The 143,276-nt window shown below is 42.9% G+C and overlaps 4 protein-coding genes across 5 annotated transcripts; 3 read left to right on the top strand and 1 right to left on the bottom strand.

Moving 5' to 3' along the window:
- The first annotated feature begins 4,742 nt into the window (after window positions 1-4,742).
- DYNLT2B (dynein light chain Tctex-type 2B) lies at window positions 4,743-23,579 on the top strand. 2 transcript variants are annotated; one of them, XM_069472732.1, is made up of 5 exons: window positions 4,743-4,956; window positions 7,579-7,712; window positions 12,769-12,838; window positions 20,102-20,165; window positions 23,429-23,579. In XM_069472732.1, the coding sequence occupies exons 1-5, from the start codon at window positions 4,826-4,828 to the stop codon at window positions 23,576-23,578; spliced, it is 549 nt and encodes a 182-aa protein (XP_069328833.1). In that variant the 5' UTR covers window positions 4,743-4,825; the 3' UTR covers window position 23,579. The 2 variants fall into 2 exon arrangements, with proteins under 2 accessions (XP_069328833.1, XP_069328834.1); XM_069472733.1 differs by having other exon boundaries at window positions 23,424-23,579.
- A 2,375-nt stretch (window positions 23,580-25,954) lies between these two features.
- Window positions 25,955-74,274, top strand: PCYT1A (phosphate cytidylyltransferase 1A, choline). Its single transcript, XM_069475169.1, has 9 exons — window positions 25,955-26,059; window positions 45,560-45,686; window positions 57,894-57,993; window positions 63,444-63,560; window positions 64,254-64,405; window positions 66,779-66,857; window positions 67,314-67,456; window positions 68,939-69,127; window positions 70,200-74,274. The coding sequence occupies exons 2-9, from the start codon at window positions 45,570-45,572 to the stop codon at window positions 70,404-70,406; spliced, it is 1,104 nt and encodes a 367-aa protein (XP_069331270.1). The 5' UTR covers window positions 25,955-26,059; window positions 45,560-45,569; the 3' UTR covers window positions 70,407-74,274.
- Window positions 74,275-74,653: 379 nt separating this feature from the next.
- On the bottom strand, window positions 74,654-92,780 carry SLC51A (solute carrier family 51 member A). Its single transcript, XM_069472731.1, has 9 exons — window positions 92,743-92,780; window positions 91,906-92,000; window positions 80,542-80,696; window positions 79,563-79,636; window positions 78,978-79,136; window positions 78,317-78,428; window positions 77,922-78,068; window positions 75,694-75,799; window positions 74,654-75,156 (listed from the first exon to the last, which is right to left on the bottom strand). The coding sequence occupies exons 1-9, from the start codon at window positions 92,778-92,780 to the stop codon at window positions 75,020-75,022; spliced, it is 1,023 nt and encodes a 340-aa protein (XP_069328832.1). The 3' UTR covers window positions 74,654-75,019.
- An 11,555-nt stretch (window positions 92,781-104,335) lies between these two features.
- Window positions 104,336-119,069, top strand: ZDHHC19 (zinc finger DHHC-type palmitoyltransferase 19). Its single transcript, XM_069471986.1, has 8 exons — window positions 104,336-104,481; window positions 104,840-104,961; window positions 105,443-105,582; window positions 106,555-106,727; window positions 107,147-107,252; window positions 117,790-117,875; window positions 118,228-118,420; window positions 118,968-119,069. The coding sequence occupies exons 1-8, from the start codon at window positions 104,336-104,338 to the stop codon at window positions 119,067-119,069; spliced, it is 1,068 nt and encodes a 355-aa protein (XP_069328087.1).
- The last annotated feature ends 24,207 nt before the right edge of the window (window positions 119,070-143,276 follow it).

The raw sequence follows: 143,276 nt of genomic DNA, 5'->3' as shown, positions 1-143,276 counted from the left end.
TCCCCTTCCTCTGTCTACATTCCAGGACCACCTTCCACTCAGAATAAGCTTTAACACTAGGTGTTTTTTTTTTTTTTTTTCCCCTCTTGAACAAAAGCTACATCTGGCTTCTGGCCTGGCTTCCAACCAGTGTGTTGGGTGCAGGGGCTTATGCTAATCTGCTCATCAGGATGGTGTTAAGCAAACATTTTATGAAGAAGAAAATCTATTCGGTTGGTCCAAAAGTAATTGCAGTTTTAGCATTGTTGACATTTGCCATTTGATACTGAAATACATTCTTAAATAAATGTGGTTATGTTATACATTATTTTAATGCGCCTTTCTCACTTCATTTTTTTTTTTTTGCTAATGACTAATTACTTGTTGATTATTTTATATTTATTTTAGACTATGGAAATGATGTTAGACAAAAAGCAAATTAGAGCGATTTTCTTATTTGAGTTCAAAATGGGTTGGAAAGCAGCAGAGACAACTTGCGACATCAACAATGCCAATGAACGTACAGTGCTGTGGTGGTTCAAGAGGTTTTGCAAAGGAGACGAGAGCCTTGAAGATGAGGAGCACAGTGGTCAGCCATTGGAAGTTGACAACGGCCAATTGAGAGCTATTATTGAAGCTGATCCTCTTACAACTACGTGCCAAGTTGCTGAAGAAGTCAACCTTGACTATTCTATGGTTGTTTGGCATTTGAAGCAAATTGGGGAGGTAAAAAAGCTTGATAAGTGGGTGCTTCATGAGCTGACCGAAAATCAAAAAAAATCATCATTTTGAAGTGTCATCTTCTCTTATTATGTGCAACAACGAACCATTTCTCGATTAGATTGTGACATGTGATGAAAAGTGGATTCTATATGACAACCAGCAATGACCAGCTCAGTGGTTGGACTGAGAAGCTCCAAAGCACTTCCCAAAGCCAGAATTGACCAAGAAAAGGTCATGGGCACTGTTGGGGGGTCTGCTGCCGGTCTGATCCACTACAGCTTTCTGAATCCCGGTGAAACCACTACATTTGAGAAGTATGCTCAGCAGATGGAAGAGATGCACCAAAAACTGCAACCCCTGCAGCCAGCATTGGTCAACAGAAAGGGCCCAATTCTTCTCCATGACGATGCTCAACCACACATCGCACAACCAACACTTCAAAAGTTCAACAAATTGGGCTACGAAGTCTTGCCTCATCCACCATATTCACCTGACCTCTCGCCAACTGACTACCACTTCTTCAAGCATCTCGACAACTTTTTGCAGGGAAAATGCTTCCACAACCAGCAGGATGCAGAAAATGCTTTCCAAGAGTTCATGGAATCCCGAAGCATGGATTTTTACACTACAGGAATAAACAAGCTTATTTCTTGTTGGCAAAAATATGTTGATTGTATTGGTTCCTATTTTGATTAATAAAGATGTGTGTAAGCCTAGTTACAATGATTTAAAATTCACAGTCTGAAACTGCAATTACTTTTGCACCAACCTATTATCTCTTACTTTGTGTGTACATTCTTGAATATCATCCTAGAATGAAGAAGCTGTATTATTGTTCATAATCCTGCTTACAGAAAGGGAAACCCATCTTCAGAACAGGTGTCCTTCACTTTGGTGTTTGGAGCTTAGGTGTTTGGAGAGCATTTCTTGTAGACATAATGTCCAGCAATGTGGTTCAGGAGACTGAGATATGACAACCCGTTGCAATACATGATCCTTTACTAAGAAACAACTGGGACAATTGGAGAGCTCTGAGTGGGTCTGAAGATTAGATAGTAGTAATGCATCAATGTTAATTTCCTGATTTTGATGGTTGTAGTCTTTTTTTTTTTTTTTTTTTTTTTTGGTGAGATGGGGTCTCGCTATCTTGTCCAGGCTGATCTTGAACTCCTGGCCTCAAGCAATACTCCTGCATCAGCCTCCCAAAGTGCTAGGATTACAGGCATGAGCCACTGTAACTCGACTGGTTGTAGTCTTTTAAAGTAGGAGAATGTCCTTGTTTTCAGGAAATACATGAAAGCATCGGGCTGATGGGCTTAGCAATCTACTGTTGACTCTCTATATCCGTGGGTTCCATGCATGCAAATTCAACCAACTGTGGATCAAAAATATTTGGGCAAAAAACAATAAAAAATAATACAATTTTTAAAAATACAGTGTAACAAATATTTGCATAGCATTTACATGGTATTAGGTATAAGTAATCTGGAGATGATTTAAAGTATACAGGAGGATGTGTATAGGTTATATGCAAATACTACACCATTTTATATCAGGGACTTGAGCATCCTCAGATTTTGGTAACTGCAGAGGGGGTTGGAGGTGGTCCTGAAACCAATCCCCTGAGGATACTGAGGGACAAATATACTCCCAAATGGTTTAGAAAAAAAACTTCTTTGTACTATACTTGCAACTTTTCTGTAAGCTTGAGATTGTTTCAAATTTTTAAATTTTGGGGGGGGGGGATGTCAGGCCCTGTTCTCAGGAAAATTGCAGGGATAAAGAACTATTAAAAATCACAGTTTTTGCTAAAATATTTTAACTCTGTTTCATGGGTAAAAACCTTCAAGTGATTGTATAATTTAAATATATAATTCAGTGCCTCCCTCTGTTCCTGTATCACCCCCTATTACTCTGTTATAGCAAGTGGCACTTTATTTAGTAATGATTAGTTTAGTCTACTGTGCCCAGCCAAATCTGTTCATTCTTTAGGGCAAGACCTGGGTTTTATGCATTTTTGTATCTCTAGCCCCTAGCAAAGAAGGCATAATAAAATATTTGTTGAATCAAATTACACAGAATCTTCTGTGCTTCTCACTGGACTGCAGTGGATAGGATAAGAGAAACATAGTTGAAGAAATCATAAAAGGTGAGGGAAAGTCCACTTCTTAGGGGTTTAATTTCTTGTGGTGAAACAGCATGGAGAAAAGAACGCTGTCTGTCCCTCAGAAACGTTGGACTTGAGTTCAGGTTAGTCTGTGGATGTGTGACCCCAGCTGGCGGCAGGGCCAGTGCTGCTGCCAAGGAGCAGCTGACAGGGGCATGGTGAGGCAGCACTGAGCTGGTGCAGGGTGTGCACCTGGGCCTGTGGCTTCTACACAGACCTGTCTGTTGCCTAGTGCCAGGAGGAAGGCTCAGCAAACCAGCCAGATCAAAAGGGTCTTATTTACAAGTAAAGAAATGTGAACACTACGGGGATAGCCATAAAGAGCCATTGAAAGATTTCAAGCAGAGTAGTGACAAATGAAAACCACTTTGGCGGCAGTGTGAATGGTAGACTGCGAAGGTGAGGCTGGGGGGTAGTTTATTGGAGTCAGGGAGACCAATCCAGACGATACTATCAAAAAAGTACTTTGTGTTGGGTGCAGTGACTCATGCCTGTGATGCCAGCACTTTGGGAGGCTGAAGCAGGAGGACTGCTTGAGGCCAGGAGTCGGAGATTGCAGTGGCTTATGATGTAGTCAGTCTCCACTGGAACTTGCAAAGGTGTACTTTCATAGAAACTACCCCTTTTGCATCTCATAGAAGTAAGTTTTGGAGCTTGTTAACCCAACCAATAGGTTGATTGTTACCAAAGAAGCCTCGATGAATATTGGGGGATGTACTTTTCTTAGTTTTTGAAGCTAGCAGAGGCCAAGATACCAACCTTCTAAAACAGAAGCAGGAACTGGTGCTTATAAGCAGGGAATGCTCCTTAAGTCTGCTGTTTTTTGACTTTTGCTCTGGAGCAGGTGTGGGGGAGGTGCAGCAAGCTGGCTGGGGGAATTGCAGGTTGGCAGTTACAGATTAGAACAGGGTTCTGCAAGCTTTTTCTCAAACGGTCACATAATATTTTATTTTATTTTTTTAATGTTCATACTACCCAAAGTAAACCACATAATATTTTAGGCTTTGAGGGTTAGGGTCTCTGTTGCACCACTCAATTAGGCCTATATAGCTTAAAAGCAACCAAAGACAATCTGTAAATGAGCATGATTGTGTTCCAGTAAAACCTTATTTATGGATACTAAGGTTTTAATAATTTTCAAGTGTCACAAATTATTCTTCTTTTCATTTTTTAAATCATTTAAAAACATAAAACCTGTTCTTAGGTCACAGCTATACAAAAACAGGAGGAGGCCAGGCATAGCAGCTCACGCCTGTAATCCTAGCACTTTGGGAGGTTGAGGCAGGAGGATCGCTTGAGGCCAGGAGTTCCACAGCAGCCTGAGCAAAAGCAAGACCCCGTCTTTACTAAAAATAGAAAAATTAACCGGGCATGGTGGCCCAGTTCCTGTAGTTCGGGCTGCTTGAGAGGCTCAGGCAGGAGGATCGCTTGAGCCAGAGTTTGAGGATGCAGTGAGCTAATGATGACGCCGCTGCACTCTAGCCCCGGCGACAGAGTGAGGCCTTGTCTCAAAAAACAAAAACCAAAACCAGAAGGAAGGCTGGATACGGGTAAAGGGCCAGTTTGAAAACCCTTTGATTAGAGTCAGGGCCCTTCCGCTCACCAGCTGAGTACCCTTGGTCAAGTCACCTAACCTCTAGGAGCGCCAGGTCCCGTGAATATTTCCTAAGGTTGTGGCTTGGTTAATAACAGCTAAGGCGTGTTAAACCGTTTTGCAAACCGTACAGACATACACTTAACCTCGCTCGAGGTTCCAGCCACTCAACCTCGGCCCGGTCCGCTCCGCAGCGGGTGCGCAGGCGCGCGTTAGGGCTGGCCTCCTTGCGGCGCGCGCGGTCGTCACGTGAGGGCCAGGGGCGGCCCTGTTGCCCTGGGGACGGTTTCCCAGCTCTGTGCCACAGCTTCACCCGCCGGGCCCTCATCGCGAGATAACGCCCAGGCCAAGAAGCCCTGGCCATGGCCACGTCTGCCGGCGTCTCCCTTTTTGCGGGCACATCTGTCTCTACTGGCAACGAGGTGCCTGAGACTGAGAAGAACTTAGGAGAGCCCGACAACACTTACATTCTGCGGCCCGTTTTCCAGCAAAGGCGGGTAGCGGACTGGATGTGGTGGGGCAACCTCGAGAGCCTGGTCGGGCGGGCAACGCTCGCCTGGGAGCCCGGACGCGGGGAAGGAGCGCGTGCGGGACGGGCTGGGGCCGCAGGGGGAGGGTCGGCCCTGAGGGGCGGGCCGGAGCGGGACGGGCTGGGGCCGCAGGGGCAGGGTCGGCCCCGAGGGGCGGGCCGGAGCGGCCAGAGGGACGGCGGTGCTCCCTCGTCCCGACTCCTTTCCGGCTGCAGAGGGTAGCAGAGGAGCGGACCTGCTGTTGGGCGCCGTAGGCTGACGCGGGGAGAATGCCTGGCTCTGGGAAACCTAGGTTGTGCGCACAGGGGAAAGGAGGTAGACGGAATAGGGAGCCAGAAAACAAGCGACTTGCATCGAATGCCATTTAGCCATGATTCGAGGATTACCGTGTGCACACGTGTGCCACAATGTGCATACTCCTGGCAGGGGACTTGTATGTAAGCAAAGTCCTACCCAGGTAGTATCCTGAGGCCTCTAGACTGCCACTCCGATTCCTTGCTGGAATTAAGACATCACTAACTTTGTCTTCACAAGAAAAAAAGATTTCCCAGGTCCCCCCTTTGTTGTTTGAAACCAGAATGCTGAATGTGATGCTTGGCAAGCCCTGGAAACCAGGAACTTTGGTTATGTTGTGAAAAATTTCATACAGGAGTTTTCCTGTGGGTAAAATGGACACAGAAGAAGGTGTGTTCAGTTATCTTGGTAAAAGGTTCTAAATGCACAGAATGCCCTTCAGCCGTGTTTCTGTTATAAAACAATGCAGAATAAGATTAACAACAAATTTATGTAGGAATAATCTTGTGAGGTTACGTGTGATTTGTTTGAACAAAACTTTAACATTTTACTGAGGATTGAAAAGGCTTAAAAGAGTCAAATATATTTGTTAATAGGAAGACCATATTTTGAACAGATTAAAACTTGGAAATTTGGCAATAATTCTAAAGTTAAACTGTAAGAATAAGTGGGCAAGAGGGCAAAGAAAATACTATTAAAAAGTAATGAGAAGGGGGGAAAGTTATGAGGGGCCATTAGTACTACCAAATAAATATTTAAACACATTACAAGCTCAAAACTAGAAACATTCTGGTAACCTGGTACATGATAGACAAATCAACTGATAGAATACACAGCTCAGAAGAGGAACTGAGTGTTGTAATATATGGTAAGTTCAACCAAAATGCTAATGGTATTGTTAGGGTGGTGAAATTAGAGACTTTTTTCCTTGTCTGTATCTAAACCAACTCAATAATCCATTACTTAAAAAAATTTTATTGAGTGTCTATTATGTGCTGAGCATTGTTATAGGAAATAGGGATATAACAGTGAACACAACATGCAAAAATTCCTACCCTCATGGAGCTTACTTCTGGCAGGGTTAAAGGACAACTGAACAAGAGAAATACATGAGTGAAGTATATGGTGTATAAGATAGTATAATAACAAGTGCCAGGAAGGGCGTTATGAAGTGATGTGGTAGGAGGGTGTTTTAGAGTCTATGCCTAAGGAAGGTGACTTCTGAATAAAGACAAAGAAATAAGGGAGCTAGCCAAGCCTATATAGGAAAGGAAGAATTGAAATTCAGGCAGAGATAACAGCAAGTGCAGAGGCACTAAGGTTTGCATGCTTGGTGTGGTCAAAGACTAGGGAAAGCCAGTGTGGTCTGAGTGTAGAACTAGGGGGAAAACAAAACAAGATCTGAGAGTTTGGCAATGTAGATCATATGGGATTTTACCAGTCACAGTGAGGATGCTGGCCTTCACTCTGAGTGGGGTGGGATATATTTGGGGTATTTGGAATAGAGTGTCATGATTGGACATATATTTGAACAGGATTAGTCTAGTTGCTGGGTGAGAACAGGATGTAGGAGCATAGGCAGACAGAGGCTTGTCAGGCCCTTGTAATCCAGCCAAGAGGTAATGGTAGCTTGGAGCAAGATGGTCGTGGTAGGGTGGTGAGAGTGATTAAATTTTATATTATTTTGAAGGTAGAAGAGATAAGATTTGCTCATGAATGGATGTGAGCTGCGAGAGAGAGGCAACAAAACTGACACCAAGGTTTTTGGCTTGAGCTACTGGAAGAGTGGAGTTAGCATTGACTGTGATGGGGAAGACTGTAGGAGGACCTAGTTTGGAGGAGAGGAGAATATCAGAAACTCAGTGTTGGATGCATTAAATTTGAGTTTCCTGTTAAATATCCACATGGAATATATTTGTAAAAGTAATAGTGTATAACTACTTACCTTACTCTCCATTCCTGCCAAACTACATCTGCAGAGCATACTTTGTGCTTTTCCTACCCTGTTCTCTTCGTCTCTCTGTCTCTCGTTTTTGTTAATAATGTTATACAGGCTGGGTGCAGTGGCTCATGCCTGTAATCTGATCTGAAGTTCAGGAGAGGTCCAGGCTGTACATATAAATTTGGAATATGACTGACCTCCTTAATTTGTTTATATCATTTTTATAATAAAAATATGAAAAAGAAGGATTAAATGCTACTAATGAAAAAAAGCTGGGGGAAGTTCATGTGTGAAAGTAAGTTGGGGTTTTGGAGTTACCAATGAGATGTTCTAAAACTGTTTCATTTAGGTTCAGACCGTCTGTTGTTAAAGAGTGTATCCATGCTGTGCTCAAGGAGGAACTGGCAAATGCCGAATATTCTCCAGAAGAAATGCCTCAGCTCACAAAACGTCTATCGGAAAACATTAAAGATAAATTAAAAGGTAATCATGGTGATAACTGGAAATGACTTATTCCCTTCAAACACTTAGATTTACCCACTTGTCCCCTACCTTCTCTTTAAACAAGGAACTTAAGCTGTGGATTTTATTAAAGACAAATTTCTCTTCAATTACTAGTCTTCTATAATTATTTGGTGACTTTTACTCACATAAGTTTTTTGCAGATGGTAGGAAAGAGTAAGGATGTGATATAAAACATTGTAGGGAACCACTGTCCAAGAAATTCGACTATTCAGAAAGGTCAGAAGTACAGGGGTTCCTTCCCCCATAATTCTTGGTTGTTTTTTCCACCAACCTATCAGTTCCTTGCAGTACTCTCACATTCTGTCCTCAGTCCACCTCTCCAGCTGAATCCTTAACTACTCACCTTATTCAACTCCATTCCTGCCAAACTACATCTGCAGAGCATACTTTGTGCTTTTCCTACCCTGTTCTCTTCGTCTCTCTGTCTCTCATTTTTGTTAATAATGTTATACAGGCTGGGTGCAGTGGCTCATACCTGTAATCCCAGAGCTTTGGGAGGCCAAGGTAGGATGATGGCTTGAGGCCAGGAGTTGGAAACCAGCCTGGGCAACATAGTGAGACCTCGTCTCTACAAAAAACAAAAAAAATTAGCTGGGCGTGCCCCCAGCTACTCAGGAGGATCACTTGAGCCCAAGAGTTCAAGGCTGCAGTGAGCTATGATCGTGCCGCTGTACTCCAGCCTGGGCCACAGAGCAAGACCCTGTATCTAGAAAAAGAAAAACAACTATATCATCTGAAAAGTTCTTTATTTCTATCTTCCCTTTTTAAAAGATACTAGTTTTTGGAGGGAAGGAATGTCTTTGTAAAAGTAATACATGCTTATTGTTATAAATCTGGAAATATATAAAAGTATACATAAAATTTAATTATCTAAAATTATATCATACAAAGGTAGTTACTGTTTAATATTTTGGTATATTTTCTTTTTGTTTGGAATTTGTTTTAATTTTTAAAAATTAAATAATATCAAAAAGTATAAAGAAGAAAATAGCAATTATATGTATTTCTATCACCCAGAATTAACTGTTAGTATATTAGCATTTTAATATTTAGACTTTTTGATGAAAATTCACTGTTAAAATTATCATAAAAAAGATATAAACTCATTATAAAAATTTAAACACTATGGAAAAATAAAATTATTTTAAATGGGAAAACCACCCCAAAAGCTATTACCCACAAATAATCATTAATATTAGATGACTATCATAGCAAACCTCTTTTCTGTGTGTGTGCGTATAAATAATAATAATGGGATACTATAGACCTATTTCTTTTTTTTTTTTTTTTTTTGTTGAGACAGAGTCTCACTTTGTTGCCCAGGCTAGAGTGAGTGCCGTGGCGTCAGCTTAGCTCACAGCAACCTCAAACTCCTGGGCTTAAGCGATCCTACTGCCTCAGCCTCCCGAGTAGCTGGGACTACAGGCATGCGCCACTATGCCCGGCTAATTTTTTCTATATAGATTTTTAGGTGTCCATATAATGTCTTTCTATTTTTAGTAGAGACGGGGTCTCGCTCAGGCTGGTCTCGAACTCCTGACCTTGAGCAATCCACCCGCCTCGGCCTCCCAGAGTGCTAGGATTACAAGACCTATTTCTGTTAGTCATATTACATTCATTTGATACTTAAGGGATTGCTGCCCACTATTTAGTGCTGTTACCATATTGTTTCCATTGCTGAGTTCTTTATTTTGGTTCAGCCCTTATATGATGAGATTTTGTTACAAGTTTCTTTTAGGAAGGACTCGTAAATGCTGTATTCCCTGGGTTTGTTCATGTTTGAGAATGTATGCCTTTTGCTGTTAAGGTAGACTATACTTTTGATGACTATAATATTTTTTTTTTTTTTTTTTTTGAGACAGAGTCTCTCTCTGTTGCCCAGGCTAGAGTGAGTGCCGTGGCATCAGCCTAGCTCACAGCAACCTCAAACTCCTGAGCTCAAGGGATCCTCCTGTCTCAGCCTCCCGAGTGGCTGGGACTACAGGCATGCGCCACTATGCCCGGCTAATTTTTTCTATATATATTTTTAGCTGTCCATATAATTTCTTTCTATTTTTAGTAGAGATGGGGTCTCGCTCTTGCTCAGGCTGGTCTCGAACTCCTGAGCTCAAACGATCCGCCCACCTCGGCCTCCCAGAGTGCTAGGATTACAGGCGTGAGCCACCGCGCCCGGCCTGACTATAATATTTTTGAGGTAATAATTTATTTTCTTGAATCTTGCGTACTTTGCTTCATTTTCTTATGGCACTGAATGTTAACTGTGGAGAAATCTGATGTTCTCTGCTGAAAGAATCCTAACTTTAACCCTATATGTTCAGTAGCTTTTCTAGGGTCTGGCATGGTATTCAGCATTTTATAGCTTTCAATCTGTAGATTTTTTTCCTCCATATCAGGGAAATTTTCTTATATCTCTGACTACATGTCCTCTTCCATTTGTTAGATTCTTTTCTTCAGGGCACCAAATATTGTTATATTGAATCATCTATTAGTATCTATTAGCTTTTCTCTGCCATAATTCCTTCCTTATTGACTTTTTTTTTTTTTTTTTTGATAGAGTCTCACTCTGTTGCCCGGGCTAGAGTGCTGTGGCGTCAGCCTAGCTCACAGCAACCTCAAGCTCTTGGGCTCAAGGGATCCTCCTGTCTCAGCCTCCCAAGTAGCTGGGACTACAGGTGTCTGCCACCAAGCCCAGCTAATTTTTTCTATTTTTAGTTACCTGGCTGATTCTTTCTATTTTTTTAGTAGAGACAGGGGTCTTGCTTTTGCTGAGGCTGGTCTTGAACTCCTGACCTCAAGCTATCCTCCCACCTTGGCCTCCCAGAGTGCTAGGATTATAGGCATGAGCCACCACACCCAGCCCCTTATTGACATTTACTTGTGACTTTAAGCCAGTAGTTCACTTTTCATTTGTGTCCTGTCTCTTGCCATTTTGATTTTATTAGTTATGCAGTGATATTGTGTGGGTATTCATTATGTTTCCTAAGGCTGTAATCATCCTTGTCATCTCTTTCTATTGCTTTATAACTTGATTGAATTCTTATTTTATTGAATTTATAAGCTTATATTGTTTTGTATCATGAATCAATTGTGAGGAATTGCTCGTTTCCTTGATTTGTATTATTTCTTAGGTTGAATTTTTTTTCTTTTACATAGTATGTTTCTTTCTTTCTTGTTATTCTTTTGTTTGTTTTTGCTATTGCTTCTTTGCATGTTTCCATTCAACTTCTTTTCATCTTGCTCTGCTCATTTATCATAATTGCTCTGATATGGTGTGGGTGATTTTTTTTTTTTAAGTGTTCCTCCCACAGTATCTGATATTATTTTATTTTTCCCTCAGGGCTGGGTATTTAATGTTCTAGCCACATTTCTTTTTTTCTTTTTTTTGGAGACAGAGTCTCACTCTGTTGCCTGGGCTAGAGTGAGTGCCGTGGCGTCAGCCTAGCTCACAGCAACCTCAAACTCCTGGGCTTAAGCAATCCTACTGCTTCAGCCTCCCGAGTAGCTGGGACTACAGGCATGCGCCACCATGCCCGGCTAATTTTTTTGTATATATATATTTTAGTTGTCCATATAATTTCTTTCTATTTTTAGTAGAGACGGGGTTTCACTCTTGCTCAGGCTGGTCTCCAACTCCTGACCTCGAGCGATCCACCCGCCTCGGCCTCCCAGAGTGCTAGGATTACAGGCGTGAGCCACCGCGCCCAGCTGCCACATTTCTATAGTATTAGGGATTAATTAAAGGAGGAAGCTCATCTGAGCTGAGTACAATGTTTTTTAAAAATAACTTGGATTGTTGGATGGCAAGTGAAATAAAATTGAAAATAATAACTTGGTCACCTGGTAGTGGTGTTCCAAAAAAAAAAAAATCACTAGGACTCTTTCTTCTAAGATTTTGTTTAATATCCTGAAGTAGAGTACATATTCTACACAGGAGGTTACCTATAGCCTTCGGATTGTTTGCCCAATTTACTGTATAATCCTGGAACCTTTACTTTCATCAAGGAAAATTGGTTCGGTTTCAACTTTGCCCATTTCACTTTCTTTTCTTTTTTTTTTTTTTTACTTTTTCCACTATTTTTTTATTCCCTGATCAGAAAAGTAGGAAGATAAAGATGTCTATTCATCTTTCTTCTTTCCAGATTTGGTGTTAGTGAGCATTTTCAGGATTTTGCTGCCTTAGCAGTATGGCTTCTGGGGCAAGCAGCTGAATTGTGCTGGGTCACCTCAGTATACTCTGGAATCTTATGTTTTTTTTTTCTTTTCTACCTTACTGAACAGCTTACACTTTCCTAAAGATCCCATGCTCTCATGCTTTTGCACATGCTATTCCCTATTTATGAAATGGAAAGACATATTTGACCTGGTAAATTCTCACTTGTTCTTGAAGACACAGCTCATTTATCTATCACATCCTCCAAGAAGTCTTTTCCCATCATTGCTTATCACTTCTCAAACAAAGGGAGGAGCCCCCAGCTCTGTGCCCCTGATGTACCTTGTCCATGCCACTCCTTGAATAAATATATTGCATTTTCATTTCATTTTTCTGTTTGTCTTTGAGTTCTTTACTACTATGAGTTCTTTAAGACAGGAAGAGTATCTTATTTATCTCTGCATCTTGAGGCCCCTAGCTCAGTACCTTACTTAGAGTAGGGGAAAAAGGAAGGAAGCTAAGGTTTATTGAGAGACTACCATGTATCAGCATTGTTCTAGATGTTTTATGTTTTACTATATCTTATCTAACCTACAACAAGCCCAGGAGGTAGATAATGATATTCGCATTTAACAGATGAGGGAGACTTTAACTGAAAAGTTAAATAACTTGCCTAAATTTATATAGTAGGTAAGTTTACAGTTAGAATCTGTCTTCATCTCTCTCTGACTCCCAAGCTTACAGTCATACTCATTAAGTACTTGTGGATTGAATACTTACGTCCATTTCTGGGCAAATTTGCCCTTAATAGGTAATGTTACTACATGTTTGCTTATGGATAACTTTCTTATTTTTTCTTTCTAGAAATGGGATTTGACCGATATAAAATGGTGGTGCAAGTAGTGATTGGAGAACAAAGAGGTGAAGGAGTATTGTGAGTAGTTGGTTTTTCCTTCCTGTTTTTATTCAGCTGTGTTTCCAATGAGATATTTGTCCTCTTGACAGTTCAGTAAGGCGTGTCTTTGCAAGAGTGAGAGGAGAGGACAGTATACCAAAATCCAGCTGTGAACTGAAGAGATCCTGGTACTGAATAGTAAGGTTAACAGTCTGGTGAGCTCCTTAGAATAACTCATTTTTCATAGTCTCTGTAGGCTAATAAGTCTTTTAGGGTTTATGTATATATACTTCCATAGACAAATGTGGGATTATGTATGTATGTTTCTTCCTGATTCTCGTTGCCCAGGTTTTGGTCCTTTCACTCTCCTCAATCAATTTCTTTAGAGTTGTTTGAGACTTCCTTATTAGCAAATCTAATAGCCCTTTCTTAGCTCTTGTTCTTGGCCTTGGCATCTGTTTCTTAAAATTCATTGTTTTTTTTGGCCCTGATGTCAGTTATCTAACTTGTTTTTCTGACTGCTTACTGTCTTTCATTCACTGGCTTCTCTTTCTCCCCTGCATCCCTAGCTGTGAGCTTTCTTTAAGGCTGGGTTCTTGTTCTTCTGCTCTTCTCGGTACTTTTTCAATGAGTTCATTTATTCCCATGACCTTGAACTATCATTCCTGTATTGGTGAGTTCAAAATCTGTCTTTCCTGTTTTTTCTGATGCCCAAGTGTTGATCCTCCACCTCCCTTTGTAAACAGTGCCTAGTACAGTATTTTGTAAGAAAGTACTGAAGTATTTGTTGAATGAATTTAAAAAATACCTGGTAGATATTATCAAGAATTTTCACTATAGAATGTTATATCTGGAAGGCATTATAAATATTTCCTAGTGTTCAATTCCCTTATTTTATAGATGACACTTCTGAGGTTTAGCATGATTTGCCCAAAATTATATACCTGGCTGATGTCAGGGTCACTAATAGAGCCCAGTCTCCTGACTCCTAGCACAGTATTCTTTACCACAGTGCCCTCTACCACTTGGCCAAAAGGCTTTAGGAGATTGCTTCACCACAAAGAGACTTAGAAATAAATACTTTATTATTTTGTCATCTTGAATTCAACATGTTCTAGAAGAGTTTCTGATTTCTTTTCCCTCTCCATCCTTAAGTCAGTTTATCATTTTAATTTCCCTATCTCTCACAAAATTACCAAGGTTCCATTGACTCAGGCTTAAATCCTTGGAGTCATCTTTTATCTTATTTAGTCATTTCTCTCTCTCATTGCCTACACTGCAGTCTGGCTGCTGGGATTACTTAGCAGCCCCTTAGCAGCACTTCCTGACTCTGATCTCTCTTTTCTACAGTTCATTTTATGTACCAGGCAAATCTTTCTGAGATACACCTCTCTTTCTTTCCATAAACTCAACAGAGTTTATTTTAAACCCTGTCAAATATAAATTCCTTAAACTGGTTATGATTGGCTTTTTAAAAGTGATCAGGCCAGACTCTAAAGTATGGCGTAAAAGGGCCTCCCCTCCCCTGCTATAAAAACTTTTATCATCTAAAATTTCAAATATATGCAAAAGTGCATGTACTAAACAACTCCTATACTTCTATTACTTAGCTTCAATAGTTATCAATACATATTGATGTTATTTTTTTTATACCCCCCACTTATTCTCCTTGCCCCCACCAGATTATTTTGAAATTCTAGTCATCATCCATTTCATCTGTGAATACAACAGTATTTATCTCTAAAAGATAATACCACTTTTTAACATAATAAAATATCATTATCACCTCTAAAATATTGTCAGTCCTTTTTTTATTTTTAATTTTTTTAGAGACAGGGTCTCCCTCTGTTGCCTGGGCTAGAGTGCCATAGCATCAGCCTAGCTCACAGCAACCTCAAACTCCTGGGCTCAAGTGATCCTCTTGCCTTAGCCTTCCAAGTAGCTGGGACTACAGGCACATGCCACCACACCCGGCTAATTTTTCTATTTTTTTGTAGAGACAGGTCTTGCTCTTGCTTAGGCTGGTCTCAAACTCTGGCCTCAAGCCATCCTTCCACCTTGGCCTCCCAGAGTGTTAAGATTACAGGCGTGAGCCACCGCAGCTGGCCTCTTATGCTCTTTTTTGAATTTTTCTTTTTCCTCTCTCTGCTTCAATTTGTATATTTTTCTATTTAAGGTCCTGTACCTTAAACCCATCTGATGAGTTCTTAATTTCCGTTATTATATTTTTCAGTTTTAGAATTTCCATTTAATTATTTTTTGTAGATTTTAATTCTCTAGTGAAGATTTTTTTTTTTTTTTTATATATATATATTTTTTCAATTTAGTTTTACAGAATCAAAGAGTCTAACAGTATATCTTGTTAGATACAGTATGTCCTCATAATGTATACATTATTTCTTGTACAATGATATGAAATAATATGGGAAATATTCATGATAAATTATTAAGTGAACAGTGCAAGTTAAAAACAATAGTTTCATATTTTTTTCCCCACCCCCCCTTTCCCGAGTCAGCACCTTCAAGTGTTACCACTCCCCAAACGGTGTGGAATGCACTCGTCGTGTAGGCATACCCCCATCCCCTCCCCCACCTCCCACCTCAGTCTGATGTCCAATTGGTGTCATTCCCAGATTTGTATTTAGGTGATGATCAGGGAAACCAATTTTCTGGTGAGTACATGTGATGCTTGTTTTTCCATTCTTGGGATACTTCACTTGTGAAGATTTTTATCCTTTCATCTATGCTTCTATTTTTCCTCTCTTCTCTCTTTTTACATTTTTGTCATAGTATTTATTATAAAGTCATTGGCTGCTTTCTGTAGTGTCTGTATCATGTATGAGTCTGTTTTCATTGATTTTTTTTTCCTTGATAATCATTTATATGGCTCTATCTCTTGGTATGCCTAGTTGTTTTTTTTTTTTTCCTTTTTGTTTCTCTTTTAGTCCCTATGCACAGATAGAGGTATGCCTAGTTTGAATCCTGGACATTGTGTTAAAAAAATTATAGACCTCCAGCTGATATTATTTTCTTCCACAAAGGGTTTAACTCTCTCTTCTGCTGTACAGGTAGAGTATGGGCTGCTTACCTTAATCCAGTCAGGTACTGAGCTGAATTGGGATTGGGTTGCAGTTTTTATAAGGCTCTATCTTAAGTTCACCCTTCTTTCTTTTTCTTTTTGCCCCCAGTTCCAGAATGCACACCTTCTTTCTTAATTGTAGCCTTCCAAGTCTTTCAAACAAGAACCTTGAGTGTTCATTGGCCCTCCACCCCCAACAGGTACTGACTTTTAGTCCTTGTCTCCTTACCATAAAACTTTGTCCTTCATTTCATAAGCTTTTTCCTTAGTGTATTAGTTTCCTGTTGCTACTGTAACAAATTATCACAAGCCCAGTGCTTAAAACAGCACAAATATATTATTTTATAGTTCTAAAGATCAGAAATCCAAAATGGGTTTCATTGAACTAAAATCAAGGTGTCATCAGGGCTGCATTTCTTCTGGAGACTCTAAGAGAAAATCCATTCCCTTGCCTGTTCCAGCTAGAGGCTGCCTGTATTCCTTAGTTCATAAACCCTTCCTCCATTTTCAAATCCATCATCATATAGCATCTTCAGATCTCTCTCTCTGACTTTCCCGCCTCCCTCTTTCTTTTGTAAGGACCCTTGTGATTACATTGGGCCCACCTGAATAATCCAGGATAATGTCCCTATCTCAAGATCCTTAACTTAAGCAAACATCTGCAAAGCCCTTTTTGTCATGTAATGTAACATATTCGCAGGGGATTAGGACATAGACATATTTGGGGGGCCATTATATTACCCAGCACACTTACCTTTTTAGGTTCCTGCCTGTAGTTTCAGAATTCAGCACGTTTTGAAAAGAAAACCTACCATCTGACACGCTCATTGCTACTGTCTCCTTTTTTACAAGGATCTTATTCCCTCCAGACTCCAAATTTATCTCCCTAGCCCTGTTAATATTGCCCCAGCAATCCTGCTGGTTTCTTTCCCCTCAATAATTGGTCCTGTACCTGAGCAAAGCCCAGATTCGCAGCCTCTATCCCTGTGTCCAGAATTGGCAAATGCCCTAGGGAACAATCTGCTGCAAAATATCAGCTTACCTACTGGAGTTCCCCTTTCTGGAATTTTGGCTCCTCTAGGCCTGTTTGCTTTAGTAGCTCTCTGATTCATTTTATCCAGGTTTTCTTATTGATCTTGGTGGGAGCATTAGCCTGCCACAAACTGTTCTATCATTGCTTCTTGCCTTTTGGCTAAGATCAATTGTATATCACTTCTATCATACCTCTTCTATTAATAAGTTGTTTTGACACACCTTTGTGTATATGTGTGTGTGTAATGTGTATTTTATTTATATATATATAATAGGTATTTTCTATATGTGTAATATATATTTTATATATATACACACACGTAGCATTATTCCTGGCGTGGCCCAGGTTTTTGGGAGAGAGAGCGCCGAATCCTAACCACTAGACCACCAGGGAAGATTGGCCCAGGTTTTTGGAATGATCCAGATGTCCCACCTCTATCTTGTACATTTCCATCCATGGACCTGGAATTGTCCATTTCTCTAAGGAGCCCTGGTTCCTTTCATTGGGAAATGGTATAAAGAGACCACAATTTGAAGGTTAAGGATTGTGTTTTAGGCATCTTTGTATCATTTCCACCTAGTATTTTTCCTGATATATAATGGATACTCAACAGATGTTTGTTAAATACATTTTTATATTTGTGTCTTCACTTGGTTCTATTCAGTTTAAGTACCACTTCCTTCATAAAGTCTTTGGCTTTTTTCCTCTCTAAATTCTCTGTAGCACTTCTATGGATTTAATTCAAATATTGCATAAGTTGGATATGTAGACTAGATAGACTTTACAATCTCTTTTAATCCCAATAATTTATAAATGAGCACCAAGTGTACATTATCTTATTCTTTTGAAATGTGTTAATTTTGTTACGTAATTAAATTGGGAATTGTTTGAGAATATGGCCAGATTTTAATCTTTCTAGGCATATGGTGATTGCTAAATAAATACATGTTGATTGACCAATTAAGTAGGTTAATTTTACTTCATATTGTTATTGCTGCAGTTTGGAAATAGATGGAACTTTTTTGATTTAAGAATATGTAAAATACTAGCATGAGGGGAACTCTTCTAAGTAAAACTTAAACAAAAATAATGTTCAAAAATGAACCAATGTAGGCTGGGTGTGGTGGCTCACACCTGTAATCCTAGCACTCTGGGAGGCCGAGGTGGGAGGATCGCTCGAGGTCAGGAGTTTGAGACCAGCCTGAGCAAGAGCTAGACCCCCGTCTCTACTAAAAAATAGAAAGAAATGATTTGGACAGCTAAAAATATTTATAGAAAAAATTAGCTGGGCATGGTGGCACATGTCTGTAGTCCCAGCTACTCGGAAGGCTGAGGCAGAAGGATTGCTTGAGCCCAGGAGTTTGAGGTTGCTGTGAGCTAGGCTGATGCCACGGCACTCCAGCCCGGGCAACAGAGTGAGAGTCTGTCTCAAAAAAAAAAAAAAAAAAAAAAAAAGAACCAATATAATATGGTATGTCTTTCTCTGCAAGCGTGGGTTCTAAACTGCCTAGGTTCAAAGCCAAGCTTTGTCACTTACTAGTTGTGATACTTACTAGGCTGCTCGATTGTTTTTAGTCACTTCCTCCATAAATCACTATGTTCTAAAACCCAATCCTGATAATCTTTATTAAAGTAACAATTCATAACTAAAATTGGGCACTTTACTCAATTTCTCTGACGCTCAGTTTCCACATTTATTAAATGGGTATAATAGCAGTACCTACCTTTTAGGATTTAAGTGAGTTAATAAATATAAAAGCACCTAGATTAGTGCCTGGCACAAAGTAAGCACTCAATAAATGTTAATGATCATGTCCATGTGTTTAATAAAAATGTAAAACATTTGTAATTTCTTTTTCTTTTTTGTAGAGACGAGATCTCCTTATGTTGCCCAGGCTGGTCTTGAACTCCTGGTCTCAAGCAGTGCTCCCAATTTGGCTTCCCAAAGTATGGCAATTACAGGCATGAGCCATGGCGCTTGGCCTCTTTATTTTTTTTTTTTTTTGAGACAGAGTCTCGCTTTGTTGCCCGGGCTAGAGTGAGTGCCGTGGCGTCAGCCTAGCTCACAGCAACCTCAAACTCCTGGGCTTAAGCAATCCTCCTACCTCAGCCTCCCAAGTAGCTGGGACTACAGGCATGCGCCACCATGCCCAGCTAATTTTTTCTATATATATTTTTAGTTTTCCATATAATTTCTTTCTATTTTTAGTAGAGATGGGGTCTCGCTCTTGCTCAGGCTGGTCTTGAACTCCTGACCTCGAGTGATCCAGCCCTGCCCCCTTTTTCTTTTTTTTAAAGAAATGAGGTCTTGCTACGTTGCACAGGCTGGAGTACAGTGGCTCTTCACAGGTGCAATTATAGTGCACTACAGCCTCAAACTCTTGGGCTCAAGCTATCCTCCTGCCTCAGCCTTCCGAGTGGCTGGGACTACAAGTTTGAGCCACCATGCCCAGCTTGTAAAATATTTCTTTAATAGTTTAATGGCTACATAGAATTTTTTTGTCAGGAAATATCATAATTTTATTTACCAATCTCATCCTAGTACACATTTAAATTGTTTTTACTTTTTAATTGACTTTTATTTTGAAATTGTTAATATTTTCTTCTTAAGAATTGGAGAGAAGAGAATGGCCAATTTGAGAATTTAGAGGTAGCATAGCATCCTGTAAAGATAATACTGGATTTAGAATTAGTTAGAAGACTGAATTCTAGTTCAGAATTTGCTCCTTTCTTTTCTGGGAATCTATAAAATTATCGGGCTGGACTAAATAATTTGTTGGGCCCTTTCTACCCTTTCCTCCTCCTCCTAATATTGTACAGGAATTGAGCTCATTAAAAGTCACACACAAATATCTTAGCTGAAATAATCTATTCAGAGTTTCCCACCCAGAGTACCAAAGACTTCAAGGTATTGATCCCTGTAGCTGTCAGGCAGCCAGTCAGGATATGAGGCTGCTAGAGCCCCTAGCTGGTCACCTGTAGCTACAAGAAGCTTCATCTGACTCTAGTCTCTCCAATTTTACCCAGTTACTCTGCTGTACCAATATGATTTTCTCTGTGTGCCAACCTGTGAAAAGGTTTGGAAGCACAGATCTATAGGAACGTATTGAGGAAATCTTTTGCTCATGGTATATATGTAGTTCAGATCCTTGTTATATTGTTGATAATTCTTCGTTCTTTGACTTTTTAGCATGGCTGCTCGATGTTTCTGGGATGCTGACACTGACAACTACACTCACGATGTTTTCATGAATGTAAGTCTATTTGGAAACCTTTTTATCTTTCCTAAGGACATGTGGGCATTCCAAATCAAATTACTTTTTTTTTTTTTTTTTTTTTTTTGAGACAGAGTCTCGCTTTGTTGCCCAGGCTAGAGTGCCGTGGCGTCAGCCTAGCTCACAGCAACCTCAAACTTCTGAGCTTAAGCAATCCTACTGCCTCAGCCTCCCGAGTAGCTGGGACTACAGGCATGCGCCACCATGCCCGGCTAATTTTTTCTATATATATTTTAGTTGGCCAGATAATTTCTTTCTATTTTTAGTAGAGACAGGGTCTCGCTCTTGCTCAGGCTGGTCTCGAACTCCTGACCTTGAGCGATCCACCCGCCTCGGCCTCCCAGAGTGCTAGGATTACAGGCGTGAGCCACCGCGCCCGGCCTCCAAATCAAATTACTTAATATTTATTAAGATGTAAGAACACTTTAGTTTTTTGACATTTGTCTTAGACTTCTTTTGGATGAGATGATTTTACTGTTAAGTTTTTGTTACTAAAGCAGAAATCTAGTGTGCTGCTTATAGGCAAGGAGACTTGTATGTTTGCAGATGATATAAGTCTTCACAGGTTTGAATTTGGGAATAGTGTATTATTTATTTACCATTATTATTTAAAAATTATTTTTAGTCACCTCATCCATAAGTCACTATGTTGTAAAACCCAATCCTGATAATCCTTATTAAAGTAATAATTAATAACTAAAGTTTTTAATTACTTGTTCATTTGAATAAATCGTATTTTGCTAAGCTGAAAAGGAATTTGGATGGTGGGGATTCCATGAGCAAAGGTGATTTTTCTTTTGGTAATAAAATTAATTACTTTATTCTAAAGCCATTTCTCAAAACTAAATGAAAGTAAAGAATAATCTTTAAGAAGAGGTTACTTACATTTAAACATTGGTAAGTCACTGGCACAAATTTTTTCTATATTTTAATCACAAGTTGTTATTTTATACTTGCTCCAGAAATAATCCCATCTTCTATTCATATACTCCCAGGTTATGGATTAGTAGAATCAGAGTTAAAGTAGAATAGAGTGGAACAGAAACTGGATTGAGGCCAGGCACAGTGGTTCATGCTTGTAATCCTAGCACTCTGGGAGGCTGAGGTGGGAGGATTGCTTGAGCTCAGGAATTTGAGACTAGCTTGAGCAAGAGCGAAACCCCATCTTTACTAATTTAAAAATAGTAATAATAATAAAGAAACTGGATTGAGTAAATTAGGAAAGAGGGGTTCCATTTTTGGCTCTGTCACTTTCTAATTGAATGACTTTAGGTAAATCATTGGATTTTTCTCACATTGTATCAGTAACATTAGGAAGCTCTAGTAGATTTCCCCCAAAACTGGCTGTGGCTGCCTAAGAGTAATTTGGGGAACTTGTTTAAATTACAGATGCTGGGGCCTTACTCAAGTATATCCTGATCAAAGAATGGATCAGTGAATCTGAATTTTTAAAAAGTTCCCCACATGATCCTGTTGAATGCCAAGGTTTGAAGCTGCTTTTGTAGATGATTTTAAGGTACCTCTTAGCTCTGCAATACTATGGTCCTACCAAAGTTTCATTTTATGCTCAGCTACTCTAGCATCAGGGGCTGGGCAGTGGGAAGTACTATGTGAATCTTCAGTTGTCAGCTCTCTTTGGGGGAAGCTGAGGTGATGATTTTTTTTGCTTCTTGGAGTTAAAAATGCAGCTTTTCCTGAGTATGGTATAATTTGTTCATTCCGCAAATAGTTCTGAGCTCCTGTTATGTGCCACCTTATGTACCCGAGGGGCTAGGGATAAAATGATGAGTAAGACAGGCATGGTTTCTGCTTGTAGAGAGCTTATAATTCAATGGGGGCCAGTCATACGCAAATGAATAAATTTAATGTAATTAAAAACTTTGTCAGTTATTACTTTAATAAGGATTATCAGGTTTGGGTTTTAGAACACAGGATTAGTGGAGGAAGCAGCTAGAAATCACTTTTGAGAGCCTGGTTTAGGTTGCTGACTTATTCTACTGTATCTTTTGTCCAGGTTGTTGAGTTAGGTTTTTATTTAAGTTTCATTTTTAGAGCTTAAAGCACTTTGTTTATTTGGGAGAAGATCCCGGGAAGCACTAGTACAGGCTGAGGAACCAGGAGAGGAGGGAAATGCATGTGCTATTGAGGAGATAATTGCTGTGGATAACTGGGGCTCGGTCCTGCTGGAGAACTCTAGGTAGAACAGTGCCACTCAAAGTAGGGGCCCCAGGCTAGTACCAGTCTGTGACCTATTTGTTACAGCTCCATGATGAGATAAGTACATACACTGAGTACTTATAGCAATTTGACAAAGTAATTTTATGTCCCTCAATATTATAAAAAGTTTGGGCTGTATTTTGTATGTTCCTTTTTTTTTTTTCATTTTGAGTTATTTTTGTTATATTTTACAAAAATATTCCATGGGGAACTGGAAATTAAAACAAAAACAGGTCCTTCACCACAAATAGCACTGTTTTAGATCACAGCTCAGTGTTATCCACCCAAGGAGCCAGGGAGCTGGGCTAAACCAAAGCATTTTGCTTTTGGTTAATAATCAGGTACTTGAATTCAAATTGTTTTTCTTCCATCATTACCAGGCTGGAGGTGAGGCTGGTGGTTAAGGAGTTGTTGAGGCAGGTGCAATGCCTGTAATAAGTACCTAAGAAATGTTTTAACAAGTTTAACTGGGCTCTGGAAAGCATTTTGAGATTCTGAGCTAAAATATACAAATAAATTTTATTAATTAAGAATAAACACTCAGAGACCATTTCCCTTATTCAGAATTTATGACAAGGTGCTATTGTTCCTATTATCAGTGATAAAGTTTAGTTTAATATAGCTTAGATTATAATATAGTTTCTTGGGTTGGGTAATGCATTTACTCCCAGAAACGCAAAATGTTTCATATTTTATTTCTCTGATAAATCAGGAAATGTGGGAATAATTATTTTATGCATATGCATTACCTAAAGTTCGCTAGGTCACATTTTATTTCTACATTCAGAAAATCTAATTCTTTACCTATCCTAACCTTTTAGCAAGCAATTTTGTAATTACTCTCAGGCAAGCAACTTTATAGCTATACTCTGGAAATCCTTATTCTTGAAGAAGGAAAAAGTCTTCATAATTGAAAATTGGCAAAGACTTGGGATGGTGTGCTCCCCTCATTCCCCTATTAGTACTAACATTCTGGATTTTGTGTGTGTGTGTATGTGTGTGTTCTGTTTTATTTTTTAGGACAGTTTATTCTGTGTTGTAGCAGCATTCGGCTGTTTCTACTATTGAATTTTTTTGAAAAGCTGGGAAAAGATCTGACCATGAAGAAATCTGAACTTTTTTATATTGTTAAATGTCTTAACAAAATAAAGATAAGTTGGCAGTTTGGCAACTGAATCTATTGTGTTTTAGGCCTTTATATATACATATATATTTTATTTTTAAAATTATTACAGGTACATAATTGTTTATAACTTTAGGCCTTATATTTTTAATGTTTTGATTTTGTTGTATGTTCTCATTACATTTGAAAAATAGAGAAGAAAAGCAGGAAAAAATCTGTTTCAATTGTTCAAACATAATCAATTGTAAATATTTTGGTGTATTTTCTATCAATGTTTTTTTTGAGACAGAGTCTGTTGCCCTGGGAGAGAGTGCAGTGGCATCATCATAGCTCACTGCAACCTCAAACTCCCAGTGTTTTTTTTTATTTGCCAGGTTTTAAAAAAATCATGTATGCAATTTTGTACCCTGATTTTTCACTTTCTCATGTTATGAGCTGTTTTTGTGTCATTTTATTTGCATTATGATTTTCAGAAGCATAATTTAATAGCTACATTTATTCCATTAGATTTTTTTTTTTTTTTTTTTTTTTTTTTTTTTGAGACAGAGTCTCACTCTGTTGCCCAGGCTAGAGTGAGTGCCGTGGCGTCAGCCTAGCTCACAGCAACCTCCAACTCCTGGGCTCAAGCGATCCTCCTGTCTCAGCCTCCCGAGTAGCTGGGACTACAGGCATGCGCCACCATGCCTGGCTAATTTTTTTCTATATATATTTTTAGCTGTCCATATAATTTCTTTCTATTTTTAGTAGAGATGGGGTCTCGCTCTTGCTCAGGCTGGTCTCGAACTCCTGAGCTCAAACGATCCGCCCACCTCGGCCTCCCAGAGTGCTAGGATTACAGGCGTGAGCCACCACGCCCGGCCTATTCCATTAGATTTTACCATTGTTATTTTAGCCATTTCCTTATTGAGGGACTGCTTATTTCTAATTTTTCACTATTATAAAAATACAGAGATGAATTTATTTGTGCATAAAGCTTTTTCCTATGTTTTGAATTGTTGCCTTTCTCTCTCTCAGTGTTTTTGCTAAGCAGTTGCCATCCTATGCCTTACATAGCTTATTAGTTTAAACACACATCCATTTTCTACAGTACAGTGTTAGGGTCTGAAAGGTTCCAACCTGTGTATGAGATTAGCCCACGTTTAAGACTTTCTGAAATTCTTATGCTGGTTACTATCCACACGTCTACTATCTTTGAGGCCCTGGTGTCTTCCTCAGCTAGCTGTCTTTATTCGGGGCACCTCAGTCTATCAGCCGTGTTCAAATACCTCTTTCAAATTCTGACTTAAATCCTTTTTTCCTCCACGGAGTTTCTTCAGCAGGTGCACAAGTTTATGCGTCTTTCTTCTCAGCCACTTTCAAATAAAAAAAAAAAAGGTAAATACATTAAAAAGTTATTTTGCATTTTTTTCCCCATAACCTTGTGTTACCCACTTGCCTTAACATCTACAGAATCAAAAAGGGACCCTTCCAAAGGTTCACTTTAGCAACGAAGAACGTTTCTCCTCACCATCCACCTTACTACACGTGCTTTACTACCAGTGCCCTCCCTTGAATCCAATCCTGCTCAACTACCTCTCATTTGATTCTCAGGAATCTTTTTTTTTTTTTTGAGACAGAGTCTCACTCTTGCCCAGGCTAGAGTGCCGTGGCGTCAGCCTAGCTCACAGCAACCTCAAAGTCCAGGGCTCGAGCAATCCTTCTGCCTCAGCCTCCCGAGTCGCTGGGACTACAGGCATGCGCCACCATGCCCAGCTGATTTTTTCTATATATCTTTAGTTGTCCAGCTAATTTCTTTCTGTCTTTAGTAGAGACGGGGTCTCGCTCTTGCTCAGGCTGGTCTCGAACTCCTGATCTCGAGCGATCCACCTGCCTCGGCCTCCCAGAGTGTTAGGATTACAGGCGTGAGCCGCCGCGCCCGGCCAGGGATCATTTTTTGATGAGCCAACCTGGGTCAAAAATAACGGAGAAAGAGGGCTGGGTCAGCCACAGGTTTTCACCGGACTTCGCTGGCGGACGCAAATTCCCCTTAAAATCTAGCGCTGTGGTGATGCAGTTGCGGACGGGGACTTTGGGGCCTCTGCACTGTGAATGCCCGGGTGCGAGCGTCTGGCGCTGCGCTAGGCGCAGAGGGGTACAATGGGAAGGACCACCACAGTTGTGTCTGCGCAGGACATGGCCCAGAGCTGAGCACTGGTGACAGTTCACATCCGTATCCCACTACGAGGAGGCGTCTTCACTGCCTTCTCCGATTCCGGGTGGAGACTGACCCTTGTGCATTCCATCTTTCTCCGGTGTTTCTTGTCTTCATCCCTGGGGCTTCTAGGGAGGCGGAACTACTGTGTCAGGGATCGTGGTTTTCGACGAGAAGTGGTCGGATTGGCAAGAGGGCGGACTGTAGGCGGGACTTCCGGGCTGCTGTTCCGTCAGCTGCCTTCCCGGGCGTCTCCCCGCAACCTCCTTAACTTCTCTAGTCAGTGACGCGGCACCCGGCAGGAATCCGAAGGGTTTGGAGTCGAGGGAGCGTGAGTTTCAGGTGAGAGCCCAATGTGTGCATATCCTTGCAGGTCTGTTTGAGAGGATAAACTGTGGGACTGGGGCGGCGAGGAAACCGAAGGAAGAATGGGTCAGTGACAGCGAAGGGAGTGTTGAGGCAGGGGCTGCGTGGCGACTGTGACTGAGGGGTACTGTGACCGAGCTGTAGCTGCTTGCATGGGGTCTGCGACCCAAGAGCAGTGAATATGAAGGACTCTGACCTTGGAGGGCACGAGGCAGAGGCTCTGACGGGACTCTGATCGAAGAAGTATGAAGCAGTGATCGCAAGGGACTGTGACCGAGGAGCAGTGACTTCGAGGAGACTCTGATAGATGGATGGTGACTGTGGGGGAACTGTGACCTAAGAACACATGAAGCAGGGGCTGCAAGGGAACTCTGACCAGGGAGCAGTGACTTTGAGGGGCTGCCTTGGAGAAGAGTATAGGATCAGTAATTGGTGATGGTATTGTAGAGCTGTGTTTGGGCACAGGGTGTAATTGTGACTGGGCAGCGAAGGTCTTTAACAGAAAGAACACTGATCTGGGACTTAGACGTGACTTTAATTTTATGGACAAATTTCGAGTGTCTGGGGAACTTACCTCACTACTGAGTTACGTTTCTGCATCAGTGAATGGAAGTTTGGACTAGTTTATTTTTTATTTTTATGTTTTTGGAGACAGAGCCTTGCTCTTTTGTCCTGGCTAGAGTGCCGTGGCGTCAGCCTGGCTCACAGCAACATCAAACTTAAGCAATCCTTCTGCCTCAGCCTCCCGAGTAGCTGGGACTAGAGGCATGCGCCACCATGCTCGGTTAATTTTTTTCTATATATTTTTAGCTATCCAGATCATTTCTTTCTATTTTTAGTAGAGTCGGGGTCTCGCTCTTGCTTAGGCTGGTGTCGAACTCCTGAGCTCGAGCAATCCACCTGCCTCAGCCTCCCAGAGTACTAGGATTACAGGCGTGAGCCACCACGCCCGGCCTGAACTAGTTTAATGTCACCCAGACTGGGTTTTTCCTCTTACTGGGTTATGAAATCAATTTAGTGGATGACACCTGTAATTTTTTTTTTTTAAATAGAATAGAATAGAAATTTTCAGTGTGTTCACATAGTAAAGGTAAGTATTCTTTCATGAAATTTGTTTCAGTTGTGTGTGTATGAGATTATGATGTAAAATAGATTTTGTATGTCTTAAAATGTGTGAAGCAAAATGTAGTAAAACAGTTTGAAAAACATCCGCCCAGGCTGGATGTAGTGGCTCACGCCTGTAACTCTAGTACTCTGGGATGCTGAGGCGGGAGGATTGCTCAAGGTCAGGAGTTCAAGACCAGCCTGAGTAAGAGTGAGACCCCTCCCCAAACCCGCCCCCTCCCCGTCTCTACTAAAAATAGAAAGAAATTAGCTGGACAACTAAAAATATATAGAAAAAGTTAGCCGGGCATGGTGGCGCATGCCTGTAGTCCCAGCTACTTGGGAGGCTGAGGCAGAAGGATCTCTTAAGTTAGAGGTTGCTGTGAGCTAGGCTGATGCCACGGCACTCTAGCCCAGGCAACAGAGCAAGAGTCTGTCTCAAAAGAAAAAAAAAGAAAAGAAAAAAAAATTGGCGCAAATTGTTAACTTTAAAATTTTTTTTTAGTGATGGGGTCTTGCTCTGTTGCCCAGGTTGGAGCTGGAGTACAGTGGCACTCTCATAGGTCGCTGTAGCAGCTGTCCCCAACCTTTTTGGCACCAGGGACCCGTGGAAGACAATTTTTCTACGGGGCGGGGACGAGTGGAGTTCAGGCAGTGATGTGAGCGATGGATAGCAGCTCTAAATACGCTGTCTTGCCGCTCACTTCTTGCTGTGTGGCCTCGTTCCTAAGTTTCATGGAAGATAGTTTTTCCACGGATGGGGTTGGGGAGGCAGTACTGGTCTGCGGCCTGGGGTTTGGGGACCGCAGCTCTATCGGATTGGCTTGACTGGAGAAGGCTTCCTGAATGTAATTCAGGTGACTAGTTATGACTGAGAGCTGAAATTCAATATCTCACTTGGGAGAGCCAGAAGTTATATTGAAATAGGGACAGTGATATTTATAGAGGCAGTGTGAATTTAGGGGTTTGTGGTAGGAGAAACTGCTAGGGGTAGACATTGAGTAAGGAGAAGCTTTGAGGGCAGTAGCAGGGCTTGGGAAGGGAATTGAAGATAGAGACAGAAAATATTCTGCCAAGAAATGAAAACGAAAGTAGGAAGAATGACCTTCAGATCCTATTCAATCTTGATACTTAGTGATTCTGCAAGTACAGAGAATTACTGGTAAAAAGATGTTGAGAAAGGGATTTGGTGCAGTAATAGTGGTAAACAGATGATGGCCATTATGAGGAAAAAAGGTGGACAAAAGGATGACACTGGGAATGTCAACAATGGGAGAGGCTTTAATGTATTCAGCTATCCAACTCAGTGATTTGTGTACTGGAGGCCAATAGTACACTAGCATACTGGGAATGATACCATGCTGTGGATAATTCAAATGAAGTTTTAGCTGTTGGTTTTATTTCCTATTCATTCCCTCTCATGAGGCCTGTCAGTGATGCAGATGAAATTAAAGTAGGTGTTACTACTACTTCCTCTCTTACAGTCCTTTTGTAGAAGATGCTACTGATTGTGCCACCCAGTGCTTTCTAAAAAGATCTAATAGGAGAAGCTTGAGGTCATTTAAACTTATCAGACACTGTATTAATCTGATAACCTAATAGTCACTCCTCCCCTGTACACATACATACACTTTATAATAGGGGAAGAGAGTTCAGAAAGGTTCTGGAGTAGGAATGAGTTGGGAATGGTGGGAGATAGCCTTTGTTTTGCTAAAAAAAAAAATTAAAAATGGCTAGTTACACCTTTTTCTAGGACATTAGATGTTTACTTGATTTACATTCTACATAACTGAAAGGAACTACTCAAAAATTTCTTTATCGAACAGAATATATGCTTGAAGGTAAGAGACCATAAAAGAAGAGAGACTAAGATTTGGGGACTGAAGTACTCCCTCTGGGGTGTTTTGTGTTTGCTGAATGAAATGATTCTTTTTGACCTAGCCTGCTTTGCAAATTCCCTTTGAAAACCAGTGTGATGGCCCTATTGATAAAGAATGAGCTTTATTCCCCCCTTAGCCTATGATTTCTCCTCCCATAAACCCAGGTGCGGTTTTATTTTTCTTGGGGACTTCTTCTCTGGATATGTGATCTCTTAAGGAGAGTGATCTAATCAGATAGAACCTTAGATTCAGAAGTCCCAGGTCACTTTATCTGACATTAGCATTGACTCTGTGACTATGAGAAGCATTATTGTTTTCTCTTGTTTTAGATTTTCTAACCATGGCAGAGGTAGCTGTTCTTGTGATTAAACGGCCCTTTAATAATTTGAAATATATGCATACTTACCCAATTTTGTATACAATCTCATGGAGTTTGTAAACCATCTGACCCCATTCATGATTCCCATGTAGAGCTCTCTAACCTCCAGGTTAGACAGGATTTTCCTAGAGATCTGGATAACCTCTTCTAGACATGCTGTAAGTGCTGATGAGAATGAAATGCTCAAAGAAAAAGCAAGCATACAAATTTTCTATTCTTATTAATGATGGATAATGACAAAATATCTACTAATAATAGTTTTCTTGCTCTGGCATCATGCTTTTATTTCCAGGCATTTGCATCACTCTGATCTGGAACCAGACCTTCTGACTTTTCTGCTTTTCTGCTAATAGAAATAATTCCTCCTTCTGATCAAACAGAAATAGGTCTCTCTTACACTAAAGTTTGTGTTACCTCGAAATAGATTGGGAAGAACGTGTTTTTCTAAAAGTCATCATCTTTCTTTGTATTTTTTCTTGTAAGAGAAACCCTAAAGTCAGAGTATTTGCCTATCACCACTGGTCTGAGAGAGGTCCTTTTTTGCTCAAGATTGTGGCTGGCTGCTTCTACATCTTTTACATTATTACCGTATCAATTATATTAGAAAAACAGGATGACTTAGGATAAGAGTGAGGAAATAACTCTAGGTGTTGTCAACCCTCCTGCTTATCTGCTTGGTGACTTCTGGCACCTCTTTCCTGCGTCCTTTGACCTCTTTCCTAAGCTTAAACCTTTCTGTGGTTAGTCCTAACCTCTTTTCACAGTGTTCCTATTAAGTGAGTACTTAGACACATGTTCCAGATGTGATTTGTTAATTGCTTTATAGATGAATTGTGGCAAAATTTAAATCCTAATTTCCTTCTACAACTTAGTTGATAAATTCAGGGACTGTACATTTTTACATATTCTATTTTGCAGTGTATATCAGAGCTCCACTTCAGAAATAAAAAAGAAACTGTGGGTCTTTCATATGTATTTGGCATTGTGTTAGGTTTGTTTACATACCTTATCATTAACATAAATAATTGAATTGTCTCTTTTACTGTTTGCAAACTAGATTAGTAGATAGATTTATAACAGGCGTTATGTATATGTCTTTCCTCTCCTTTCTTTTGGTAACTCTCTCATAAGTTGAAAGTTATATTAATTTGAGGCTTTTGTTTTTGGACTAGGATGAGACCAAGAATCTGCTGGCTGTTGTACCGTATTCACAAGTATTTGCAAACCAGTTTTGAGTGCTAAAAATAGTGACATATAGTCTGCTCTATACAAAAGGAGTGTATGACCCTTTATAAAAAACAGAGGTCATTTTTTATCTACAGAGAATTACCTTAGATGTGATTATATTTGTTTACTTTTTGGCCCTGTAACAGGAGTCTTAATTTTATTTATGTTATGAACCCCTTTGGCAGTATGGAGAAACTTTGTGGAGTCCCTTTTTGGAATAATGTTTTTATATACAAAAAATAAAATACATAGAATTATAAAGGGAACCAACTATATTGAAATACAGCTATCAAAATATTTTCCAAATGTGTGGCATAGCATTATATGTGCTTTTTATTAACATAGTAAATAATGTTTATTATCTACCAATGGGTCTTATTTAAATGGTCATGGGTTTGAACACTTTCAAGATATTTGTAACAAGTGTAATGTGATATGAAAATATCCATGATTTCTATTGGTGACAAATCTATTTGTCTACTAAGTCTACTATTACTGTTGTGGCTTATCTTCATTACTGAAGGAAACGGTGAATTCGTCAGAGGTTAATTGAAGGAAATGGTGAATTTGTTAGAGGTTAGTGAAAATAAAGATAAAATTATGTTCATCCAAATTCGCAGACTCCCTGAATTTTATCAGAGACCTTGCTTTAGAGATATGAGTTCCATAACCTACTCTAGGAAGAACATATTGTAAACACAGGGTTTATTTATTCACTTCTGATAGAACAGTGGCAGAGTAAAATCATTCAACTGTAAGAACTATTATAAGTGTCCCATGTGGTTTTTAGGTGAATGAATCTCTTTCCCGAACCATGTTTCCTGAAATATCCTACTGTATGGCCAGCCCAAGTATAAGCTTTTATTTTGCTCCTGTGGCTAACTCAGGGTCTGGCACAGAGTAAGTGCTTGTTTAATGTTTGTTGAATAAGGGTTTCTGTAAAGAAATTAGAGGGAAGAAATTACAGGAAAGTTTAAAGCACAGATCATACATGTGGCAATTTACAGGCCTCAAATATTGAAGAGTAACATTGAGCTCTAGTTTAAAACTGATCTGTCAGTGCAGGTCATGTTGTGATTTTCACCTTTACATTGAGAAATTCTTAAATCAAGCAGTCTTTTCTTTTCTTTTTTTTTCTTTTTTAGTTCTTCAAGCCTTGAAGGGATCAAGCAGTCTTTTAACATATTCTATATAGTGTAGTGATATAGATGGTCTAGTTACATAAAACTTTTCAGTAATCCTATATTAGAAAGTTACAGTACAATTTCTTGAAATAATCCTGTTTCTAACACTTATCTTCACTTGAGATTGGATAAATTTAGCTAGAAATAATTAATAATTTGCCACCAAATTATTAGTAAAACTGATCCTGTCTTAATCTAGGATGAGAATTGGCAAACTTTTTTGGTAAAGGACCAGATTGTCAATACTTTCGGTTTTTTAGGTCATACAGTATTTGTTGTGACTACTCAACTCTGCTGTTGTGGCACAAAAGCAGCCATGGATAATCAGTATATCAGTGAATGAGCATGGCTGTGTTCCAATAAAACCTGAATTGCAAAACCAGGTAGTGGGCCATCTATGGCCTGCTAGCCTGTACTTTGCTGACCACTGATCTAGGAGGTCTGCTGGTTCTTAAATCCATTTTCTCTTTCCTATTTTGGGTTAGCTGTATCTTCTCTCAAGCTTCAAAGGCCTTTATATAAGGGGTGATATTCCTGCCCTGTTATCTGCAGAAAGGCCTGAATGTACAGCAGATGACATGACTAGTGAATACTAAGAGTATTAGATGCCCCCTAACCTTGGAGTTTACAGAGCTTGCCTGTTAAAGCACCACCTTATTAAGCACCACAATGTTAAAAGCAGGTAAAGATCACAAATAAGAAGTATGTTAGCTTGCTTAGCTATAGAACTGGACATTGGTATGCCAATAGAAAAATAGTGAGCATAGAGTTTTACTGAGGAAGATAATACAGGACTAGAGATGGGGGAAGCAGAAATAGAATGCAAAGGAAAATTATGCTTCCTCTTTTTGCAGATAGTTCCTTGTAGTAATCAGTTAATTTGAATTAGATTTTTGAAATTTAGATGAGTATATGTAATTGCAGCTTGTTACTAAAGTTGTTCTCCCTTATCTGCAGTTTTGCTTTCTGTGGTTTCAGTTACCTATGGTCAGCCACTGTCAGAAAATATGTAAGTACAGTACAATATGATATTTTGAGAGAGACACCACATTCATGTAACTTTTATTACAGTACACTGTCATAATTCTATATTAATTATTGTTAATCTCTTACTCTAATTTATAAATTAAACTTTATCATAAGTATGTACATGTAGGAAAAAACAGTATAGTCAGCCTTTCATATCTATGTGTTCCACATTCATGAACTCAACCAACCATGGATAGAAAATATTTGGAAAAAATAAAAAATAATACAAATTAAACCAATATAGTATAATAACTATTAATATTTACATGATATTTAGATTGTAGGGTATTATAAGTAATGTAGAGGTGACTTTAAGTATATGAGAGGATGTGCATAGGTTATATGCAAATACTACACCATTTTATATAAAGGGCTTTGGTATCCACAGAAGGTCTGGAACTAATTCCCCATGGATACTGAGGGACAACTGTATATATAGAGTTCGGTACTATCCAGGGTTTCAAGCATCCACTGGGGGTCTTGGAATGTATCCCTTGCAGATAAGGGGGGACTATTATATTTAGGATGTTACATAGTTTAGGAAGCAGAGACCACTACTTCTTTTGCCTTGGCGTGCTTGGTAGGTCTACTAGCAATAAGGAAATAGAATAAAGGAGATTGGGTAGAAGCCCCTAAAACAGTACTTTCATCTTTAAGACTCAAGCATATGCATGTCAGCACCCAGATTTTGTCTCCTTCAGGACATTCACATTGGAAAAACACTCAACTAGATCTATCCTTAGTATCTCCTCAATGCTACCCACCCCCCTCCACAAATATATTTTCCACTTCTCTAGCAAAGTTGATATATCCAAGCAGGCATCTACTGGAACACTGAAGGACAAGGCAAGCAGTGTGTACTGGGAGGTGAGTCAGCAGAAATGGAGCCGGATTATGTATGAGTAAAAATCACAGGCACAGACGCTGCATTCTGTATCTTGAGAGCACTTTGGGAGAGACTAATATAATTAATAGGGCGATGGGGAAGGTGGACATTTATGTCCATATTTAGAATCTGTGCTCAAATTTGAGTGACTAAGATAAGGTGACTTATCTAGGAACTAGATAGACAGCAGTGTTAGAAAGATCAGGCCTTACAAATACTGCATTCTAGCTGTCAGTCCCCTTTGTCTCTCTGTTGTTATAGCTCTTTTGACAAAGAACCTTTTCTGGAGGATAAACCACTATGGAAACAGGAAGTTTTGGCCCACTGTAGTAGGGCTCATGAGGGAGGTTCTGTATTCTGTCTCCTGCTGCTTTTCATTCTGACTCATCCCTGAGGATCCATCTGCAAGGCATTAGGTAATCCACTGCCCCATTTTGACTTCACTGTATTGGCTCTGATGAGTGCCATCTTTTCCCAGCCCCGTCACCTACTGGACAAACAGAGGTATTAAGGCAGCCTCTGTAAGTATGTGTATATTTTTTTCCCTCTTGAATATAAATATATAAAGCCACCTCTTTCCAGGGCCCTCATTGCACCTTTACTTTAATGGTATTGATTGATTACAAAGGTGAAGTTATCATAAATGGAGAGTCTGAGAAATATTGTTCCTCATTGTTGGAAGTATTCAAAATGGTTACTGGGCAATTATGGATATGGAAAGGTAGTGTGGTTTTAGGTACAGCTAAGTTTCAGTATAATGAATTAAAAAGCCAACATGATGTTAGGATGAATTTACTATCCTTACTGTGCCCTCATCTGCCCACATACATTTTCTCTTTACTTTCTCAGTAGCAAAGTTGTCCAGGCAGGCATCTATTAAAATGTTAAGGAAACTGGGGATAATTTTTTCCATTATTTTAAGCACTAATTATTAAATTATTTTTTTTCCTTCATACACAAATACCATATTAAATTATTCTATATGCTTTGGTGGCGCTTAAGTGAGTAGATGTGAGGGAACATGGGGATGGTCTAAAAGGCCAGTGAAAAATAAATACTTGAGAGAACTATAAAGTCAAAGTTTAAATGGTAGTAGTTCTCGAGGAAAGACATGAGGATTTTTTTTTTTTAACCACAAGTAAATTAGTTTTAATACCTCATCATGATTGTTGGGTTGCTTTAAGCTATTTTTTTTTTTTTTTTTTTGAGACAGAGTCTCACTCTGTTGCCCAGGCTAGAGTGAGTGCTGTGGCGTCAGTCTAGCTCACAGCAACCTCAAACTCCTGGGCTCAAGCGATCCTACTGTCTCAGCCTCCCGAGTAGCTGGGACTACAGGCATGCACCACCATGCCCGGCTAATTTTTTCTATATATATATATTTTTTAGCTGTCCATATAATTTCTTTCTATTTTTAGTAGAGATGGGGTCTCGCTCTTGCTCAGGCTGGTCTCGAACTCCTGAGCTCAAACGATCCGCCCACCTCGGCCTCCCAGAGTGCTAGGATTACAGGCGTGAGCCACCTCGCCCGGCCTGCTTTAAGCTATTTTCTTTTTTTAATTTCAAAATATTAAAGGAAAGGCATGAAGATTAATCTCTTTATAATTTCTAAATTCTTTTAGGGTTATTGTTATGGAATGTCTGTGACCATGGTGTTTTCCATCTCCTGAGAAAGTGGAAAAGATATTGAAGTGCTTTACAGTAAAACCCCAAAAGGATTAGATATGTTTGTTCTAAATCCAAAGGATCTTAAGATTTAAGTTTAAAGAATAATGTAAAATATAATGTAAAACACAAAAATCATCTTTAGGAAATAGGGCTTTATGCAAGCAGATAAGGAACAGTATAAACAAATAAATAGTAGATAAAGAAAATACTTTTGACAGGATGAGAGCTTTGTTATGCCAACTTTGATATACTTATAAATTGATAAGTAAGCTGGGCGGGGTGGCTCATGCCTGTAATCCTAGCACTCTGGGAGGCCGAGGCAGGAGGATGGCTCAAGGTCAGGAGTTTGAGACCAGCCTGAGCAAGAGTGAGACCCCCGTCTCTACTAAAAATAGAAAGAAATTATCTGGACAACTAAAAATATATATATAAAAAAAAAATTAGCCGGGCATGGTGGCACATGCCTGTAGTCCCAGCTACTCGGGAGACTGAGGCAGAAGGATTTCTTGAGTCCGGGAGTTTGAGGTTGCTGTGAGTTAGGCTGATGCCACGGCACTCTAGCCCGGGCAACAGAGTAAGACTCTGTCTCAAAAAAAAAAAAAAAAAATTGATAAGTACTTATCCCTTTCCATTAAAAGAAAAACAATAATCTTTTTAGTGCTTTTCAAAATTTCAAAGCAGTTTTCTATACTTACTACATTTATTCAACTAGTCTACTATTCAACTAGTGCCTTCTGTGTACTAGGGCTCATTGCTAAGTACTGCGTATGAGTTGTGATTTTTGTAGTTCCAAATGGTAAGGAAAAGAAACCCAAACTTAACTGGCGTACGCAGAAAGAATATATTCATTGGCAAATTAAACAGTTCTGGATCTGGCTTCTCTCTGTCATCAGCTCTGCTTTCTCTGTTTTGACTATCTCCAAAAAGTCTCTCCTCCTGGTTATAGTATAGCCACTAAATGGTCACAGAATGGTTCCTAGAGCCATGTCTTCAGATTCAAATCCAGAAAGAAAGAGTGATTGATTGAACTAGTTTAGGTCACATATCCTTGCCTCCCTCACCTCAAATCTGTGGCTGGGGAGAGTAATGTGTTGATTGGTTCAGATTTGGCACATGCCATGTGATGCTAGAGCTGAGGATGAGCTACACAATCCAAATGAGAGAGTCTCCAAATAATGAAATAAGCTCTTTGTAGAGAAGGGGAATTGAATAGTGGGAAACAGCAAATAGCTACTATATCAGGGAGTTTACCGTCTAATTTCTCCTTTGATCCTTACTGTGGCTTAGAAGTTAAGTACATTTTCTTAGAACCTTCCTTAATCACATGAAGAAATTCATGGTATCACGGACTTAATGTAGAGTTAAGGTACTAGGAGGACCTAGAATTACATCCCAATTTATTTGACAGGGTTCTTAGTATAGTGCTCTGTCTACTCTTCTCCTTTGGCCCAAACCAAAACAAGCCCCAGGAGTTCCTGGGTAATCCAGTGATATGTTCAATGGGAAGAGAGCCCAGTCTTTATGAAAGGTGAAATTAAATTCCTGCCTGGCACAGTGTAGCACATGATCAGAGTGCAATAAGTGGTTGTGACTAAATTAACCTATGACTATATTATATACCAGACAGTGTAGTATTGTGTTTAAGAGCACAGACTGTGGAGCCAGAATGCCTGGGTTCAGTTCCTGCCTTTGCTCTGTGCTAGGTATGTGACCTCAGTCAAGTCATTTCACCTACCTGTGCTTTAATTTCCTCATGTGTAGAATAGGGATATAGTGTTATATACCTCACAGGATTGTTGTGAGGATTAAATTATTTAATATATGTAAAAGGCTTATAATTTCCTGGCACATAGGAAGTACTTGATAAGTGTTAGCTATAATTATTATCATCACTGTTACCATAATCTTTGGGACTGTGATGGAGAAACATGGATTATATGATAGTATGATGAAATGGATTTACATCTGCTTGAATACTCAATAAGAATTCTAAATACATTCTATATTCTGTTTTCTAAAGATAAACTCTATTGTTTTTTTACGTTATACGGACCTAAAGAGTATTAAGGGGCGGATCTTAACGAGGAGAGAGGGTTCTAGTGGTATGTCACATTGGTGTGTGCTGACATATATCAATCCTGATCAATATTTTCAGCAGTGACTTAGATGGAGACATAAAAACCATGCTTATCAAATTTATAGATTACATAAAGTTGTGGTAAGTAGCTAATATGATAGATGGCATTCAGGATTTGAAATGATCTCAACAGATTAGAACAAACAAAAAGATCAACCAATGTGAACTCTAAAAGGGTTGCAGTCACCAAAATGAACTTGAAAAGGAATAAATGTAAAATCCTCAGCAGATAAGTACACAGAATAGGGGATGTCTAACTTGAGGAATTCATATGAAAAAGGCTTAAAGGTTTTAAATAATAACATACATAATTTAAGTCACCAGTGATTTCTCATAAAGCTTGTGTAATCTTTTTTTTTTTTTTTTAAGTTGGGTATCTTTCTATGTTGCCCAGGCTGGACTCAAACACCTGGGCTTAAGTGATCCTTCCACTTCAGCCTCCCAAGTAGCTGAGACTACAGGTGCACACCATTGGGCCTGGCTTGTCAGTATAATCTTGAACTTCATTGGTGGGAATCCAGGAATATTTCACCTAGATGAATTATGGCTTGCACTCAGAGGATAGGTGAAAATAGATGTCACAAAATCCTAGCATGTAAGTTTTAGAAGATTCTTTGTTTCTAGAGTATTATTGTAGAATAAGTATTTATACTTAATGTGCACATCATTTAATCATTCAACAAACATTTGAGCACTCATTATATATCAGGAAATGTTCATAGTACTGGGAAGGACAGTCATGTCATGATCCCTGATTTAGAAGATCTCACAATATAGTGGGTTTCACACAATTCCAAGAAGTTTGCTTTGGTTTCCAAGATCATAGGAAATAATCTCTAAATTGGAAATGAGAAGAGAGACTGCTATAGGCAGTCAGGTTGATTGACAGCATTGGAAATTGATGGTTGAAAGCTAAAGAAGAATCACACAGAGAGGATATTTGAGAACAGAAGCGGAGGTAGGAGTGATGTGATTGCTGGGAGTCAGAAGTCAAGGATTGTGGATAGCGTCTAGATACTAGAAAAGGCAAGGAAGAAAAATTTCGTCCCTAGAGCCTCCAAAAAGGAATGCATCCTGCCAACATCTCTAGTTTAGCCCCCTGAGATCCATTTTTTACTTCTGACCTCCAGAACTGTAAAATAATCAACTTGTGTCGTTTTAAGTCACTGAATTTGTGGTAACATGTTACAGCAACAACTGCAAACCAATACAACTCCTTAGGAAATAAATACCAGGTATATCTTTTAAAGCAAAAAGGTGATTACCTAAACCTGAGTGAGATTCATTTGAATCTCAGAAAAGACTGCAGAATAAAAGCATGATCTGATGTAAAAAAGAAAAAAAAAAAAAAGAATCACAGAAATGATAGAATGCTTCATGTGGCTTGAAAGCTTAGCTTTACATAACTCAGTAAAGCCAGAGGGCCAAAGTTATCAAGAAAAGGTAAAATTCTGCCAATGAAAACAATCAGTAGTACATTTTAGAAATATTTCCATCCAAATTGTTAAAGTAAAAAGGTTTTGTTCTTAAAGATGTATAAATGATTTCAGTCTAAAGCAGATCATTCCTCATGAAATATCCTCCAAATATTTGGAGATATTTTAAGTTTTGACATGTACTATCCAGATAAGGAGAAAGTCTCACTGTACTTTGCTTCTCTGTTAGACCATCTAGGGATCATTAGTTTCACTTCTGAGAACCCAGTTTAGGAAGAATATAGACATACTGTATGTCTAGAAGAGATTGAAGTATGGTGATATAGTTATTGCATTGACATGATGTTAGCCCACTTACCAAAATGTGTTCCTTCTGAGACAGTGCCCTTCCTATCCCTGAAAATGTTTAAATATATTCTTTTTATTTACTATTCAATTCTGAGAAGCTATAGGCAAGATCTTCTTTTTTTTTTTTTTTTCCCCACCTCCTCTGGCAAGATCTTCTTCAGCCAAATCTCAAACTTACTTTCCTGAAGTTGGAGACTATTGATAATATTAATACTTTCAGATAAAAACATCTGAAATAGTATCTTTTTTTTAAATTAAAAAAATTTTTTTTAGAGACAGGGTCTTACTCTGTTGCTTAGGCTGGAATGCAGTGGGGTCATTGTAGCTCACTGCAACCTCCAACTCTTGGGCTCAAATGATCTTCCTGAGCAGCTGGGACTACAGGTGTGCCCTACCACGCCCAGCTAATGAAATAGTATCTCTGATAGCTATTAGAAATACCAGTGACAGTTATGACTGCCTTTCCACTTTGAAACACAGAGCTATTTTCATTCTTGTTCATTTGTCATAAAATTGTATTATCTGGAATGAAGATGTTGAGGGAAGAGGATATTTTCTACAACGGTTCAGGCACAGTTTCAGGAATGCTCTTTTTGAGTCTTCCATGATTTCTTGTCCTTTGTGATTTCTCAAAGATTCAGTGCTGACTCAGACTAACTCAGGCTATCAGTAGGTTCTTTCTTTCTTTCTTTCTTTTTTAACCTTCCCCCCCACCCCCGCCCCATAAACATTTTAAAATCTTGCAATCAGTAGATTCTTTCAATAGGTCATTGTATGAAGCATTTTCAAAGCAGATATTTGCTTATAAAAGCAAACAATGCAACTACAGGTTTGGGGGATAGAGTGGGGGTGGGGTGTAGTGAAATCATATTCAAAAATCTCATACTGAATTTAGTCGAACATTGACATTTATATATTACTGTAGATGTTAGTTTATTATAGTCTTTTCTCTGAAGTAGGTCAGAAAGCATTTCTATATATACTACCTCATTTTGAGTTTTCTCTGTAGCACAATACTATCTCTAATGAAAACCTGCACTTGAATGCCTTGGTGTGCCAAAATGCAGCACCTCTGAGGCAACCCAGTCCCTTTTCAAATTCCTAAAATGGTTTTTATTATGTTTAGTTGAAATTTGTGTCTCTGCATCTTCCAACCAGTGATTCATTTTCTATTGCCTGGACTTTCACAGAATAAGTCTCTGCCCTATTATGACAGGTATTCAAAATTTAGAGATAGTTATCAGATACCTTCTTGTATAGCATAGTATTGAATTGTATACTATGGTACTTAAGGGTGTATATTCTGAAGCCTGGCTGACAGAATTTGATTCCTAGCTTCACCACTTGCTAGCTGTGTGACTTTATCTTTTGTGCCTCAGTTTTCTCATCTGTAAAGTAGTGACAAAAATAATATACCTATGTCAAAGAGTTATGATCATGAAGAGAGTTTTAATATTTTAAAATGTTTTTTTTTTTTTTTTTTTTTGAGACAGAGTCTCACTCTGTTGCCCAGGCTAGAGTGAATGCCGTGGCGTCAGCCTAGCTCACAGCAACCTCAAACTCCTGAGCTCAAGCGATCCTCCTGTCTCAGCCTCCCGAGTAGCTGGGACTACAGGCATGCACCACCATGCCCGGCTAATTTTTTCTATATATATTTTTTAGCTGTCCATATAATTTCTTTCTATTTTTAGTAGAGATGGGGTCTCGCTCTTGCTCAGGCTGGTCTCGAACTCCTGAGCTCAAACGATCCGCCCACCTCGGCCTCCCAGAGTGCTAGGATTATAGGCATGAGCCACCGCGCCCGGCCAATATTTTAAAATGTTTTTTGGCATACAGGTGTTATATAAGTGTTCACTGTTAGTGGTAGTAGTAGTAGCAGCAGCAGCAGGAGTAGCAGCAGTAGTAGTAATGTTTTTTTCTTCATCATCGTTTAACATCAGACTCTAGAAGAGTTTTTGCTAGAACGAACAGTGATTCTTAAAAGGAGTAAGGGTAAAGATGGAGGAGATGTAGCATACTTCATACTTGTCATACTTTTACATTACAAGTATACTTTTATAATAGTAATCATAGAGAAAAACTTAAAACCTTTTTGGATATAGGGGGTACACAGCAGATAATCTTTAAGGCAGATGATGTCAATTACTACTAAGTAATAATAGCTAATATTTACAAGCACTTAACTGTGTGTCAGGCACTGAGCTAAGGCTTTACCTGGATTATCCCATTTGAACCTCATTTGATAGATGATATAGGTAAGGCTTGGAGAGATTAAGGAATTTGTCCAAGTTCTCATGGTAAGTGATAGAGTTGGGATTCATACTTAGGTAATCTGATTTGAGGGCCTCACTTCTTTATCACTACACTCTGCTGACAGAGTGAGGTTAAAGATTTTTATATTTCCCTAAGCTGAGTGCAGTGGCACGTGCCTGTAGTCTCGGCTACTTGGGAAGCTGAGGTGGGAGGATCACTTGAGCCTAGGAGTCTATCCTGGGCAACATAGCAACACCTAAGTTATACCTCAAGAAACAAAAGACATTCGGCAATAAAAAGAAAAAATGAAGTACTAATATATCCTACAACATGGATGAACCTTGAAAACGTTATGCCAAGTAAAAGAAGCCAGATACAAAAAACCATATATTGTATGATTCCATTTATATATAATGTCCAGAATAGGTGCATCAATAGACCAGAAGTATATTGGTAGTTACCTTGGGCTAGAAGGGCTGGGGGGAATGGAGAACGATTGCTTATGGGTACATGGTTTCTCTTTAGGGTGATGAAAGTGTTCTAAAATGGATTGTGATGATGGTTGTAAAATTCTGTGAATATACTAAAAGCCATTGAATTATATATACTTTAAATGGATATGTAAATTATAATGGTATATGAACTATATCTTGGTGTGTGTATATGTGTGTGTGTGTACATATAGAGAGAGAGAGAGAGAGAGAGAGAGGCATGTACACTGATTTAAAAAGTTAGGAAGGAGAGGAATCAGTTTCTAGAGACCCCCCCCCCAAACCAATCTTATATGAAGGCCTATCTGTGCAGGAAATTGTTACAAAGCATTTTTTAAATTATACTTTTTAAATATTTTGAAAAAAAAGCTTAAAAGGTAAAGCTTATAGAAAAGTTGCAAGAATATTAAAATGAATTCCCTCATGCCCCACCTAAATTCATACATTGATAACATTTTGCCATATTTACTTTACCTTTTTTATATGTAGTATGATATATACATTTTTCTTCTTTTTCTTCTTTTTCTTTCGCTGAGGGTAAGCTGCAAAGATCATGACTCTTCATTCCTACATGCTTCAGCATGTATGTCCTAAAAACATGGAAACTCTTTTATATAACACATTGTAATTATCAAAATCAGGAAATTTAACATTGATGGATATTATTATCTTATATACAGTCCATATTCAAATGTTACTTATGTCCTAATAACTATCCTTTAAAATAATTTCTTTCCCATTCTAAAATCATGCATTACATTTAGTTGTCATCTCTTTAGTTTCTTTAACCTGGAACAGTCTCTCAGCCTTACATTGTTTTTCATGGTTAATATATATTTTTTTCTAGAGACAGAGTCTCACTCTGTCACCCAGACTAGAGTGCAGTGGTACCATCATAGCTCACTGCAGCCTCGAACTCCTGGACTCAAGTGATCCTCCTGCCTCAGGACTATACATGTGTGCCACCACTCCCAGCTAATTTAAAAACAATTTTTTTAAAGGGAGGGGATCTTGCTGTGTTGCCCAGGCTGGTCTTGAACTTTTGGCCTCAAGCAATCTTCTTACCTCAGCCTCCCAAAGTACTGGGATTACAGGCATGAGCCACTGTGCCTGGCCATGTTTGATGTTTTTTGAAGAATACAGTCTAATTGTAGAATGTCCTTTATTGGGGTTTGTCTGCTTATTTCCTTATAAATCGATGCAGGTTACACATTTTTTGGCAGATAATGTTGTATACTCAGTGCCTCACATTAGAAGGCATTACTGGTGATTTTACTGAGGGATTTTCCTACTATCAAGGTAATTCTTTTCCTTTTGTAATTAATGAGTAATCTATGGGGAGATACTTTGAAACTGTGTATGTATCCTGTTCCTCAGCAAACTTTCACCCAATGGTTTTAGAGTCATGAAGAGTTTTTTTATATCATAAACATTTTTTTAAAAAAGAGATGGGGTCTCGCTCTGTCACCAGGCTGGAGTGCAGTGGTATGATCATAGCTCATTGCAGCCTTGAGCCCTTCCTGGGCTCAGCCGATCTTCCTGTCTCAGGCTCCTGAGTAAGCTGGAACTACAGGCATGTACCACCACGCCTGACTAATTTTTTTTATTTTTAGTAGAGACAGGGTCTTGCTCTTTCTTGATCAAGCTGGTCTCGAACTCCCGACCTCAAGCCTCCCCGCCTCAGCCTCCCAGGGTGCTAGGATTACAGGTGTGAGCCACCGTGCCTTGCCAGACTCTGATATTTTTTTCTTGTCATCCTCATACTTAGCCATGACTTACCAGGCATCACCTTCAGTGTCTAAGAATTAGGCCAGGTTTCTTATAGATCTTATCATATTGCCACTTGGAATTTAGCTGGAGGAAAGAAAGTAAGAAACAATTGTAGTTGTTTAGATGAACATCTCATTCAGGAGGGCTTATTAGAGACAGTGAGGCAAAGTAGTTGTCCTCATTCTGTCTGGCATTTGTTTTCCATCTTTATTTTGAGTAGTTTTCTCTGTACCATAATTTAGGCAGAGATGACAGTTGATCATAGAAGTCTCCCTATCCTCATTTTCTAGCTGATGCCTAAAATTTCATCAGTATCAAGAAAGTAATTTATTTGTGAAAATTGTATTTACCCCCCCAAAATGCAAATATCCCTGCAAGGGATTGGAGCGGTAGTACAAGCCAACATTTAAACATGAAACATCAAAACTTTGGGAAGCTGAGGCAGGAGGATTGCTTGAGGCCAAGAGTTTGAGACCAACCTGGAAAACACAGTGAGACCCTGTCTCTGCAAAAATGAAAAAAATTAGCTTTGCAAAAATAAAAAAAATTAGCTGGGACTACAGGCATGGTGGTGCATGCCTGTAGTCCTAGCTGAAGGACTACCTTCAGGAGGCTGAGGCAGGAGGATTGCTTGAGCCCAAGATTTCGAGACTATAGTGAGCTATAATGATGCCACTGCACTCTAGCCTGGGTAACAGAGCAAGACCCTGTCTCTAAAAAAATAAATAAAATAGACAGGAAACATCGAATATTCAGAAATTTTCTGTGATAGCTAGTTGCTAGAAGCTCTCTGCTAAATGAGACAGTAATAAATAAGTTTTCTTTTGGGGGAAGGAGAAGCCTGGATGGGACTTTATTTTTATTTTTTATTAAAAATTTTTTTTATTTTAATCGATTTAGGGAGTAAAAGTTGAATTCCATTACATGTATGTATTGTATAGTGGTGGGCTTTTTGTGTACCCATCACCCGAGTAGTGTACATTGCACCACGTAGGTAATTTTTCATCCCTTACCCCCTCTTGCATGGGGTTTTAATAACTGAAGACTCTGAACAAGGTTGAAGTGCTAAAACCCTAAAAGAGGAAGGACAAATGAGTACCGAAAAAGGAAGGGGAAGGACACTTAAAATATATACTATGCACTCCACAATTTTCTTAAGGCTAACCCTGGTGCTGAAATCTACAGAGCATTTAGAGTTAAGAAATCCATGCTTTGTTAACCCAGGACTTGGTGATAGCCATCCCTTTTAAAAGGCTCTTTTCTTATCTGTACCAAAGTCTTACCTTTCACATTGCCTTGTACCTGTCATACCTCCAGAAATGATATAAGGAGTAGTGGTAAAGTCTGGATAGCCATCTTTCTTAGCAAAGTTATTCTAATCTTTTCATGCAATCAGAATATGAAATTAGCAGTTAATAGGTAGGCTGCATTGTTAGGAGGACTAACTTCCGAGTTCAGGTGATTGATTGTGGCCATTGTTCCAGAGAGAGGCCTTTCAATGTTTCTACTCTAGCCTTTTGTGAAACTTTGTTATTTTTGCCAGTTGTCATTGGCTAATCTTGGTGAAATATGTGCTATGGAATTGATGTTTTGTTGAGTATATCAGCGTCAACATCTCTGAAATACTGGTGACAGTTTATTTTCTACCTCAATGAGAAAAAAATTCTTTTTCACTTTCTATGACCAGTTAAAAGAAGATGGATGCACACAGTTCAGCCAAAATCAATGCAAGGAAGAGAAGGAAAGAGGCACCTGGACCCAATGGGGCAACAGAGGAAGATGGAATTCCTTCAAAAGTGCAACGCTATGCAGTTGTAAGTAAAGAAGAGATTTCTTTGTAGAATACTTAGCCTGGCAGCAGGAGGATAGAAAGTGGTATAACATTGATGATATCAGTGTCATGAGTCTTCTTAAATAATGGACAAAATGAATTAGTAATTGTGAATATTAAGTGTATTTTCATAGCTGTCGGAAATCTTACGCTTTCCTACCAGACTATGACTCACAGTTCGGTTGTGGGAGCTTTACATTGGAATTGAAAAAAAGAACATTAGGAAAATTTGAAGGTGTGTGTGCAGTAGGCTAAAGATCAAATTCAAACTAATGAAATGGAGAAATTGGGGCTATAGGCAGTGATTTAAAATTCATCATCAGCCTGGCGCGGTGGCTTATGCCTGTAATCCTAGCACTCTGGAGGCTGAGGCGGAAGGATCGCTTGAGCTCAGGAGTTTGAGACCAGCCTGAGCAAGAGGGAGACCCTGTCTCTACTAAAAATAGAAAAATTAGCCAGGCATCATAGGGCGTGCCTATAGTCCCAGCTACTTGGGGGGCTGAGGCAAGAGGATCCCTTGAGCCCAGGTGTTTGAGGTTGCAGCGAGCATAATGCAGTCCAATATGCCACTGCATTCTACCCAGGGCGACAGAGTGAGACTCTGTCTCAAAAAAAAAAAAAAAAAAAAAAAAGAGCTATCCAAATAGTAATTGAATAGATGAGCTCATTGTTTATAGTCATTGAAATGGCAATAGGAGTCAGGGAGAATTATTGCATTTCCCTTCCTTTTTTTTTTTTTCTTTCTTTTTAAAACAGATCCCCAGGGAGTGGAATCTTTCTGTTCTGTTCTGTTCCCTTTCCCCTCTTTCTCACACCACACGGTATTCCTCTTGACTCCATAAACTTTCCCCTGGCAATATTGAAATAATTGGGATCCTAGGAGAACCTCTAACCAGAAGGTTTCAGTGAAAGGAAAATAAATGTTTTCCTGTGGCATTCACAACCTTTGCTGAAAAATATTTAAGAAACATTAGAGAGTAAACAGAGTACTAGGAAGACAGTATCGAGTTCTAAGCTCATATTATTTGTGTTATCTCTATTTCCCTATTCATATTGACACCAGAATCTCTTCTGTTTCACTAGAATGTTGAGGAATAGTGAGTTAATATGTGTGTAAATATAATCGGGGGAAAAAGTTGTTAGGGAAGCAATACTGCATTGAGAGATAATTCATAATTTGGAGAATGTTGATTGTCATTATTAGCTATAATTTTTAAATACATAAATTTTGAAACTTTGTATAGCATTTAGAAGCTAACCTCTTAGATTATAATACAATTTAGTTAATTTCATTAGCATGTTGAAACCTGTATTCCACAGAATAGAAGAGGAAGTGAGCTAACTTTGTTGAAAATGGACTAAATTTGTTGAGTACCTACTATATATGAAACATTGTACTAGTTACTTTGTAGATGCCTTTTTTGTTTGTTTGTTTGTTTGTTTGAGACAGAGTCTCACTCTGTTGCCCCGGCTAGAGTGAGTGCCGTGGCGTCAGCTTAGCTCACAGCAACCTCAGACTCCTCGGCTTAAGCGATCCTACTGCCTCAGCCTCCCAAGTAGCTGGGACTACAGGCATGCGCCACTATGCCCGGCTAATTTTTTCTATATAGATTTTTAGTTGTCCATATAATTTCTTTCTATTGTTTTAGTAGAGACGGGGTCTTGCTATTGCTCAGGCTGGTCTCGAACTCCTGACCTCGAGCGATCCACCCTCCTCGGCCTTCCAGAGTGCTAGGATTACAGCCGTGAGCCACCGCGCCCGGCCTGTAGATGCCTTTTTATTTAATCCTCATACTAAACTTGTGGGGCAGGTATTATTATCTTCTATTTTATAGAAGATGAAAAAAGCTTTAGAAGCTGCTGTGATTTCACAGCTATTAAGTGACAGATCTGAGATTTAGATGTAAGTTTTTTGAGTCCTAAACCCATGTTATTTCATTTATACCTTACTACAGATAGTCAAAAGACTTGAAAGCAACACTATAGGATTCCCTTGAGGTTAAAACAAAGGAGCTGTGTTTCAGGAGAACGTAGGTGGAAATATTTAGTCATTCTTTTATAAACCTTAGCTTCTAGAGACACTGTTCTCTGAGAAGAGAATAACAGAATGTTTTTAAAAGTATGACCTATTCTAACTGGAGTCAACTCTAGAAAGATAAGGATTTTGCTGTTCTGTTGTAGCTGGAGAACCTTAGGTTCCATTCTTTATACTTAGCAGAAGTTGATTTAGCATAAAGCCCAGCCAGGAGGGACAGCTGCGTTTGTTCTCTGCCTGGGAACATACACAGTATATGAGAAAGATTCGAGAAACAATTGTGAAAGATCAGATACTTAATATATTTTTTTAAATTGGGATAAAAGTCATATAATGTAAAATTCATCATTTTAACCATTTTTAAGTATATAATTCAGTGATTTAATCCAGAACATTTCATCACCACAAAAAGAAATCCCTCGTACTCATTGGGAATCACTCCCCATTACCCCTCCCTCAACCGCCTGTCAACCACTATTCTACTTTCTGTCTCTATGGATTTGCCTATTCTAAACATCTAATATAAATGGAATCACAAATATGTGGTCTTTTGTGTCTGGCTTCTTTTGTTTAGCATAATTTTTCAAGGTCCATCCAGGGGGTAGGTGAGTAATATTCCATTGTATGGACACACCATTTTGTTTATCCATTCATTGATGGACATGGGTCATTTCCACTTTTTGGCTATTGTGAATAATGCTGCTATGAACATTTTTTTTTTTTGGAGACAGAGTCTCGCTTTGTTACCCAGGCTAGAGTGAGTGCCGTGGTGTCAGCCTAGCTCACGGCAACCTCCAACTCCTGGGCTCAAGCAATCCTCCTGCCTCAGCCTCCTGAGTAGCTGGGACTACAGGCATGCGCCACCATGCCCGGCTAATTTTTTCTGTATATTTTTAGTTGTCCAGCTAATTTCTTTCTATTTTTAGTAGAGACGGGGTCTCGCTCTTGCTCAGGCTGGTCTCGAACTCCTGACCTCGAGCGATCCTCCCACCTCGGCCTCCCAGAGTCCTAGGATTACAGGTGTGAGCCACCACGCCCGGCCTGCTATGAACATTTTTAATGTACAACTTGTGCTTTTAAAAACATATGTTTTCAATTTCCTTGGGTACATACTTAGGAGTATAATTTCTAAATTATATGGTAATTCTAGTTTTACATTTTGAGGAACTGTTAAAGTTGTCTACTATTTTACATTCACATTAGTAATATATGAAGATTCTAATTTCTGTGCTTCCTTGCCAAGACTGTTACTGCCTGTCTTTTTGCTTATGGCCATCTGGTTGGTGCAAAGTGGTATCTCACTGTGATTTTGATCTGTATTTTCCTGGTGACTAATGTTGAGCATCCTTGCATGTACTTGCTGGTCATTTGTATATCTTCTTTGGAGAAATATGTAAATTCCTTTGTCTCCTTAATTCTTCACTTCCCTCATCTGCCTCCCTTCCATTCACCAGGGCCTAACCCTGGATATTTTGCAGTTTCTGTTAATTCTTTATTTCTCTTCCTGTTTCTATTAATTTGGCCTTCTAAAGATGAACATTGTCTAGCTTGATCTAGACAATAGTCTAGATAGTTTCATTAATCATTTGCTGATACACTTCCCATAATAGCTGTTCCAAATATTTTCTACTTTCCTCAAGCTTTCAGTCTCATTCCAACCTCTCTGTTCTTCACCAGTAACTTTACTTCCTACTTTACTATACTGAGAAAAACGAGTGCATCAGATAGATATAAGTTTCTGCATCTTATCTTTTTTTTAATTCAACTTTGTCATTTTATTAATATTACCTTTCCTTTCATCTGCTTTTAGAAAACTCTAATTCTACTTTTTTTTTTTTTTTTTTTTTTTAGACAGAGTCTCACTCTGTTGCCCAGGTTAGAGTGCCTTGGAGTCAGCTCAGCTCACAGCAACCTCAAACTCCTGAGCTCAAGTGATCCTTCTGCCTCAGCCTCCCGAGTAGCTGGGACTACAAGCATGCGCCACCAGGCCTGGCTACTTTTTTCTATATATTTTTAGTTGTCCAGATAATTTCCTTCTATTTTTAGTAGAGACGGGGTCTCGCTCTTGCTCAGGCTGGTCTCAAACTCCTGAGCTCAAACAATCCACCTGCCTCGGCCTCCTAGAGTGCTAGGATTACAGGCGTGAGCCACCGTGCCTGGCCTAATTCTTCTTATTTCTAGGGCTACTACCTCGCCCCTGCTCTCCTGAAGCCATTCAGTGCCATTCTTCCTAGGCTATTTGTTCCTAAATTCTCTGCTTTTCCCTTCTCTAGTATTTTCAATGACTTTGGCTCCTTTTCCTTTATCTGGAACGTATACAAGTCTCCTCAACTTTAAAGAAAACTGCTGCTTGATTCTTCTGTCATGTCTATGTATCTTTCTGTTTTCCTCATTCCCTTTATGGCCACACATCTCTAATGAGGGATTATAACTACTCTATTTCCTTGTCTTTCAGTTTTCTTAAAGGCACTGGTATTCTAATTTTCACCAATATATTCTTGAAGGTTACTAAGAGCTATTTGAATCTCTGAATTCAAAGACTTTCTCAGTTCTCATTTTCTTTAATCTCTCTGGAACATAAATCAATTATGATAATCCCCTTCTTTGAAATTATTTCTTGATCTCTGTGATACATCTTTATCAGAGTGCTCCTTAAGCCTGTCTGACATCTGGCTCCTCCAACCTTCTAATATGAACTCTCACAATTTTTTCTTCAACCATTAGTTTTTTTAATATATTTTCTCTTAAAGATTTGATTTTATTTTCTCATCTTCACCACTTACCTTTATCACTATAATGTCAATACCTGTCTTCTGGACATTTCTTTGATGTCCTGATATTATCTGAAACTCAAGATGAATTTGTTATCCAGGAATCAACTCCTTTTCTTAATACTTCTCTATTCCTGCTAATGATAACACTATGGGCTTCGGGCTTCGGATGAGACTGGGCTGGCCTCAGATGTGACCTGCTGCAGTCCCAGCTATGGTGGCCATTAGGGAGTGCCTGCATCACTTCTCCCCCAACTCCAGCAGCCCAGTACAAAGAATGAGGGAAGAGAGTCAGAGACTTGGCATGGTAATCCAGGAAATTCTCCCACCTCTTACCCAAGTCCACCAAGGTGGACTCCACTAGGAGTCTACAAAAGTTACAGCATTACTGGGCTTGGGGCACATCCAGTGCTGATATGGCTGCAGTTACCAAAGACTTAGATCACAACACACAATTCTCTCTGAATATCTGGAAAGCCTTCTCAAGAAGAATGGGTTCAAACAAGCCCAGACAGTGATGATTAGAATAAATACCTAACTTTTCAATGCCTAGACACTGATGAACATCCATAAGCATCAAGAACATCCAAGAAAATATGATTTCACCAAATGAACTAAATAATGTGCCAGTGACCAATCCTGGAGTGGTAGAGATATATGACCTTTCAGATAAAGAATTCAAAATAGCTGTTCTAAGGAGCTCAATGAACTTCAAGGTAACACAGAGAGGGAATTCAGAAGCCTATCAGAGAAATTTAACAAAGAGATTGAAATAATAAAAATCAAGCTGAAATTCTGGTGCTGAAAAAATTCAATTAATAAACTGAAAAATTCTTCAGAGTCTCTCAACAGCAGAATTGACCAAGCAGAAGAGTTAGTGAGCTTGAAGACAGGCTATTTGAAAATACACAGTCCGAAGAGAAAAAAGAATAAAAAAGAATGAAGCACACCTATAAGATGTAGAAACTAGCCTTAAAAGGGCAAATCTAAGAGTTATTGGCCTTAAAGATTGGGGTAGAAAGAAATAACAAAGAACTTTCCAAACATAGAAAGATGTCAATATTCAGGTATAAGAAGGTCATAGAACACCAAGCAGATTAAACCTAAGCAAGATTACCTGAAGGCATTTAATAATCAAGCTCCCAAAGATCACAGATAAAGAAAAAGTCCTAGGGAAGCAAGAAAAAAGAAGAAAATAACAGATAAAAGTCCTCCAATATGTCTGGCAGCAGACTTCTCAGTGGAAACCTTATAGGCCAGGAGAGAATGGCATGACATATTCAAAGTGCTGAAGGAAAAAAACCTTAACCGTAGACTATAATATCATGCAAAAATATCCTTCAGACATGAAGGAGAATAAACATTTTCCCAGACAAACAAAAGCTAAGAGGTTTCATCAACCCAGACCTGTCCTACAAGAAATGCTAAAAGGAGTTCTTCAATATGAAAGAAAAGGACATTAATGAACAATAAGTAATTATCTGAAGGTATAAAACTCACTGGTAATAGTAATTATACAAATACAGAATACATTTTTACAGTAATTGCAGTGTATAAGCCATTTATATCTTGTGTAGGTAGACTAAAAGACAAACCTATCAAAAGTAATAACTAAAACAACTTTTTGAGAAATAGTGTAAAAAAGTATAAATGAAAACAACAGAATGTTAAAAAGCTGGGGGAAGAGAATTTATTTTAGGTTTCTCTTTCCTTATTTGTTTGATTTTTTTTTTTTTAAGGAGAGTAAAGTTGTCATATTTTTAAAATAATTGGTTACAAAATGTTTTTTATGGGCCTCATAGTAATCGCAAATCAAAAAACCTGCAACAGATACACAAAAAATAAAAAGTCAGAAATTAAAACACACTACCAGAGAAACTTTAACAAAGGAAGACAGGAAAGAAAGAAGAAAGAAAGAGAGGACCACAAAACAACCAGAAATCAAATAACAACACGGCAGTAGTAAGTCCTTACCTATCAATAATAATGTTGAATGTAAATGGACTACATTATTCAATCAAAAGACATAGAGTGGCTTAATGGATTAAAAAAAAAAGACCCAATTATATATTGTCTACAAGAAACCTGATTTACCTATACAGACACACATAGACTAAAACCAAAAAAGAGCAGTAGTAGCTAAACTGATGTCAGGTAAAATAGATTTTAAGACAAAAGCTGTAAAAAGAGACAAAGACCATCATTATATAATGATAAAGGATTCAATTCAGCAAGAGGATATAACAATTCTAAATATATATGCACATAACACTGGAGCACCTATATATATAAAGCAAATGTTATCAGAGCTGGAGAGATAGACCCCAATATAATAATCATTGGAGAACTCAACACCCCACTTTCAGCATTGGACAAATTATGCAGATAGAAAATCAACAAAGAAACATTGGACTTAATCTGCACTATAGACCAAATAGACCCAATAGATATTTACATAATGTTTCATCAAACAGCTGCAAAATACACATTCTTCTCCTCAGCTCATGGATCATTCTTAAGGATAGACCATATGTTAGGCCACAAAACAGGTCTTAAAAATTTCAAAAAACTTAAAATCATACCAAGTATTTTCTCTGACTACAATGGAATAAAACCTAGAAATCAATAAAAAGAGGAACATTGGAAATTATACAAACACATGGAAATTATATAATATGCTCCTGAATGACGAGTGGGTCAATGAAAAGATTAAGAAGGAAATTAAAAAATTTCTTGAAATAAATGAAAGTGAAAACCCAACATATCAAAACCTATGGGATACAGTAAAAGCAGTACTAAGAGGAAAGTTTATAGCAGTAAGTGCCCACATCAAAAAGTAGAAAAGCTTTAATAACCTAATGATGCATCTTAAAGAACTAGAAAAATAAAAGCAAACCCCAAAATTAGTAGAAGAAAAGTAATAAAGATCAGAGCAGAAATAAATGAAATTAAAATAAAAAATACAAAAGATCAATGAAGCAAAAAGTTGGGTTTTGAAAAGATAAACAAAATTGACAAAGCTTTAGCCAGACTAAGAAGAGAGAAGACCCAAATAAATAGAAATGAAAAAGAGACATTACAACTGATACTGCAGAAATTCAAAGGATCATTAGGACTACTATGAGCAACTGCCAATAAATTGGAAAACCTAGAAGAAATGGATAAATTCCTAGACACAATCAACCTACCAAGATTGAACCAGGAAGAAATCCAAAACCTGAATAAACTAATCATAAGTAACAAGATAGAAGCAATAATAAAAAGTCTTCCATCAAAGAAAAGCCCAGGACCTGATGGCTTCACTGCTGAATTCACCTAACAATTCAAAGAACAACTATACCAATCCTAGTTAAACTATTCCAAAAAATCAAGGAGGAGGAAATACCCCCAAACTCATTCTATGAGGCCTGTATTACCCTGATACCAAAGCCAGACAAAGACACAACAAAAAAAGGAAACTATAGGCCAATATCTCTGATGAATGTAGATGCAAATATCCTCAACAAAATACTAGCAAACTAGCAACAACATCATGATCAAGTAGGATTCATCCCAGGAATACAAGGATGATTCAACATACGCAAATCAATGAATGTGATACATCATACCAACAGAACAAAGGACAAAAACCATATGATCATTTCAATTGATGCTGAAAAAGTATTCAATAAAATTCAACATCCCTTCATGATAAAAATTGTCAAAAAACTGGGTATAGAAGGAATATACCTTAACATGATAAAAACCTTATATGACAGATCCACAACTAGTATTGTACTGAATGGGGAAAAACTGAAAGGCTTTCCTTAAGATCTGGGAAAAGACAAGGATGCCCACTTTCACCACTGTTATTCAACGTAGTACTGTAAGTTCTAGCTAGAGTAGTCAGATAAGAGAAAGAAATAAAGGGCATCCAAATTGTAAAGGAAGAAGTCAAATTATCCTTGTTTGCAGATGATATTATCTTGTATCTAGAAAAACCTAAAGACTCCACAAAAAAATCTATTAAAAGTGATAAATTCAGTAAAGTTACAGGATACAAAATGAACATACAAAAATCAGTATAGCATTTCTATATGCCAACAACAATCTGAAAAAGAAACTAATCCCATGTACAGTAGCTACAAATAAAATAAAATACCTAGGAATAAACTTAACCAAAGAAGTGAAAGATCTCTAAATGAAAACTATAAAACATTGATGAAAGAAATTGAAGAAGATACAAAAAAAACGAAAGGTATTCCATGCTTGTAGATCACAAAAGTCAATATTGTTAAAATGTCCATACTACCCAAGGCAATCTACAAATTCAGTGCAATACCCATCAAAATACCAATGACATTCTTAATAGAAATAGAAAAAATAATTGTAAAATTTATATGGAACCACATAAGACCCAGAATAGCTAAAGCCATCCTGAGCAAAAAGAACAGAACTGAAGGAATCACATTACCTGACTTCAAATTATACTACAGAGCTATAGTAACCAAAACAGCTTGGTATTAGCATAAAAACAGACATATAGATCAATGAAATAGACTAGAAAACCCAGAAATAAATCCAATATCTATAGTGAACTTATCTTTGACAAAGATGCCAAGAACATACATTGGGGAAAAAACAGTCTCTTCAATAAATGGTGCGGGGAAAACCTAGATATTCCATTCCACATGCAGAAGAATGAAACCAAACCCTTATCTCTCACCATATACAAAAATCAAATCAAAATGGATTAAATACTTAAATCTAAGACCTGAAACTGTGAGACTACTAAAAGAAAACATTAGGGAAACACTTCAGGACATTGGTTTGGGCAAGGACTTCTTGAATAATAGCTCCAAAGCATAGGCAACTGAAACAAAATTAGACAGATGGGATTACATAAAGCTAAAAAGCTTCTGCATAGGAAAGGAAACAATCAACAAAGGGAATAAACAACCCACAGAATGGGAGAAAACATTTGCAAACTACCCATCTGACAATGGATTAATAACTAGAATATATAAGGAACTCCAAAAACTCAATAGGAAAAAAATAAAATAATTTGATTAAAAAATGGGCAAAGGATCTGAACAGACATTTCTCAAAAGAAGACATACAGATGGCCAACAGGTATATGAAAAAATGCTCAACATTTGTCATCAGAGAAACACAAAACTACAATGAGATATCATTACACCCCAGTTAAAATGGCTTTTATCAAAAAGGCAATTAACAAACATAGGCAAAGATGTGGAGAAAGGGGAACCCTTGTACATACTGTTGGTAGGAATGCAAATTAATTAGTGCAACCCCTATGGAGAACAGTATGGAGGTTCCTCAAAAAACTGAAAATGGAACTACCATATGACCTAGCAATCCCACTGCTAGGTATCTATTCAAAAGAAACGAAATCAGTATATCAAAAAGATATCTATGCTTTTGTCTTCATTGCAGCACTATTCACAATAGCTAAGATCTGGGATCAACCTAAGTGTCCATCAGGAGAAGAATGGATGACAAAAGGTGGTACACATACACAATGGAATATTATATAGCCATGAAAAATGAAATCCTGCCATTTGCAACAACATGGATGGAACTGGAGAACATTATTTTAAGTGAAATAAGCCAAGCCCAGAAAGGCCAGTATTGCACGATCTCACTCACATGTGGGAGCTAAATATTAAAACAGTTGATCTCATGGAGACAGTAGAATGATGGTTATGAGAGGCCGGGAAGGGTAGTAGAGAAAGGGGGATAAAGTGGAGATGGTTAATAGGTGCAAAAATATAGTTAGTTAGATAGGTAGAATGAACAATATTTGATAGCACAACAAAGTGACTATAATCAATGATAAGTTAGGGTATACTTTAAAATAACTAAAAGAGTAGAATTGGAATGTTCTTAACACAAATGATAAATACTTGAAGTGATAGATACCCCAATTACCCGATTTGATTAATACATGTTGTATACTTGTATCCAAAAATCACATGTACCCTATAAATATATATAACTATTATGTACCCATAATAATTAAAAATGAAAAATTTTAAAAAAGTCTTAACAATATATTAGCAAATTGACTCTAGGAACATATAAAAAGGTTTATATAACATGACCAACAGGGGTTTTACTTTGGAATATAAGGTTGATTTTATTCTAAAATCAATTAATATAATACATCATAATTAATAAAATAAAGGAAAACATATGATTGTTTCAATAGATCCAGAAAAATTCAACACTCATTCATTATAAAAACTGTCAACAAACTACAGAAAGGAGATTCCTCAACTGGATAAAGTGCATTTACGAAAAACCTATAGCTAATATCATATATAATAGTGAAAGATTTCATGCTTCTCTTCTAAGACTGGGAACAAGGCAAGGATATTTGTCCTTGCCACTTCTATTCAGCATTGTACTAGAAGCTCTGACCAGTGCAATAAGGGGCAATAAAAGGAAATAAAAGATATCCAGACTGGAAAGGAATAAGTGAAACTGTCTTTATTCACAGATGACACGAGCTCATGTGTAGAAAATCCTAGGGAATCTACAAAATAAAAACAACTTTTGTTATTGGAACTAATAATTGAGTTTAGCAAAGTGACAGGATGTAAGATCAATATACAGAAATCAACTGCAATTATACATACACAAATCAATTGCACTGCTATGTACTAGCAAGGAATAATCCAAAAATAAAATTAAGGAAACAGTTTCATTCACAAAAGCATCAAGTGGAATAAAATATTTAGGAATAAATTTAACAAAAACTCTTAAGTGAAACTATGTATAAAGAAATGAGCATACCTGCATTCTTATTTGGACTTTGTCTCTGAGTAACTGCGTACAATTTATATAACTTCTCCGAACCTTGTCTCTTTCATCTTTAAATTAAGGAAACTAACTATGGTACCACTTGCCTCACAGGGCTGTTATGAGCATTAGAACATATTTACAGTATAAAGCATTACACGCTGATAATTATATTTAATAAAGCACTCATAAGATAACGGCTATTTGCCTTTCCAGTCACCTAATTGAAGTGGTATGAAAATACACCTTGGCAGTTTTGTCACATGGTACAGGGTTGTCTGTTCCGCCATGCTGCAGAGGAGCCATCATTCTGGACCTAGTTAGTTGTGCTTAGATTCTCAGCCCTATCACTCAATCTTACCCTGAAATTGAGTGAAATTGACCAGCAAGACATTTATTTTTTCATGCCACGATTTACTCATTCTGTAAAAGGTTGCAACTTTCACTTGTCACTTGGAGTACTTTTTTTTTTTGTTTTTCATGTTATAAAGTTTTAGGATGAATTAGTCACAGCACATTAAATATCTGATTGTTCTTTAAAGCTGCCATTTTTCTTTTTCTTCACTTTCCTCTTCTTAAGGGCTTACGGCAGCCAGCTCCATTTTCTGATGAAATTGAAGTTGACCTTAGTAAGCCCTATGTCAGGGTAACTATGGAAGAAGCCAGGAAAGGAACTCCTTGTAAGTAAATACCTACTTTATTATTTTGTTGTTTTGCTATTGTTTTTAGTGTTCTATTGTATTTATCAAATACACACCTACTGTATATATACTTCCCTCAGTTTACTTGTGCAGGCTAGCAGGTGGAGGATACGATTCCTCCCGTCTGCCTTGATGTCTATTTAGAAGAGTAACTCTACTGTATAAAATTTTATTTTTTTCTTAGTTTCATATACTTATTTTCTGGGCTGTTATCATAGCTATGAGATATAATGAAGCACAAACAATGATATTAGCCTAAGCTGGGTTATGATCTTGTATATTTTTATAAAGGTCCAAATAATATGTCAGGCTGTCAGATTTTTCATAGCCTTCAGAAGTTTTCCCCACAATCTTTCTACATTCTGTCAGCTATGACACTGCTGATTAATAGGGGGCAAAAATATCCCAAGTTGGGAAATGCTTATCATTTAATTTTATATTTACTGATACTATAATTTTCCAGCTTTTTAAAAATACTTGCTTTAGGCTGGGCATGGTGATTCATACCTATAATCCCAGCACTTTGGGAGGCCAAGGTAGGAGGATCACTTGAGGCCAGGAGTTCATGACCAGCGCGGGCAACATAGCAAGACCCCTTCTCTACAGAAAATTAAAAAAAAATTAGCCAGGCATGGTGGCATACTCCTATAGTCCCAACTACTCAGGAGGCTGAGGCAGGAGGATCACTTAAGCCCAGGAATTCAAGGCTAGAGTGAGCTATGAGTGGGCCACTGCACTCTAGCCTGGGTGATATTATGAGACCCTATCTCTTTACCAAAAAAAAAAACAAAACCAAAAAACAGCTTGTTTTACTATTTTCAAAGCCCATATTCTTTATTTGTATGCTTAATTTACATCATTAAAGCAGCTTTTGATCACACAAATTATTAATATGTGTTATAGATACTCTTCTTATTTGGGGCACTTGGTTTTAGGGATCACCATAACAAGAAACTTCTAAGAGCCTTTGTTATGAATACAAAGTTCTATAGGCAGATGTTCTTCTCTGTAAATTCTCTAATTCATTTTTTTCCAGTCCTTTTTCAATTCTAATTATTATAGTAAGTATTAATATTTACTCTGTAAATATAAGGCTGGACTTAGATCCAGGCAAATACCAGGGAATAAGAAGTGATTATAGCCACAATTCTGTACATTTCCAGTATATACAATATCTGTGTGGTTACTTCTTAATTGTGTTAGTATGTTTGCTATCTGTTATAACTGAGGAGTAGTGAAATACAAGAAGAAATGATGTGGTACAGTGTCAGACCAGGGATCCCAAGACCTCTTGCGTATATTTTAGCTATATGGATTATGATTTGGGGGTCCTCAATGAAAAGAGGCTAATTCCAGAGAATCTTTCCCTTTTGCAAAAGTGTTTAGATACAGCTCATGTTGATCACAACTCTTCTGACTCATACTGTGATTTTTGATCTTGGCTCCCCTTACTTCAGTAATAGGCAGGTTAATGGGGGCAGGGTAAAATGGCAACAACAAGGACAACAAAGGCTGTATGGATCAGGGTATAATAGTGGCAAGTCAAATTTCAAAATTCCAACAGACAGTTCAGGGTTCACATTTATAAGTGATGGTGGAGCCTGTTGAAGGCAAGAACTTTTTATGTACTCTTTAATGATGCCTCACTCAGATCTGATCACATTGCTTACATTACCTAGCTTGTTGCTAATTTATCCACAGGCCATTTGTGGTACATAAAAGTTAAAAATAGGTATACTGTTTCCAAGTTTGGAAGTTTGCAACTAGCAAGCACTGATTGATAAATCTAATTTTTAAAATATTTATTTTATTTTATCATTATTTTCTTGAGACAAGGTCTCACTCTGATGCCCAATCTTGAGTGCAAGTGTCATCATAGTTCACTACAACCTCAGACTCCTGTGTCCAAGTGATCCTCCTACCTCAGCCTTCTGAGTAGCTAGGAATACAGGCGTGTGCCACCACACCCAGCTAATTTTCCTATTTTTTTTTTTTTTAGAGGTTGAGGTCTCACTATGTTGCTCAAGCTGACCTTGAACTTCTGGGCTCAAGCAGTCCTTCCACCTCAGCCTCCCAAAGTGCTGGGATTATAGGCGTGAGCCACTGTGCCCGGCCTTTAAAATTTTAGAGTAATTGAATTTTATAAGTAAGTCATTTTTGAGATTATATGCTTTATAATCTCTTCATTATATACAAAAGGAAATTAAGATCCACAGAAACTAAGAAGTGAAGGCCTCCCTACAATAAAATAAAATAGATAATTAGTGATAGAATTGGAACTAAAACTTAGGTTTTTCCATCCTTGTATTCTTTTCACTCTGGAGTGGTGCTACTCATTGTAGGCATTAGTTATAAATAATAGAAGGCCATTGGCAAAGTGATTGCATTTTAGGTAGAACAAACAGTAGCAAATTAGCCTATGAAGTTTGCCAGTCTTATTCAATCTCCAGTTTTTCTCTTATAGCTCATTTTGTCTATTCTGTTTTATGTTAAATAACCAAGTAGCTAACTGTATTCATGGCAATGCAGGACAAGGAATAAACCAATAAAGAATCCACATATGCCACAGTTAGCGAATTTTAAACCAATAATGAGTACAAGGGGCATCCCCCCAATCCTTCCATGTTTTCACTAGAGAGGTTAAGGGAGTTCAAGAGGGAAGTTTGTATAATCTAGGAGAAAATTCTCTACGCAAAGAAAAAAATATGACTTGAGAAATGAGAAGATCAGCTCTGGGAATCTTTTTGATGATGAAAAAAATCAGGAATATTTTCACCCAGAGGAAGGAAGAATAAGGGAGAGTCTGAATAGAAATGGAAATCTGTTAGGGACAAAATGTTTCTGTGGTAGATATTTGGGAGACTATATCAAAAGAGACAATAAATTGAAACCCAGGTTTGCTCTGCCTACAGGAGGACATATAGTTACTTAGCCAGCAGTAGTTCAACCAGGTAATTTGTAGTCCAAACCAGGAAAATTTTAAGAGTGAAAAGAGGTTGCTCTTAATACCATGCTGAGGCAACAGAAGTAAACCAGGGAGTGTGGTTATTCTCCCCACTCTGTGAAAGAATGGCTAAAGCTTGCTTTCTTCTCAGACTAGTTCAACAGTGGCCCCTTCTGGCCATTTGGTTAATATACCAACCAGCCTGGGTTTCCCAGAGATTTGGGATTAAGTCATATAGGTAATTGAGATGGTCGGAGGCCAGGGAAACACTGAAGAGGGCAAGGGACATGGCTGGGGTTGGTCCAAGAAAGGGTTCAGTGATGCACTTGGCCTCATGTGGGATGATTCTGTGCTGGCAAATAGTCACACGATCAAGAGCATTCTCTGCTATTGCCACCACCAGGCAGTTTGTTTCCTGAGTAATCTCCCTGCTATATGCTGTCTAATAGCAAAGAAACAACAAAATATTCTTAACTTTTATACTCTATCTTTTGGCTTTTAGGATCAAATAAAGTGAGGTCATAGCCCCTCTGGACTTGTTTTGGAAAAATGGAAGTATGTTGCTTCATGGTCATGATTTCTAGGATATAGAAGAGGGCTTATAGTACTTAGATTTTGTTTTATTTTGCTTTGTTTTATAGATGAGAAAACAGGCTTATGGAAGTTAAGGTCGCAGAGGAAGGAAGCTGATTGGCGAGCCTGAGCTGTAACCTCTCTGACTCTTAAATCCATTATATCTCAGTTTTTCATTGTATTGATGTATTTATATTACTTTAAGATTTTATTTCCTATATTATAAAATCAATACATTCCCATGGTTTAACATCTATAAACTACAAAAAGGGCATAAAGTGAAATGTCTTCCTCTCAACCCCTGTCTCACAGCCACCCAGTATCCCTTTCACAGGCATCTGGCATTATCAATTTCTTGTGAATAAACTAGAATGAACTATTTCTAAAGAAATAGTTTATATATCCTCACACCTTTTAGTGGGTGTATTATGGTATATTTAGTCTTCCATTAAAATTTAGGTTGTTTCCAAACTTTTGCTATTACAAACAATACTGCAATGAATGACATACATATGTACCAGTATATCTATGAAATAAATTCCTAGAATCGGAATAGCTGGACCAAAGGGTATAAGCATTTGGCATTTGTATTTTGATAGATATTACCTAATCGCCCTTCTTAAAAGTTGCCGATATTCCTATCAGCACTGTATGATTTCTCAGTTTAAAAGCTACTTGCTTATGGATAAAGCTATTTGAAAAGAAAAGTCTATAAATTTCCTGAGAACCAATTTCTTCCTCCTTGATTCCCTGCCCTTAAGACAAGAGGGAGATGTATCTTATTCCCATCTTCAATGTAGTATATCTGATGAAGCTTTGGCCCTTCTTTCTCAGAAAGATGTAGATGCTCCTACTGTCATTTTCTGCTGCTACAGTGAAATAGCTCTTTCTTTATTCACATAGTGGGGATAAGTTACTTGGACTCCTTAGATTTATCATTGAAGCATGATGAACCATTATGTCAATTTCAATTCTTAATGTGTTTATTTGGCTTTGGAATTTTAGCTTTGTACCTCAGGAGATCATTTCCTGGCTTGTCTTTCATAGACCACTACCACTAAAAATAAGTTGACAGTCTGTTCTCTATTCTTCTCACTAATGGAGAGGAGAAGAGGAAAAGCTGTAATGAAAAGTCCTGAAGTATTTATATTTGATTTTTCAGTATTTAGTATATCACTCTCTACTGAGAAAGTGTTAATATCACGCTTACTTTAAAGGAGAAATGCTTGAAGGAGTTCTGTTTTAACAGAGTAGGAATTGAAGGGTGAATCTGGGGCTGAGAAGCAATAAATTGATAACTGGCCTACTTAGATACTCACCCTCCCTGTTTTTCAGTCTCACCCTCTGGATCACTCCTTGCTCTCTGGGCAATAGTAGGGAGGTTTATTTTCAAAGGAAAGCATTGAAAATCAAGTCAGTTGAAAATGAGAGAGCAAGCAACCAGAGTGGAGTTTGACTATACTCTATTTAAACATAACTGAAAATTCATAAACTGAAGGTGAGGATTTTGAAGTTTAGGACATACATCTGTTGAATAACTCTTCCTTTTCACTCCTAAAATAACTTTAAGAAAAAGCAGTCATACTTTTTTTTTTTTTTTTGGAGAGTATCTGAGAAGTTTGGTACAACCAGGCTAATAAAGAATTAGTGGAGATAATGTCAAGAGTGTCTTTGTAGTAAATGTTAAGTGTATTTTTCTTACAACCCCAACTCACCCCCAAAATTAGTATGAAAACCCAGAGCACATCTTAAGAGGGGTATGCAGTGATGGAAAAATCACACAGTGCCATTTGCATTTGTCAAATATGAGGTATTGAATAAATGTATTTTTGTGATAAATTCTCTTTCTTCCTTTCTTTTCTTTCTTTCCTTTCTTTTTCCAAATGTGATACATTCTTTCATTTGGATTCAGGTGAGCGGCCTGTGAGAGTTTATGCAGATGGAATATTTGACTTATTTCACTCTGGTCATGCCCGGGCTCTGATGCAAGCAAAGAACCTTTTCCCCAATACATACCTCATCGTGGGAGGTAAGAAAACAACTGAAGTGCTGTTCAGAAAAAGATTATAGAAGACTTTTGCTCTCTCCTATCTTTATAACCTGAGTATATTATTCCAGATTTTAAATGGGGGCTGTAGTACAGCCTCTTTAAAACATAAAGCATGTGAGGTACTAGCAACCTATACCCGAGAGAGGAGCTCTAAGTTCACTGACCTGTGATGTCCCATATTTATCTCATTGTTTTAAGCTGAGTTTCCGCAGCCACAGAAGCAACAATGACCCCTATTGCCTACTTAAGAACAGGGTGTGCTCTAGATTTCAGTTTATCATTTGGAATCAACTGAAGTACAAAGTCTGCCAAGCAAAAGTTATTTGCTTTAGTCCAGTCTTATTAAAATAAAATAGGAAACCATTTGTTAAAACTTAATTGACACAGAAATGCACAGTAGGTTCATTTCAGAGTCAAAGATCTTAGTCCCCTGTTGAACCTTCTCTTCTCCAAAGTGTGACTGTACTGTTTCATGAGTGTTGCTCCTGAAGGTATGTCTTGGGTTAGGAAAAGCACTGTTACCCAAACTAAGCTACATCCAGCAGATTTTTCTCTAAGTAGGGAGGATGGTTGCAGTCCTAGGAAGTGGGATAAGATGGGAGAGGTTGGTGACTGAGGAGTGGTTAAGCATAGGGGACCTTGACTTGTAACTTTCTGATGTGGTGAACTCAGTCTGCAGTGATGAGCTAACACACAACTTCAAAGGCTTTACGGTGATGAATGAAAATGAGCGCTATGATGCAGTGCAGCACTGCCGCTACGTGGATGAGGTGGTGAGGAATGCCCCCTGGACCCTGACACCCGAGTTCCTGGCAGAACACCGGGTAAGAAACTGGACATAGGGCCCCATTCCTTGCTCCAGAATCCCCTCCCTCTCAAGGCTTCTGATACTTGGCCTAGTTTTCCATTAGCCCTGTTTTACTTCTACCTTCTATGTAAGTTTCATATAGCGGCGATGACAGTGATACTACTAATAATACTAGTAACCCATGACATTTACATGGGGTTTGATGGTTTACAAGCACTTTTACATCCATTATATTATATTTTCTCTCACAACAATCCTGTGGGATACTTACTATTTCCACTTTACATATAAGGAACAAGGCCTAGAGAGACCAAATAACCTATTCCAGGTGATACCATTAGCAGGGCTAGGAATTGAACTCTTCCATTATGTGACTTTTTTCTCCCATACCAGACATGTGTCCACTGTCCACCTTTACAGCATGCCAGTTTCTTTAGAATATCCATAGCCCCAGCCATGCTTTTAAGAAGTTCACATTCTAGGGGGGTGGAGGGGGGCATGGGCAATATACATAACCTAAACTTTTATACCCCCATAATAAGCTGAAATAAAAAAAATGAAATAAGAAGTTCATGTTCTAGGAAACAAGACAGATTAACATAGATTTCTATAACACTGACTGAAATTTAGTTTCAGAGCTTTGATTTTGGGTTAGAAATTATGTGGGATCAGAAATTAAGGTTGTTTCTCACATTTACTCAGTTTATAAAGGTTATTATGAAACCCCTTACCTCCTTTTACTTCTCCCACATTAGAGTAACAGGTTTCCTACAAAAGATGAGAAGATTTAAAGGCCAGGTTGGAGGCCTTCAAGCTCAAGGAACCAGCAAGCATATTGTCAGTTCTCTGCAGGGGTGTATGGAATGTTCACCCCTTTGCAGGGGTGTATGGAATGTGAGGTGAATTGTTCAGTGAGGCAGGAAAGAACAAAGGTAGCCAAAGTGCTTCTAAAGCATGCTTGGGCAGTCCTGAAGCTAGGGGATATTTTGTTATAATTATTTAGGATTAGGACAGACCTTTTATAGTTCTCTAGCTTTTAGCAGCCAGTGGCAGCAAAGGTAATGAGCAAGATTATTTTCAGCAATAGAGCCAGGCAGGCCCAGGTGGAAGTATGAGGTTAGAGAAACTTCCAGCTTCTCTCTTCTCCTTGTTAGCGTTATATACTCAACCACAAGCCTTGCTTGCCCCCATGCTTTCCCTTGCTGCCTGTGGATCCCTGACAGGTTGTTCGTGGATAATTGAGATATTAGCTGAGAGTTCCTGACACAGTCCCAATGAGCATGCTTCATACTACAGTGGCCTCTGGGAGTTGGATACAGTGGTGTTAGTAATTATATTAGCAAAAGGACTAGGGCCTATTCAGGTAGGAGTAAATAGGTGAGGTTTGGCATGGCTCTCAAAAAGATTATTGGTCCAGTGCCATTTATCTCTTCTTACTCTTGCAAAGGATATTGACAGTAGTAAAATGATAGATCTAAAAGTCTTTTTTTTTATTATATGGCTTTGGATTTTGCATTTCTTAGAAGTACAGATGTATCTATTCCAGTAAAAGAGCTCTTGGTTGCTATTTTTGTATTCCTCCTTTTCTTGTGGACTGAGAGAGAAACCAGTTAACAAAGTGACCTCTTTCCTTTTATTTATTTTTTTTTTTTTGAGACAGAGCATTGCTCTGTTGCCTGGGCTAGACTGAGTGCCGTGGTGTCAGCCTAGCTCACAGCAACCTCAAACTCCTGGGCCTAAGCGATCCTACTGCCTCAGCCTCCCAAGTAGCTGGGACTACAGGCATGTGCCACCATGCCCAGCTAATTTTTTCTATATATATTTTTAGTTGGCCAGATAATTTCTTTCTATTTTTAGTAGAGACGGGGGTCTCGCTCTTGCTCAGGCTGGTCTCGAACCCCTGACCTTGAGCGATCCACCCGCCTCCCCGGCCTCCCAGAGTGCTAGAATTACAGGCGTGAGCCACTGCACCCAGCCGTCTTTCTTATACTTTTAGAAACTCTTATTTGACCAATCCTTATGGACCCACGAGGATAGAGAGATTTCCTTCTTTCGTAGGCTCCACCCACTAACTAGCTCACCAGCAAATCCTATGGCCCTATTGACCAGTGTGGTGACTGGTATACACAGTGAGGGAGCACTTCCAGTAGACCAGGAGAAATAGCTAGAATCAGCTGGTTAACTTTGTATTTATAATCCATAAATAATTATGTTGGGTGGTTTGTGAATGGATTGTGAAATTTATAAGCAAAGCAAAAAGAGATTTAGAAAAAAGGTCCATTTGAGGCCTGGTCTCTGTTTATTGTTCTTTTTCTGGGCCTGGGAATATTTACTGGGTCTTTCTGAAGGCAGTTATTCTGGGTTTTAAATGATGTTTCCTTATTTTCAGATTGATTTTGTAGCCCATGATGACATCCCTTATTCTTCTGCTGGGAGTGATGATGTTTATAAGCACATCAAGGAAGCAGGTGAGTAAGTTGATGTGTATCTTCACTTTATGGAGTCTTAGGGCAGCTACAGAGATTCAGCCATATTGCTACTTTACAGAGGAAAATGTGAACACTGAGAAATTCAACTTCCTCTTTCAGGTCACACTTTGAATAAAAGGTGAAGGTGAGCATAGCACTGATACTCATTGATTCTTGGTCTAAACATCTACTTTTGATATCTCTCTTAATTTCAGGAAACTCTTACCCAGTCCCATAATTTTCTTAATATTAGTGCCTTATAGCTCCTCCTTTTCTTACTCCTAGTATTTGATTCAGTCTTCCTTCCATGTGTCAGCATCTCTAAACTTCACTTGGTGATAAGAGATTCTGCTTTTTGAGGAAGGGAAATGAATGTTACTCCCAGTTTCCATCTAGTCTTACTACCTGAGCTAACCAGAACTTCACAGTGTTTGTCTGTATGTGTTCTTGAGTTAGGCATGTTTGCTCCAACACAGAGGACAGAAGGTATCTCCACATCAGACATCATCACCCGAATTGTCCGGGACTATGATGTGTATGCGAGACGGAACCTACAGAGGGGATACACAGCAAAGGAGCTCAATGTGAGCTTTATCAATGTGAGTTCCAACCTCATCCCAGAGTTCCCTGCCTCTACAAGGACACACATTGCTTCTCACTCTGAGCTAAACTTGCTTTTCAGTCTGCTGTAATTTTTACTCCCAAAAGCTAAATGAATGCCTCTGTGTAGGTAACATTATTTAAGCTCTTTACAAAGGGAATAAAATGGAAAGTTTCTGCCCTCATGGTCTAGTATCAATACATTACTATAAGGATACACAGCCAACTAACTAAATAAGAATTTGTATTTATATAGTACAGTACTTATATCAGTACATTTCAAACAGTGGCTCTTAACTTTTTTTTCTTTTTGATTGGATGATCTTTTGGAAATCTGACAAAAGCTTTGGATCCTCTTCCTGTGTGGATGGTGACACACAACATTTTGCATGTGATTTCCCCACATGGACCTAAGTTTTAAATTTTGATTTATGAAAGGTTAAGTTTATCTTAGCTTAACATTGCCCTTTAGAAACACTATGTATTTTGTATGTAAATTATACTTTAATAAAGTTGATTTTAAAAGAAGAAAGGTGCTAACTATATCTTCTACATGACCAGTTTCCCATGCTCTCTCACCTGCTCCCGTCTCTGTGAATTATGCTTTGAGAGTTGGTGAAATTGTTTCATCTAACTATGATTTATCCATATAGATAAATGCTAGCTCTTATTAATTTACCTACTATAGAATCTTTATCTATTTTCTCATAAGACTCAGGTATTTGAAAACCGTAAAGGTATTCCCTTTCCTCTTTATGATCCAGAAATTTTGAGAATACTTTTCATTTGACTAAACATCCCCTCTAACCCCCCAGCCCTCACCAGAAGGTTCATGCCATTTTTCCTTACCCTCTTTTTTTAAATAAAGTATCTGTTCAGTATTCCATTTTTTTTTTTTTATAAAATAGATTTTTCATTATCTTTAGGAAAGTTAGTAAGACCAAAGAGTAAAGGGACCTCCAAATACTAAAAAATAAAACACATACCTCATCCAAAATCATAGAATAAGCCAGTGATAGGAGGAAATAAATCAAGTACAATAAATTAAGTAAAAGATCTAGTACTTCCACTTCTGATCTATTATAATTAGTTTATTCTTGGTAATGTTGTACAGTGATCTTTTTGCTGACTCTATATCTCCATCAAGAATGACCTTTAGGTCATGTTGGGCATGTTTATGTTCCAAATTTATGTTTTATCTTAAAAATCTGACTTTATTTGGCTACTTCTCTATTACTGGGCCCAGCCTGTATATTTAGTCCCGAACTCCCACAATATTGGAATTATGAAACGTTTGTATAAGTTGACCATCCAAAGCATATCTTATCAGTTGTTGTGCTAAAGAAGTGTGGGGTAAAGCAAAACAAAATTCTAAAGACCGAAAAGAGTGTCAATAGAGTGCTTGAGTATTTTTTCTTTCTCCTTTAGTATGGAAGGTCAGGATAAGTATTATTTCTCAAAATAGTTATTGCTTTCCCTAGGAGAAGAAATACCACTTGCAGGAGCGGGTTGACAAGGTAAAGAAGAAAGTGAAAGACGTGGAGGAAAAGTCAAAAGAATTTGTTCAGAAGGTAGAGGAAAAAAGCATTGACCTCATTCAGAAATGGGAGGAGAAGTCCCGAGAATTCATTGGAAGTTTCCTGGAAATGTTTGGTCCGGAAGGAGCACTGGTATGTTCTTTCCCACTGGACAAGTTAGAAAATTTCAGAGAAATTCAGGGCATTTCAATGTTTTGGTAAGAATTATAGAACCTCCGTCTGGGTGCAGTGTCTCACACCTGTAATCCTAGCAGTCTGGGAAGCTGAGGCAGGAGGGTTGCTTGAGCCCAAGAGTTGAAGGTTGCAATGAGCTATGATGATGCCACTGCACTCTAGCTGAGGCAGTAGGGTGAGACTCTCTCGGAAAAAATAAAAAAGAAAGAATTATAGAACCCTTGAACAGAAAGGGACAGAAACATTAGGAAGTTAGCTAAGCTATTACCCTTGTCTGGGCAGAACTATGTTTCAGCTATCTCCAGAAAGTTCTTTAAAATCTTTACAGAAAGAGGTTACACATTTCTCTTAAATAATTTTGCCAGCTCTCTATCAGCCTTGAAATCTGGTGACAATATATAAGCAAATAAGCCTTTCTCAGCTTATTTCTACATTATAATTTTAGATAGGAGGAAAGGAAAGAATCAAGAACAGTAAAAAGAAAACTACCTCCATTACAAATAGCTACCGTAGGATCCCTGGGTAAGGTAGGAATTCTGTCCTTGAGGAGTAGCAGAGTCTTTTTAAACCAGAGTCAGCAAGTGAGACCTTGGTTAGGTATCAGGAAAGATCTGACTATGAGGGTGTTTGGATATTAGAATAGATTATTCAGGAAGAATGTGGATTTTCCTTTTTAGAGAACTCTAAAACTAGGCTAAATACCCTTTTGTCTGAGTTATTAAATAGTTCCTTGTGTTTGCCTGGAACCTGGACTACAGACTAAGTAGTAGCCTTCTTAGAATTCCTTTGACATAGAAGTCAAGAATTTGATGACTATGCATAGGAGGTGGGAACCCTTAAATAAATAATATAGTATAGACCACTTTAGGGAGGAAGTGGCTTAGAATTATAGCTGTGTCCCTCCTCTGGCTTATTTGAACACTTTTAACATTACAGAGGGCACTCATAATAATTTGAAGTCTCAGATGTTCCAGCGTTGATTTAGTAGGATCTATAAGTTTCTTCTAACTCTTCCTTTTGGTCTCCCCAGAAACATATGCTGAAAGAGGGAAAAGGTCGGATGCTGCAGGCCATCAGTCCAAAGCAGAGTCCCAGCAGCAGCCCTACTCGGGAACGCTCTCCCTCTCCCTCTTTCCGATGGCCCTTCTCTGGCAAGACTTCCCCACCTTCCTCCCCAGCAAATCTCTCCAGGCACAAGGCTGCAGCTTATGATATCAGTGAGGATGAAGAAGACTAATTTTTCATCCCTCCTTTCCTGTCCCCTTCCTCTGTCTCATCACCTTCAGAAGCTCTCTGTTGAATTCCAAATTGTGATCCCAACACTAAACCTAAGAACAGCTACAAAGGAAAGAATTGGAGCAAGAGGACTTAGAAATGGGGCAACAAAAACAGCCTATCCTCCAAGAGACATCAATCACCCATACCAAGAAGGAGGCTGACTATAGCTTAGAAGCCTGTTCTGCATCCACCTACCCTCCCCAAGGACTTTGTTTTACTATTATGTTCATGTGATCTTGACAGGGAAATTGTCATTTTTATTTTTTAAAAATTAGTCTTTCAAATATAGTATGTAGAACTAATTTTTTGCCCCTGAGGAGTGGGCAGAAGAAGGAAGTGGTGTAACACGCAGAGGCCTTTTCTTCCTGATACACTCTAGTGTTTGCCTTCTGCTCTGAAGCAAAGTGGCTTACCAAGTCATTCATGTGATGATCCATGCTGGTGGATGATTTGGGGGGAAATATCATAATTTTGATTTGCTTTAAAAAAGCTAAAAGCTGAGTTACTGTCACAAATCCCCTAAATGTACTGCTGGCACATGTGTCAGTGGGGCTGTGGGAAGAAGGAGATGTGAGCCTAACTTTTCTTACTCCCTGAGGAGTTACTTGTTGGACCCAATGGGGTTCATGAAGACACTGATGGGGATGGAACCAGACCACATGGCATCAGCTGCAGTTTTTCTGCTGTGTTCATCTTCTCAGAAAATTCTGTTGCCCAATTATTTGGGAACTTTTGTCAATCTCTTTCCTATAATCTACCTTTAAAGGAAAGGACACTTTTAGGGTTAAAGGAGTGGGACAATACTCAATCCTATACAAAGTCAGTTTAGATTCATTTCCTGCTGAGAGTAAGTCCCTGGCCCTTCTATTCCTATTTCAGTGCTATTATCTAGCTTTTTACAAAGGAGAATTTGTAAATGTCTTCAGTTTGAACTTGATGTTAATCCATGTTGCTCATAGCCATATTGAATTTAGAGAGATTTGCACAGAACCTAGAGGCAAAAGCATAAGGAAACACCTTCCTTTCTAAAGCAACAGCCTTACCTTAACCTCTGCTCCTCTTAAGAATGTTCACTGGAACCAGTGCCCCATGGGGTGTTTCTTTTCCTCTGAGAGCTGCAACTGGCAGGGACCTCCCTCCACTGCTCCTCCAACAAGCCACAAAGCGTGGGCTCACATGACAAGAGTATGGTAGGTTCCTCCCTCTTTCCCATGTGTGCCTTGTGATTATGGTCCCACCTCCTCTATTAGGTTGTCCAGGGGGATTCAGCGCTTAAATTTCAAATCAAAGAATGCTGAAGCTTAACATTTGCTGTTAAGCATGATCTAATTTTTAAATCCCATCCTATCTCCTCAGCTACATGACCTAGCAGATCATCAACCATCAGTAATGCTGTAGCTGGAATCAGAGGACAACTGCTTATGTCCAGGCCCCACCCCCTAGCACTCATACATACCCCTTGTAGGGGTGGAGTTTTAGTGTTTTCATCTAAGAAAACCACGTTTTCTCTTTTCTTGCCTCTTTGCTAGGACTGTGAGCATGTCATAGTCCCCTTCCTAAACACTTTCTGATAAAACCTGCTCTTCTTCCTGACGATGAGAGGCTGGAATCACTGCCTGTCTGCACAGCAGAGCTACCTAGGTTCTTAAAACTCAGATCACCCAGAGAGGCAAAGCATGGCAGAGAGGAGGGACAGAGAGGGGGAAGCCTCTTGTCCTGATGGCCATGAAAACTACATTCTAACTTTTCTCATGAAGTGCTTTACTGATTCACACAAGCTTTAGCTTGGAATCCTTTCTTTGAAACAGTTGAAGTTAGTGTTTTCCCATATTACCGAGCTTTATATGGTCTCATATTTTAACTTTTCTGCTTCAGTCTTCCCTGTTTGGGAATTCTGCCTGTTTCTGTCTGATTCTCCCTGGTATAGACAAGTGATGAAGTCACTGGCAAAGCCCACCTACTTGTTCCCTCAGAATGCACATTACCCAAGTGTATTTGGATGGACAGGAAGATGCTCAGAATGCAGTTTTCCTCTGCAGTCACTCCTCCTAAATATATTTTCGGGTCCCAAATGTTTGAGCCATCCTCCTCTGCTTTCAGTGGGCTGCTTTTAGCATGCTCTGCGCTTGGAGTAGGACCTCTAGGCTCACAGGGTCTGTGAGACTGCTAGAGCCAGCATATGCACATGTTCTTGGAAGACTCTCACCCCTTTTAGTGAGATTCTGCTGCCTCAGTATCCCAACACTAGTACATTTTCAAATAATTTTGATGGAAAGCAAAAATGTTTATGGTGTGGCATGTTAGATACTTTGTAGTAAATATATTAATAATCTTAGGTGCTCGACAAGGGTGAGTGGATGGAGGAAACTGTTAAGAATGATGCATTATGTGATCATTTGTGCCTAATTAAATGAGGTTAGAGGTCTGTACACTACAACCATCCCTATGGTCTGTAAATCTTCAATTATTAATATTGGAGGCTATGGAGCTGTTTCCCTGAATCCCACGCAAGAAAGCAGTCAACCTGGATGGGCCAAATGTGGCAGATGTGGGAGAGCCTTAAAAGTTGCAAGTCCTTGGAGCCTCTGTCTGCAAGACAGAAGGAAACTGAAAACAGAAGAAGCCCTGCAGCTAGTACTGAGGAGGTGCCAGTTCAGCAGTTACCTCAAGGTGGGCTGGGCAGAAAGTTTGCTATTTTCATACTCTAGCCTCAGGAGCACTGAAGAATAGAGGCTGAAACTTTAGAGGAATAGAAATGGATCACTTGAATGGTAGCTGCTTCTGATAACTAGAGCCAAAGACCATCATTTTGTGGAGACTTGGGTAAGAAGGTTAGGGATGTGAAAAAATTGAAAATCCTGAAGAGCAGAAAAAATGGAAGAGAGATTGAGAAAACTTTTGACCCTTTTTGATTGCTGATAACTTCTTAGGCTGTACCTGAGTTACACTTACTTTACTTGTGGCCACACAGCTGGTCAGGCATTCTCTATATATTCCCTCCACAATGGTTCGTCTCAGTGCTTTTTTACTCCCTTTCTGGATTATCTTGATTTGTGGGTATCTTATTTTCTGGAGCTCATTGCCTTTTTAATCCTGTTCCAGATTGCTTATCCAAAATCTTTCCAAATCAATTCTATTTTATTGCTTTTCTTAATTCCCTAAAAGCCATAGCTTCTAGATTTTCTGTCAGCATATAGTCTCACCAGAAGTTGAACCAATACAGGTAAGACAAAAAAAGCTCCCTTAATAATGTTTTTAACTAATGGTATTTTTTTTTAAGCTTACCAATATAAGTATTTTTAAAGGTTATATTTTTCAAAGTCATGATAATGATTGTTATTGTTTTCTCTCATGAGTAGATTGTCATGGGATAAAGAGTGGTCCCTAGCTTCTATTTTTCCAAATAAATAAGCAGAACATGTTCTTGGGATTATACTATTAAATGTTCATTTCCTTAAAAAGTTAGAAGAAGATTTTCTGTCTACCAAAGTTTTATTAATATGTTAGTACTGGGATTGGGGAAGAAAACAAAAGCACCAGGTTTAACATTAAGATGACTCAGGTGGTATTCCTTTAGGTTTGAAGTGGGCCTCCCCAGCCTTCTTGGAGGCACTAACTGTTTTGAACACAGAAACATGATTGGTTGTGTTGTTTGTATTGAGGATCTTGAAAAGAAAAAAAGTCTTGGAAGGAACTGCTGGCCTTGGCATGAATGTTGGCCCCATTACCAATGTGAGTCCACAGGGAAGTTTTCCTCAATTGGGGTTCAGTCTCTCATTTTCCTGTCTGAGTATTAATTTGTTCTGCGTTATTTTGGCTTTTGTCATTTAGCCAAATAAAGGCAATGTGGTTTTACCTAATGTTCCATTTCCTACGTGTTTGACCTGGTACACATGTGTATGGCACATTTTATGCACTTGGTACTTGTACTCTCAATTCCTTTGCGTTTGTATCCTGATTTCTCTTCTCAAAATCAACCTCCATGATCATATTATCAGGGGATTCCTTTTGTAGCTTGGTACAAAAGACTGAAAGAGCCATCGTCCTACAAAGGGAGGTTGATATAGACCCCCTCAGGCCTAGTGTCATTAGTGCCCTAGTGACACATCTGTAAGGGAAAGAACAGCTTCCATCTGTTCTCCACAAGCCTGGCTTCTTCAAGACGTTTGGGCTGGTGCTATAGTACCAAGTTCTACTCCTGTTCCTATACCAGACACATTTCTATATACTCTTCCCCCTTTCATCTGCCTTGGGAGAGCTCAGAGTGACCTTTCAGTATACAAGCTTTAAGAACTAACAGTGGCGCCCACAGAGGCAATGTGCCTAGTTATAGAGTTTCAGACTTCATCTTGTTTATTTATTACAAAACTTAAAACACCTTTCCTGGGCAAGATCCAAAACAATTTCATCCTATTATATAGTTCACCTTCATCTTTATAGTCAAATGTAATCTGCCAGCTTGTGCTGATAATGGGAATCCTTCCCCATTTGGTCAAGGTCAAAGGAACAGTGAAGAAATCTTGTGCTCTGCTAATAAGAACAGCATCTTTCTCATTGTCCAAGCCATTCATCTTAGGCTTTGGTGTTCAAGTCCGGGTCTGGAGAAGAGAAAGTTTCATACCCAAGCTTGTGGTCTTCCCTTCGGTAGTACATTCGTGTCAGCACAGTCAGCAGGAAAGTCTCCAGTATGAGGAGGTGGCAATTCATTACTGCAGTGTAGGGGGAAATATAATGTAGGTTATGCTAAGTTATAGAGGTGGTATCCCACTAGCAGCCCTGACATATGAGTTGAGCAACACTTTCTCTAATTTATCTCCAAACCAGGACATAGAAATACTAAATTGTCGTAAATGACATATCAGGTACTAGTAGAGCCAGAACCAGCACTTGGTTCTCTACCTTCTGTGATCAGAGGCTAGCATCAAAGCCCATTTCTTATGTGTGTTCAATTAGCATGACCTTCTGTTTCTTAACTATACCCACTCCTCTCCCAGGAGCTGAGAATTGAACCATGGCTTCCTGGGTTACAGGGCTGACCTCAAGCTGTAGGGTTGCAGTTCTCCTCTGTGTGATCATAGAGGCCATAGTCTCCTTAAAGCCTCTGCTGGGATTTCTTGAAGATCCCTTTCTGAATATTCTGAGCAGAAGTCAGGCTGGTCTAACTGCTGTTCTGAAGCCCTCTCTTTCCTGATTCTCCCCTATCTCATCCGTCCCACAATAGGGTAAGAGCTCTCTTATGTGCTCACCTTGAGATCTGATTTTAGAGGAAAAGGGAGGTGAACAAGCAATCTGCCCGCCATTGGCCAAGAGTGAGAAAATGGAGGGCTGCAGGGCGGTCAGGACGACAAGCACCTGCAGAACAGAACAGATGTGAGGGCAGGTTGGGACCTGCAGTCCAGGGCACTGAGGCCAGCTGGCCCACTGCTGGGCCTTGTCCTTCCACTGTGCAGATTCTGCCCACAAGCAGATCTGTGCTGTTACACAGGGCTGAGACTCATACTTGGTTAAAAAATTGTAGAGTATTAATCTTTATGCAAATTATAATCTCATCTTCTACCCAATATTTTATTGGAGTTGCTAACAAGAAACAACAAGACCTGATTAAGGGGTTAATTTTTATTTCTCTATCTCAGTCATGGCTACTGATGAACACTTGATGGATGAAAAAGGTGGATGATTAGAGAAGAATAATTCGATCTAGCTCAAGTACCTGAGATCCTTGCTCCTAGAATAATGGACAGTTTATCATTAAAGTTCTCTTTGACAACTTTCTGCCATGCCTGACGCTGTGGGGAGGGGGCAAAGGGGAATTAGTATTTAATGGATACAGAGTTTCAGTTTTACAAGATGAAAAAAGTTCCGAAGATGGATGGTGGTGATGGTTGTACAACAGTGTAGATGTACTTAATGCCACAGGACTGTATCCTTAAAAATCATTAAGAGGGTAAATTTTATGTGTATTTTGCTACAATAAAGAAAGAAGAGAAGAAGGAAGGAAGAGGAGAAGATCTCTGTGCAGAGGCCTCAGAAGCACCATTTATCCTAGTATCGCCCTCCCTGAGTACATTTTGCTGAAGCATCAACCTCTTCGAGGCAGACTTGACTTGTCCAGCCTTCCTCACAATAATCATGGGCAGGCTTGGCAATCACAGGGCTCTTATCCTTTTGTCTGACCCCAAGTGCTTCTGGGACCCAGATCTGTCCCTTACTCCCTGACTTCATTTCAGGGACTTCTCTCTCTCTTCCCACAGCCCTTTCAGTTCCAACTACTATGTGCTTGGAAATTCATATTTGAGAAGCGTCTGCTTAGATCACATGAGAATGCATGTGAAATCACTCTCTTAATTATAAAGCAGTCATTATGCCTTGGGAATAGAAGAGCCCAGTAAAGAGACAGAAAGAATGGAGATTGGGTTAAAAGTCATTACATTTGGTGGAAAAGTCATCTTGGCATCTTGGGCTTAGAGAATGCAAAGTATAAAAGGTGGACAAACCCACCTTTGAGAGAATATTCAGAAGAGGTGTGAAGATGAAGAGGCAGTGTAATGAGAAGGAACGTGGGTTTAAATTCTAGTCCCATCCCTTATGTGTCTTTGAGCAAGCCTCATAACATCTCTGGTCTCAGTTTCCTCCTCTGTAAAATAGGAATAATAATGACTCCCATGATTATTGTGCAACTTTAAATGTAAGGCATGAAGAGTGCCTAGCACATGGTGTAGGTAGTGAATAGTTGTAGTTATGATAATGCTGTTGCTGGTGTTGATGGATTATAGAAGTTTAGGAAGTGATAGAAAAGGAAAGGAAAAAGCAAGGGTAGAAGAATTTAAGGTTTCATAACACACATGTTATAGGTTGAATTATGCCCCCCAAAAAAGATATGTTGAAGTCCTGGTCCCCAATCCCTCAGATGTGACCTTATTTAGAAACATGTTGCAGATGTAATTAGTTAAGATGAAGTCATAATGGAGTAGGGTGGGTCCTTAGTCCAACATGACTGGTGTCATAAAAATAGAAGAGTCACAGAGACACAGACACCTGAGGGGACAACATCATGTGACACTGGAAGCAGAAATTGGATCAATGCAAATGCTGGCCAGAGAATGCCAGGGATTTCCGGCAACCACCAGAAACTAGGAAGAGGCAAGGAGACTCCTCTGCAGGTTTCAGAGAGAGTGTGACCCTGTGACACCTTGATTTTGGACTTTCAGCCTCCAGAACAGTGAGACAATAAATTTCTGTTGTCTTAATCCACCTGGTTTGTGGTATTTTGTCATGGCAGCCCTGGGAAACTATTACAGCACAGAAAGGCAAAAAGTGGAAAGAGCAAGGATCAGTTTCCGAATCTCCTGGGAAACATGAGGCTTAAGAGAAAGATTCCCAGACCCTGCTTTTACCCTTTATTGGCCTCACCTCCCAACCCCAATCTTTTCTAGCTCTATCATTAAACATCTTTTCTCTCCCAGGGTATAGTTACCTGGAATAGAACAAATTTGCCTCCTATGTTCTGCTCACCCAGGTGCAGCTTAGCTTGACGGAAAAGGATGCCCAGGGTCCAGAGAGCAAACAGGGTAGATGCACCAAGGAAAGTGTTAATCCACAGAGCTGTACTCTTCTCAGAAATCTGGTGGCAGACCAGAAAGTAGTCAGTGAGGCAGGCAAGCCCTGTCCCTTTATTTCTCCTCTTGCATGGTGGGAAAAGCAATAAAAAAACCCCCAGTACCTTGGCCTATTCCAGTTTTGTCTCTGCCCACTGGAGTCCCTGAACCTCCACTGCCACCCTGGCCCTGAGGCCCTGTGTCAAGAAGTGTTGGCTCCAGCTATTCTTACTAAATGAGTCTTGGACTTTGCGGCCCCTTACTCCTGGCTTACATCTGCTGGGTCGTAGATGCCATCAGGGATGAGAAACAGGCCCACCAGGACCAGCGTTATCTTGAAGAAGGCATATTGGAATGGGCCTAACATCAGCAACTGAAGCTTCTTCCTGAGGAGGGAAGAGGGTTAGGAACACAGACCCACAAACCACCCAGCCCATGAAGACCTCCCGGCCCCCTCACTGGGCTCCAGGGCTGAGGCTTGGTTGCCATCATAGACACCGAAATGGCTAAATGGATGGGGACACGGAAGCCAGAATGTTGAGAGCATTGGGAACCTGCCACGCCTCCCACTCACCTCCAGACCAGAATGCTGCCTTTGAGCAAGAGCTGTCAGAGTGTTGGCCTCAACCTCATTCACCACAATGGGCAGAGGGACTAACAAACAGCCCAAAGTCCAGTTTTCTCTATGTGGCTAAAGTATGCAGGAGGCAGTGAGCTTAAGTGATGGGCACTTAGGAGTTCTCCTTCCTCAATCTCCCCTGGGATTGGTGCCCATGTGTGGGTCCTGGCTGTGGGATGCCCATCCTTTCATAATGGCTTTGCCCATTTGCATGTAATTTCCAGAGTCTTGAACAGGACTAGAGAGCTAGAAGAGGCTCTTGGGAGAGTGCAGGAAGAGGCTAACCTGTGCCTCAAGGGTGCTCCTCCCACCTTACCTGGTGAGCATGAGCCGTGGGCAACAGAGGCAGCAGCAGCAGCAGGGACCTGTGTGGATTATCATCGGGGTGTCCTTCAGTGTCCTCAGTACTGCCTCCTTCCCACCAAAGCCCTCCACCATGACGAGCATCAGCAGGTAAAAACATATAGCATAAAACCTGGGGCGGGGAGAGAAGTGGGACTGTGAGCACGTGGTGGGGGCCCCAGCTGAGGGGACACCACTTTGCTGCCAAAGAAAAAAGGCTGCAGGGAGAGGTGGGCCTTACTGAGGGGAAGATGGTAGAGACGGGGCATTCTAGTTGTGAGATCCAAGAGGAGCAAGAGAGGACAGGTCCAGAGGACTGGGGAAGAGGGAAATTTGGGGCTATGGGAATAAAGAGGTGACTGAGGAATGTGCCAAAATAAGGCATTTCCTAAACAGAACCAGAAGTTCAAGAGCCCTGGATTAGCACAAACTGGGAAGGGCTAGATTCATGATCAGCTGGCATTAAAGACACGGACTCTGCAGTCCCAGTGAGTGGGGAACAGAAGCGGATCCCAGAGGGATGCTCAGCTCAGAGTTGGGGGTGGGCCAGGACACTCACGAGGTTATGGCCATTTCCACGAGCATGAGGGAACGAGGAATCCAGAGACCAAAGCAGCAGAACACAGACACTACCTGCTTGGAGAGGAGCAAGAAGCATTTGAGGCAAGAAGGGAGACCACTCAAACCTTTTGTGGCAAGGGCTCAAGGAAGCAAAACTTAAACATTTGACACCATTCCTTAAAAGTTTCCAGCTGGGGCTGGGCGCAGTGGCTCACCAGCCACTGTAATACCAGCAAATGTACTACCAGCACTTTGGGAGGCCGAGGTGGGAAGATCACTTGGAGCCAAGAGTTCGAGACCAGCCTGGGCAACATAGCAAGACCCTCTCACTACAAAATATTTAAAGATTAGCAGGATGTGGTGGCACGCACCTGTAGCCCCAGCTTCTCAGGAGGGTGAGGGGGGAAGATCACTTGAGCCCAGGAGTTTGAGGCTGTAGTGAGCTATGATCATGCCACTGCACTCCAGCCTGGGTGACAGGGGAAGCCCCATCTCAAAAAAAAAAAAAAAAGTTGCCAGTTGGAAAAACAACTACTTAAGTCAAGCAAACCAAGGATCAAGGCTGCAGGAGTGATTTAAAAGGCTACAGCATAAGGGTAGACCTGATATGACCCCGTGGGGAAAAATCTTTCCCTCCTATACCCTGAGGAACCACACTGCCTTTACAGGAAGGAGGCTTGCTTTTAACTGCAATACTGTGTTGAAGGAGCACAGAGCGGGGCCTCCGGTGGGCTGAGCAGGTTCTCCAGCTGTCTCTGCAGCCCTTAGGATTGGAACACACTGGCCCTTTGCCTGTTGACGTTCTAAGCATGGGGTCCTAATCGCAAGCGGAGATCAGATTACAAACCCCTACCCTGAGGTGGCAGTGGCAGGCAGTCTTTGCTGACATGAATCTTGCTGAGTTTAGAGGATTCTCAAAATGGTCCCTGTCTCCTTTCCAGTCCCACCAAAAGGGAAGCTACAGGGCCTTCCCTCACCGTAGGTGCAGAGCTACTCCAGAGCAGAGTCCTCCTCTTGATGGGGCAGCGGGTGTTCTTGTATAGGTAGACAGCATCCTCCAGGAAGATGGCAATTGAGCCCAGGACAAGCAAGGTCATGATGCTTGTGAGGGCAATTTCCACAGGGCCCAATGCTAGATAGAAGGAGAAGGCAGACTCCAGTGAGCTGAAGACCAGGACTCAGGGGCAGAGGACATGGGCTTCCTCACTTGGATCTAAATTGCCTTGCCAGATCTAGAGCTATCTGGTCTGGGTTCCCACCCATGCAGAAGAATGACTATTTTTTAGACCTAGAGTGTTCAACATGAGACCCAGAAATAGTCATTCTTGTGCATGGATGGGAGCCTAGATCAGATAATTCTAGGAATGTTAAGGTCTACCTGAACCAGGGTATAGACACACCAAACAAGTTTTTATATATTTAGCAAAATTTTTGAATTAAGAGGTCAGAAGGGCCTATTCACTTTTCTACCTCCAGTGCCAGATGTCACATAAGCAGACATGGGTCTATTAACATTATAACTGGGCTAGGTGAGGTGGCTCATGCCTGTAATCCTAGCACTTTGGAAGGCTGAGGTGGGAGGATCGCTGGAGGCCAGGAGTTCAAGACTAGCCTGAGTGACATAGCAAGATCCCATCTCTACAAAAAAACAGAAAACTTAGCTGAGTGTGGTGGCACATGCATATAGTCCTAGCTACTTGGGAGGCTGAGGCAGGAGGATCGCTTGAGCCTAGGAGTCTGAGGTTGCAGTGAGCTATAATGACACTACTGCTTTCTAGACTGGGCAACAGAGTGAGACCCTGTCTCAAAAAAATAAAAAATTGACAAATAAAATTTGTCTATATTTATGGTGTACAACATGATATTTTGTTATATGTATACATTGTACAATGGTGAAATCAACCTAATTAGCATCATTACCTCATATATTCATTTTTTGTGGTGAGAACATTTAAAATATACTCTCAGCAATTTTTAAGTGTACAGCACAGTACATTGTTATTAACCATAGTCACCATGTTGTACAATAGATCTCTTGAACTTATTCCTTCTGTCTAACTGAAATTTTGTATCCTTTGACCAACTTCTCCCAGATTCCCCCCACCTATGCTTCCAGCCCCTGGTAACCAACATTCTGTCTGCTTCTATAAGAAGCAAAAATATCTGAATTAAAATGAAGTTTTTAGATGAAAATGGAGAAGAATATCTTCATGACTTTGAAGTAGGCAAAGATTTTAAAAAATAGGACACAAAAGCACTATTCAGAAAGGAAAAATTTGATAAATTGGGCTTCCTTAAGATCAAGAATTTCCATTCATCAAAAGAAACAATTAAGAGAATGAAAAGGCAAACTTCCAACTGGGAGAAGATATTTGTAGTACATATATCCAATACAAGACTCGTATCCATAACATATAAAGAATTCCTATCAGTAAGAAAAGATAACACAATTTCTAAAAATGAAAAAAGACCCATACAGTTACTTTACAAAATAAAATACCCAAATGTACAAGAAGGCTGGGCGCGGTGGCTCATGCCTGTAATCCTAGCACTCTGGGAGGCCGAGGTGGGAGGATCGCTCGCAGTCAGGAGTTCAAGATCAGCCTGAGCAAGAGTGAGACCCCATCTCTACTAAAAATAGAAAGAAATTAGCCGGACAACTAAGAAATATACAGAAAAAAAAAAAAAAAAAACTAACTGGGTATGGTGGTACATGCCTGTAGTCCCAGCTACTCAGGAGGCCGAGGCAGAAGGATTGCTCGAGCCCAGGAGTTTGCGGTTGCTGTGAGCTAGGCTGATGTCACGGCACTCTAGCCCGGGCAACAGAGCGAGACTCTGTCTCAAAATAAATAAATAAATAACAAATGTCCAAGAAGCATGAAAAGATGCTAAATATCAGAAGTCATCAGGGAAATACAAAGTAGAACCACAGTGAGATGCCACTACATACCCACCAGAAGAGCTAACATGAAAAGGACCAACAATTCCAAGTGCTAGTGAGGATAAGGAGCAATGGGAACTCTCATATACTGCTGTTGGGAATATAAATTAGTACAATGACTTTGGGAAACTGTTTGGTAGTATCTATTAAAGCTAAACATAGGGCTGGGCGCAGTGGCTCACGCCTGTAATCCTAGTACTCTGGGAGGCCGAGGCACGTGGATCGCTTGAGGTCAGGAATTCAAGACCAGCCTGAGCAAGAGTGAGACCCTGTCTCTACTAAAAATAGAAGGAAATTATCTGACCAAGTAAAAAAAATATATGTAGAGATAAAATTAGCTGGGCATGGTGGCGCATGCCTGTAGTCCCAGCTACTCGGGAGGCTGAGGCAGTAGGATCGCTTAAGCCCAGGAGTTAGCGGTTCCTGTGAGCTAGGCTGATGCCATGGCACTCACTCTAGCCCGGGCAACAGAGTGAGACTCTGTCTCAAAAAAAAAAAAAAAAAAAAAAAAGCTAAACATACACCTACCCAAAGACCCAGCAATTCCACTCCTGGGTATATATATTCCATAGAAATGAGAACTTATAATTACAAAAAAAATTAGAGCAGCATTATTGATAATGGCCAAAACTAGAAACAGCCTACATGTTCTTTAACAAGAATACAGGTAAATAAATTGAGGTATTCCCACAATGGAATATCACACAGCAATAAAAAAAGAATGAACCACATTGATACATGCAACAAAACAGATTAACCTTAAAAACATAATGATTCGTGAAGGGAGCTGGAGTACATACAGTTTGATTATGTTTATATGAAGTTGAAGAGGAGGGAAAATTGATCTATAGAGGTGATAGGGGTTAGAACAGCAGTCTTTGTAGGAATATTAACTGGAGGAAGTATAAGAACCCCTGCCGGATGTTAAAATGTTCTACATCATGGTGTGTGTGGGTGGTGGTTTTACAAATTTTCATATGTAAAAATTCATCAAACTATATACTTAAGATTTTGCCCTTTATTATATGTAAGTTACACATGAAAAAGAACTTATGTGAACAAAGCAGAATGCAAAATTAGCACATACGATAAAATTACAACTATGTTGGAAAGATTTGATTGGGGAGAAGGGTTAGAAAAGAACTGAAGGAAAAAGGAGACTAATACTTTTATCTTACAAAATGGAAAATCAAGAATACTGTCCCTAGTTGACAGAATAAGAAATAAACTATAGATATATAAAGCTATAAAGATAATCAAGTCAAAATATTGATATATTTATATGGAGAAAATGGGAGAAGATTGGTGCTAAGTGTGCTGAATCCTCATGTATCACAGAGGCAGCCACACATACTGTCCAAAACTGATACCCCAGAAATGACGGGATACAAATATTGGTGATTTGTAGTTAATTAATCACTTCTCAGCCTTTTGGCTAAGATCAAGTGTGAAGGTAATTATCAGAAGAAACACCGGCTGGAAGAGTTAAAAACAGTTATAAAACAGTTATCTGTGAGGATGAAGATTAGCAATTAGAATGGATAGGGAAGGGGATGGTTGATTTTCGTTAGTAGCCCTTTTGTACTGTATGATTCTTTAACTATGTTCGTGTATTACTTTGATAAAATAAAAACATTAAAAAATCATTGCAGGCCAGGTGTGGTGGCTCTTGCCTGTAATCCCAGTGATTCAGGAGGCTGAGGTGGGAGGATTACTTGATGCCAGGAGGTCAAGGCCAGCCTGGGCAACATAGCAAGACACCATCTCTTAAAAAAAAAAAAATTAACTGGGCCTGGGGGCGCACACCTATAGTCCCAGCTACTCCCAAGACTGAGGCGAGAGGATCGCTTGAGCCCAGGAGTTCGAGGTTACAGTGAGCTATGATTGTGCCACTGCACTCTAGCCTGGGTGACAGAGTGAGACCCTGTCTCTAAAAAACAAAAAAGAAAAAGAAAAAAAAAATCATGGCATAGAAAACTACCTACAATACTAAAAACACATTAGCAATGCTTATGTTTGGGTGATGGGACTGTAGGTGATCTTTGTCTTCTTACTTTTCTATCATACTTTTTTCCTATCTTTGCCAATTATTCTATAATAAATATGTATTTTATAACAAAAAACTTTTTAAAATAAAAGAACATATTTTGCCAAATACATAATAATGTGAAAAATTCATATGATGTCATGCTTATAAAAACAGAACATAAAAATTGTAGGCATAGAATGATTTCTACAAATGTTAAAGCATAGAAAAAGGAAATTACACTAAGATATTTGCAGTGCCTGTCTCTGGGTGGGACTATAGATGACTTTTTCTCTTTTTGCTTTTCTCTGTGTTATCATATTTACTGACCCTGAATTATTTTTATAATAGAAATGTTTAGTAAAAACAAAATACACACAAATAGGCAAAGTCCAGATAGAAAAAAGCCAAAATTAATTCAGCAGGCTTCCAAAAGCCAATATTCCCTTGTTGGAACAGGGAGTCACTGCTGGAGGCCTCTCATACCCTCACCCAGACTCTTGTCCTCATCAGCTCCCTGAGGGCAGAAACTGCCCTTTCACAAGCCATGAGGCCAAAGCCTTTCCCCTTCAGCACTTTCCCTGTCTGCTCTCTCCTCCCTGAATATCTCCCTTCCCTCGACTCCCAGAACCGCGCTCTGCCTGGTTCCCCCTCCGCCTCTGAACCCCAGGTCTCCACTGATTGCGCACCCTCTCCCAGACCCCGTGTTCTCCAGACTCCATCTCCCAGCAACCTCGCCGAGCTGTTCCCGCCGCGGGGGCTTTATGCTTGGCCTTCCCTCCCGAGCTCCCGGTGCCTGGCCCCGCATCACTGAGCTCCCACCTCGCACGCTCCCTGCTCAGACAGCCTTCCCAGACTGCCGGGGGCGATGGTGCCCCTCTGCCCACTCAACACAGCGAGGTTATTTACACCCTTGTTTACTTGCTCGTTGTCTGCCCCTCGCGGTGATGTGAGCTCCTCGGGGCAGGGACTTTGTCAGGCTCTGGCTCTCTTCTGTCTCCACGTGTCTGGAACAGTAACTGCTCTGTAACTATTTGTTGAATGAAAGAACTCCGTGAGAATTCCCATTATCATCCCCATTTGGGGGGAACCTAGGCTTAGCTAAGCACTTTGCCCATGGTCACACATCCTGGAAGCGAAGGAGCTGGGATTTAAACCCAGGGTTCTTGACGCTAAGCCTATGTGCTTACTCATTACACATACTGACTTTTGGTGTCTGTTCTCACAGATATGAAAGGGACAATCAGATGTAACCCAAAAAAGCTTTTTAAGTTTATAAAGATGAAGGTGGAGCACATTCTGACTGTTCAACACAGAAATGCTTTTGTAGTTTCTTTTTTCTTTTTATTTTTTCTTACAGGTTATCCTGCATATATTTCCTTATAATTGCTGCCTATGGTACTCAAGCTATTCTTTTTCCTCCTTGCAGAAAAGCCAAGAAAGGAAAAGTTCCTTAGCATCCATATCCTGATACCAGGGCTCTCCATCAAACTCATTTATCCTCTTAAAAGATTGCCCCTCCCTTACTTTTCTGGTCTGACCCAATTTTTCCCAAAGCATATATATAGATATATATTTTATATATGTTAATGTATATGATATATATTATATATTAATATATCATATATATTAATATATATTATGTATTTTTTTTTTTTTTTGAGGGGAGGATAGGGTCTCACTCTGTTGCCCTGGTCTAGAGTGCAGTGGCGTCATCATAGCTCACTGCAACTTTGAACTTCTGGGCTTACGCGATCCTCCTGCCTGAACCTCCCAAGTAGCTGGGACTATACACACAAGCCACCATGCTCGTCTAATTTTCCTATTTTTTGTAGAGATGGGGTCTTACCATGTGCTCAGGCTGGTCTTGAACTCCTGGCCTCAAGTGATCTTCCTGCCTCAGCCTCTCAATGTGCTAGGATTACAGGCTTGAGCCACCGTGCCTGGCCCCAAAGTGCATCTTAATGGATACTATAGGACAAAAGTGTTCTATGGCTAAAGGATTTTTGGAAACGCATTAAACAAAGTTAAACATGTTTCTTTACTGAAGTTTTTAATCTGCTAATTTACATAGTTTCCAAAAGAAGGTTATAGAATGCACCTTTTACAAAACTTAGTTTTCTATAGAGCTCTGTTTTCATGAAGCACTCGTTGGGATTAATATTGCAAGGGGCCGGCGCGGTGGCTCACGCCTGTAATCCTAGCACTCTGGGAGGCCGAGGCGGGTGGATCGCTCGAGGTCAGGAGTTCGAGACCAGCCTGAGCAAGAGTGAGACCCCGTCTCTACTAAAAATAGAAAGAAATTATATGGACAACTAAAATATATATATACAAAAAAATTAGCCGGGCATGGTGGCTCATGCTTGTAGTCCCAGCTACTCGGGAGGCTGAGGCAGTAGGATCGCTTAAGCCCAGGAGTTTGAGGTTGCTGTGAGCTAGGCTGACGCCACGGCACTCACTCTAGCCCGGGCAACAGAGTGAGACTCTGTCTCAAAAAAAAAAAAAAAAAAAAATATTGCAAGGAAGACACTTTGGGAAATGCTTGTGTAACTGACCATTTTGAATATAATTATACCTATAGCAACTATCGAGTTTCCCACTACCTCTGGAATAATGAAGATTACTCTTTTTTTTTATTCTATATTGTGGGGGGAAGACTACTTTTTAAAATAATAAAAATAGGAACATTAAATAAAAGCTTGAAAAAAGAGTAGTCATCTATAATCCTAGCTTCCTAACCAAAAATTATTTCCATTTTTCCATATTTGCTTCCTGGAGGTTAAGAGTACGGTATAAGCTTTGGAGTCAGAGATATCCTAGTTCAAAGTAAATGCCACTTATTGCTTGCCTCTATAACCTTGGACAGGTTACTTATCCTCTCCTTAAATGTCTTAGCACAACACTTGGCATGTCGTATTTGCTCAATAAAAAGCTTTTTAAAAATCCTAGTTAAAGTACATACATGTTACATTACATCAACTGTACTGTATATAAATTTTGGCCAGGCACAGGGGCTAATGCCTATAATCCCAGCACTTTGGGAGGCCACGGCAGGAGGATTGCTTGAGACCAGGAGTTTGAGACCAGCCTGGGCAACATAGCGAGACCCAGTCTTCACACACACAAAAAGAAAAATTAAAAGTTTGTATTCTGGTTTTTTTCATCTAACATTTCATCACAGCCTTTCAAAAACCATTTTTATAATTATTTTTAAAATTACAAAATATTTCAAAAATAGAGAACAATAGAGTAAACATTAATAAATCCATAACCTATTTTAATGAGTAAGATATTGCCAATTTTCCTTCAAGAATTATTTTTTATAAGAATAAAACATTACACCAAAATGTTTGTATCCCTGTAATATCCTGAACAAATTTTAAAAAAAGAATAAAACATTACAGACATATTTGAAGCCCGCAGTGTATACCTCCCAGATCATTTTCTCTTCACTACCCCATCCACCAGGGGTAACTATTAGTTGGTAAATACCTTTCCCATTCCTGTTTCAATTTTTTGACAGCATAGGTATATAGGCAACATGTAGTATTGCTTTGCATTTAAAAAAAAATCTATATTAATAGCATCATCCTGCAAAATGCTCTTTCTACCCAACATTGTTTTCATGATTTTTATTCTGACAAACAGATGCTGTAATTAGCATCCTTGGACTTGTCTCCTTGGCACATATAGGAGAGTTTCTCTAAGGTGTGTGTACCTAGAGTTAGAATTGCTGAGTTTTAAGAGATGAGTATTTTCAGTTCCAATTGGTATTATTATATCTAATTACTCTCCAAAGTGGTTACAGCAATTTATACTTTTGCCAGTAGTCTGTGAGGGTTCACATTTCACTGTAAATTCACCAACACTTGGTATTATCAGACTTTTATTTTTGCCAGTATAATAGTGGTGAAATGCTATTTCATTGTTTAATTTGTAATTCCCTGTTGACTGTCTTTTTGTGTATTTATTGGCCATTTGAGTTTCTTCTTCTATGAATTGTCTGTTTATATATTTTATCCAGTTTTTATTGGTTAATTTTTCTCATACTAATTACTAATCCTTTGTTGTTAGAGATTTGAAAATATTTCCTCCTGGTCTGTGGTGCGGCTTTTAACTTTGTTTGCAGTGCTTTTATTTTTTATTGTTTATTTAGTTTTTGTTTTGTTTTGTTTTTATTTACAAAACACCAGTCACAGAAGAATGTTTGCAGTGCTTTTAGATGTATAGAAGTTTGTTTGCTTTAGTAGTCAGTCTTCATGATCATTTGTGCTTTCTGTGTTTTAAGAAATTATTTTTTCTTCCCAATCATAAAGATATCTTTCTATACATTCTTTGTAAAAATCTTTACATCTTACATTTGAGTATTTTATCTGAATTAAAGCTACTTTGGGGCTATTTTCATATGTACTTATTCACCATAGGGATGGCAATTGTCCAGCCCCACTTCTTTTTTTTTTTTTTTTTTTTTGAGACAGAGTCTCACTCTGTTGCCCAGGCTAGAGAGCCGTGGCGTCAGCCTAGCTCACAGCAACCTCCAACTCCTGGGCTCAAGCGATCCTCCTGCCTCAGCCTCCCGAGTAGCTGGGACTACAAGCATGTGCCACCATGCCCAGCTAATTTTTTCTCTATATATTTTTAGTTGTCTGGCTAATTTCTTTCTATTTTTAGTAGAGACAGGGTCTCGCTCTTGCTCAGGCTGGTCTCGAACTCCTGAGCTCAAACGATCCACGTGCCTCGGCCTCCCAGAGTGCTAGGATTACAGGCGTGAGCCACTGTGCCCGGCCGAGCCCCACTTCTTGAAGAGTCCATCCTGCCCCTTGATCTGTGTGGCATCCAATCATGTAGCAAGTCCCCAGCAGGCACGGCTCAATTTCTGGTCCCTCTATTCTGTTCTGTTTTTCTACTTAACGGGCCCTTTGCCATTATTAACTCATTGCTTTGTCGACTGTAGCCTTATTATAAGACTTAGTCTCTGGTGGGACAGCTTCCCTCCTTATACTTTTTCAAAATTGTCTTGGTTTTTCTTGGCTCTTCCATATAAATGTTTGGATAAGTACATTTTAAAAAAATCCTTTAAGGATCATAATTTCAATCACACCGTGGGCATTTTTAAAAAATGGAAAGATTCAACAATTCTTCCAGAATAACTCTCTTAACATTTAATTTAAGGAACAACAGAGTTTACAAATGAAGCGAGAAAGGAGTTTCACCGTGTCCTCCAAAGGGCACCTCTTCCTGGTTTCCTGTGTCTGTCTGTGCCATCGCCGTTGCCCAGAGCCTGCACTCACGCGTCTAGATCCTTAAAGATTACCTGCTCTTCCCTGGAATTGCCTGTGTTTTACAACCCTTCCTTTCCTTTCCCTGCCGCTGCCCTGGCTCTGACTGTTTTCCCCTTGCTGGACTGGGGCAATAACCTCTAATTTATATCCCTGCTCTCGAGGCTCTTCTTCCCCGGCAGTCCATCTTGACTACTGATTAATGGTCCTGAAGGATTAATTTCATCCAGCCCCTCCCAATCTCAGCGCTCTCATCAGTTCTTTCTGTCTGCGGGTTAAAGTACAGTTCCTCAGGCTGGCACACCTCACCTGCCCAGCCCTCTCAAATGTCCCCTGCTCCTCCACCAGTAGCCTTGAATCCTGCCAGACCTAGCTCCCCAGTGTCTGGGGGACCTGCCTGCTCATTCTCTCACCATCCCCGCCCCAGGAGGGCCCGCTGCCTGCTCTCCACTCCCAAATCCTACCTACTCTGCCTGCAACAAGGCAGCTTGCTTGACCACCAGACCCAGAATGGTCTTCCTATTTTGAACATCCTCGGAGTTTCTATTTGCAAATTTTGTAGCAAAGCAATGTGAGAACCATTTTCATTGTGTAAGGCAATGGAACCTGAGCACTATTGACACTTTGGCTTGGATAATTTTTTTTGTTGTGGCGGGCTGTCCTGTGCCCTGTAGGAGGTTTAATAACTTCCCTGGCCTCTACCTACTGGATGCTAGTAGCACTTCCAGTGTGGCAAGCAAAACTGCCTCCAGACATTGCCAAATGTCCCTGGGCTGAGAACTACTAGTGTAAAGGAAGACTTGTGCCATCAGCTGCACTCCCCAAACAGGAGGTTCCCGGAGCTGGATGTAGCAGCCACCTCCTGGCACTAACCACAGAGCAAGTAGCAGGCGTCTCTGGACACTCTGGCAGTTGGCAATCGCTCTGGTTCTGAGCATCTGAAATGAAGCTGTCCGTAGCCCAAGGACACGCCCATGTCTGCCTCCTGATGCACACTGACAGCACCCTGTTGCTCAGACAGGGTCCGTTCCATGGAGGGACAACAGCAAGCAGAAGGCTGGGAAAAGCCTTAATGTACTGTAGAGACACAGACTTTCATTCGCCATCTCAGAGGCAGTCAGTCATGCAGCAGGAAAGCTAAATGACATGTGGATGTGGGCCACTTTTTCTCTAGAGATGCTACGGCCATTTTGTTCTCAGTGTTTTTGGTATCCAGGGAATTAAGCTGAGTCTCATTCTATGCCTTTCACTTTCAAAAGCAATTCAGTAACAGGATCTCCTTGGCTGACACTGTGAGAACAATTTTACAGGTTCACCTGCGTTTGCAGCACATCTCTCGCAATAATCCTCCTCTGGAATGATGCAGGCCCTTTCTCCAGGAGAACACTGTGTAGGCCTCCGGGAGACCCTGCAGGGCTTGGACCATTTAGGTACCATCTTGAGTCCCTAGATGGCCCTGGGATCTGAAAAAATGCTCCGGGTCACAGTGTCCTCAGTATGTTTTTGGTTTTGCTTTAAGGGGGTCTTGTTCTGCTGCCCAGGCTGGAGTGGAGTAGCATATTTATAGTTCACTGCAGCCTCAAACTCCTGGGCTCAAGTGATCCTCCCACTTCACCCTCCTGAGTAGCTGGGACAATAGGCACATGTCACCATGCTCAGCTATTTTTTTTTTTTTTTTTTAAGTTTTTTGTAGAGACAGGGTCTTGCTATGCTGCCCAGGCTGGTCTTAAACTCCTGCCTCAAGCGATCCTCCCACTTCAGCCTCCCAAAATGCTGGGATTACAGGTGTGAGCCACTAGACCCGGCCAGTGTCTCCACTTTGAATGGAGCTTTGAGGCTGGGGTTTGTGGGGGCCCAACGTGCAGGTTTGTCTCCTGGGCTAGGTTGTCATGCTCCCCTTTTGGCCTACTAATGCCTTGAGGGCTTGCTCTTCTCCAAGGCCTTAACCATGATGGACACCAGGCCAGTCTCCTCCCAGGCTGTCCAAGTTGACCAGCTCAGGTCCCCTCTCCTCAGCTCCCCTCAGCTGTCCTGACTTCCGTCTGGGATATGCATCTCCGCCTTTCAGTTTCCTCTGGGGAGTGTCCCGGCTCACCTCTCAAGAGTTGGGCTGCCGTGGGAGGGTGGGAGAAGCAGGCAGAGGGGATGCTGTAGTTGGTCTTCAGCACCTCCAGAAGATCTGCTGTGTACCTGGAGAGACACCAGCGTGTGTTCAGAACCACGGGCCATAGGGGTGGGAGGGTGGCACATTGGACCAGAGTTACTTGAACTTCTGGGCTCACACGATCCTCTGCCTCACCCCCCTGAGTAGCTGGGACTACAGGCATATGTCACCATGCCCAGCTAATTTTTTCTATTTTTAGTAGAGACAGGTATGAGCCACCACGCCTGGCTTGGACCCCCGTTTCTTGATACTCCCACAAACACTCCTGAGTGCAGCTTGTCCACTTCCCCGCAGGGCCCTTTTCCTAGAGGGAGTGCAGAATTGGCCCAGACTAGTGTGTCAGCCACCTCGCTAGGGGCAGGTCTGGTGGCAGTGCCCTAGGAGCCCACAGTCTATTCTCTCCACTCTCGTCTGGGCAGCAGCCAGGGCTGACCAGGGAGAAAGAGCGGAGTCCCAGAGAAAGAGTGGCCCTTAGCACGCGAATGAGTCCCCTGCTGGCCGGGGGCTCTGTGCGTTACCTGGCCTCTGTGCATACCTGTGGGAATGCTTTCCACAGCCCCACCTCCAGGGTCTCTTTCTCCCCAGATTCGGGGGCAAAGCCCAGGCCTTGAGGTGTCCCACACTGGCCCAAAGCAACATTGTCTCTGAGGACCGAGGAGACAGCCCCACTGTTCTCAGTCCTGTCTCTTCCTGGGTGCTGAGAGCCAAAGGGCTCTGGGAGGGAGACAGGGATAGGCTGGAGCGACGGGCCCTGCCGCCCTCACTTACCTGGGGTCAAGCTTTATCTGAGTCCTGTCTGGCTCCATTGCCTCCTTCCTCCCCAGCAGTCCTGTCAGGCACCAGGGCCAAGGAGGGCAGGCCGGGCAGGCAGGTGTGGGCGCTGCGGGGCTGCTGGCCTCTCTGGAGTATGGGCCAAGGGCGAGTGGCCCGGCAGGGTCTTCCCCTCTGGCTCTCTCCCTCCTCAGGCCTCCCGCCGCCGGGCACCAACTTTGTATCAGAGTTCACCCTGGAGGAATTTGATCTTAGGCTGTCTGAATTCCCGTTCCTGACTCCTCCTAGGTGTGGTCCCTCCCACCTCTCCTGCACAAATGCCTTTGGCCACCCCTTGCCCCTGGCCAGCCCCCATCTTGTATTTTCCCCTTTTAGGAACCTACTAGGGCAGGCTGGACTCACGGCAGAATTCCTCCTGCCCAGGGCCAGGGTGGGGATGAAGGCCTCACTCCGCAGTGCAGTGCCCTCTGGTCAGCAAGGCCCGGAGAAGCTGGACAGAACTCAGGCTCTGGCGCCCGGGGGTGGGAGACTCGGGGCTGAGGCCACGGCTGTGCCTGGGGCTGTGCTGGCGTGAGGAGGGAGGACTGGCTGGAAGGGCCAGACGAGGCCCCTGGAGGCCTTCCAAAGCCCAGTCCATCATCTCTTGGTGACCGGCTTATCCAGCCAAGCAGCTGGGCCTGAAGATGCAACCAAATGGAGGCTGTATTTAAGAGGCAGAGTGGCAGAGTGAGATTTCGGAGCACTTTGACAGGTTTTGAAAACCTGACAAATTAACATGCTTATGAACTATTTTATTGGTTTCTCTTCTCTCTCAAAAAAGATTTAAACCTCTTTGAGGCCAAATGCAATGTCTTGACCTATGATACCCCTACGTTTCTGGTACAGGGTCTGACATATACTAAATGCTCCTTAGAATTTGGTTGCATAACTGATAAAAGAATAAAATCAGAGCAAGAGCAGCAGCTGGTGTCTATTGAGCATGTCTGGTGTGCCAGCAGTCTTTGGTAAAATAAAACACAGAAAGAAGGAAAGAAAGAAAGAGAGAGAGAGAGAGAGAGAGAGAGAGGAAGGAAGGAAGGAAGGGAGGAAACAAAAAAACCTTACAACCACTCTTACAAGGTAGTACTATCCTTATTCCCATTTTAGAGATTACAAAAAAAAAAAAACCAAACCCTGAGGTTCAGAGAGGTTCAGAAACCAAGGTAGGTAGAGAGCCATGGGGGTGTGGAGAGAGGCAGAGGGCAGGTGAAGATTTGAGACGGTGAGGAAAGGGCCTCTGAGAGGGTGGAGAGCGTCAGTTCCGGGGAGGCCGAGGAGGTGCTGGGCTGGTGAGTAGACGACAAGCAGAGGAAGCAGTTGCTAGTGTGGAACCAGAGGACTCCCCACTCCTGCCCCCCAGCACCTCGGAGTATCTCCCAAGGCTCCAGCAGGGCCCCCTAGTTGTGGCCTCCTCCTAGTGTACAGTTCTTGGGACAGGACGATGTGGTGGTCCAGGAGTCTCAGGAGTCCAGTTACCTTCTAAGGGACAGGGAAGGACAGGAAACGGAAGGCAAGGGCACTGACCCCCGAAAGGCCAATGGCCTCGGCCCCACCCCGGCAATGACTCAGCTTCCTCAAGCCATTTCCACAGCAATGTTCCCTGGGTCATTCCTCTCTAGCCCGCTGAGAGGCCTTGAGCTTAACTGCTCAGAGCCCTGAACTTCAGACTTCCCCAGGGGAGATAACAGGGCGCTGGAGATGTTCTCCCAAACTTCTTCAGGACGGAGTAGGTCCCAGCCAGGCAGCAGAGCCTGTGAGACCCCGGGGGAGACTAGACACCCCTCAGGATGGGCAGCAACCGAGGGAGGAAGAAAGGCAGGGTGCCGGTGAGAGGGAGGGCTTCAGCTTTGATGGGTGCTTCTGCCCCACCCCAAGTCCCTCAGTGGCCACCTTCTACACAGTGTGGCCCCGGGAACAGGCCTGGGGGAGGCCCTGACCCGAGGCCAGCCCAGCCTTAGCCGAGCCTTGGCGGGACCGCCAGTCAGTCTTCTCTTGGCAACTGGGGACAGCCAGCTGCCAAACACTGATTTTTAGAAACAAGAACAAATCCTTCTTCTTTTCATTTTTCTGACCTAATTTTTCCCACAAAATTATATGATAACATAATATGATACCTATCACTTCAGTTTGGGCTTCCTCAGTATAAGGGTCACTTTTGAAAAATCAGAAAGTCAATTTTCATCAGTTTTCTCCAGGGGTCTTCAATCATTGATATTTAAAGACCATTCTCTGTCTTTTAAAAACTTTCTTATTGAGATAATATTCATTTAACCTAAAATTCACCATTTTAAAATGTATAATTCAGTAGTTTTTAGTATATTCACAACGTTGTGCAACTATCACCATTAATCCAATTGCAGAATATTTCCGTCATTCTGAAAGGAAACCTCACATCTCCAAATAAACCCCTCCTCCCACACTCCCATACCCTGGAAACCACTAATCTACTTTCTGTCTCCATGATTTGGTTATTCTGGACATTTCTTATAAATAGAACTCTATAATATGTGGCCTTTTGTGCCAGGCTTCCTTCATTTAGCATAATGTTTTCAAGGTTCATTCATGTTGTAGCATGTATCAGTACTTCGCTCCTTCTTTTGTCTGAGTAACATTCCACTGTGTGGATATACCATACATATTTTGTTTTATCCATTCATTAGTTCATGGATAGTTGTTTTCATTTTCTGGCTATTAAGAATAATGCTGCAATGAACATTCGTGTCCAAGTTTTTGTGTGAACATATGTTTTCAGTTCCCTTGAGTGGACTTGCTGGATCACATGGTAACTGTATATTTAACATTTTGAGGAACTGCCCAGCTGCTTTTCACAGTGGCTGAACCATCTTACATTCCCAGGAGCAATGTATGAGAGTTTGAATTTCTCCATATCCTCACCAATACTTGTTATTAAATATTTTATTTTATTTTTTGAGACAGTCTCACTCCGTTGCCCGGGCTAGAGTGAGTGCCATGGCATCAGCCTAGCTCACAGCAACCTCCAACTCCTTGGCTCGAGCAATCCTCCTGCCTCAGACTCCCGAGTAGCTGGGACTACAGGCATATGCCACCGTGCCTGGCTAATTTTTTCTATATATATTTTTAGCTGTCCCTATAATTTCTTTCTATTTTTAGTAGAGATGGGGTCTTGCTCTTGCTCAGGCTGGTCTCAAACTCCTGGCCTTGAGCGATCCTCCCACTTTGGCCTCCCAGAGTGCTAGGATTATAGGCGTGAGCCACCACGCCCAGCCTAAATATTTTCCTTTTTAATTTTATTTTATTATAGCCATCCTAGTGAGTAAGAAGTGATATCTCACCATGGTGTTTTTTGTGTGTTTTCTCATTTCATCCTGTTTTTTAGAGACAGCGTCTCCCTCTGTCACCCAGGCTGGAGTGCAGTGGCACAATCAAATCTCACTGCAGCCTTGAACTCCTAGGCTCAAGTGATCCTCCCTCATCAGCCTCCCAAAGTGCTGGGATTGCAGTCATGATCTGCCATGCCCAGCCCAATATTTAATTTGATAAGTAACTTAAGGAGTAATTGAAATTAAAAGATCATTATAATTTAGCACCTATAAAATTGTGAAAATTATTTTATGTTAATATTCAATTGTAGTGTTAGTATTATAATATGGCTATGCTCATAATAGGGGTATAAACTTGTACAAACTTTCTGGAAAGTATCTTACAAATTAGGCAAAAGGTGTTTTAAATATTCATATTCATTGGCCCAAAATCCAGTAATTAGGAATCTATTCTAAGGAAATAATTGGAGATGCAGGCAAAAATAGGTTTGCAAGAATCTTTGTTACAGTATTATATTTATAACAGTGAAAAAGGTTACCTAACATAACTGTCTATTAATAGAGCTTGGCTAAAAAAAAAGTAGTATATTCATTCATTCTTCCATTCAACAAATATTTATTAAGTATACCCTATACGCTAGACACTGTTTTAGGTTCTGGAAAACCATTATGAACAAAACATACCAAGTTTCTGCAAGTGTGCTTACATGGGTATGTGCATACAAGCACGTGTGCACATAGGAGCCAAAATGATGGCAGGTACCACTTGAACAAAGAACTCAATGAAGTAAGGAGTAAGCTCTATGAATATTCATGGTGGAAAATTCCAGGAAAAGAGAACAGCAAAGAACAGGTGTACTTGAGGACCAGCAAGGAGACCAAGGTGCGTGGCTGGTGCGGAGTGAGCAAGGGCTGAGTGTTAGGACATGAGATCAGAAAGTTAGTGGGTCCATATCAAGTAGGGCCTTGAAGGCCATGGTAAGGACTGTGCACTTTACTCTGAGGGAGACAGGAAGCAATTGGAAGGTTCTAGCTGAGGCCACAATCTAAGCTTTAAACAGAATACTGGCCACTAATTGGAGCAGAGTCTACAAAGAGTCGAGGGCAGAAGAAGAATGGGTCAGTTAGGAAGCTGTTGCAATATCCAAGCAAGAGAGGGTGGTGGCTTGGCCTGGTGAGATGCTATTTTGAAGGTAGAGCTGATGACTTAGGTATGGGATGTGAAATAAAGACAGGAGTCAGATGACTCCAAGGTTTTGATCTGAACAATAGGATGAATGATGGTCCTAATTACTGAAATAAAGAGCGGTGTTGGAGAAGTAAGTTTTTGGAGGAAGGAATCCAGGGATTGGCTCTGGAAAGGTTAAATATGAGATGTCTATTAGACACCAAGTGCAGGTCAAATGTAGTCTGAGCAGCTGAAAGCATGAGTCTGGAGTTCAGGGGAGAGATCAGGGCTACAGATGTTAATTTGGGAGTTAAAAGCACATGGATAGTAGTTAAGCCACGGAGCCAATGAGAGCATCTAGGGATTGGAGTAGACATGGAGAGAGCCCTGGGTGCTCCATATTCAGAGGTCAGGAAGAGGAGGGAGTCTCAGCAAAGAAGACAGATGAGGCAGCAAATAAAGGAGGAAGAAAACCAGGAGATCGTGGTATTAAAACACACACACACACACACACACAGACACACACCTTTTTGTACAAACTGACTACAAGCATGACTCAAAATTTTGTTTTAAACTTGCTGCAAGGATAATAGAGGACTCCAATGCAAAGATTTCATAACAGGCCTGGTGGTGTGCGCCTGTAGTCCCAGCTACTGAGAGGCTGAGGGAAGAGGATCACTTGAGCCCAGGGGTTTGGGGTTGTAGTGTGCTGTGATTGTGCCACTGCGCTCTAACCTGGGTGACAGAGGGAGACACCATCCCTCTCCCCAAATAAATAAATAAAATGAAGATTTCTGTCTTGGTAAAGACATTGATAGGAAGAAGGGAAGGAAGGAAACAAGCAAATGAGCAAAAGAAAGAGAGAAAGAAAGAAAGAAAAATAAAGAGGTAAAAGAAATGTCTTATTCAAGACAATTCTACCTCTGATTGATAGTGGCTGGGTAAGCTTGGTAAATACCTAGAAGAAATCTTAATGTGGTTAAAATCTATGAGATGTTATCAAGTACACCAATCATTCCCCGGCAGGAGCTAGTAAATTATCACACAGAAAAAGTCACAGACCAGGCTTTGACACAGATTTTTTTTTTTCAATATTTCTTTTTTTATTTTTGAGACAGAGTCTCACTCTGTCGCCCAGGCTAGAGTGAGTGCCGTGGCGTCAGCCTAGCTCACAGCAACCTCAAACTCCTGGGCTCCAGCAATCCTCCTGCCTCAGCCTCCCGAGTAGCTGGGACTACAGGCATGTGCCACCATGGCCGGCTAATTTTTTCTATATATATATTTTTAGTTGTCGATATAATTTCTTTCTATTTTTAGTAGAGATGGGGTCTCACTCTTGCTCAGGCTGGTCTCGAACTCCTGAGCTCAAACGATCCACTCGCCTCGGCCTCCCAGAGTGCTAGGATTATAGGCATGCGCCATTGCACCCGGCCTCCATATCTCTTTTTGACTGAGCTAATCTTCAAAGTTCTGCCCTGGTTATGTTGGCTTTTTAAAATTTTTTCTTAAAAATATCATTAATTGAGGCCGGGCGCGGTGGCTCACGCCTGTAATCCTAGCACTCTGGGAGGCCGAGGCGGGTGGATCGTTTGAGCTCAGGAGTTTGAGACCTGCCTGAGCAAGAGCGAGATCCCGTCTCTACTAAAAATAGAAAGACATTATATGGACAACTAAAAATATATATAGAAAAATCAGCTGGGCATGGTGGCACATGCCTGTAGTCCCAGCTACTCGGGAGGCTGAGGCAGTAGGATCGCTTGAGCCCAGGAGTTTGAGGTTGCTGTGAGCTAGGCTGACACCACGGCACTTTAGCCCGGGCAACAGACTGAGACTCTGTCTCAAAAAAAAAAAAAAATATATGTATATATATATATATCATTAATTGAATGTGTTTCCTTGTTGATCACTTTTCATATTTCTTATAGGTAGTGGAAATTGGGCATAGGCTTAATTTTTACCAGACATGCAGTCCTGATTACCAGCTGTACTTGTACACACATTGATATTGTTCCTTTAAACCTGTTCCCTCCATTAGGCAAGGATTTTCAAATGAAACCTCACAGTGACTAGGTTTTGTTGGTAGCGATCTCATGTAGTCTAAGGACCCAGGCTTTCACATTGTGTGTGTTGTGTTCTATTGGAGTTGTTTTATTTACGCAGGTGCAAGAAGTGGTGTTGAAAAGTACCCAAAGCCTTCATTGTTATGGTCAAAAGATGCAGAACTATAAGATACTAAGATTAGAGAATTAAATTTCGTCTGGAAAGTCATTTAGATGCTTTCAAAATTCTATTTTTTTTTTAACTGAAACTATCTTCTTGTCTATTTCAAGGTCAAGTGTCTTTTCTTTTCCAGACATCTACAGTAACTGCAAACGCGGAAGCTTCTCTTTTCTCTGAGAGCTCCAAATTGTCCAATGTTCCTAGGAACTTGCTATAGGTAAGCTTGGACTTTATGAAGCCACAGAGCAGGCATCAATTCTCTGGGAGGGCATTTTAGTATTTTTCTACATATAAAGTTCAGTCCTTGTTCCATAAATGTGGGTTGGTCATATCTAATTAAATGAAATTTATTTTTAAAAGTCACATTTTGGGCATGGTCATGATAACAAATTTGATTTATTCAATTAGTAAAGAGGACCAGTTCTTATGGGAATGTTGAAGATAATTACATTGCTGTGATAAGTAAAGGAACCCAATAAAGAGACTTTGTATATCTGACCAACCACCTATCTCTTTTTAAATGTATGTAATATTTTCTATAGAATTATCATAGATAATAATTAGTGGAGCTATCCACAAAATATAGCTTAAATGTGTTATATTAACACAATGATCATAGGGCGATTGTAAGTTTCCTAAGCTTAAATTTTTGTAAAAACACTCTTCTGAATCCCAATTATTAGGGCACCACTTTACAGTTTTCCTGAGAATTAATTAGCTTATTTATATTTTAATATATTCACAGTTTCCCATAGTATGACTCGCCATGATACCACATAGGACCTTTTATATGTGCCTGGATTCTGATGTGGTAGACCTAGATAAAGAAGTATTTTTCCTCCTAGCACTCTGGGAGGCTGAGGTGGGAGGATCGCTTGAGGTCAGGAGTTTGAGACGAGCCTGAGCAAGAGCGAGACCCTGTCTCTACTTAAAAAAAAAAAAAAACCAGAAAGAAATTAGCCAGACAACTAAAAATATATAGAAAAAATTAGCCGGGCATGGTGACTCATGCCTGTAGTCCCAGCTACTTGGGAGGCTGAGGCAGGAGGATTGCTTGAGCCCAGGAGTTTGAGGTTGCTGTGAGCTAGGCTGACGCCACGGCACTCTAGCCCGGGCAACAGAGTGAGTGAGATTCAGTCTAAAAAAAAAAAAAAAGTATTTTTCCTTTTTAAAATTAGACCATCCTTTCTATATATTTTGGATCAATGTCAATCAAGGAAAGATTTAAATAAAAACCCAATAATCAGAGAAGTTTGATCATTGTCATAGTCATGGTGATAGCCTGTAAAATTGAGGGTTTGGAGATGGAGCAAAAAGCATAAAAAGGGACTTTATGTTCTTCAGAAAATAAAACATTAAAAACTGGATTGACAGTGTTTTAAGCACATATCCACAATAAGATTTCCCTTGATCAGGAGTCACGAATTCTCATTCTGTCAACCTGGCTCAATAGTCTATGTTCCTAAAGCCATATGTTCCCAGGCTACATGGTCCTGGAGTCCCAAAGATTGGGTCCCCGTGGTACAGTGAGGTGTCTGCTCTGGTGATCGTGTCAGCTTGTTCCAGGAGGCCCATAAGCATGGGCCTGTTCCCTGGACCCCTTTCTCAGGCTGTCCTCCTCTGATGCTTCTTCCAGAAGACCCAAACTCTGTTCTGTAGCTTCTAGCAGGGACTTTCAGGCAAAAGAAAGGAGCAGAGAAACCACGTTTGATGACAAGGCAAGCTAACTTATTTCAGTAGCTAACATTACCAGAATGGAGGAGAGTAGACTCTGTATTGGGGTGAGCTATGTAGGTGCATGGGCCCCCATAATTATTCCATGGAGACTTGACTGACCATCAACCTGATGAGAAAATGTATTAAGGGACAGGGAGAACACTGACAAATCTATTCTGTAAAGTGTGTGTCAATAGATATAAGTGGGTTTTGTTTGTTTGTTTCTTTATTTTTAATTAAAGACAGGGTCTTGCTCTGTTGCCCAAGCTGTAGTACAGTGGTGTCATCATAGCTCACTGTAGCCTCAAACTCCTGGGCTCACATGTTCCTCCTCAAGTGATCCTCCTGCTTCAGCCTCCCGAATAGCTGGGACCACAGGTGAATGCCACCTCGCTCAGCTAATTTTTTAATATTTTGTAGAGACAGGGGTCTTGATATGTTGCCCAGGCTGGTCTCAAACTCCTGTCCTCAAGTGATCCTCCTGCCTTGTCCTCCAGAAGTGCTGGGATTACAGATGTGAGCCACCATGCCAGCCGACATAAATGTTTTAAAACTAGAAATAAAATACTTTTAGAAGCCGTGGACAGTCTGTGTTGGGACTCCCAATTGAAAAGTGTGCTTTTATCCACCCTGAAAGATGATCTAATTACTTGAAAACTTACTAGTACTGATTACCCTTTACCGATACAAAACCTAAATGAAATCCTGTCTTTTATTTATCAGATTGCCTCACAATGTGGGCACAGCAATCAGGGCAACTCTTACAATATCTTTGAGCACACTAAGAAAATACGGAGCATCTTAACTGTGTAAGTTTTTAACATCCCTCTTTGTTTGACAGTGCCATGTCCTAGGCTATGAGGCGAGAGAGCAAGCCTTCGGTGCTATCTAGCAGGCCAAAAGACACAACATCAGTTTTATTATTCTGAATTTAGGGCCGAGCATTAGAAAATGGCAACATCAAAAAGAGCTGTCAGATAAGAGTATAGGTGCCTGAGGATAAGAAATGGTCACAGTGTCAGCTGTGTTATTAATCAGGCTAACAGTCCTTTACATCTGATGTCCCCAACCCCCGAGCCGCGGACCTCCGCCACCCCCTGCCGGTCTGAGCAAAAACTGTCTTCCATGAAACTTAGAAAGCGGGTGCGCAGAGCAAGAGGTGAGCGTGCGGATGAGCCAGCGAGGCTTCCCAGCCGCTCCTGTCGCTCACATCAGCACCTGAGCTCCGCCTCCCGGGCTCCCCCTGCCGGTCTGTGGAAAAATGGTCTTCCCCGAAACCTGTCCGTGGTGCCAAAACGGTCGGGGACCGCTGCTTTACCTGGCATAGTGCAAGGCAACAAAACAAATATTCAGCATTTTCAGTTTTTTTTTTTAGAAGTGAGTAATCTCCTATTGTTCTATTAATTTGCTTATAATTGTCTATAGCCATAAGATTTCCAAAAACAGCAAAAAGAGATGTAGGATAATAGATCCCAGTGAAATTACTTTTAAGTTAGGTGAGATGCTAACTGTACACCATTGGGCAGAATAGGCAGAAAGCAAATAACTTTTTATTGCATCACGTTGAAAACAGACTGTTATTCAAGAAACATTTCTCTTCCAAGCTACCAGTTCTCTCCTCCAATAATACATACACATCTTTTAAGAATTAATTAATGTCAATATATTTCAATATGTGGGTATTTTAAATGTGCATACATATATATAGTTATATTAAATATGACAAATGAAGATATGTAAATTTAAAGCTAGAATTTAAAATATATTATCAATCATAAGAAAATAGTCTTACTGTTAATACATTGATTTTATTTTTTCTCTTTTTTCCCCTCCCCCAATACATTGATTTTAATTGCAATTTGAAAGTCATGAAAAAAATACGTTTCTATAGACAAGAGAATATAAGTAACAATAATTGTGCGTTGACCAGGGATTTTTGATCTCTGTTTTTAATCAAATTAATTTCCTAAAAATGTTCCAATTCGGTGACCCCCCCAATTCAATATTAGTCTAAGTTTTAAAAACAAATTAGGGATCTTTGAATTACATATTTACCCATGTTGAAGAACAATATAATCACTGTTGAAATTAAAGTAAGCTTCAAAATGGCATCACGCTTTGGCATACTCGAAGTTGCTGCATCTCCGAGAAGCCTTCCCAGTTGGCTGCAGCAGCTCTGAAGCTAACTGCTGGCACCTGGGTTAGCAGTAGCCGCAGGAGAGGCTGGGAATGTGAGGACCTGGCCATTTTCAGCTCCAACTGGGATGGGGAAATGATTTTTGCTCTTGATCGAGACTTATAGTGTGAGGAATCCTCCAAACACTGAGGGGCTCAGATACTCAGTGGCCGAAACAAATGACAAATGTCAGCTGCATGTAACAGAAAATCCAGTTATTTTCTCCTATAGCACGCAGCTGAGAGGGAGGCAGTTCATGGCTGGGGCAGCAAGTCAACAATGCCATCAAGTTCTGTCTGGGTAGCACGCAGACTTGTTGCCTAGCAGGTCCGAGGTGGCACCCTCAGCCAGCACATCCAGGTTCAAGACATAAAGAAGGGAACAAAGCTCGGCCAACTGCGTCATCTTACCTAAAGCTTTTCTAGAAACCCTCAACAGACATCCACCTATGCCTCATTGACCAGAATTGTGTCATGAAGCCGACCTGGAAATGAGGGACGCTGGGAAGTTATTTAGCTGAGCAGATCATTGCCCCTTCCCACACACAGGAATTTTGTCACAACAAAAAGGAAGAAATGGAGCTAGGGTGAGAGGTGAGCACTGTTTGCTTCAATTAGCACCGGGCCTGAAAGGGTGAGGAGAGCCACCAACTTTCTCCCCACGTGCTTCTCTAAGGTTATGTGGTCTCCAGCAGTGCCAGCCTCGCAGGGGCAAGACCTCCCAGCCCCCAGCACATGTGGGGGTGGGCGGGTTGCTGTTGGAAGTGCCGGTCACTGGTCACCAGAAGCAGCCAGAGCAGGCTGCAGACACCCCACATTCCTCAGCCTCTGTGATGTCACACAGACGATTTCTTTCCTTCCACCCTGGGTTGTGGCTTCCGAGGCCATCGTGGCATGGGGCTCTGGGAGCCAGCATGGGGAAGGAAGCCTAGTGGCTCTGATCTCCCCTGGGGGCACAGGAGGACCAGCCATGCCACTGCTAAAGGATGCCGTGCCCCTCATGAAGGGGCCTCAGCCCCCGCCTCAGGTGCCGCTTCCCTGGATCCTCCCGAGCCTGTTTGCTGCCTTCAATGTGGTGCTGCTGGTCGTTTTCAGTGCTCTCTTCTTCGCATTCCCGTGAGTCTCCCATGCGAGTGTCAGGTTTCTTACAACAAGACAGCAAGGGAATCAGAGATAGCACAATGAGAGATAGCATGAGGCAGGGCAGTGCAGAGCAGGGGCAGAGGTCAGGGAAAGGGGGATGTTCTAGGCTTAGGGAACCAAGTGTGCAAAGGCACAGAGGTCGAGAGTGCGTGGTACATTTGGGGAGCTGCAGGTGGCTGGTCATGCTGGTGACATTTGGTGGAGCCTCTATGTGTCTGTCTGGATACCTAGAGTGGCTTTGTCAAGGTCTGTGAGTCCTGATCCAGGTGTGCTGGGGCCTGGGGGGAGCTTTGGGCTGCCCCAGTTCGACTCAGTCTCACTCTGGTCTCAGTTGCAGGTGGCTGGCTCAGAACGGGGAGTGGGCCTTTCCCATCGTCACAGGCCCCCTCTTTGTCCTTACCTTCTTCAGTCTCGTTTCACTCAACTTTTCAGACCCTGGCATCTTACATCAAGGTGAGGCCTCAGCCCCCTGGAGGAGGTAGCACCCTAAGGGCTGGTGCCTGCAGGGACAGTTCCTAAAGTGCCCCTCCCGTCTCCCTTCCTCTGGCCTCAGGACCCCTTCACCCCACATCCTCATTGCTCTGGTCCTGATACTACATTTCCCAAGCCACCAAGGTTGTTTTCCACTTGCCTTGGAAGGAAGGGCCAAGCAGGACAGGGCGAGAAGCCAGTGGGCTTTTCCTCCTTCCACTGCACACACAACTTAAAGCACCGACTGCTGTTCCAAAGGCCTGAGTTCTATACGTATCTCCTTTGGCGGTAACCCACCTTCGCTTTGACTGCCAGCCTCTCTGAGGCTGCTGAGTGGAGACAAGGACTGCTCTACCCACTTCCTCCCCACCCTTCCTTGTGCCCAGTGATGCTGTAGAGCTGCCCCAAGCAGCAGAGTGATGGAAGGGCCTCCTGCTGCTGCCCAATCCTCTTCCTGTACCAGGCTCCGCCGAGCAGGGCCCCATGATGGTGCATGTGGTGTGGGTGAACCACAGGGCCTTCCGCCTGCAGTGGTGCCAAAAGTGCTGCTTCCACCGCCCGCCCAGGACCTACCACTGCCCCTGGTGCAACATCTGTGTGGAGGTGAGTGCCCCTCTTGCCTGCCCACCTGCCACCCTTCCCCTAGCCCCTGGCTGGGACCAGGAGCCCCCCTCATATGAGGGCCAGGGGTGGGTGTGAAGCCATCTTCCAGGACTGGCTAACTCCCAGCCACTCTTTGTCACTCATGCAGGTCACCACCTCTGTGCCTGCACCTGTCCTGGGAGGTTGGCCCTTGCCTGCACAGGTGCTGACATGCATGGGGCATCCATATCAGTCCTGGGCCTGATCAGGCCAGGGGAAGGAAGGGCAGCCCCTGTCCCACCCCTGGGCTCACTGACACTAGGTACCCAAGGCCCCCAGGCTGGCTATACGCTTTGTCTGGGAAGCTTTGCCTGTCCTTGTCCGGGCATCCAAGTTGGAGGATCTCCTGGGCTCTGAGTGCTCATCTCTCTCGAGGGCTCAGCCTACACACAAGTGCAGGAGGCTGGCTGGGCAAGGGTGTTATTTTCATCCTCATCTAGCAGGCTCGAGCCTGTAGTCCCACCTACCTGGGAGGCTGAGGCGGGAGGATCATTTGAATCCAGGAATTTGAGGCTGCAAGAGCTATGAACGTGCCACTGCGCCCCAGCATGGACGACAGACTCTGTCTCCTAAAATAATACTATAAAAATTTAAAAATAATAGTAATAAAATATCATCCTCATCTAATGGATAAGAAGGTGGAGGCCCAGAGATATTCTATGTCCTGCCCAAAGTTACACTAGGATGTGTGGAAGACCAGGCAGGCTTTGTCTCTAAAGGCCTGGTGACAGATGACTTTATGAGCCACAGAGCCCTAAGGATGCTCTAACAACGGAAATGCCAGTGTTAGGGACTTTGTGGCTCAGTTTCTCCCTGGGGGTGGGAGCCAATGTGTGGGGCCAAGGGCAGGTGGCCTGGTTGGGAGCGGGGTAGGCCTCAGGATTCAGGGCTGAGGGGGGCTGGGCCGGAAGACAGGTCCTCCCTGTCGCTCAGGACTTTGACCATCATTGCAAGTGGGTTAATAACTGCATCGGTCACCGCAACTTCCGATTCTTCATGCTGCTCGTCCTGTCCTTATGCCTCTACTTGAGTGCCCTGCTGGTCACCTGCTTGATCTTCCTGGTGCGCACGACCCACCTGCCCTTCTCCACCGACAAAGTCATCGCGTATCCGCAAGGGCCTTCTGGTCCACGTGGGGAGCAGTGGCAAGCGGACAGGGACAGCCCAGGGGCGGGGTTGCTGAGGGCGGGGCCAATGCGGGCGGGGCTGGAGGGAGAAGCCGCTTGGGCGGCCAGCCTGGGACCCGGAGGGTGGCAGGGGTCAGGGAGATGGGCTGGGCTCACAGGAACTGTGGGGCGTTAAGAGTCTATCGGGGTCACGGAGCGGGACGCTAAAGGTGCAATGGGGACCTGGACAGGCAGGGCGACCGCAGGGTTGGGTAAGGTTTCGCGCGGGGGTGGGGGGGGGGGGGGGCCGGACCACTGGTGGAGCAAGGCGAGTGGATGGACGGGGCTGGCTGCGGGCGGGGCTGAGGGACCGGGCGGGGTGGGCTGTCGGGTGGCGCAGCTCCTTAGCCCGCGCGCAGCGTGACGGTGGCTGTACCCGCCGCGGGCTTCCTGGTGCCGCTCTTCCTGCTGCTGCTGATCCAGGCCCTGTCGGTGAGCGCGGCCGAGCGCTCCTGCGAAGGCAAGGTAGGCGGGGCCGAGCGCGGGCGCCACCGTACCGGGCTGTGGGACTCACCTTGCACCTCCGTGACCTCAGCACTTTCCGCTCTTTCTCCACTGCCCTTGACCTTGACGGCCCGATTCCCTCCCCGCCAGGTCCTCCCCACCCCCACCCCCGTCATGATGCCTCCTTAGTCCTTCCAGACCAGCTAAGATGTAGCTCAAATCTCGCTCCACCTGGAGCCGGGTGGTCACTCTGCCTCCTGGGTGCACTGCCTCGAGAGCCTACTGTGTGCTAGGCCGCGTGTGTTATTTTGAGGGATGGAATAGAGGTGAGTAAGACTACATCCTGCACTTCACGTTGATGAACCTGAAATCAGAACAGCAGCCAGATACCCACTCTGAGAGAGGGGCTGGTCCTAAGTTTTGTAGCACATACTCAGCGGAGGAATTGAGAATTCAGGGAGGATTGCATTGTACAGTAGGACTTAATGGTTCGGGAGGGACAGAGGACAGAGGGGAGAGCATTGCAGGGGAGGGCCACACCTTTGCAAAAAGGCAGGGAAGACTGAAAGTCTGTGGAATGTTGATAGGATGGTGAGGAAACAGTTCTAACTGGGGCAGAAGGTGGCGCAGGCAGTCAAGTTGACTGCTTAGGGGTGGCTACCTTAAAAAGAAGCAGAAAGTCAGGCGAGAATTTAATCTTGTTAACGGTGGAAACCTGAGAGCCATGGTAGGATTTTTTAAAAGTCAAGTTTAGTGAGGAGTAATTTACCTACAGTAAAATTCACCCTTTTTTAGTGTACAGTTGTGAGTTTGGATAAGTGGATACGGTTCTGCAACAACCACCATAATCAAGATTTAGAACAGTTCCAACTCCCCAGGAAATTCCCTCATGACCTTCTGTAGTCCATTTCTCCCCTTACCTGCAAGCCCTGGGAACCACTGATCTATTTGCTGTCCTTATAGTTTTTCCTTTTCCAGAATAAATGGAATCGTTGCCTTGTGAGTCTGGCTTCTTTCACTTAGCATAATGCATTTGAGATTCATCCATGAGATTTTATTTTTCTCCAATTTTTTTATTGTTCATATCAGTAGTTTATTCCTTTTTATTGATGTATAGTATTGCATTGTATGGATGTACCACAGATTATCTATTTACCAATTGAAGAATGTTTGTGTTGTTTCTAGTTTTTGGTGGTTGTAAATAAAGCTGCTATAAATGTTAGTGTACAGGCATGTGATCATAGGTTTTCATTTCTATTGAGTAAATACTTAAAGGGGACATTGCTGGGTCCTATGGTAACTGAATGTACATATGTAGCTGTAAAAGAAATTGCCAAATTGTCTTCCAAAATAGCTGTACCATTTTCATTCCCACCAGCAATGTGTAAGAATTCCAGTTGCTTTGCATCCTCACCAATGTTTGACATTGTCAGTTGCTTTTGTTTTTTGTGGTTTTTTTTTTTTAATTTTAGCTAAACTAATAAATGTGTGGTGATATCTCACCATGGTTTCAGTTTGTCTTTTTCTAATGACTAATGATGCTGACTGAGTATCATTTCATGTTTTTATTTGCTGTCTGTATAACTTTGGTGAAGTGTTTGTTCCAATCTTTTGTCCATTTAAAAAAATTATATTGTTTTCTTATTATTGAGTTTTAAGAGCTCTTTATATATTCTGGATTAAGATATGTGTTTTGCAAATATTTTCTCCCAGTCTGTGGCTTGTCATTTCATTTTCTTCACAGTTCATTCCACAGAGCAGAAGTTTTTAATTTTGATGAAATACAATTCTTTTTCTTTTATGAATCATGCTTTTGGTGTTGTAAGCAAATCTTTGCCTAATCCAAGGTCACAAAGATTCACTCGTGTGTTTTTCTCTAGATATTTTATACTTTTAGATTTTACATTTAGGTCTATGATTCACTTGGAGTTAAATTTTGTATGTGGTACGAGGTATGGGTCAAGATTTTTTTTTTTTTTTGCATAAGGGTTGTTCCAGCACCATTTGTTGGAAGGCTATCCTTCTTCCATTGAGTTGCCTTTGCACATTTGTCAAAAATCAATCAACCATATGTATGTGGGTGTATTTCTGGACCCTATTTCTTGGTTAATATCATACCATCTTAATTAATGTTGCTTTTATAGTACATCTTTTTTTCTTTTTTTTTTTATTTGTACAAATTTCTGGGGTACATGTGAAATTTTGTTACACGTATATGATGTGTACTGATCAAGTCAGGGTATTTAGGATGTCCATCACTGACTACAGTACATTTTTGTTTAACTGTAGTTACCCTACTCTGCTATCAAACACTGAATTTATTCCTTCTATCTAACTGTATATTTGTCCCCTTTAGCCCACTTCTCTTCATCCTCCTCCCTGCCCCCCTCACCCTTCCCAGTCTCTGTTATCAGTCTTTCCACTCTCTACCTCAATGAGATCAGATTTTTTAGCTCCCACATGTAATTGAGAACATGTCATATTTGTCTTCTTATGCCTGTCTTATTTCACTTAAGATAATGACCTGCAGGCCAGGTGTGGTGGCTGATGTCTCCCAACACTTTGGGAGGCTGAATTGGGAGGGTCACTTGAGGCCAGGAGTTTGAGACCAGCCTAGGCAACATAGTGAGACATCTGCTCTACAAATCATTTAAAAAAATTAGCTGGATGTGGTGGTGTGTGCCTATAATCCTAGCTACTCAGGAGGCTGAGATGGGAAGGTCACTCAGTCACTCGAGCCCAGGAGTTTGAGGTTACAGTGAGCTATGATCATGCCACTGTACTTCAGCCTGGGTGACAGAGCAAGACCCTGTTTCTGAAGAAAAAAAAAAAAAAGAAAAAGGTAATGACCTCTAGTTCCATCCATGTTGCTGCAAATTACATGATTTCATTCTTTTTATGGATGAATAGTTTATTATATATATACACCACATTTTCTTTATCCATTGATGGGCACTTAGGTTGATTCCATATCTTTGCTATTGTGAATAGTGCTGCAATAAACATGTGAGTGCAGGTATCCCTCTGATATACTGATTACTTTCCTTTGGGTAGATACACAGTGGTGGGATTGCTGGATTGAATGGTAATTCTATTTTTAGTTTTTTGAGAAATCTCTGTACTGTTTTCCATAGTGGCTATACTAGTTTACATTCCCAGCAACAGTGTATGAGTTCCCTTTTCTTGAGGGAACTCTTGAGTGGCTCACACCTGTGATCCCAGCACTTTGGGAGGCTGAGGCAGGAGGATCACTTGAGGCCAGGAGTTTGAGGCCAGCCTGGGCAACATAGTGAGACCCTATCTCTACAAACAAATTAAAAATTAGCCAGGTTACCAGACAATTGATATACATGAAAAAAAAAATTAGCCAGGCATGGTGGCATATGGCTGTAGCCCCAGCTACTCAGGAGGCTGAGACAGGAGGATTGCTTGAGCCTAGGAGTTCAAGGTTGCAGTGAGGCTATGATCACACCATTGCACTCCAGCCTGGGGGACAAAGTGAGACCCTGTCTCTAAAAAAAACAGAGTTCTGGCCAGGGGCGGTGGCTCACGCCCGTAATCCTAACACTCTGGGAGGCCGAGGCGGGTGGATCGCTTGAGGTCAGGAGTTCAAGACCAGCCTGAGCAAGAGCGAGACCCTGTCTCTACTAAAAATAGAAAGAAATTATATGGCCAACTAAAAATCTATATAGAAAAAATTAGCCGGGCATGGTGGTGCATGCCTGTAGTCCCAGCTACTCGGGAGGCTGAGGCAGTAGGATTGCTTAAGCCCAGGAGTTTGAGGTTGCTGTGAGCTAGGCTGACGCCACGGCATTCATTCTAGCCAGGGCAACAAAGCGACACTCTGTCTCAAAAAAAAAAAAAAAAAAAAAAGAGTTCCCTTTTCTCCACATCCTTGCCAACATTTGTTTTTTTGTTGTTGTTGCTGTTGTTTGTCTTTTTAATAATAGCTATTCTGACTAGGGTAAGTGGTTGTCTCATAGTGGTTTTGATTTGCATTTCTCTGATAGTGATGTTAAGCATTTTTTCATATACCTGTTAGCCATTTGTATGTCTTCTTTTGAGAAATGTTTATTCATGTCTCTTGCCCACTTTTTAATTGGATTATTTACTTTTTTTGCCCTGTTGAGTTGTTTGAGTTCCTTGTATATTCTGGATACTAGTCCCTTATTGGATGAATAGTTTGCAAATATTTTCTCCCATTCAGTAGGTTGTCTTTTCACTCTGTTAATTATTTCTTTTGCTGTCCAGAAACTTTTTAGTTTAATTAAGTCCCATTTGTCTATTTTTATTTTTTTTTGCCAATGCTTTTTATGTCGTAGACATAAATTCTTTGCCTAGACCAATGTTTAGGAGAGTTTTTCCTAGGTTTTCTTCTAGTATTTTTATAGTTTTGGGTCTTACATTTAAGTCTTTAATACATTTTGAGTTGATTTTTTTTTGTATATGGTGAGAGATGGGGTCTAGCTTCATTCTTCTGCATGTGGCTAACCAGTTTCCGCAGCACCGTTTATTGAAGAGGGTGTCCTTTCCTCAATGTAAATCTTGTCGGCTTTGTCAAAGATCTGTTGGCTGTAAATATGTGGCTTTATTTCTGGGTTCTCTATTCTGTTCCGTTGGTCTATGTGTCTATTTTTATACTGATACCATGCTGTTTTGGTTACTATAATCTTATAATATAGTAAGTCTTAAAATCAGGTAATGTGAGTTCTCTAACTTTGTTCTTCTTTTTCAAAGTTCTTTTCACTCTTCTAGTGCCTTTCATTTTCCATACAAATTTTAGGATCATCTTGTAAGTTTCTACAAAAAAAATCTGCTAGGATTTTCATTGGAATTTCATTGAACCTATAAATCAGGTGGGGGGGAATTGATATTTTAACAAGATTGAGTTTTTGAATCCATGAACATGCTATACCTCTTCATTTATTTAGGTTTTCTTTAATGTCTTTTATCCTTATTTTTTAGTTTTCAGCATACAGATCTTGCATCCATTTTATTAGATTTATATCTTTATTTCATGGTTTTGTGCTAGCAAATGTGTTTTTAATAATTTCAATCTCCATTTGTTTATTATTATAAGAAAATACAATGGATTTTTATATATTGGTCTTGAATCCTGCAATTTTGTTAGACTCACTTATTCTAATAGGTTTTTTATTGATTCTACATAGGAAATCATGTCATGTGTCACTTCCTCCTTTCCAGTCTGTATGTTTTTGTTTCTTTCTTTTCTCATTGCACTGTCTCAGACCTCTAGTACAATGTTGAGCCAGAGTGATATGAGTGGACATCCTTGCCCTGGGAGCCCTTCAGCAGGACAGTGACTTGGCTAGAGGCGGTTTTAGGAAAACTGGTGGGCAGCATTGATGAGGGGGAGGCTGCAGACATTGGACAGCTGAAAGGACAGAGGAGCCCTCTCTGTCCACCTCCTCCCATCCTCTCAGCCACCATGCAGTCACTCTACCACACCCATATTTTGTTTCCCCCACCTGTGACTGCTCTGTTCAGCCCTTCCTCATCAGCCCCCTCTGCATGTCTTCTCTCTGCAGCCTCAGTGCATCATTTCAGCCTCTTTGGGCAGCCTTCTTCCTTCCCCCATCCAGTGGTCCTTCCCATAGACCTGCCCTCCCTCCTCTGCTCAGAGGGAGGCCCTGCCAATCCAGCATCTCCAGCCTCCAGGCACCTAAATGTGGTCTGTACTCTGTGACTCACCAGACAGGCTCTTTCCCATCACCTGCAGCATCCACTTCAGACATTGTTCGCATAGCCCAACTCTCATTCCCTGGCTACCTCTATACCCTGATGGCATCTCCTCCTGCAGTCACTTGCAGAGTGGTTGACAGCAATGGCTCTGGAGCCAGAGCGTACACGTTCACATCACAGCTCTGCTCCGTGGCCCACCAGCAGGGAGATCTTGTGTATGTTACTTAGCCAGCTGGTGCTTCACTTTCCCCATCTGTAAAAGGCGGCAGCATGAGTTAATTTGTATAGGACACAGAACAGTGTCTGGTACAAGTAAGTGCCCTACATGTTGTTACCATTATTACCATTCCTTTCTATTGTCACGTACACATGTTCATGTCTCTCTCATCTTAAAAGCAAAGCAAAACCCTCCCTTAGCGTCACAAGCCTTCAGGAAGGGTTGGCTGTTCTCACTCACCCGATGCGTCACCTTCCTCAGCCCACTTCCTGGGCTGCCTGCTCTTCTCACTTGATCCCCTCTGCGTGTGCTGCCCTGACTGCTCCCCACAGAACCTCGGGCCCTGCGTTGGGGCTGCCCTCAGCATCCTGAAAGTTAAGGCTGGCTATGTTGTTTGCAGCACGTCCTCAATCCCCAGTGCAGTGCCTAGAGCATTTGTGATGCCCCAAAATATTTCTGAATAAATGAGTGAACTAACCCACAAATGAATGAACAACACATTGGGAGAGAAGGAAGGGGAGAAAGAGAGAGAAGCCTAATGCCCTGACCTCTGGGGGAAAAGGAGAGAGGAGGCCACAGGGAGGTGGGTGGGAGATGGGGCAAGAAGATGCCCACTGTGGCTTTGGTCTTGTGGAGTGTGAGGGCATGTGAGACACAGAATTGGACCAGGAGCCAGGGAGAGGGGAGAGTCTAGGCGTCAGAGCTGTTGGTTCCATTCATGTCTGAGAGGGTCCCATGTGGGGAGAGGAAGGTACTCAAATTAGTCAGTCAGTTATTTGCCGGGTGCGGTGGCTCACGCCTGGAATCCTAGCACTCTGGGAGGCCAAGATGGGTGGATTGTTTGAGCTCAGGAGTTCGAGACCAGCCTGAGCAAGAGCGAGACCCCCCCCCCCCCCCCGTCTCTACTAAAAATTAGAAAGAAATTATATGGACAACTAAAAATATATAGAAAAAATTAGCTGGGCATGGTGGCACATACCTGTAGTCCCAGCTACTCAGGAGGCTGAGGCAGGAGGACTGCTTGAGCCCAGGAGTTTGAGGTTGCTGTGAGCTAGGCTGACGCCACGGCACTCTAGCCCTGGGCAACAGAGTGAGACTCTGTCTCAAAAAAAACAAAAAAATCAGTCAGTTATTATGAATTTATTAAAACAATGATTATTCCTTTAAGTATTTTTCTATACCTCATCTACAATCATCACTTTTCTATACTCCATATATATCCAATAAATCAAAATTTATTTCTCTAAATTTTAAAATTCTGTAAATTTAATCACACTCTTAAAAAACATTTAAGTAAAATCATTAATAGAATACCAGTTTCTCTTAAGGCTTTACATATCTTAAAGTAGGCAGAACCTCAAATTAGTGTTGCTTCTCGCCAACTGTGGGCTGTTCTGGAGCTGTCCTGATTCTGATTTTCCTTCCTTGAGAGGCAGCTGCCCTGCATGGAGTCCTGGTTCTTCCTCTTTTTTTTTTTTTTTTCTTCTTAGATTTCAAAATATTAAGGGGCACAAATGTTTTTGGTTACATGGATCACTTTTGTAATGCTTGAGTCACAGCTATAAGTGTGCCCATCACCCAGAGATAGTATTCACTGTACCTGTTAGGTAGGTTTTCGACCCCCCACCCCTTGATTTCCACTGGGTTTTACTTCACTCTGTGCACATGCGTGCTCATCGGTTAGCTCCAATTTAACAGTGAGTACATGTGGTGTTTGTTTTTCCATTCTTTAGATATTTCACTCAGGATAATGGTCTCCAGTTCCATCCAAATTGTTGCAAAAGGCATTAATTTGTCCTTTTCTATGGCTGAGTAGCACTCCATGCTGTACATATACCACATTTTATTAACCGACTCCTGAATTGATAGGCACTTGGGTTGATTCCACCTCTTTGCAACTATGAATTGTGCTGCAATAAACATTCAAGTGCAGGTGTCTTTTTGATAAAACGACTTTTTTTCCTTTGGGTAGATACCCATTAGTGGGATTGCCGGATTGCATGGTAGGTCTACTTTCAGTTCTTTGAGGAATTTCCAAACTGTTTTCCATAGAAGTTGTACGAATTTGCAGTCTCACCAACAGTGTTTTAAGCATTCCTTTCTCTCTGCATCCCTGACAGCATCTATTGTTTTTGGACTTTTAAATAAAAGCCGTTTTGACTGGGGTAAGGTGATATATCATTGTGGTTTTGATTTGCATTTCCCTGATGATTAGTGACATGGAGCGTTTTTTCCATATGTTTATTGGCCATTTGTCTATCTTCTTTTGAAAAGCTTCTGTTCACGTCTTTTGCCCACTTTTTAATGGGGTTGGTTGTTCTTTTCTTTTTTCTTTTTTTTGAGACAGAGTCTCACTCTGTTGCCTGGGCTAGAGTGCCATGGTGTCAGCCTAGCTCACAGCAACCTCAAACTCCTGGGCTCAAGCGATCCTCCTGCCTCAGCCTCCCGAGTAGCTGGGACTACAGGCATGTGCCACCATGCCCGGCTAATTCTTTCTATATATATTTTTTAGTTGTCCATATAATTTCTTTCTATTTTTAGTAGAGACGGGGTCTCGCTCTTGCTCAGACTGGTCTCGAACTGCTGACCTCGAGCTATCCACCTGCCTCGGCCTCCCAGAGTGCTGGGATTACAGGCATGAGCCACCATGGCCGGCTGGTTGTTTTTTTTTTGCTCTTGAGGATTTGTTTGAGTTCTTTGTAGGTTCTGGATATTAGCCCTTTATCAGATATATAGTTTGCAAATATTTTCTCCTATTTTGTAGGTTGTCTATTTGCTCTGTTGATTATTTCCTTAGCTGTGCAGAAGCTTTTAAATTTAAGCAAGTCCCATTTATTTATTTTTATTGTTGTTGTGATTGCCTTTGGGTCTTAGTCATAAATTTTTTTGCCTAGGGTGATATGTAGAGGAGTTTTTTCTACATTTTTTTTTTCTAGAATTCATATGTTTTCATATCTTAGCTTTAAGTATTTTATTCATCTTGAATTAATTTTTGTGAGTGGTGAGAGACATGGAACCTGTTTCATTCTTCTGCATGTGGCTCTCCAGTCTTCCCAGGACCATGTATTGAATAGGGCTTCTTTTCCCCAGTGCATATTGTTGTCTGCTTGTCAAAGATCAGTTGGCTGTATGTGGATGGTTTTATATCTGGGTTCTCTGTTCTAGTCCATTGGTCTCTGTTTCTATTTTTTGTGCCAATGCCATGCTGCTTTGGTTACTATTGCCTTGTAGTATAGTTTGAAGTCTGGTGATGTGATGCCTCCTGATTTGTTCTTTTTGCGTAAGCTTGCTTTGGCTATTTGGGCTCCTTTCTGGTTCCAAATGAAGTGTAGAATTATTTTTTCTAGGTCTGTGAAATATGACATTGGTATTTTGGTGGGGATTGCATTGAATCTGTAAATCACTTTGGGTAGTATGGACATTTTAACAATGTTGATTCTACCGATCCAGGAGCGTGATATGTTTTTCTGTTTGTATTGTCTGTGATTTCTTTCCTCAGAATTTCATAGTTCTCTTTGTAGAGATCTTTCACCTCCTTGGTTAAGCATATTCCTAGGTATTTTATTTTCTTTGTAGCTTTGTGAATGGTATTCAGTCTTTGATTTGACTCTCAGCTTGACTGTTATTGGTGTATAGGAATGCTACTGATTTGTGTACATTGATTTTGTTACCTGAGACTTTCCTGAATTTATTTATTAATTCCAGGAGTCTCTTGGTGGAGTCTTTGGGGTTTCCTAGGTATAAGATCACATTGTTTGACCTCCTCTTTCCCGATTTGGATGCCCTTTATTTCTTTCTCTTGCCTTATTGCTCAACTGGGAAGTCCTGGTTCCTTTCAGTGGATATAGCAGTGAAGATCTCAGTCTTTGTGGCAGGGGGCAGGGCACAGGGGAGTTGGTGGTGGGCAAAGGTGGTGGTAGGCAGAGGTGCTGCTGGGCCACTTTCAGTTGTGACAAAACATTTGATAGCAGTCTGCCCCAGGTGGAGGAGGGAGCTCAATCAGGATGGGTGAAGTAGAAGAGGCTAGGGGAGAGGGGAAGAAGAGAACTCAGTCTAGAGCATTCAGGACTTGCATGCGTACTCAAGACCTTCAGCCCAGATTTTCCTGCGCCATGTTATGGTTAGGAAAATATCACTGGGCTCCCATCCAACTGCCCTTCCAGATAGTGATATTCAGTGAAGGCACAAGTTTAGAAAAAAATGAAAGGTGGGAAAGTGAAGAAGCAGAGGGTAGAACTGTCTTTGAGCAGTTTAGCAGCAAGAGGAAGATCGGAAATCCTGGAAGGTAGCGGGAGAATGTGTGTGGCCCAGGGAGACAGAGAGGGGAAGATGGTGCAGTGGGGGGTAGCAGGGGGTACAAGGTGATCGGGAATCCCTGAGAAGGCAGCAGAGCTGAGTGTGGTGTCAGCGTTCCTCTGGAGGGAGCTACTCAGAAGTGGGCAAAGGGCAGGGGGAGGCCTTTGCCTGGCAGCTCAGGAGGGGTGGGGGCCTCCTCTCACTCTCCCGGCTTCCCTGCCCTTGGAGTCTTGTTGCAGCCCTGGGCTGAGCAAGCTGCCCAGCTCAGGGAGGGCCACTGGGTGATGATCTACCCATTCTTGCTGATTCTGAGCTCCCCTTCCTGTCCCTTTCCCCCTCTAGTGCAGATACCTTCATGGATACAACCCTTTCGACCAGGGCTGTGCCAGCAACTGGTATTTAACAATTTGCGCACCACTGGGACCCAAGTAAGTTGGCAAATCAAAGGCTCCAGAGGCGAACCCTGGGGCTGGTGGTGTAGGGCGAAGCTGGGTTTTTCCTCTGGCCCCTTACCGCAGCCCCCAGATCCTTACACTCACTGTTCCTGTTCCTTTGGGGTTTTCTCCAGGGCACTATGGGAGCCTCTTGGAGCCTCCCCACTTCCCTGCCTCTGTGGGTTCTTGCTCCAAGAAATGGGGCAGAGGGTGCTGCAGTCCAGTGGCACTGGCCTCAGCTCCCCGTAGGGCCTGGTGTTGGGCTGTTTGCTCCCCAAGCTGAGGGGGCAGGGGAACCTGGCCAAGGAGGGCAATGACCTCTTTCATCTGGCCTGTCGCCCCCCAGGTACATGGCTGAAGCTGTCCAGCTGCAGAGAGTCATGGGGTCTGACTGGGTGCCCATGCCGAGCCTGCACTCCCCAACATGCCCCTTTGCTCTTGAGCCTCCAGCACCCCTTGGCCCCCAGCCCCAACCTCTGGCTCTCTACAAGCCAGGGAAGGGCCCCCCAGGGAGTGGCGAGGCTGCTGCCCTCCAGGAGGTAAGTGTGTGTGTGTGCGTGCATGTGCACGCGTTGGGAGAGGGGTGTCTTCGGGTTGTACGGTTGGGGGAAGCCCCTGAGGTTGGGCTGGCCCTGAGGCTGGAGCACCCAGAGCTTGGGGAGGGGGGTTGAAGGTAGGGTCTCAGGCCTTCAGAATATACCCAGGAGTCCCTGCAGACACAAAGAGAAAAGACTATACCACTAACTTGCTGGTTGGCCTTGGGCCAGTCACTTACCTTTTCTGGGCCTCAGTTTCCTCAGCAATTAGTGAGGACTGAGACTTGTCCAGTGGTTTATAATTTGGGGGGCAGGGGTGAAGATTCCTTTAGTTAAAGGAAGTTTTGGCTTGAAGCCTGTATGAAACATGCAGGTAGAACATTAGCAATGAAGTGGGTTGAGTAACCCACAGTGCCCGCCGGGGCCCTTGCAGGACAGTCTGTGGTGCCAGCCCAGTCCCTTTGCTCTGCCTCCAGTGGGCGGGGGGCTTGGCTGCGAGCCGTGGGGCAGGGGCTTCGGGAGAGCCCTCATGCCCCCACTCTGTGTTTAGCTGCCCCTGCTGCAGGAGGCCCCCAGGCGAGGTGAGGCCTTCCTCTCGCCCCTTCGCACGCAGCGATGCCAGGAGCACCCACACCTGAAGCCGACCTCCTGAGCCCGGCATGGAGGCCTCTCTGTGCCCGGCCCTTGCCCACTCCCCTGGTGGGAGTGCTGAGACCCCCATGCCCATTAAACACCCTTGCCTGCCTCCCACGGCTGCCTTGCTGCATGTGTCTGAGCCTGGGGACAGAGACCTCCCAGGAAGGAGGAGACAGAGCTGGAACCCTGCCTGGCTCTGTGACCTTGGGCGAGACCTCTAACATTTGTCTCATTCTTAAAATGGGGCAACAGCAATAACTGCAGTGGCCGACCTGGCCCAGCTCCTGCGAGGGCAGGAGATGATGGAAGAGAAAACCCAGGCACGTCTGGCTGCAGGGGGCGCTCGCCGCCAGGAGATTCACCGGGCTGGGCCTGGTCCCGCCCCGTCGCACCGCTGCCTGGTGGGTGGGTTGGGCCGGTCCCGTCCTGGGGTGGGGGTGGGGCACGCCAAACTGTGGCTCTGCTGGTGGCCAGAGTCTGACTGGGACTGGGAAAATGTCACCTTCCTGGAAGGTTGTCAGAGATTGAAATGAGGTGTTTCAGGCAAAACATCTGGTACACAGTAGGCACGCATGAATGCAGCACTGTGGCCTGCACGGCTGACAGACCACCCAGTGTTTCTCCAAGGACCAGCTGCTCAGAGCCCCCAGGCCACCAACTCAGGCTCTCAAAGTGGGGGGAGGGAATTTTCTTCAAGGGCCTGTGTGATTCTGCCACCTAAAGCGTCAGGATGGGCACTGTACGTCATCCTTGTATCCAGGTGAAATCAGGGGGTATGGTGGAGGTGGAGAGGGAAGGATGTCACCTCCAGGGGCCCCTGGAGGTGCCTGTCTGTGTGTGCACATGCACATGCTTGTGTGGTGGGAGTAAGAGCTCATCCTCTGGGGGGATGTTGGCCCAGAACCTGCCCTCCCGACCCAGCCTCGGGAGGTGGGTGACCCGCACTGCAGGACTTCCCTTGGGAACTCTGGACTGCAGAGCCCGGCCATGAGGCTGCTCTTCCTCCTCCTTCCCACCCCTAACCAGCCCTGCAGGCCCCTGGGCTTCCCTGTCCAGGCCCCACCCAGCTCTCCAGGACCTTGGCCGGCCCTCTGTGACAGCCCCAGGGACTCAACTCTTTCTCACTCCCCTGTGTCCTGTCCCAGTGTCTCCCCAGTCCCAGGCCCCTTTGCATTTCAAGCCTTTTCTCAACTCTTATCCCTGCTCAGCTCAGAAACCCTTGGGCTTCCTTTTGTATTCACACTTATTGGGGTACAAAAAGGCCGCCCAGCTTTGGCCTTGCTGTAAATGGCTGCAGAGGCCACAGTTAAATTTCTTAGGACCCACATTTCAATGTAAAGGAAGCAGCTTCCCTCAGTCTGGGAAGCCCCACAGTTCATGGTCATGTGGCAGGGAAGGAGGGGAGGAGTCTTTTGAGGCCGGAGCCCAGGTGCGTGGGTGTGAACTGGAGCCTCCTGTATGTGCAGGACGGCTTGGCTCAGCGAGGCTGCTCAGCTGCACAGAGACAGGGAGAGTGGGGCGGCCATGGGGCCCTCAAGCCCACTCTCAGATGAGAGCCTTGGGGTCGCAGAGGAGGGGTCCTGGACCCTGGGCCAAGGCCTGGATGTGAATCATGGAACTGGCTGGGTATGGGAGTGGCACCTGCTCAGAGTCCCCGTCCTGTCCCTCTGCACCCTGCCTCCTTAGGACTGCACTTAGGGGGCTCAGCCTCAGGTACAGGCCTTCTAAGTCCTAAGCCAGGTGTGGGTCAGCTCCCCTCACACCCTGGGACTCAGTTTCCCCATGAGGCAAGGACATAATTTTCCTCAGAATCTCAAAGGAGGCCATGACCCTTCCAAGAGCAATGACTGCTGAGATGTAGACTCAGGGTCCCTCTGCTCCCTGCACAGCCTGGGATTTCTAAGATTTCTTTAGGGAAGTCCCTTAGATCAGGCTCGTCATCTCCTGGAGGGTTGAGACTTAGCCCACCCCTTCCTTTGGCTCCCCAACACCCCACACTCTCTCCCCTAGGCCTTGGGCCCCCCCATGGATTCTCTCCTGCCAGGCTGGGAGGCCTCTATTGAGCTGCACCCCTCCCTCTCGGCCCCCTCCTTGTTTCTGCTGAACCTGTCCCTGTTTCTCAGATGCACCCCACCCAGTCCTTGGCCTGAGGATAAGGGGAGGGGTGTTATCAGAGCCCAGTTGTGGGGCCTGCTGTCCACACACCCAGGAAGCCCTGCCATCCCTGCCTTCCCCCGGGCTGGAGCCTGCAGGGCTGCCAGCCCTTATGAGAGGTCCCCAGCCGGCTCCTAGAACCTGATGGGAGGGGCTGGACCTTGGAATGGGAGCTCAGAAGCAGCCCCCCATCTCTAGACCTTTCCTCCACGGGCCTTCTGGAAGGTCAGGGCGTGTTCGGTGGGACTCCCAGCCCCTTCTCTCAGCTCTGCCACCAACTAGTGTGCTATGGAAGAGTTTGCCTCCCTCTGCTCAGCCTTGGGTTCCTTATCTGTGAAAGGACTGGTGGTCATAGCCACCTCACAGGGGTCACAGGACCCTAACCCTTCAGAGCAGGAAGGGACCCAGGGGCCACTTCGTCCAGCTGCCCTCCATCCCTGGTTTCACAGATGGGGCCTCTCGGGCCCAGAGAAGGAAGCGATTGCTTAAGATGACACAGTGGCAGTAAGTCTAGTGGTTCTCTGGTTCCCAGGCTACTGTCCCCATTCCTGCTCCCGGGCCATTCCAGAGGAGGCAGGTTGGCAGTGACCACAGGGCCCTGCTTTCGGGCTCCCTGGCTCAGAGCTGGGCCGGGCGTTTGAGCACAGGACCTGGGCAGCTGATAAGAAAGCCGGGCTTAACTGTGTCTCCAGCCCTGTGCTGCCCGCGATAATGACACCCTGCTGCTCAGCCCTGCCCTGTTCTGCCCTGACTGCCGCACCCATGGGGGCCCTGCAGGTGGCTGAGGGTGTGGAAGGGCTGGGGACAGATGGGGGCAGGGGAGATTACCGCATGGGACCCAGGGCCCAGGATCCTAATACCTCACCGTGCACAGGAACCTTGCTGGCCGACTCTCATGGGGACCTGGGCACAGTGCCTGGCACCCAGGGCATGCTCCCTCTGAGCCCGGATCCCTTCTTTTTAGTTCGTAGCATGCCGGAGTTCTTAGTGTGGCCGGAGGGAAGCAGGGACTGAGCCAGAGCTCCTGCCCTGGGTAACAGAACCTTTCCTGAGTACTGCCTGGGCCAGGGCCGTGCTAAGCAGTTCATATGATCTTTAATCCTCACAACAACTCTGTGAAGTTGTTATTCTAGTTTTAGAAATGAGGAAAACAGCCCTGAGCAAACAAGTAACTTCCCCAAGGTCATGCTGCTTCTAAGGGGCAGAACCAAAACCCCCGTGGCCCTTTACTGTTAATTACATTGTGCTTCTATGGGAAGTTAGCACATTTTTCTCCAGTACAGAGTCATGGTTGAGATGTGGGCTCTGAAGCCAGACTGCCTGGCTTCTCCTCCCTGAGTGAGATTAATAATTGCAGCTCATCGTGCGGTTATAGGACCGATCATGCAGTGCCCGGAAAGAGCTTGGCGCAAGCACCGGGAGGGGCAGGTGCTTAACCGAGGGTGGTGATGATCACGGCAGCATCACGGAAGGGGTGCATGAGTCAGGACTCAGATCTGCTGGGGCCTCGGGGTGCCAGTTACCATGACAACAGCAGCCAGTCTGCTGTGGGTTCCCTGAGGTCGGGCAACAAAGGTGAAGGATGCTACTTCGGAGGGGAGGTTTGTGTTGTTTTACAGAAAATCCACCAACGCTGGTGTCTCTGGCCCAAAGGGGATGGGGGCCCTGGGCAGAGAGTCTCCAAGGGAGCAGTAAGATGACCACCGGACACAGCTCTGCCTCCCGTTGGGAAAGCAGCTGTTGCTTCTGCTCTGTGGCCAGGCAGAGTGCCCCGGGCTGAAGGAAGTCAAAGCCGGGGTGATTCTGAGCTCCTTGTCCTGGCAGCTGCTCAGAGACCCCGCCTCCGGGCTCTGCGGTCTGTCCTCTCCCAGCAGCCTCTGTCCTGTCCCAGCTCATCTCTGCCTCTGCTCTTCTCACCTTTCCACTCTCACCTTGTTCCACTTCCCCCTTGTTCTTCCTCCTCCTCCTCCCCCTCTGTCCACTTTCTTTTATCAGACTCTTTCCTACTCTCTCCTGCTCTCACTCTGTCGAGCTCTCCTGGCCGCCACTTTTCCTGGACTGCAGCTTCCAGGAACAAGTAAACCGTCTGAAAACTTGCAAGCACTAACTCCTAACTGTGTGGTTCTTGGAAGCCCCTGGGTCTGCGTGTGGAGCACATGGAACTCTCTGCCAGGCTGGAGGCGGCACTTGCACAGGGCACCTTTGTTTGCCTCTCCCTGGGGCTTCTGCCTCCCAGGCAGGCACCCAGTTTCCCAGCTGCTTTCTGCTTGGGTCAGTTATGCTGCTGAAACCCAAGATTCCCAAATTGGAAGAGGCCCTGCTGAATATCTAGCCACCTCCCTCATTTTATCAGTGAGAAGAGAAGCAAGGCAGTGGGGCTTCCCCCAGGATCACACAGCCAAGCAGAGGCCAGGCGGAGGCCACTCAGGGTCTGCCTTCTCAGGGTGTGCCCTCTCCACCCTCTCCAGAGAGAAGGCAGCTGGGTCAGGGGTCCGGCCTGTAAACAGGAAGCACTCTCTTTTTTTTGAGACAGAGTCTCGCTCTGTTCCCCGGGCTAGTATGCCGTGGGGTCAGCCTAGCTCACAGCAACCTCAAACTCCTGGGCTCAGGTGATCCTCCTGCCTCAGCCTCCCGAGTAGCTGGGACTACAGGCATGCACACCACGCCTGGCTAATTTTTTCTATTTTTAGTAGAGACAGGGTCTTGCTCTTGCTCAGGCTGTTCTCAAACTCCTGAGCTCAAGCAATTCCCCCACCTTGGCCTCCCAGAGTGCTAGGCTTACAGGCAAGAGCCACCGCGCCTGGCCAGGAGCACTCTTTTTTGTCCTGAAGGCCTAGCAACTTGGCTCCAGAGGGCAGAACCCTAACAAAGGCGACAGCAGTAACACACTTGAATGCAAACTGTGTACCAGGCACGGGGTTAAGTGCCTTGCTGGCATTCACTCATTTACTCCTCAGACAACATTGTGAGGAAGGTGCCACTGTTACTTCTGGGGGCGTGACCCCAGACAGTCCTCGGACCTGCGGGGACAGGGTTTGCTGGAGGATCCTCAGGGCCACTGCTGCCCTGACCTCCTGGAATTCCTTGACTCAGTGACCAGGGAGGAGGGTCCCCGGTCTGGGGACAAGTCCTAAGGTGAACAGGGCTCCAAGCAGGGATTATTCCATGGCCCATTAGGAACCTGAGTCACCCTGAACTTCAGCTGTCCCCTAGTAGCATGAGGTCACCAAGCAAGGATACCTACCCCCAGCAGGGCCCTCGCCCTGGGCAAGTCCTCAGCCCAGCACTTCCTAGATATCTGCTCTTCAGCCACTGACAAACATGGAAAGACCCTCTCCTGCCCACCCTTTCCCGGCAGGGCAGCGAGACGCTGTGGCCGGAGCATGGCTGGGCGTCGGGAGAGCCAGGTGGAGAGTGGGCTCTGCCGCTTCCTGGCCGTGTGGCCCTGGACGAGGCCCTCGCCCTCCGGGCCAGTCTTACCTCATCTGCAAAGCTGAAGCTGAAACCTGCGCGTGCTGTACCTCACAGTGCGCTTGGAGGTCAGAGGGTGCGTGGCGGGAAGACGCTTTGCGGACTCACACTCCTCTCGGGCCAGGACGGAGTGAGTGTGGGGTGGTTACTGAGGGAGTGATGGGGGTCCCACTCAGGCTTGGGAAGCCTGGCAGGAGGAATTCCCTTTCTCGTTTGTCTCCATTTCCCCTCCTTGGGCTCTAACCCCTTTGCAGTCTCTGGATTTAGATCATTTGGAAATGGCCAAGGCTGAGGATGGGACACCTCATTTTAAGTTCCAGGCAGAGTAAGCCTGGATTGCCCTCCATGGGTGACCTTCTCAGCTCCCTCTTTTCCCTGCCAAGTATCTACCCCTAGGGGAAAGAGCTGGCTGGACTTGGATTTGGGGCAGAGGTGGGGCCCCTCTGCTCCCAGCTGGCAACGCAGTCTATTACCTGCCCGCAGCCCCTGGCCTCAGAGTGCCCGGGGTTGGAAGCTATGGAAGGCCTCACGGCCTGGCTGTGCCCAGCACACTCTGAACCCCCCTCGGCAGGGACCTGGGCTGCTGGCCCAGCTTGGCCAGAAGGCTCTGGCTGCCTTGGGCACAATCCAGACCAAAGAGTAAAGGAGTTTTGTTCCTGAAGCAGAGACCAGAAGTAGGCACACAGAGGGCTCTTTGCTTTGGAGGTGAAGCCTTTAAAGATTTGTTTTTTTAAAATATCCTGCTGCAGGAAAGAGAAGCCAAAAATCAAACGTTCCTGAAACATGGATTTCAGATGACTTTAAAGGAGCAATTTGTTTGGTTTCCGTCCCACCCTGTTTCTGCTCAGTGGGGTCTTGGGCACTTGTCTGTGGGGTTTGGTGGAGGGTCCACACCCTTCCAGGCTCACCCACCCAGCCTCACCGGAGGGCTTGCTCAGCACCAGAGCCAGCCTGAGGACTCTGGTGACACCTGAGCCCTGAGCTTGCTCTCGGGGAGGGTCATCCACCTCAGAAGCGCAGGTCACTTTTCCTTGACCTCGGCTGCATTGGCACTGCTGACCACAGCCTCTTTCTTGAAAGCTCTCTGCAACCTTGACCTCAGGGATCAGACACACTTCTGACTCTGCTCCTGACTCTTGGATGCTCTGTCCAGGACTCTTCCTCTCACCTTCTAGCACGAAATCTTCCAGGTCCCGTCCTTGGGGGCATGCCCTGCTCTCGGAGAACCCACTCACTCCCTTGCCCTCAGCATAGTTGGGCCCCTTGGAGCCTCGTCTCAGGCCCTCAGGCCCTCCCAGTGGCCCAGGCTTTGTGCCTTAGTTTTCTGTGATTGAATTATTCCCTTGGAGCTTCTGCCAGATGCTCAAGCTCTTTCCACGTTTGGGGGCAGCTGAACAGGGTGCCAGGGCCTGGACCCAGGTGTCCTAGGGCTATCCCAAGCTTTGGGGCTGGGTTAGAAAATCCAAAGCCTGTCCCAAAGCTACCAAGAAGGGAGCAGGAACTAGAGGAATCCTCGAGCAGCCTCCTTACCCCTAGATCCCCTGCTTCGGTGGATGTGGGACAACTGGGTAGGTGGGGAAGGAGGGCCCTGGGAGAAGGGCCATGGAGGGTGGGGAAACCATTCAAGAACTTGTCGCTGTCATCCAGGGAGGGGCTGATACAGGACTGAGGCCTGGACTGGATGGTAGGAATAAGAATTCATTCATTCATTCATTCAACAAACACTGAGTAACCACAATGTATCCAGGAGGCAATGGAATGAATGTTTAAAAGGCATGTATTCATATATAGTATAATTAAGTATTAATTTAAAATTACATATATTTTTTTAAAAGATTGGAAGCAACTTCATCACATGCTCGTGGCGACTGAGCAAGTGTGTTCTGATTAGGGGGATTCCGGCTGTCGGCCTGGATGTCAGGACACCGATTTCTAGGCCCTGCGCTTCTCCCGCCTTGCTGTGTGACTGTGAAAAGCCTTCCCCTCTCTGGGCCTGTTTCCTCTTTTGTGAAATGGACGTGTGGAACCAGAAGATCTGTGGCTCTTTCCAGCTGTGATGTTACACGAGCATGTGCAGGAGTCGGGGTTTATGGACAGTTTCATTGGCACGTCTGGGGCTGCCCACCCCTACTGCAGGCCCTGCCAGTCAAGCCGTTAATGCAGCCGCAGCCCCCCAGCTGGCGGGCTCCCCGGAGGGGAGGAAGCGCCACCCGCAGCCTGACCAGCTGTCAGGCTCTGATCTCGAATTAGAATCATGCCTCTCATCTCTGCACTGTTTTGAATCATGAAAAGCCTCCTCCACCCTTCAGCTGCAGCCTTGTGACCAGGAACAGAGGGGGCTTAGGGCAGAACCCACACAACTTCCGCAGCCCTGCGGCCTCTGTCAGAGGAAGGAGGGGACCACTCGGGCGGGAAGCAGCATGTGTAGATTCCGTGCCAGACATTGTGCTTGTGAGTCCTTTGCCAGGTGCCAGCCTGTTCATTCTCCTCAGCGTCCCTGGGTGCAGGTATGATGGTCGCCTCGGTGGCAGAGAGGAGGAGGTGAGGCTCAGAGAGGCAAAGGGCCGTGGCAGCTGCGGGATGGGAAGCAGCTCTCCCTGCATCAGAGCTGAAAGCAGCCAGAGCCTCCTCCTCCTGAGCACTGAAAGGGATTTCCCAGAGCCAGTCACAGCCATGTGGTGGCAGGGATTTCAACCCACTTCTGATTGTCCCCACTGGAAACATTTCTCTTCCTCAGAAATCCCATTGGCAGAATCGCTTCTCCTTCCTTGTTCTCAGGCCTCTGAGTGCCCCTGACTCGCAGCAAGTGTTCTAGCACTTTCTGTGATCTCTCTGGGAGGATGGAACCCCTGTTCTTATGGGACTCAGCCTCTTCAGTGGGATAAAATACAGGGTCCCCGACTGTCCTGCTGCCCCCGTCACGCCGAGCTGGCTCCCAGCGACCTGCTTTTTCCCTTCACGGCTTCCCCATTTGGTCAGCTAATTCCGTCCTTGTCCCCAGTGCTCCACACCGCGTGCTGCCTCCCCCTGTTTTTCTTCTTCAAATCCTAACACAGGCGAGCAGGGGAAATTCTGTCCATTCTTCAATCTGGCCTCAGATTTTCAGGCAGGAATTCAGGATAAATAAAAAGTATTAATAATTTCTTGGCAAATGCTATTCCTGTTCTATGACTATTTTGACTACTGGTATTACAATACTATTTTCCTAAAGTTCATCACAGATGTTCAAGAATTCTGAAGCCCTCCTTGGACAGCCCCACACCCAAATACAGTACCACTGTTGGAGTGGGAAAATGTTTCTGACCACATCTTGGAATATAATCTAGTTGGAAGTTAGGGTTGCCTTAATTCTTAAATTCCAATCAGCTACATCTTGGCTAGGATTCTTAACCTTGTGCACTTGGCCGATCGCCCACACCTCACAGGACTGTCCCGGGGTCAGAGGAGGTGAAGTGTGGGGACGTGGCAGCTCATGTTGGCGCCTAGTGGGTGTCCCCCGCTGCCTCCCACCCCAGTGTTGTGCTGGGCGTTACGTCTGAGCCTCTCCCAACCCCAGTTTCCTCCTCTGAACTGAGGTGACAGTTCTGGAGCTGCCCTGGCTGCTTCCTGGGGGGCTTGGAGGTGTTGAGCAGAGAGTGGGAAGGCTCAGGCACAATTAAGGGATTATTATATGCAGGCCCCATCGCACCCCTTAATAAATCTGTTTTTGAGGAGATAGTCTCCAGCCCCTAGATCCTTAATCTTTGAGGGGACTGAGGGTTCTGAGCTCACAGAGTCAGGCCCTGTCTGCCCCTACAGCTCGAGAGGCCTGAGCTCTGGTGAGGATCAAACCTGCCCTCCCCTCCCCCACCTGGTTTCAGCCTTCCCAACACGCATTCCCAGGCACTGGCTGGCAGGAGGTACATGCTGTGACAGTGGCACGAATGGGACTTTCAGGATGAGCTGACATCTTACTTCACATTAGGCCCTAGGGCTCCCTGTCCCTGTGTCCCTCTGTCTCCTGGGCTCTGGAGGCCTGATCCTGGCCCCCAGGGGGCTGGTGGCTCCCCCAGAACAGAGGTTTCCCCGTGGCCTGCAGCCGCTGCCCACCTGCCTTGGACAGGCACGGGCTGGGGCTCCCAAAGCATGCAGTGACAGCCTGGCACGTCCTTTCCCCACAGGACTTTCTATTTCAAAAGTTAAGCTCTTATTTAATGACAATTACAAAAACATATACCTAGCTCAAAAGAGCCCGGCCCGACCAAGAATTTTGAAGAATTTGGAGAGAGGAGTTTTTAAAACGGATCAATTAAAAGGAACTAGGGGGGCTGCGTATATTAATCTATTGCACGTGCTCTGTACTCTTTAGCAAAGTATTTTTTTTCACAAAGTGAGATGATGTAAAGTTAATTTAGTGACAAACACCAAGTAAAAAATAGTGCAGGTGATGTGCAGGTATGGTAAGAACTGTGACGGGAAACCGAATGACTCAAGTTCTGGAAACGCAGTTTCCCACTAAATGCTCAGGACAACACTTCGGGAGTAGGTGTTACTGTTTCATTTCACAGACAGGGAAACAGGCCCGGAGGGGAGGGGAGTTGCCCAACGTCACTTGGTTACTTGTCACTCGTCACTCGGTGGGGCAGTAGAGGAGCTCTTCAATGGCTGATGCTCAGTGGGTGGCAGACCTGGAGAAAGGGGTCCCTGAGGACCACCGAGCCAGGGCTGGCAGTTCAGGCCTCTTCTCCACTGGTGAGCTGTGCCAGGCAGGGGCTTGTCCCCGGACCAGCAACGGTTGCATCAGCCTAGCTAACCTCAGGCCTGTGGCAGGGCAGATAGCGAGACTGATTAGAGATTAGGAAACCATGGCCAGAAGGAGAACCAGGCAGAGACAACAGACAGGCAGAGGCCTGCCAGGCTGGGCCACCACCGGGCTCTAGAACGTGTCAGGGGAGCGAAATTCACTCACACCCTGAGATTCTTTTAACCACAGGTCTGGCATGGCGCTGGTCTCCAACAGGCTTCGAGCACCTGAACTGGTGATAGGTAAGAAGGATTTGAGCCAAAGGAAAGCTATAAACCCTGCAACTGCACACACCCAGCCAGACACAGACGTTCCTCACCACAGCCCCCAGCACACACACACACACACACACACACACGCACCCATGAGTGCTGGGCGTGGGAGACCCGCCTCCTGGAGCAGCCGCACAAACCCTCTGCCCTGGCACCTCTGTTAGAACCCATGGGGCGTGTTTTCCACCTTTGGAATGACCCATTGTGCTGACCTGTCCTTCCGCCTTCGTTCTATTGTCACGTCACCCATAAAGTTAATAGCTGTGTTTCATGGCTGTGGTTGCCAGAGATATAAACACTGGTTCAAATAACACTATTAACAAACAGCAGCACATATTACGCGCAAGCCCTATGCAAGGTGTGGTTTGTGTGAGCCAAACATAAGGGGGACAGTGTGCAAAACATCAGTGAGGTGGCCTTGGCCTCCAGGCCAGCAGATCTCAGGAACACTGGAAGGGGAAGGACCACAGGCACGTGCGTGGTCACAACGAAGTGCACGGCTGTACCTAGGGGCTGGGTTTCCTCTTCTCAGAGAGCTGGTGCCAACCAAAGAAAATTTGGTCTCACCTGCTGTGTGAAACTTCCCACAAGTCAGAAAGCGCATTGACATCCATTCTCAGACTGGACCCTCACAACAGCCCCGAGAGCCGGGTGGGGCAGCCCGGCTAGACAGATGAGGAAACTGAGGTATAGGGAAGCAGGGCAAGCGGCCCAGGCCACCAGACTACGGCAGTTAAGGCTGGCATCCAGACCCCTGGCGGGAAAGCCAAGCTGGAGGGTGGCTTGGGCATGGAGGGGACAAGAGGGGTAGGTGGTTACTTGCAGGAGTTGCAGAAAAGGAAGGAGTAAGAGAAGGAAAGAGTTAGATCTGGTCTCTGTCCCAGAAAAGCAGCTCCAGGAGCTGTGAGCTCAGATAACTCACATGAGAGGCTCAGGGAAGGAGAGGGAGGCTGGAGGGGCCACAGAAGGTGGTTACAGTTGGTTGAGGGATAAAGATTTCTATACCTGTTACGAGAAACCTCACGGCCTTCAATTCCAGAAACTGGCATTCTGTTTCAGAGATTACTCAACTCTCTTTTTTTTACCTCAGAAAAAAAAAAGACAACTGCTTTTCTTAAGTCAGTTTTATTCTTCTTAATACCTTGAAGCTAAGAAGGGGAGCGAATGGCAGCTACTATTCACCCAGTCTTGGCTGTGCTGAGGGAACCCTGCTAGGCGCCAGCTGCGTTGGCTCCTTGAGTCTCTCAACCACCTGCAGAGGCTTTGAGAGTCATCTCAAGATTATGATTGGGGAAACCAAGGTACCAAGCACTCAAGTAACTGGCCGCTCAGGAAACAAGCAGCAGAGCTAAGACTTGGCCAGGCAGTTGGCTGTGGGGCTGACTTTTTAGGCCCAAGGCTGCTTCCAGTTATTGTAGCTCCATTGTGCTGAGCACCCAGCACATGCCAAGACCTTTAACGTCTGCTGTTGTCCGGCTGGGCGCAGTGGCTCAGGCCTGTAATCCTAGCACTTTGGGAGGCCGAGGCAGGAGGATCGCTTGAGGTCAGGAGTTTGAGACCAGCCTGAGCAAGAGCGAGACCCTGTCTCTATTGAAAATAGAAAAATTAGCCGGGCATGGTGGCGCATGCCTGTAGTCCCAGCTACTCAGGAAGCTGAGGCAGGAGGATCGCTTGAGCCCAGGAGTTTGAGGTTGCAGTGAGCTATGATGACACCACTGCACTCTGCCCAGGGTGACAGAGCAAGACTCTGTCTCAAAAAAGAAAAAAAAAAAAAATAACGTCTGCTGTTGTTGCCAACCTTCACCCGATCCCTGCAACTTCAACGTTGTTCTTATTTTGAAATAAACACCTTTTTAAAATTTAAAAAAATTTTTAAAAGACTAATCAAGTGCAAAATGTCTTTTTTCTGATTATAAGAGTAAAACATGTTTATATTGGAAATTTTTTAAAGCATAGAAAACCACAAAAAGGAAAATTAAAATCCTCTGTAATCCCACAACCCAGAACAAAGAGCTGTTATCATTTTGGGGAATATCCTTCTAGTCTTCTATTAACATGCATATTTACTGAAAATTGCCGTCACACTGTTTTGTAATTTTTAACAGCCTTGTTGAGATCTAATTGACTAAACTACATATTGAAAGTGTACAATTTGATAAGTTTTGACATATGTGTACACCTGTGTCAAATCAAGGTGCTGAACATGTCCGTCATCCCCAAATGTCTCCTTGGGCCCCTTTGATACCCCGTCCCTCCCTCCACTCCCTTCCCAGCGCTGACATCCTGGATCCCAGGCCTGGGTGGCAGGCCCCTGGCCAGGCTTGCCTAAGCTCTGTCTCCTGGCCAGGGTGCGCTTCAAGGAGCCTGAACAATGTCACCTGCTGAGGCCAAAGGGCGAGTGTGATTTTTCCTCCTGCAGCTCAGCTAACTCCCAGGGGCCTGCTGCCCTCCCCTCTCCCTCACCATCGTGCAGACCTGCCTCCTCAGATCGGAACCTTCCAGCTCCCTGAAGTTGGGCCCACCCTGTTCGGGTTCTGTAGCCTTGTCTGGGACAGTTGCTGGGGTCTCCCCGTGGCTCACGTAATGGGTGCATCCTCAGCCCCTGTTGCCTCTCCAGACGGAGCAGGGGCTGGGCAGAGTCTGCGAGGTGTCAGGTGTGTGCGGTGGGCTCCCCTGAAGCACCAGGACTTGCTTTTTGCTGCTTTTGCCGGACATCTTTCTGCACCACGTTACACACTCCGGTGAGCAGGATTTCCTGAGTGCAGTTTAATCTTTTCCCTATGACTCAGGGCCATAATTGCAACCTTGTTTGCTCATGTCAGGTGGCAGGTGGAGTGAGCAGTGTGGGTAGAGAGGAGGCCGGCCCCAGAAGCGCCAGTGGGACTTGCTTTCCGGCGGTGCTCTCAGCCTCAGGGGCAGAGAGGAGGCTGTGTCTCTGCCAGGCCTACGAGCAGCCTAATGTGCAACCAGCTTACTAGCAAATCAAGGACCCAAGCAGCCTCTGATGTGGCATTCCCATCCGCCGCCAAATCTGCGTCACAGACACCCTTGCGTGCACATTGTTCCCAGTTCTCAAAAGCCCGTCACACACGTTTTCTCTTCTGAGCACAGGCAGCCTGTGAGGAAGGCGAGGCAGGTGCTTCTTCCCAGTGTAGATCCTGCCCAAAAATCAGTTCCAGGCCGCCCATCAATGACTTGACAAGCAGAATAATAACCCTTAAGAAGGGAGCATAGGAGAATATCTCTGTGACCTTAGGGTACAAAGAATCTCTTGAAAGCACTAATTGTTAAGGAAATGATGAATCAATTCTACTACATCAAAATAAAAAGCTGGTAATGAAGAGTCAGTGTAGGTTCAGGGGTTGTGACAAGTGCAGCACCCTGGTGGCGACACTGATAGTCGGGGAGGCTGTGCGGAGTGGCGGTGGGGCACGGAACTTTCAGTGCTTTGTGCTCAGTTTTGCTGGGAACCTAAAACTGCTCTAAAAAATAAAGTCTCTCTGAAAAGGGGGAAAAAGAAAAGAAAAGCCCTGTTCATCAGAGGACATTGTGAATAAAGCAAAAAGACATGAAACAGGACAAGATTCTGGCAACACATAAAACCAGTGCAGGATTAGAGGCCAGGATACATAAAGAACTCCTAGAAATAAATAAGGAAAAAGCAAGGAAAATGCAACCAGGTGTTTTACAAAAGAGAAAACATACATTGTCGATAAACATATAAAAGGTGCTTAACTTTCTTAGAAATTGGGTAAATGCAAATTAAAGCCACAAGGTAATACCATTTTATACCCATCAGGTTGGCAAAAATAAAAAAGACAGGCAATTGCAAGTGTTAACAAGAATGTAATGCAGAGGGAACTCTCATTGCCTGCTGGTGAAAGTGTAAGTTCCACCCCTTCAGTGGCAATTAGACTTATCTTCCCCAGTGTATTATTGCTCTGATCTGGGCTACCCAGCTGAGACTCACATTTGTCCTCTTGACCTGGGAGTGGCAGTTCCCCTTCTAGGGTTCACTGTGCCAGATGTTCAGGGCAGCACCATTTGCAATGTCAAAAAACCAGAACAAACCAAACCAAAACAAAACAAAACTGTAATCAAGCCATATCGCTTTCAAAGTAAATAGGATAAAACTTGGTGTGTCATATAATGGAACATGGCAGAGGAAAGGAATAAACGTGGGCTTCACTCATTGACAAATGGATTTCAAGTAATGGATGATGGATTTATTTCCTGGGGCTGCTATAACGAAGTACCTGGCTTAAAGAACAGACATTTCTTGTCTCGTAGTTCTGGATGCTGGGAGTGGACATGGAGGTGCGGGCAGGGCCGTGCTCCTGCTGAGGGCGCTAAGGAGGGGTCTGTCCCAGGCCTCTCTCCCAGCTTCTGGCAGTTTCTTGGCTTGTGCAGCATAACTCCAGCTGCACATGGTGTCCTCCCAGGTGTGTGTCGGTCTCTGTGTCCACATTTTCCCCTTACTATAAGGACACAGATCATATTGGATTGGGCCCCAATCTAATGACCTCGTTTTAACTTGCTTATTCTGTAATGACCCTGTCTCCAAATAAGGTCACATTCTGAAGTACTAGGGGTTAGGACTCCAACTTATCTTTTTGGGGGGACACAATTCAATCCATAACAATTTTCTTTTTAATGGAAGAATACATATAATGTGATACCAGTAATATAAAGTTCAGGGATAATACATAAATACTTAAAAGTTTAATGCAAAGCAAGGGAATGATAAAGGCTGAATTTGGAGTAGCGGCTTCTCTTGGGTTGAGGGGAGGGGGATGTGATTAGGGACTTCAGATGCCTTAGTATTTTTCGATTTCTTAAGCTCACTGGCAGGTATATAGGTTTGTTTTAATATCCTCTATAACATATAGCATATTATGTTATTTTTATTTAAGAAGTAATTTATAGTAAGTGCAAATTTAAAGAAAGAATCAGAGAAAGGAAACCAGAGGCAAGTGTAAACAACACTTTGGAGGAATTTTGCTGTAGCGGGAAGGAGGGAAATGGGGTGTTGGCTGGAGGAGGATGGGGGAAGCAGTAAGTTCAGGGAGGTTCAGTGACTCACCCAGGCTCACACGGCTAGCCTGACTCAGCCTGGAGTGGCACCCAAGTCCCTGACCCCCAGCACAGTGCCCTTTCCTGCCCCAGGGCTGCTGCCTCTTTCTTGTGGTCATTTTCCAGGTCCATGGTTGCTGGCCTTCCGGCTGGTGTCCCCCACGCCAGAGCTCCAGCAGTCCCAGAGCCTTAGAGCGAGAAAGGATCGCCCTGTTACCTCTTGACACACTTGACAGAACATGCCTCGTGCTTGTTCTTTTTCTGTGTTATGAAATCAGCACGTCTCTTGTTTAACGCATGCTTAAGTGTGTTGCAGTAATCGTGGTCTGTAACGAGCACATGGCAGCCTTGGGTGGTCCACCTGGGCAGCCATCCTGACTCTGCTGTTCATTCAGTTTCACCCTTGGACAAGTTCTTTACGTTGTCTGAGTCTCATCTGCAAAGGGAGCTAATGCCTTTCTCCCAGCGTGGGGCTGAGGCCTGAGGGAGCTAAGCAGGTGGGTGCCTGGCACACAGTAGGTGCTCAGTGAAGGTGTGGTCTCCTCCCTGGCCCCTCCCTGACTCCATTCACAACAAGTCTGGGTCTCATCGGCCTCTCTTGGACCTAGTGCAGACCACCTACCCACACACCAGCCCTGCTGGCCAAGAATCTAAGACCTGGTTTTCTGAGTTGACTATAGGATCTGAGGGGCCTGAGCCGCTGCCCTGGGGAGTTTTACTGGCTCCTCTTGGGTGCCAGGATGTGGGCACGAGGCAATTGTCACTCAGGCTGAGTCCAAAGATGGCCCTAACTGACCCTGCAGCTGTTCTGCAACCTGGCACTTGGTCCAGCGTACTGGAGAATCTGCTCTGGGCTGCAACCCCACCCATTACTCCCTGGGGCGATGGACCAAGCTCAATTTCAGCTGTCTGTCCAAGAAAAGGGAATATTATATCCCCTTGTGCCCCTCATTGTCCTGCTCCATCAAACGAAAGGGGCGGATGAGGTAACCTCTAAGTCTCTTCCAGCAACAGAGATTCTGGATGTTGTATAAGATTTCATTTCAGCCTGCAAAGTTAGCCCATACAGACATGGGGACCCTGTTGTACTCTTGCCTAAATTCCAGAGCTTTTAGTTCACCAGCACTTGTGGGAGTCAAATTTGGCCCAAGGCAAAGGAGAGAAAGTCTGGGGCCTTGTGGGCGCTGGAAGGGACTCGTAAGGGAGCACAGAGCAGCGAGAGACAGGTGGCCCTGTGAACAAAAACAGGCCACCGGCCTCAAGGTACTCAGTCTTTGACCTAGTGACTACACTTCTGGGAACTCATTCTAAGGAAATGATCAGAAATGTGGATCACCCTATATACATAAGGATGTACAACACAGTATCGTTTAAAATATTGAAAAACTTTAAACAAACTAAATGTGAAGTTAAATATTATGTCCATATGATCAAATACCAGGAAGCCATTAAAAATCATATTATAGGAGATTTTAGAAATACTTATAATACTTTAAGTGAAAAAGTAGTATATATAATTGTATCTGTTGAACTGATAAAATTATAGTTGGTTAAACAGATGTATTAGGTCATTAAATAGGAAATGTCTGATTTCAGATCAAAAGTGTAGTTTATTATATCTCAAAACAAGAAGCAGTACAATTAATCAAAGTATGCACCTAAACTATCGACACAGTTTTGCCAGTTTGCTGCTGGCTTGCTTATGCCAGCAGCGAAGAAGCCTGGAGAGCGAGTGGTGATGAAATCACAAATGGCATTTTCCACAGCTTGTTGAGAATTTAGTATATTTCCTTGCAAGGAGTGGTCCAAAGCCTGGAAGAAGTGGTAGTCAGCTGGTGCAAGGTCTGGTGAATACGGTGGATGACAGAGTTTCCAAGTCCAGCCTCTGTAGTTTGAGCAGCATAGTTCGTGTGCAATGTGGTTGAATGTTGTCCTGCAAGAGGATTGGCCTCTCTCTGTTGACCAATCTCAGTGCTTAATCACCAGCCTCCCCACCATTTCTTCCAAATGGTTGCAGTAGACATCCGCTGTGATTGACTGACCAGTTTTCATGAAGCTGTAACGGATAATACCAGCGCTGGACCACCAAACAGACACTGTTAGCTGTTTTTGATGAATATTTGGTTTTGGACTGTGCTTTGGCACTTCATCTTTACCCAACCATTGTGCCGAATGCTTGTGATTGTCAAAAAGAATCCATTTTTCAGCACACGTAACAATACGGTATAGAAATGGTTTACCTTTATGTCATGACAGCAAAGAAAAGCAAGCTTCAAGATGATTTCTCTGCCGATGCTCGTTTAATTCATGCGGTACCCATTTATCCAGCTTCTTTACCTTGCTGATTTGTTTCAGATGGTCCAATATTGTTGGAATAGTAAACCTTGCTGCTAATTCACGTGTAGGTTGAGATGAATTTGCTTCCACTACAGCTTTCAGCTCATCATTATCCACCTTGGTCTCAGGTCACCTATGTGACTCATTTTCAAGATTAAAATCACCAGAATGGAACTTCTCAAACCATGAACTTACTGTTCATTCACTAGCCACATCCTTCCTAAGCACTTAGTTGACATTTTGAGCTGTCTATGCTGTGTTGGTTCTATGACAAAACTCCTATTTGAAAATAACACAATTTTTTTACTTATCCCTCGTTTCACAAAAATTACTCTAAAAACATTTGAAAGATAATCACAAGCCAAAGCATGCATTTGAAAGAATGAAGATGTACCTTCATAATAAAAATAAAACAAGAAGTGTTAAAGTAAAATTTCAGTGATACCAACTGTCAAACTTAGTACTTATGAAATCAGACATTTCATACTTAATAACCTAATACATATATCATATGTTCCAAATACAGGAGGAAATATATTATGTTGTTAGTAGCAGTTGTCTCTGGGTAGTGGGGTTATAGGTAGTTTTAATTTATGAGTTCTTATATGTAATCTGTGAGATACATTACATTTTTGCCTCTTTGGACTTTTCTACATATTCAAGATTTTTGATAAATATTTCTTTTATATGTAGATAATAAAAATGTAATTAAATTTTTTATTTTTAATTGTGGAAAATACATATAACATAAAATTTACCATGTTTAGCATTTTTAAATATACATATCAATATTATTAAGTTTATTCACATTTTTATACAAACATCACTCCATCCATCTCCAAACTCTTTTCATCTTGCAAAACTGCAGTGTTATGCCCATTAAATAATCATTCCTCATTCCCCCTCCTCCCAGCCCTTGGCAATCACATTTGTTTCTTTCTGTTTCTAGGACTTTTCTAGGTATCTCATATAAGTGAAATCGTACAATGTTTGTCTTTTTGTGCCTGGCTTATTTCACTTAGCATAATATTCTCAAGGTTCATCCATGTTATTTCCTTCCTTTTTAAAGATGAATAATATTCCATTGTGTCTCATTGTGTGTTTATACCATTTTTTTTTTTTTTTTTTTTTTGAGACAGAGTCTCACTCTGTTGCCCTGCGCTAGAGTGTAGTGGTGTCATCATAGCTCACTGCAAACACAAACTCCTGGGCTCAAGCAATCCTCCTGCCTCAGCCCTCCAAGTAGCTGGGACTATAGGCACGTGTCACCATGCCCTGCTAATTTTTCTATTTTTTGTAGAGACGGGGTTCTCGCTCTTGCTCAGGCTGTTCTTGAACTCTTGGCCTCAAGCAATCCTCCTGCCTCGGCCTCCCAAAGTGCTAGGATTACAAGTGCGAGTCACCATGCCCGGCCTATAGTATATTTTTGTTTATCCATTTATCCATCCATGGACACTTGAGTTGCTTCCATCTTTTGGCTATTGTGACTAATGGTGTTCTGAGCATGAGTGTACAAATACCTCTTCAAGACCCTACTTTCAGTTCTTTGGAGTATACACCCAGAAGTGGCATTGCTGGATCATATGGAAATTCTGTGTTTAATTTTTTGAGGCAGCACCATACTGTTTTCTGCAGTGGCTGTACCATTTTACATTCCCACCAGCAACACACAAGGGTTCCAATTACTATGCATCCTTGCCAATAGTTGGTTTTTTGTTTTTGTTTTTTTTTTTTTTTTGATAGCAGCTAAAAAAAATGTCATTTTAAAAAGACAGCAGGCCAATCCAAAGTTTGGTTACACCTTCTGAGTTCCACATGCTGATTCCTGGGCTCAGTGCAAAGAGGCTCATTGCCAAGTCCCAGCCTCCCTGGAGCTCTCAGAGCAGCCAGGACACAGACCCTGGCTGAGACCCAACACTCAGGCCCCCACCAGAGGGATCAGGCCACAGGCCCTTGCGCATTTCAAAGGAGGGACATGCAGGAAGGGCTCATGCAAGAGCTCAAGCGAGGGGGAAGTGTCACAACCTCCCTGTAACCATGGGCCATGAAGGGGCACATTCAGGCCTGGGCTGGCAGGTGCAGAGGGTTATCCCTGGTGCACTGTGGCTTCCCTGTCACTGCCAGGAGAATGCCATCCCTGGCTGGCCTGGCCTCTGGGACTGAAGCAGGAGGGGTGGCGCCAGGTTGCCCCAAGTCAAAGCTGCTCCCAAAGGCCGTGCTCAGGAATGGGGGTCCCGGTTACTGTGGGGCACGGGCAGGAATATGTTCTTGGGCTCTGAGGAGGGTAAAAATAAGTCGTAGGTGGGCAGCAAAGCAGTAGGTGGGCAGCAGCAATCCCAGCCGTATGCATCTCCCAGATTGTTGATGTCCGGTGAGGCTCCATGTCGTAGAACTTTCTACATTTGCCTTAAAATAGCTGGAGGCGGGACCCAACCAGCCCAAGGATGTCCCTCAATGTCTCACTTTCACGCTGTCCCTGTGATCAATATTTGTGTGTACAGTACCGTTTATTATTTGTCCCATTTTGGTTCCTGTCCATGGCATGTGTGTCTGAGAGCAGTGGGTCCCAGGGACTTCCTTTATTTGGGATTGTTGGCAAAAAGTGGTTCCCATTCCTTTTCCTGGTCCCTGCACCTTCTGCTGGCGGTTTGAGGTGAGGCTGATGGCATGGGGGGGCAGGCCATTTGCCAGCAGCCCAAGATTATCTTGGGAGGCTCTTTCTCACGCTGGGGAAATCACCGGCCATCCCAGCTTCTGGAAACCCACAGTCACTGTCCCCATGACTCTCACCAGACAAGAATCATTCTCATGAGGGAAAAGTGGGGACCTGTGACTCATGGTCAGCAGCTTGGAGGAGGCCCATGGGCCCATGTCCCACAGGGCCTGCCTGTGCCCGCATCTCCCAGGGGGCAGCACCTGTCCTCTCTGCAGGACCCGGGGGAGCTGGCAAGGGGCTCATGGAATGACAGCCCCCCCCCCCGCCCCTGGGACCAGCCGCACAGGCCTGTGACCCCTGCAGTTGTACAAGGTGCCATATGCACAGGGCCCTATGCTTGGTCTAATGCTCTGCTTAATACTTTTTTAAACAAGGTGCCCCCCAAGTTATGTAGCTGGTCCTGGTGGCGCCTCTTCCATGGTAGCCCCTGAAGACTGTTCCCGAGGGAAGGCATGACAAGGCCACATCACACACCACACTCCACCCAGATGGCCTCTGCTACCCCTGAAGTCCCCTCATTTTGAATGTCTCACTGCATACCTCTCCCCACCCTGCCTTATTCTAGAGTTATCTCCTGCATGTGCCACTCTGCAGTGAGACTGGGCCCCCAGAGGGCAAGGCCTGGCCTCGGGGGAGCAGGTGCCAGACACGGGGAGGTGCTCAGTAAACGCTAGTGGAACTAACTACTGAAGACTTCAGACCAGGTTCTTTTTCAGTGGCAAAGGAAAGCAAAACAGATGACTCCTAATTATAAAGAGTTAGATTTTATCAGGAAAATGTGTGGGAAATGATGTGATCTTGGTTTACGTAAGACCAGGGCTAATCCATGGCTGAATTTCCACATTGCTGTGTCTCTAGAAAGGCACCGAGATTTATTGAACACCTGCTGTTTGTTGGCACTGTGCTGGGTGATCTAATCCGTTATCTTCCACTTAAACCTGCAACCTCTGGGGGAGGTATTATCCCTGTTTAGGAGGCTCAGAGAGCCCAGCCACTGGCCCAAGGCTGCCCACCGCTGAGGAGAAGAACGGGCATTTGAACACAGGTCTGTCTGACTTCAAAGGCCTCCTTACTGGGTTTTGATCCTGGGAAGGGCCAGAGATGAGTAACAAAGAAAAGAGACGACTTCCTATAAGGAGCAACCAAAGAGTTTAGAACTGAAAAGCTGAGATTAGAGCCTGTAAGATTCTGACCCATGTGTGCTTCTGCGAAGTGCCAAGTGGTGGAAAGAGAAGCTTCCACAGACGGGCCCCTGCTCTGCCACTCACTGTCTGCGTGACATTGGCCAAGTCTCTGAACTTGTCTTAGTCTCTCCTTTCTCTCCTGTAGATTGGGAAAATAATAGCATCTATGTCGTCATGAGGTTGCTATGAAGATTAATTGAGACAATTAACAATGACTGAGATGACTGCATCAAGAGGCCAGGACCCTGACTTTGGGGTCTTGGGTCATCATTCCAAAAGTGGGGCTTCACAGTTTTCTGGCAGTTCTTTCATTTTTAATTATCTGTAATTTGTATTTATTTATTTCTTTTTTTAGAGACAAGGTCTCAATCTGTTGCCCAGACTGGAGTGCAGTGGCACAAACCTCCAACTCCTAGACTCAAACGATCTTCCTGCCTCAGCCTCCAAAGTAGCTAGGACTCCAGGTGTGTGCCACCATGCCCAGCTAATTTTTTAAAAAATTTTTTTGTAGAGATGGTGTCTCACTTTTTGCCCAGGTTTGTCTTGAACTCCTGGCTTCAAGCAATCCGCCTGCCTTGGCCTCCCAAAGTGCTGGGATTGCAGGTGTGAGCCACTGCACCTGTCCCTTGAGGCCCTTTCGGATCAATTTTGGATGATTATCCTAATTTAGCCTTTATCAAAAATGTTCATCACCCAGGGTCTCACTTCCAGGGCACGGTTGCCTTCCCAATATCTGTTTCTCGTCTTTCTTACTAACAGACCCCTGATTTTGTTTGGGGCAACAGAGTCGGTGGCCCAGCCACGCTGGGGATCGTGATGACCCTGCGCTCTGCTCTCCCAGCCTACCTTGCAGCTGGGGGAGACTGTGTGGCCGGTTCTGGCCAAACGGGCCTAAGTGGACAAACTGCCTTCTCTTTCCTCCTGCTTTGAAAAGGCTCCTGATTGCTGAAACTGTGGCAAGCATATTTCCACGGGGAAAGGCCAAGAGAAGCCCAGAGGTGGCCACCCCGACACGGCTGAGGACCAGCCCCAGCCCACTTCCAGAGGTTTTATTCTGTGAGACAAACCGCTATTTGTTGAAACACCTGTAAGGCAGCTTTCTGTACCTTGCAGCCATATTGATTCCTGGCTGATAAGCTGTGTGTACTTCCTTCTGTTCCACCTCTGGGGTGGTGGGACGCCCGCAGGCCCTGGAAGAACCCTCCCAGCCTGGAAGGGAGGGCTCGGGCCTGCCCTCACTCTGACCTTCCATCTCGAGTACTCTTGGAGCCCAGAGGGCATCTTTGTCTTTCTCTCTCCACCCACAGTTTGCCCCATTTTTCATTCCCTCATCCCTTCTGACCTCAGTTTCCCATTTCCTTTGGTTAATCTCAGGCAGACACACACCACACACACATGCCACACACACATCACACACAATACAACACACATGCACCGCACGCACATCACACGACCCCCACATCATACACGCCACCTCATACACCAATCTCTGACACCTTTGTCTTTTATTTATTTATTTTTTTAAGGCTACCCAAGTGAAGCAGTGCGGACCTTTGTCTTTTATTTTTGTCTTCTTGCTATATGGAGAGCCACAGATCCAAACCCAGTATCTCGGTTATGCTTCTGCCTAATTCCGTCTGCTCTTGCCAGATGGAGTATTCTTAATCCACATCCAATTTTAGAGACAGAAGAGGTTGCCTCAGGGGCCAGATACCCTCATCAGTGCCCAGGGAGCCTGCCCTTTCCTCTTCCCCAGCCGTGTCTGGCCTGCCCAGCAGGGTCTGAGAGCAGAGCCTCTCCAGGGTTCTCAGTGTCTGACCTTGGAGGCCACCCTGAGTGCTATTTGGGGGCATTCCCCGGGCCCCGCCCCCACTGAGCAGGCCCAGGGCTGCCCAAAGTAGCTGATGCTCCAGGGAATCAACCGACCCACTCTCCCTGGGCTCCCACCTGAGGCAGCGCTGAGGGCCTGACCCGTGGGAAGTCCTTAGCCCCTCCCCAGTGCAGGAAAGGGAGGGGCCCAACTTTCCCCGGTTTAGGGGGGCCTGTAGCTTTGCCACAGAAAGGAGTGAGCTGTAAGAAGGCCTCTGGGAGTACAGGTCACTGCAGGAGGTGGGGAATGGCCCCCTTTCCCGTGGGAAAGTTTTCTTATGGGAACTGCCACATGAACTGCTGACCACCTGGGTTATGTAACCCAGAGCTGTCCCTGAGCAGGCAGCTGCTCCTGCTGTGTGGG

The sequence above is a fragment of the Eulemur rufifrons genome, chromosome 7 (assembly GCF_041146395.1).
Source record: "Eulemur rufifrons isolate Redbay chromosome 7, OSU_ERuf_1, whole genome shotgun sequence".
Lineage (NCBI taxonomy): Eukaryota > Metazoa > Chordata > Mammalia > Primates > Lemuridae > Eulemur > Eulemur rufifrons.
This window is presented reverse-complemented; position numbering and strand designations above follow the sequence as displayed.

Coding starts and splice junctions, on each gene's coding strand:
- DYNLT2B (XM_069472732.1), top strand. CDS start 4,826: ATGGCCACGTCTGCCGGCGTCTCCCTTTTTGCGGGCACATCTGTCTCT. Junction 7,713..12,768: donor CATTAAAGATAAATTAAAAG/GTAATCATGGTG, acceptor TTTTCTTTCTAG/AAATGGGATTTGACCGATAT. Junction 20,166..23,428: donor CTCACGATGTTTTCATGAAT/GTAAGTCTATTT, acceptor TTTTTAGGACAG/TTTATTCTGTGTTGTAGCAG.
- PCYT1A (XM_069475169.1), top strand. CDS start 45,570: ATGGATGCACACAGTTCAGCCAAAATCAATGCAAGGAAGAGAAGGAAA. Junction 64,406..66,778: donor AGTTCCTGGCAGAACACCGG/GTAAGAAACTGG, acceptor CCTTATTTTCAG/ATTGATTTTGTAGCCCATGA. Junction 69,128..70,199: donor TTGGTCCGGAAGGAGCACTG/GTATGTTCTTTC, acceptor TGGTCTCCCCAG/AAACATATGCTGAAAGAGGG.
- SLC51A (XM_069472731.1), bottom strand. CDS start 92,780: ATGGAGCCAGACAGGACTCAGATAAAGCTTGACCCCAG. Junction 78,429..78,977: donor CCACGGCTCATGCTCACCAG/GTAAGGTGGGAG, acceptor TTCCCTCCTCAG/GAAGAAGCTTCAGTTGCTGA. Junction 78,069..78,316: donor GCATCTACGACCCAGCAGAT/GTAAGCCAGGAG, acceptor GTCTGCCACCAG/ATTTCTGAGAAGAGTACAGC.
- ZDHHC19 (XM_069471986.1), top strand. CDS start 104,336: ATGCCACTGCTAAAGGATGCCGTGCCCCTCATGAAGGGGCCTCAGCCC. Junction 104,962..105,442: donor CCCTGGCATCTTACATCAAG/GTGAGGCCTCAG, acceptor TTCCTGTACCAG/GCTCCGCCGAGCAGGGCCCC. Junction 118,421..118,967: donor AGGCTGCTGCCCTCCAGGAG/GTAAGTGTGTGT, acceptor CTCTGTGTTTAG/CTGCCCCTGCTGCAGGAGGC.